Raw genomic sequence first — 136939 nt, forward strand, 5'->3', positions numbered from 1 at the left:
GAGGTCACCAGGAGAGTATAAAGAAGGGGTGAGGGTGGAAGAGCAAGAGGGTAACTGGCCACTCTGCCCTTATCCAAAACATGGGGAGGTCATGTTTCACTGGCTTGTGAGTTCACGCTAGCTGTAGGGACACTGCCTTGGGGTTTCCAGGAGAGGGGGTTTTAGAGGGATTAAGAGGCAAGAGCCAGCAAACGTGCCATTGTTGTAGGAACAAATTCCACTGGTATTGGTGGTAAAGGTTAGGTTTCCCCAGGAATAAATTCTCATAATCTTTATACTCTTGGACATTCTTAGTTTTCAGGAGTCTGAAATCCTGCGGAGCTCTAAACTATTCTTGGGCTTGATCCTCCAGTCCTGGATTCTCTCAGTCCATGACTGTGTGGATTGGATGGACAGCGTTTTGACAGGTTAGGCTCCTTCCTGGGCCAGGCTGGATGTTCCTTCCCTGTCCAGACCCTATGTATCTTACATTTCCATCATTCCATTAGCATGTTGCCTTTTATTAACCAAATCAAATACTTGTCTTTGGTAAATCACCACTCTGCTCTAAAGATCTGATCTAAATGACTCCATACACTTGCCCTGACCAGCCTTGCTCCAGTGACCGCTGTCTCCAAGCATGTCCTATTTCAGTGTTTTTATTTTTATATAAAGATTTTATTGATTTGACAGAGACACAGCAAGAGAGGGAACATAAGCAGGGGGAGTGGGAGAGGGAGAAGCAAGCTTCGACCCTGGGATCGTGACCCGAGCCGAAGACAGATGCTTAATGACTGAGCCACCCAGGTGCCCCTATTTCAGTGTTTCTAAACTTTACCAGCAGAAAATAATTGATGTCATGACCAGATACACTTATACATGTGTATCTGTATGCATATGTTAATGTATCACAGCTTTATTGCATGTGATGTATTTTGATTTTCTAATCCATTTCAGTATTCTAATCACCCCCAAAATTTTGTCTTAAATCCTTAAAGACAAACATCAGACAGTACATTTTATTGCTAGAGTCCTCAAATGTTCTTATGTACCTCGAACCTACTAGTACCTAATTTCCACACACTGGTGATCTGAGGCATATTGAACAAGTTTATTCACATGTAGCAGGCCTACTCCCTTGACCCTTCCCATTCCATGGGTCCTGACTCCACAGTTTGTTCCTCTGATGCTCTGGTTTCTCCTGTTCCTTTTTGGTAAGTTACTAAGAAATGGTTAAATTACCCTCATTTCCCAATTTCCAAAAGGCTATTTTTGGATTATTTTAACATGGTTGCTTTATACGCCATTAATGCGCCAAAGCTTTTCAAAACTTGATTCTGGCCTTAATTGGATCAATTCAGAACTCAAATCTTTCTCTTCATACCATTTTCTTTAAAATACTGAACTGATTTTAGGTTGTAAATGTAATATATATTTCCTATATAAATATCTGTGAAATGTTAAGACCTATTAAGAATGGTCTTAAAAATGAGTTCTAGTACATGACCGAGAAGCCACTCATTTTAGTAAATGCCTTTTAAGCCTGTAGTACTTGAGTTATATTAGAGACAGTTGTGAGGAAGAAGACAGCAAATTGAGGGGAGAGCCAGGGACCAAAAGCAAAAACTGATAAAACATCTTTTACTATTAGAGGCTAATATTTCATTAGTCAGTGAATAAACATTTAGCACTGAGAGAATGGAGGGGCACCTGGCTGGTTCAGTTGGAGCATGTGACTCAATCTCTGGGTTGTTAAAGTTTGAACCCCACATTGGGTGTAGAGGTTAAGAGTAAAATCTTTGGGTGCCTTGGTGGCTCAGTTGGTTAAGCTCCTGCCTTTCCGCTCAGGTTATGATCCTGGAGTCCTGGCATCAAGTCCCGCATCAAGCTCCTTGCTTTGCAGGGAGTCTGCTCCTCCCTCTGACCCTACCTCCTCTTGTGCTTGCTCTTGAGAGAATGGAGACCAATCCTAGAGGGCTAATTTTCTGAAACTTTGAAGCAGTTATTTGCCTAGACTTGGTATTTGCAGTAACTACAGCAGTTAAAACAAATGAACTACATTGAAATCCATTATAAATTTTCATGACATCAGCCCAGATGGGACTTTGTCCTATCAGCTCTGTAGCTGCCAAGCACTAAGGTGAGGGTTCAGTTGGGGCCTGAGAAGGGGAGAAGTATACCACATTTATAAGGACTGCAGTGAGTACTTGGCCAAGAAGAGAGCAAGCATCTGTAGGAAAGACGGGAAGGAGCAGAGTGAACAGAAACTTCCAGGAAGCCAGGTTCTCCCTGGAAGTTGTAAACCAAGATCAAAGGCTAATCAACCTTAACTATCCTTTTGTTCATTTGCTTCGTTATGTCAGGGAATGATGCACATGAATGCTTAATAGCTCATTACTGTCATTTCCCTGCCCCCTTTGTCCTTTAATTAGAAATCTTAAACCGGCAATCTAGGAGAAAACATGAGCCAATACTTAGGTTTTTGGGGATATACGGCTGGGTCCAGGTCTAGAGAGAGAGGATAGAAAGCAGAACTGGAACAGATACATGTAACAGACAAGGGTACAAAATAGTAGCCCATCAGTGGCAGCCCTGGCAGGGTAAGGAGGAAGCTGTTCATCTGGGAGGGACTCATGGGGCCCCTCAGTAGATCCGGGACCAGGAATGAGCAAAGCAGCCTGGGGAAGCCCTGGTGAAGGGCAAGAATGCTCCTGTAAACTGCAGGTTCCTGCTCACTTCCAGTATGGTTTCATAGTGGTAAGGGAAATGCCAGTAGTAGTAGAGGTTCTTGACTAGCAGTCCTCACTTTATCTTAAAAGATTTTATGTGATTGAGAGAGCACAAGTGAGCACACAGGCAGGAGGAGCAGGCTCCCCGCTGAGCAGGGAACGCGATGCAGGACTCGATCCCAGGATCCCGGGATCATGACCTGAGCTGAAGCAGCCGCTTAACTGAGCTGCCCAGGCGCCCAGCCGCCCTCACTTTAGACCACTTGTAGTAGACCGAGTACAACTAAAGGTGCTGGCACACACAGGGGGAAGCAAGGGAGATGGGAGCACTTTCGTGCAAGTCCCAGGGCCTGGGTCGGGGGGCAGGGGGGAGACAAAGGCTGTGTGAAAGTAATGGGAATGCGTACAAATGCACCTTAACTACAGTGTTTATTTACAGCCTTCATTATCCCATTCGTGCAGCCCAAACACTATGCATCTTAGAAATGATTAAACAACAATGGCAAATTTCTCACCTCTAAAATATCCCTTAAATTGGGCTACTGATCCGGTATCAATGGAGATGTATGTATTGCAAACCTCCTTTAGCCACCTTCTCGAAGACTGAGGAAGCACCAGCATCACAGCATCAGGCCACGAAGGCCAAGTCCCTGACGGGAGGACAAACCACACTGGACAGCAGTGTGAAGTCCGCTGAACAAACACTGCTCATGCGCAGAGCTTATGCCGAAGCCAGGAGCTGCATCCTCACCATGTGTGTCCACAGAAATGAAAATGGTAGTGCTGCTTCTGTTTAAATGGTCAACCCTGAATGGGTGGCTTAGGAAGTATCAAATTAGGAATTTAAATAGTCCATGCTGTACCTATTGTTCTTTGAAGTTCAAGTCTGAATTATTTTCTTCACAAGATGGTTGAACAGAGATGTCAGTTCTCAAGTTTAAGTACAACAGCTATGCTAGGCCACAGCTGCTCCTGATTCGCCCACTTTTATTTGCCTTCATTGCTGTCGCTGTCACTGCCGCTGTCGCTATCACTGGTCAGTGAGGTTAGGTTTCCCAGGGCTTCCCTGTAAGGAAAATAAACTAGAGGGTTACACTGCATTTTAGGCTTGGGGGAGGGGACTCTGCAGCTGCACTAAGCTCTAATGAAAAGGGAAGTTTCCAAGAGCCAAATCTATAGGCTCTGACATGTATGACAAATGAAATAAACAGCGATCGCATCCTGTTGTTTTGCAAGGAAAAAAGTTCAGGAGGAAGAAAGCTATAAACATTGAATGGGTAGATGGACAAATCGTCTGCTCCATCTGATGCAGGACTCACTTCTGTTCCTGGCTGATTACAAAGTCAGCCATCACTCTCTGGGTGAGGCCTTCGCAAACAGGCAAGCTGAAGGCACTTGCAAGCTTCACTATCTCAATGGCCTGGGCAGGGCTGTTGGATGCTTTTGCACTGTCCATAAACTCATTCAACAACTCATTTCTGTAAAAGAAAGGCAAAATGTCAACATTCCCCAACTAAACCCCTGAGCCCCCTCAAAGATTTATAGGCAAAGTAAAACCTAGCATTCTATAAAGTTGAGTCATGAAATCCACAACAGTAGCTTTGGAGGTAAACTTACATGAAGACTTTTAAGATTTTAAAAGATTCATCAGAGAGGGGCAGCATGAGTGGGGGGAGGGGCAGAGGGAGAAGCAGACTTCCAATGAGAAGCCAGACATGAGGCTCCACCCCAGCACCCCAGGACCATGACCTGAGCCAAAGGCAGACACTTAACCAACTGAGCCACTCGGGCACTGCCACAAAGACTAAAGGGCCAAAGATACAATGAACATTGGTCCATTATGCCTTCATTAAGGATCTGTTGTTCAGTGTATGCCCAGTGTGTTGCAATCAACAAGCACAGATTAAAAACAGTGCTTGCTTCAGGATGCCCTAGATGGTGGAAGCAATTGTCCACTTGCTTGAGCAGAAGAATGCTCAATCACTGTGACTGAGGTATGTGAAGAAATTCCAATCATCCCATGGTAAGAGTTAAGACCATGCAGCTAATTCCAAGATGTACCCAGGGAGGCTTTTTAACTTCAACTTACCCAGGGATCTTATTATGCTTCTTGAAAAGCCCCAACATTTTCCTGTTCAAGATGAGATATGAGAAAGATTACGAGTATAAACAGCACAGAAGGTGAGCAGATGATCACAGCTGTTCTCCCACTGCAAGTTCCTGAAGACACAGGTCTGTGAGCTGCACTGGCTCCCAGCCCTGTTCACATCTAAAGCACCTTGGGTGCTTCAACTCCCTCCTCCCAAACTACACAAATGTACATTTCAAGTTTCACAGGCAAGTCTGATTCGTTGCCAGTGTTGAGAATTACTGGGGGGCGTATATCCTCTTCTTGAGAATCACTTCGGTCCTCCCAGGGACAGAATGCACCCTGTGGGCAGCAGAAAGAGGGGGATGCAATAGAGTGCGATCTCTTTCCTCTCTTACGATCCCAGAATGGGATCAGTGTCCTAGAATTACACTGTGAAGAGCAGGCTCAGATTTAAGGCATGAGTCTCATGTAAGTGCTCACCAGCAGCCTGCCACATGCAAGACAAAGGTGAAACACAGACATTCAGCTCCCATGATTCAGCTGAGGTCCGTACCCCTGCGCCAATCATCACAGCCTGATTCGTAACAAGTGTGTGTCAACCTGAGTTCTGAGGGAACAAATTCGAGCATCAAAGGTCTGTCACTAGCAGTGTAGCAGGCCATGTGTGTGATTTACACTCCTAAGACCAGTTTAGGCAGCAAAGCCTTCATTCACCAGCTTTTCCTAAAGACAGTGAACAGCCACATTTTGGGCGGACAACCCTATGTTCAAGTTACTTTCTTGTGTTGAAAAAGCCATATACAAGTACCCCACTTACTGAACAAAAGCACCTAACGAGGACTACTCCTACAAAGTATTCTTTTGTTGTCTTCTCTGCTTTTGGAAAAAGGAATGCATGTAAAATGTCCATTCACAAACACTAAGAATTAGTATGTGAAGGAAGTGCTGATGAAAACACCTAACTGATAGGTATATGGTGACACAAACCAAAGATGGTTCTAGTCAAGGCCATTTTTATATTATTTTTATTTTTTAAATGTTATTTATTTGACAGACACACACACAGAGGGAACACAAGCAGGGGGAGTGGGAGAGGGAGAAGCAGGCTCCCCGCCGAGCAGGGAGCCCGATGTGGGGCTCCATGATCCTGGGATCATGACCTGAGCCTAAGGCAGACGCTTAATGACTGAGCCACCCAGGCGCCCCTAGTCAAGGCCATTTTTAAATGTCAGTTTCCAAGTGCACAGCCTGCACTTGAAATACTTGGATAAGCCAAATGCCCAAGGCATTTTCAAAAATAAGATTCTTTGATCATTCTATTTAAGTGGACAGGACACGTGACTACTTGCCCATGGATACAGAAAACAGGCGAGAAATAGAGAATTAGCCCTTATTAAGCTGTGTCCTCTCTTAAATACAATGTATATACTATACTCGTCTTCCAAAAGTTTCCTTTTCAGTTGGTATTTGCAGTCCCAGAGAAAACTCATTTTTCTGATTACACATCTAATAGTCAAATCAGAAAATTCTAGTGACCAGGGAAAATGTTCTCTGAGATCCAAGTACAAATGCTTCTAATTCACACTTGTGGTTTTGTACTCACCAGGCTTCCTGCATTCTCCCAGCCCTTAAAAAGAGGACAGCTATATAGTTCAGGCAGTTGGCTGGCCACTCAGGAGCAATCTGTCTGGCATCCTGGCTCTCGTAAGTGGATTTGATATCTGCAGCACAGTCAGCAAACGCCACCTGAAGCTGAGAGGCCCTGAAGAGTCAGCAGAACTGCCTAGCTGGTTTTAGGAGAATCTAAGTTCAGAAGACTCCACAAAAGCGGTGGCATTTTTGAGCTATGCATTTTACCATTTGAACCCATCACATGTATAGTACACAAGCAATAAAAAAGAACGTACCCCGCCCTGCTCTGGGGTCAATAATTTGAATATTGGCCACATCCTTCAAAAATACATTACGAGTTTTCTTTTTAGATGGGAATTTTTTCAAAAAGCTACTACTGTCAAGACAGTTTTGGACTGGAGGAATGAAAGTGACTTCAGAAATGGGATTCTGCTAATGGCTGGGTATGTTTAGATGCAGAATTTAAATCTAGGTTTAGGGAGAATTGTCCGTAACATCTCCCTAGATGAAACCAAGGAACTTACCCTTACAAGGTCCACAATGTTAGAGAACATACTGGTTAGTGCACACCTAATCCCTGTAACATAACTTGAATCTGGATATAACCCTACCTCTGGTGGGTGCTGATCCCTTGCCATGAGCATCAGAATCTCTTCTTTCAGGTCATTGCGGAAAATGTGACCATATTCTTTACTATCTTGAAACAGAAAAAGAACATAGAAGTGATCACTGTCATGTAAAACCAAAACTCTCCAGCTGACCTCTGTCCACTGTCACAGTTCTTGGTGGGTACAAGTCAGGTGCTGACACTATTCCAGGTCTCCAGGAAACCGGCAGGATAATTCACGGTAAGAATGGATGAAGGAGCGACGGAAGGCAGCAACCTGCTCCCGGTCAAGTGACTACTCTGGAGCAGCTACCAGCTCCATATGGCAAGACACTGTATTACAGCACCTCGTAATTGTCAACCATCTCTGATGTAATAATCACTAGAGCAATCTTGTGAAATAGGTCAGGGTTATGGTCTCAGTGTTCAGACATGGAAACTTGAAGCTGACAGAAAACTCAAGTTGTGATCACCATCACCTAGTAGCAGAGACACAGCATCTTCCGCAACCAATTTTATACACAGAAATGCACAATCATGCCAATTTCTTAGAAACATATCACTGGTTAACAACTGAGTCACAATGATGCAGCAGGGTACAGATGAATAACAAAGGCTTTGTGAATGGAGACCTGAATTTTGATTTAGGGTGTGCCATGTAATTAGCACTGGTCTTCCCTTTGTCATGTCACACAACAACTGCACACCTTTTCCTGTCACAAAGGAACTTATTTAGGTCACTTTCAATGCATTTTTACTCATGCAATATTATACGCAATGTGAGCCAGCAACCATAAAGCAGACCTTAACTAATATATTCAATTTAGTGAAAAAAATGGAAATTTCCATCCCTAACATTAATCAAAATGTAGGGCAATGGAGTGAGATGGGCCTGGACATACAAGCTGGAACCAACCTTTCCAAATTTGAGGAATCATTTCTAGCCGGTTGGCCACATCCAATGCTTGGAGAAGGTCTATCAAAGTTTGGGAATGAGGAAAGAATACCTGATTAAGAGAAATACGAATACATTTTTAAAGTATTAGTCAGCAAAGATACCCATAAGCATATCTACAATGAGAGGTTATGACTCATCTTACTGAGGGTATCAGGTCCTTGTACCACTGCAACGTGACATCAATTTGTTCCATTAGACAAAGCAAACTGAAGAACTTGGAACTGTAGTGGAGAGAAAAGGTAGGTTTAGTCTCAGATCCCAACAAGAGAATGATTAAATTACAGCACAGCTACAGGATATGCTACACAGAATTTAAAATCAATTTTGTAAGTTACAAACAATATCAAGTTACATGGGCCAATGCTTGACTCAGGAGGTGCTATGTTCTCTGGACTTCCCAATTAATATCTTCTATCCTCAGCTGGCCATTCATGACTGCCTCCTCATGCTCTCAGCTCATGGTGAGCCAACAGTTGAGTATCACATCCATTTTAAAAGCATGCAATGTGAAGCAAGAATATGGGCACACAGAAGACAGTCATCACATGCCTATTAACAGGCTGCCTCAAGTTCCTGTTCTTATCTACCTGAAATCAAACTCATTTGAGGAGTCTCTTTGGGCTTTAAAAACAAGAGGCTGGGGCGCCTGGGTGTCTCGGTTAAGCGTCTTCCTTTGGCTTGGGTCATGATCTCAGGGTCCTGGGATTGAGCCACGCATTGGGCTCCCTGCTCACCGGGAAGCCTGCTGCTCTCCCTCCCTCTGCCCCTCCTCCACCCCTCTCTAATAAATAAAATCTTAAAAAAAAATTAAAAAAAAAAAGAGGCTGTGTTGAATTTGTTAGGGACCTACCCTACTATACATTCAAAAATATAAAATAGGGCCTAGAGAAAAAAGATATGTATATTTAAAGCATTACAAAGAAAAATAGTCTAAAAGATACAGAGCAGACATCTCAGTCTGGCAAATCAGTTTACCACTGCTTGAATTTCCAAGTGCTCAATTAACATGTACTGTAAGTTGGGGGCATGGTGCCTACAGAGGTGACACAGGAGGGCTACCAAGAGTCTCCCACTTAACAGAACTAATGGTTGTTTAAAGAAGCTCTAATAATGCAAAAGGATGTTATTTCCAACACACTTACTAATAGAAGTTACGCCGATGATCTGGTCCAATGAATTTCCAGTTGTCTCCAGTGTTTAAAAGGCCATGTACTTGATAAGCAAGTTCTAGATCTCTGAGAAATGAGCACTGAAAATTTGCAAACAGTAAGCATCACTCAGATTTATCAGCCAAACAGTGGCTCATTACATTAAAAAGAGTTACTTGTGGAAATATTCATGCTGATTCAATGTATTAGTGGTTGACAGCAAATGAGTTATAAGATTGAGGGGGGAAAAAAAAGGCAAACCTCAAGTTATGTGAAATTTAAAATAAAATGATTTTGATCTAGTGATTGTACCTTTAGAAATCAATCCTATGAAAACACTTGGTCAAAGACAGATGGAGTGCTCATTTCAGCATCACTATATTTGCAAAAAACCCCATGAACTAACTCTAAAACACACTCACAGAAGAGGTAAGTAAATTGTAGTCCCTCCCTCCTATGAAATACTATATTGTGGTCAACAAACAAAATATAACGGAAATGTGTCTGGTTGTGTGTGTTTGAATACCTAGAGGAAAAAACATGCAAGGATACACACTGAACTTTCGGAAAGCAATTATCCTTAGGGAATAGGGTATGCTAATCCATCCTGAAACTGCCTAAAACTTCTGATCAACACAAAATGAAAAACCAAAATTCAAAACAACCATTATCAATTTAAAAAGTCAAAATTAGGTAAACATGAAATACTCTGAAATCTTATCTGAACAAAGGTGTGAAAAAAGAAAATGTGTACAATAAATAAAGGTAGGGATGCTATGTGAATTAATATAAAATTTAAGAGAAAAAAAATTTGGACCAAAGACATAAAAGAGAAAGTGAAAGAATCAGGGAAGACCCCCAACCCCGCATGAGTTACAGATGAATTTAAGTGGATAAAAGGAAAAAAGAAAAACAAAAGTTAAACAAGAAACAGTACTTACAGCTCTCATGGCTGACTGAAAAAACATATCTGAAAAAGTTCACAAAGTCTTGGTTACAATGGATAAAATTTATTTTCAAGTGAGCAGCATTAATAAAAATCCTAAAAATAAAACTTAATAAAACTGTTAATGTGTAAGTTAAGCCTAAAGGAATAAAAACTCTAGGAGAGGAAGCATAGAGCAACGCTCCACACGTATTTTGGCTTCTTCAGAATAATCACCGTTAAGACAACTAAGCTAAATTAAACCCTGTCCTATCATAAGGTCTCCAATAACTGGCAATCAGGAAAGCAGGCTCTTTGTTGCACACAAGCAATTTCTATGCATACCGTCATCTGGGTCCTTTGGGGAAAATTTCTGTCCTGTTAATTCGTTCATAATGTCATAGATTATGAGGGATGATCCTTTTGAAGGGTTTTCTGCAGAACGAAAAAGCAATTAGGCTTTATAAGGAGTCCCATCTGTACCCCCACCAACCACACAGACCGCAGTTCAAGGGGCCACACCTCCTCTCCCCCTGCAGCAGACTGCCTGGCATATAGCCAGCAGAGCGTATGCTCGTTGAAGGAGCAGATGCACACACTACAGAGGGGAACTCTCCATATGATCTTGGACAGTTCCAGCTCTTTGTCTATGTGCTCCCAGCACACTTTCCCTTCCTCTTTTATCTTGTCTCAAGCTTGACTTTCACCAAGTGGGAGACACACACAACCTCACCAAATCTGCATACTTAGAAAAACAAACTTTTTTTGCTAGTAATCATTTGTGTTACGTACAATCAGGATGAAAAGGCCAAGAAAAAACTGTAGAATTAATGGACTTAGGAAATCCTCTTAAAATCACATGAACTGAGTACTAATAGGTATAAAATGCACCTACACAATTCCCAACACATCACCTTATTCATACAAGCTGTTCCCTACGTTATCCTCACACAAGTGATAATGTAATATTAATGACAGTACAGATGTATTTCTACAATTTCCTCAAGCATGTTTCCATTTGCTGGCATTTCTAATCATTTTATTAATTACATAATAATTTACATTTTTCTTTCTTTCTTTAGGCTTTCTCCTTTGAGTAAATACCTTTAAGTTGTTACTGCAGGGAGCCAGTTTACCTACGTGTAAGGCAAACGGACACTTCTCCTCTGAGTCTGTCCCCATGTTCCCGAGTGTTACTTAGGAAGCAGGACGCAACTGAACCGAAGTGATACGTGATGGTAGAGAAAAATGCAACAGATTTTGGGGTCAGAAACACTAGTTTCACTAAAATGTCGTCAAGGTTGAGTAAAATTTTAGAAGATAATTATTGTGGAAACTGTTTACCTGTTTTCAAGATAAAGTCTGTTACCTCTTCCCCCCACCGCCACTCTAATAAATAAAAATCCTCCCCATAGGTGAGGATGTGGATTTTGTAAAATTAGTCCACCAAAATAGAGATAATGAAGTTCTTCTGTTTTATATATATAAAGTCTACCACAAGAGAAAAGGACTGGAGCAGTCATTTCTGAACCCAGGGGTTCTTTCTCAGGTTGGGGCAAATGGCTAAAAACTGACAGACTAGGAGTGCCTACTGCATGCCTTCCAAGCAGAGACAAGACACTGGGCATAGTTCATTTCATCATTACAGCCCTACGGTATTCACTCAGGTAGGGCATCCAGTCCCTTCTGGCACAACTGGTAAATGACGGAGGTGAACTTTCAGCTCTGGTGTGCCTTGCTCTGGAGTCCGTTCAACAGAGCACAGCTCCTACAGGAAGTGGCTGACCTAAAGCAGGTGACAAATGGAGCCAAAAGGTTCTCCTACAAGGCTTCAAAATAAGGTCAAGGTTACTGTCCAACAAGTCCCTGTACAAATGGGAATGATCTCTTGCTGCGTCACTGCATACAGCAGCCGGCGGCCACACATGGGTACCCAGCACTAATTCGATGAACAAATCTTCAATGTCATTTAACTTTCATTAAAGAGGCATGTGTGCCTAATGGCTATTTGCCTGAAAAGCACAGCTCTGGAGGGGGGCAAAAGAACTCCAGACTAACATACCTTCTGACCATTTGTTTTTTTTTTTTTTAAGTCCTTTTATTTTTAATTGTTTTAGATTTTTATTTATTTGAGAGCGAGAGACAGAGATAGAAGATAGCCTGAGCTGGGAGGAGAGGAGGAAGCAGGCTTCCCGCCGAGCAGGGAGCCCGATGCGGGGCTCGATCCCAGGACCCTGGGACCATGACCTGAGCCGAAGGCAGACACTTAACCGACTGAGCCACCCAGGCGCCCCACCTTCGGACCATTTGTAATTGTACACCAACCCTGTTAGTACCTTTAATGGCCCTGCCCCTTCCAGCTGGAATAACTTTTTGCTCAGGCTATAGGAATGTTAATTTGCATTCTCTATTCTTAAATCGTATGCAGTGAAAGAGGCCTGTAACAATCACATAAACATAAGAGAATGTGTCAGCTTTCTATATAAATTAATACATAACGTCGTACATACCATGGTGATAAAACAGCTGAATCATATAGTGGTATGTTGCAAGCGAGGGTTCTAAATTACCAGGTTGACAGAAAAAAATAAGAAATAAGTCAAACACAGCTGTCCAAAAATACAGTTTACTGAGGCACACTGAACTAAAAACACACTGACCTTGGTATTTAAGTAAAAGATGATACATTTCTATTCCTCTGAACAAAGACCTATCGTAGCTCATTTTAATTAATGTTAAGTGGAAAGGGATCGTAAACACTCTTAGAAAGCCTTGACATATCATTAGTAAATGTTACAGCTAATGCACTTGTACTGTAATTCTTCATTCAAGAACACTAAAGCATACTGAAGTGAACTGAGGCCCAAACAACCTTTAATTACAGAAAACTATACAACACAGTAGCACATTTAGGTTCAAATAGCTAATTATGCTAGCAAATGTCATGGGATTTAAAACTATTTAATTCTTAAGTGAACAGTTCTCCCAAAAATCCATAGAAAAGTACCTAAAATATTAAAAGAACATTGTAATTTGCTATAAAGAGCATGAAGATAAAGGAGCTCCCACCATTACTAAATACTTGTTATGAAGTGTGCCAAATGGTGGAATCGAAGTTCTCAATAGGTTATATAAACAGAAAGTTTACCATCTCTTTTCTCCCTGTCTGCATCTAAGACTTCTGGCCAGCACTGGCTCAGCCTCCAGGGAGGGACATGACACATACTCACCTATTCCGATGGCTTTCATTTCACGAAAGGTCTGTAAGGCTGGCAATCTTCCAAATACATGAAATCTCCGGAGGCATTTCAGAATGGTATTAAATGTCTGTAGATTTGGTTTCACCTTCTGTGCAGCCATTTGTTTTAGCAGCTCCTAGTTGAGTCAAAAGCGTAAGTCTCATTTATGCCTGGGTAGGTAATTTGTCCAATTAACTAATATTACACACTAAAAAAGAATTTGGCTCTCTGGCTGAGTCTAACATTACTAAATATATCCCTAATTTAAGAATTATCTATTAGCAGGACCAGTGACTTTGCCTTTTAGAGAAGTTACCCCATTCAGTCACCCCACCTCACTTGATCAAGGTGTCCCAACTGTCTTCGCCCCGCCTACTAAAGCAAAAGAACAGACTAGAATAAACTGGAGTGTTTTCCTGTAAAATGAGCAGCAGTATGGTATAAAGACGCATAAACCGTATGGTATAAAAACATAAAAACATTTCTATTCCTAAGTTATTTAAATCCAATGAATATAATTTTTCAAACTTACCTGATAAAAATGTTTCAGTTAATACACATTTTTGTAATTAAAAAACTATGATGAGAAATAAAGCAACTGAGGTCTTTCTGAACTCTGGGTCAGTTAACATTTCTTCTCACATGTCAGACACGGCTACTTAAAACTACAAGGTTGCTGGGAGGATGTAAACACAACCGCTGAGTGCCCAGCGTTGTTGTACCTGCCTTGAAAATGTGCAAAATATGCTCTCTCCACCCCCTTTATTTCTAGGAAAAGGTATTTTAGGCCCAGCACAAGATAAATGAGGGTTCCTCCTTACCAGTATATTATTCCATTTGTCCTCTAATTTCTTATTCACACTCAATGCTGTTGCTTCAATCAATGCGTTGAAGGTGTACACATCAGCTGTAAACAAAAAATCTGGGTTGAAGTTTAACCCCTAAATGCCTCAGTTTAAGGCAAAGAAGTAATACACATGTGGCTCCTAGCTCACTTACCATGTGCCCACAACACTAGACAATCACCCCCTGCTCTGGATCTCTCCTCCTGCTTCTATATATATGCCAATGAACACCAATGCTACATGAAAAGGTAAAAACTGAGCTCGTAATTGAGGCAAGATCCAAATATTTTGCGGATTCAAAGATGTTACAGATTTTTTTTTTTTTAAGATTTATTTATTTGTCAGAGAGAGACAGAGATACCACAGCAGGGGGAGCGGCAGGCAGAAGGAGAAGCAGGCTCCCCGCTGAGCAGGGAGCCCGATGTGGGACTGGATCCCAGGACCCAGGATCATGACCTCAGCTGAAGGCAGATGCTCAACCAACTAAGCCACCCAGGCATCCCAGATATTACAGATTCTTAAGGAAAGAAAAGGAATTCTCCACAAACACACTTACCATGGAGTCTGTTGTTTAATAATTCAGTGTACAAGTTTAATGCCTGCACAGGAGCTCGGTGCTAGGACAGAGAAAGCATAAACATTAAGCAACCTCTAACATGTTGACTTAAAAAATACTTGCACATTGACTGTTTTAGGGTTTGAGAATACAGCAGTAAACAAAACAGACAAGGTCCTGGTTCTCATGAAGTTTATAATCCACTGCTGTGGAAATTTTGCCTCCCAGGTGACATGTGGTAATTCCTGGTGATATTTCTAGTTGTCACAACTGAGGGCTGGGGAGGATGTAGTACTGATGTGCAGGGGGTAGAGAACAGGGAGCTTCTAAACACTGTGTTGCACTGGAGAGCCCCTACGACAAATTATCTGGCCCAGCTGTCAATAATTCTGAGGGTGAAAAATCCTGATTTAGTGGAAATTAAAGATAAAAATAGAAAAATAAATGTTACCTTCACCATTCCCCGGATCATTGTGCAGTAGGAGTGTGAGTTTTTCTCTGGCATTAGAGCGAAGATTCTCTCAGCATTGTTTTTTGCCCTAGACACAGGAAGAGTAAATTAACCAGGGGAAACACAAAAAACCAATAGTTATCACAATCTCTTGTGAGTTCAAAATGTTCCAAGCACTGTGCCAAGCACTTCATACACACAATTCCTACCATCCAGACAGAGAGAGAGAGAGAGAGAGAGAGAGACATGGTTATCATTCTGAAAAATGGGAAAAACTGAGGCTCAAAAACCTCAAGGGGTCCGCATCTTGGCGGTTAAATGACAGAACCAGGACTGAAAATTTTTACAAAAAATATATACTCACAATACTAAACAAAAAGCAAAGTGTACAGAGGATACACAGCGAAGTTTCCCTACCCTCTCTCAACCATATACAACTCCCCAGAGGCCACCATGAACAAGCAGTTTCTCCAGAATCTCTCTCTCGTATTCTAGCGTGTACGTGTCACACTCTGGTGCGTCGTCCTTCCTTCCTTCTTCCCTATCAACCAACCAACCAATCGATCAATCAATGTAACCATGTTATACAGACCATGCTGTATCTTGCTTCTGCCTCTTTACAGAGGTCTTGGAAATCAGAAGCAGGATTTGAGCCAGGATGGTATGCCAAAGTCCATGCTCTTAACCACTATGCGAAATTATTAAAATCTACTAAAGAAATTTAATGTTTGATTCTATTCATCACTTCAAAAGACTTCAGATATTAATGGTAGCTCTCCTCCAGATGTCCACGTGAAATCTCTCTTACACATTTCTATTCAGTTAACTTAAATTCTGAAATGTTAGTTAAACATTACTCACCTTTTGTCTGGAAACACTGAGTATTTCTGCTTGCTGGCCAGTAGCCTTAATTTAGAACGACATTCTAGTGTATGTGTATTCTTACATAAACAAAATTAGCCAATCTTTCACAACAGGAGGTACTTATTGCAGAGTAGCACTGATGAAACTACCTAAGAAACCAACATTATGTGAAGGTGACATGAAGTGAAATGGGGTGGGGGGGGCTATGAAGAATGAATCGTCAACCTTGTACTGCTGGTTGGAAGTAAAGATCTTATGGAACGAGCTCTAAATGCATATGAATACCAAGGTCACATTTGTATTGTATGCTAAAAACAAATTTTATTTTAGAAAACTTCAGGAGCACCTCTTCGGGAACATGCCAAGTGCCGTAAAAAACCATACTACAAGGTTCTAACGATGTGTAACATACCTCCATGTGACTCCAAACTGATGATCAGCCTTCTTAGATTTCTCATCATTTTCCTCTGCGGCCTCCTCCTGAAATGAACCATCAACAGAAATAAAACAAAAAAATGACAATGCAATGCATTTTCCTACTTAGAATACTTAAAATCCCAGAAAGGCAAAGGGAACTTCGGAAAAATAAAATACAGGCCCAACAGAAGGTGAAGAAAAAAACCCAGTAAGTGTTCATTTAAAAAACTGGTAATTTTTTCAGCATAAATCAGCTCACTGAGAGATGAAAAGTAAAGCTAGCACTTAAAACGAGAACTGACGGCCTGGAGATAGATGAAGCCAGTTCCCTGCATAGCCTCGCTCAGAGAGAGGAACTGGAAATCCAAACATAGCCTGGCCTGAGCTGGCTCTATCTAGCTTGATCCACACAGAAATAACGTATATGCCTATACATTTTAAAAGACTTAATTACTCTGTATGTAAATACTCCATATTTAGTGGAGCAAAATTAGACATAAACGGAAAAAAAGCACTTTTCATTTTTCCTCATGCATATGAAAATATTTCATAAAAATGAAATATTATTGTCTGCCTATCTTCTCACTTATCAACATATGGTGCATCTTTCCACAGCCAAATAGACCTACACTACACCATCACATTACCATAATCCAATGACATGCCACTGGACATCCAGTTTTCCACATTTTTGTAACTACGTGTATGAATATTATGAAAATGACATATATAATCTTTGTTCACATGACCTAAAGATGTCCTTGGGATCTTTCTCTAGAAATAAAACTCTTGGGTTGAGAAATTAAGATAGGACTCCCTATCTACAGGCCAGCCCTTGGCACAATACCTGCTCTATACCCCCAGCAGTGTGCTCACTCCTCTCTGTCCATGTTATGTATGCCTTTTTTGGGGGGGCTGGGGCCCTGGAGTCTTTCCCTGTTCCTTACACATCATATGGTCACTGTAAGTAACAACAAAAGAAGAATTTGCCTAAACATTTCTGGTCAAAGCTTTGCCTGCATGTGGTAGGCAAGGTCAAAATATTTTTAAGAAGGAAACCAGAATTAAAATAATTGTTTTAATCTTTCTTCCGCCAAACCACTTTTTATCAAAGCTACTATACCATATCACATCTCAGAACAAATCTCTACTCTCCTAACATATGGCATAAGAACCCGCCTTACGTTGAGATGGTTATTACTATCAAAAGAAATTTTAAAAAAATCACTGCCAAAATCCATTACCAACTCTTCTGATTTTTCACTTTTCTGAAAATGATAATCAGCTGGGGGCTCCTTGTCACCATAGTAACACAACAAATCCAAGAGACTATTACTTGTTTCCAAAGATATAGTGGTTCCTGTGGGTAGGAGAAAAAAAGGGAAAGAAACATTGAAACAGTAAAGAACTGAAGCTCACTGGATTAAAATTCACTTTTTCTACAAACTGTGGCTTTCGTGGCTCGTATTTAGTGTCACGCACCATTCTAAGAATGGATGAGTATGCACTCCACGTCAACTCGGAGGAACGCACACAGGGACAATCCCTATGAACCATGGGGTCTGACAGGAAGGACTAAAGCACAAGACAATGCTGACCCCGTGCTCACTTATTTTACATACTCACGTCCCTAGAGAAACGATCTCAAGGTTTTAACTATTGTTTCCAAACTGAACACTCTGCAAATTACTGCCACTTAGTTCCCCTGGCCCAGTTCCATTTTTTAACAAATGCAAGCAGAACTATTCCACTTGGATCCAGGCCCTCACTGGAATCCTTGCCTAGAAATACTAGCATAAATGTCTTATTATAGTAGCTTTTAAAAAAGTGATACTCGGCGCCTGGGTGGCTCAGTCGGTTAAGCGACTGCCTTCAGCTCAGGTCATGATCCCGGTGTCCTGGGATCAAGCCCCACATCGGGCTCCCCCCGCTCCGCAGGGAACCTGCTTCTCCCTCTGCCTCTGCCTGCCACTCCCCCTGCTTGTGCTCTCTAATTAATAAAATCTTAAAAAAAAAAAGGTGATACTCAAAAACGTTATGTTCCCGTCTTGACACTAGGGAAAAAAAGGGAACAGGAAGTATTATTTTTCTAAAGAAAATATACTGATAATAAAAATGCCAATTGGGAAATTTAAAAGCTCATAAAAGAGCACGGCAGAGTGGAGAGAAGAGAGGCTATGGAGGGAAACTGGACTGGATGATCTTACTATCTCAGAACTGTGTATCCCTGGAAACTTACTTAATAACCAGCTTTCTTTATAAAATGATTATAAAACACAGAGCATAATAGAATTAAATTAAGTATGTGAAATGCCAAGCAAATTGTTTGGTACTTATTAGGGGCTTGTTAGTAAAACTTCCTCTAATCCCCCCCACGGTATAGTGGCTTGTTCTGTTACTCCGAGCTGTGGGTCTGACACGCCGTCTCTAGAACCGTTACTGAATGCCTGCATGTGCCTACAGCACAGGGTATGAAACTAAAGACCGGTCTGAGCACTAAGTACTTGAATGCAGTCTTAGCATTTACCATATTCAATGAGCAGAGGCAAAAGCCTCCCTAAATTATAATGTGCATCAGCAATTCATGTGTGTATCCAATGCCAGAGCAGACAACAAACCAAAATTCTCAAATCAAATACAGCTTTCTGTAAAGGTTTCTTGTGTTCGAGAATACACTGATTCAGTCCAGTTCCTATCTCTTCTGTGTTTGATTGCTTGTTATCCTAAGTCACTGAACAGCACTCTGGAGTCCACTAACTTACAATCCCGCTGCCTTTGATATCACTGCAGGTACATTCTTCCCCTGGTAGTGGACAAGCCATGCAGTTTAGATCTATTCCGCTAGAGGGTCATCCAGATCAAAGTCAGAGAGCCAGAGAATGAGAGACAGAAATTCTGAGAAATTAAGGGATTTTTTTCCAAGGCCACAGAGCTAATTAGTGTCAGAGTTAGAATCAGTATCCCAGTTCAGTTCAGTGCTCCTTCCTTTTTAAACATTCCTTTCTTGTCTATGTCTCCAAACATATTTAAAGAGTACAAGAAATCTGAATACAGTATGTACATGCCCAATGTTAAAAATGGAAGCCAAGGAAGAATGGCTCTATAATTTCTCTATCTGCTGCACAATACAGCCCAAGAGCACAGTAAACTAAGTTGCAACTCCATCTCACTGATTTCACTTATACTTTGAAAGGAAAGCTGAAGCAGAACTTGAAATACTATTAAATGTTAAAAGCATGAACACTGCATCAAGCAGAGATCCTTGTAACTTTTGCTCACAACCAGCAGGGTCATGTAACCACAGCCCACTTCCAAGCCCACGCTCCATGAACTGAGTCACCTGCTTGCAAGAGTTGATCAAACATGTCCACAGAAGCTTTGACTTTTTTGAGTTTGATTCTTTCCCTCAAGGCTGCTTCACTTATATCTTCAATCTGAGGTTCAAAGTACTCAGGCATTAAACACTAGGAAAAGAAAATGGCTAGTTACAACAAACAGGTAAAAGGGAGCAGGACTAAACTTTTATCACCAACACACCAAAATCAAACTTCACTGTCCCAATTCATTTTTCAAAACCAGGCACCAAGTGTAAATCTTCGTAGGGACTAGAACTTAAAAAAAAAAAAAAAAAAAAAAAAAATCGAAGAACCCCTCTAGGATCCAAAACAAGATCAATTAGCTATCTCCTAGCTCAGGGAGAATTTAAAAGCACCCCAAAATAAATAAATATTTAATTCATATCCAAAGAATCCGGTTTCCAACTAACTTCCCCACCCTCAAGTTGAACTTTTCTTGTCCCCTGCCGAAAACTACCCTTTCTCCTTTCCTTCCAATCTTGTTTCAATGTGTCAAGAGTATACCTGGTTTGCAAAGGCAGAAACCTTTCAGTCCTGAAGCTTCTTTCACTCTAAAAACACTGACCATCACCAAGGTATGCTGATTTTACCTCACTCACTAGTTTATTTCAATACTTATTGAATGCCTTTTTCTGCCAGGCACAAAGTGAGGCATTGGAGGCACAGATCGAAGTCCTTCTCTACCTCCAGGGTTCTCCGCATCTAACAGAGAAAGCAAGGAAGGAAGGAATCATAGCACAGCGGGAATGTAAATGACGAGCTCTGGAAGGTGTGACAGTGCTGTCTGTCAGGGAGGCAGGGACCCATGGAAGGCGTCAAGCGGAAGTGAGCTCATTAGCACAGAAGAGTATAACTGCTAATTAAAAACATCCAAGGGCTCGAGGGCCATCACTGCTGCTGTCCCCACATGGGACTCTGGCACTGTCACCTGCACAATCACACTGATCTCCTACTTTGTCACTGGGAGCTGCTGCTTGAGGAGGCTGTGCCTGGGTGCATGACTTTCAGGAAAAAAGGAGTCTGGGACACAAGCCTGAGGTTACTATCTCCACTAATAAAACCAGGAGGGCAGAGGTGCCTCTGTTCCGCTGGTCACTGTAACACCGGCACTGAGCACAATCGCTAACACGCAGCGTGCCGCACGACATTCACGCTTCATGACTACAGGACGCGGAGGTAGTTGGAAATACAATTTGGAGTTCAAAGCAAAAGGCAGAAGGGGTGACACACTCTAAAGAGAAACCAGGACACTGGACTATCAAAGTAGACGGATCTGGGCCAAGACCTCCACATTCAAGGGGTGGATAGAAAAGCTACTGAAGAAAACTGAAAAGAAGAGTCACAGAGGTAAAGACCTAAGATTCTGGCATCACAGAAGCCGAATAGGGAAGACAGGATGAGGAGCAAATACAGACAGGAGTTGAAAAAAAAAAAAAAAGTTACTAGTGTAAGCAAAGATAACCATACACATCAAAAGACTTCACCCAATACTGAGGACATTCAAGTGGCTACTGAAATATTAGCCATGAAAACGTGGTTTAATTTACATATACGTAGTAATACCCGAAAACCACTATTAGCTCTCCTTACCGGTATATGAGGTTCAGCTATGTCCTTCTGAAAGTACTTGGGATGGGAATTAATAATAAACTTTGCTGCATTCTCCCCAGACTTCTTTGCCAATAAAAATGAACGCTATATAAAGAAAAAGATTTAAACTAAGAGACAAAAATTGTACCCTCAGCAAGCCTCCCCCTCAAAGAATCCAACAATACATAGAAACCCAATTAGAAGTTAAATTACACATCATTATATATCCACCTCTGCTACCAAGTGTGACATTTTAGGTCACATCTTATATACAGCTTGGGGTACATAAAACCAGTACACTGAAACCGAGTGGACTGCTCCAGTGTCAAAGAGCCCTACGTATTAAATCCCAAATCCCTTCCACAGCCAATCTCTAAAACTTTGAAACTGTTACCTTTTCAAAGGTTTTTACACCAAAGCTAAATTCTGTATGCGTGGTTGCACCCAAACAAGCAAGATAAAACATAACGCTAGAAAAACTACATAAGAACACTCACAGATTCCACAGAGGATGTTGGTATGAGGTAAGGGTCATCCTGAAATGCGTAAGGGGCAGCTGTGATGTCCTATGAAGACACAGAAATCTCTTTAGATTTTTCACTAAGATCTTGAGCTTTGATGACCAAAAACTCCGTAAAATAAGTTTTAATTACATATGTAACACATACAGAAATTTGTGTGTGTATAGTGAAAGAAACCCCAATACCTCTACCATACTCTCAGCTCTGTCATTACACACCAAGCAAACAATGGCTTAAACCCCCATGACTACTTCTTAAGATTTGAGGGTGCTACCAGGAACTACTGATTTTTTAAACGAAAGATCCTCTGAATCAACTAGTATGGGCACCAGTGTCCTGCACTCCTTCAAAGCCTGGCCACTACCCACCCAAGAATCCCTCCTCCAAACGGAGGATACTGTTGTGCCCTCTGGGAAGGAGCAAACAGCAGCTTCTCCTGCGTCCTGTTGCCGGAGGTTCTATACATTTCTTCACACTGTTCGAAGAGGAGAACCCTGAACAAAACTCTTCAGTACCACTCACTGAAAACCCGCCCCGCAATTACTTTCTCTATTTCTCTCTTCTACTTTGGAACCGCCTTTCCTGGGCCTTCTGGGACCTTTGTTCCATAGGAAAAACTCACCCTATATCCAGAATTTCTCCTGACTGTCCCCTTCATGCCCTGTCTTACTTACTTGGACTCTCCAAGGGACAGCTTCCCTGCAGCTCTCAAGGGAAGGCTGCTCATACCTAAGGCCTGGAGGTAGGATTTTTTGGGGGGCGGGGGGGGGTCTCAGCTTCCTGCTGCCACTTTCAAAACCCAGATCCCTTCATACTCATGGGAGGCTCATTTCACCCAGTCATGTCACTCTACTAAATGAGGCAGTCATGTAATGGTAAACCAGAGGTGGCAGTTCTAGGTTAGTTGCCCCGGACTACTCACTCCTTGATTACAAACTAGTGCCTGGCTCTGGTTCTGATCCTCTAAACCACCGACACCTGTTTAGGGCCTCTAGTCTTGGTGACATGCTGGACTTCTTTTAACTTACTAGACTTATTCTTCCTATTTATCTCCCAATTTCCCTCCCTCCACGATTTCCAAGTCCTCCATGGTCTGTGTGAAAAAATTCCACTCTGGCCCTGGAGCTCAGATGCCTCGAACCAAATGGATCCCCAAAGTGAACTTTCCTGAAGCTACTACCTGTCCTGTCTTCTCTCAGTGAATGGTACTGACCGCTCTGCAGTCCAACCTGTAGATCCTTCCATTCAACTGAGCTATCATCAGATCCAACCGACAATTCCTTAACTTCCCCTACCGACTCTACTGTCCCTTATCCCAACTGCCATGGCCATGGTTCAGTGTCTTCCTATTATTTATAGAGCACCTCCTATGTGCCAGGCATTTTTCTAGCTACAAGGGAGACAATAAGATCACCCCCTACCCCAATAAAGCTTACAGTCTAGTGGGGGGGGAACCTCCAGAAAGTAAAAATAAACAATATGTAGTGAATTAAAAACAGATAACTGCTATGCAGAAAAATGAAGTAGAAAAAGGGACAAGTAGCAGATCTACAACCTAAGTGGGATGGTCAGGGAAGGCCTCACTGAAAAAGTGACACTGAGGCAAGGAGCTAAGCAGGTGAGGGAGCAAGTAATGTGAGTATTCAGGCAGAACGAACAGCAAACCCTAGACCCTGAGGCAGAAGTGTGCCTGCTGGGAAACTGAGAATTAGCCAGGAGGCCCTCGAGGCTTGGGTAGGGCCCACGGGAAGACAGCAAGAGACGCTGTCAGAGAGATAATGTGGGGGTGGGGAGGATCATGGGAGGGCCTTAGGAGCCCTCATACAGACTTCAGTTTTTACCCCAATTATGACAAATGAGAGGCCACTTGAGTTCTCAGGAAGGAGTGACGTGATCCAGTATTTTACTGGGATCATTAGGGCTGCCTAACTGTGAGCAGTCTGCGGGGAGCTTGGGCAGTGAAGAGAGAGCTGTGATCAGTCCAGGGCAGTAAGAGATGATGATGATGACTTAGATGACTAAAGCCGTCGTGGTGATGATGACAAGAACTTAAAATCTGATAATGTGTAGAAAGAGTTACCAGGCTGGTGACTGCTGTCCTTAGAAAGGTCTGCTTGCAAGGCTTGTCCTTGGCTGGCACCTGGAAACCTGGATTTGGGAGGGTTCCCACCATCCCCAGTACTGATAAGATTGGCTCACTGTGCCTAAACTGTTTGTACAAATGTGGCTTACAGTGAACTCCTGCCTTCCTTCTGAAAGTTTGGAATTCTGATATGTGCCAGGCACAGGGTGCCCATGTGGCCAGACACCAAAAAAACCTCTGGGTCCTGAGTTCCTAATGAGCTTTTGTGGCAAATGTTTCACACGTGCTGTCACAAGTTGGCTAGAGGAATTGAACGTGTCCTGTGTGACTCCACTGGGAAAGGACTCTTGGAAACTTGCACCTGGTTTCTTCTGGATTTCACTCCATGTGCCTTTTCGCTTGGTCGACTTTGCTTTGTATCCTTTTTCTATAATAAATCATAGCTGTAGGACTATATGCTGAGTCCTGGGAGTCCTCCTAGCCAATCACTGAACCAGGGGGTGGTCTTGGGACTCCATGCACATGTATCTTGAAGGAAGAAACAAAGGATTTAATGTGCAGCGTAAAAGAAAGACGAGGCACAGGTAACCCCTAGGGTTTTGACACGAGCAATCAGAATAATGGAGCTGCTGTTGAGGAGACGGCAAAGGTTTGGGTTTGGACATGTTAGTTTTAGGATCTTTATGCTACATTAAAGTTGAAAGGTTTCCCATCTCCACAGGACTGTCTTTTCTAAAATCTGGTTACTATACCACTGCTTAAAACTCTTCAGAGGACCTGAGTGCCCAGCGCAGCATTCATCATCTTGCCTATTTCTCATTTCCCCACCCTTCAAACCCTCCACTCCTACGCGCCGACGACGCGTTCCGTGCCTTTGTGCCTCTACGCACCGTGCCGCCTCTGCTAGGAATGCCCTTTCCCACCACAGTAGCCTTGCCGCTCACCTTCCTAGCAGCAATCCAATTATCAGCTCCTCTGGAAGTCCTTCCCCAGCCTGGGTTCCATACCCTCTTCTCAGTGCTCCTTCCTGCTCCCTCTCTAGGAACTGTGCAAGGGCTGAGTTTATTCTACATCCCGCACAGTGCCTGGTAAGCATCAGAAGGGTGCAATATGTGGTTACTGAATGAGTAAGTGACTAGACCTTGGATTTTAAGGGCCCAAACCTAGACAAATCAGACAACTGCACACGTAATTCTACAACTTCTTTGATTTGAAGGCCATTCTCATTAAAAAACTGGGTGTAGAGATTACTTAAAAGAAAAAAAAAGTTCCATTTCTGAGGCATTTACCAAGGTTTCAGTTTATCTCTCAGACTACAAACTTGTTTTTGAATTGTCAACAGAGCAAGTTATTGACAAATATCTCACTAAAATGGTTGCAGTAATAATAAAATAGCCAGCATTTAAGGAGCATTTCTTTTGTGCTAGGCACTGCCCTAAATCCCTTAATTATGTACTAATTCTCACTATAACCTTGAAGTCTGATGCTATAATTAATCCCCACTTTATAGATAAACACACAGAAGCGTCAAGAGATAAAATAACTTTTTGATGCAGATCACAAAGCTAATTGCTCAGCTATGAAACAAAACACTGGCTCCAAGACCCACATTCTTGCATCATTTACAGCATGGTAGATACAGTACTTCTCAAAGTTGGTCTACAGATCACTTGCATTACACTTCACACCCAAGCCAAAAAAAAAGAATTTGAAGATAAAAGACTTGCGCCTAAGTCAAGGACTTTCAGAGCCAGTTCCTTTAAAAGCTTAGTTTCCCCATTTGTCACATGAATGGACTGGATTAGATCATTTCTAAGAAACTTTCAAGACCCACAACAAAAACCTAAAATTCCTACTTACCCTATTCACTGTGGACGCAAGTGCTTGAAGAACAGCCACTTTATCCCTAAGAACAAGAACCACAAGTTGACCCATGTCAGGGATTTCCATACCCACAAAATGAACAAGTGATTCCACTCTCAGTATGGATTGGCCAAAAAAAAGTTCAGGTCTCAACTAAAGCCAGTTCTTTCTTCTCAAGATCACTAGAAAAACAAGCTAGAAAATGAGAGAACTGTCCTATTCTTTTGCCTAAAGGTGGGTAGTACATGTTCCTGCTATACTTTGCCTACCCTCTCCGGCATTGTCCACCATACCATCTCCAAAGGGCCAGCGAGTCCCACTCCTAGCTCATAAAACTATCTACCCCGAATCTTACCTCGTCCTAGCCATTTTCCTACGCATTCTTTTTTTTAAGATTTTATTTTAAGATTTATTCTTAAATATCTCTATTTAAATGGGGCTCAAACTCAGGGGCCCCATTTTCCTATGCATTCTTACTGCACTTTCTGGGCTACTCTTGCTTCTTTTATCTAAAGTGGTGGCTTTTTTTTTTTTAAGTGGTGGCTCTTAACTCAGCTATATATGAGAATAAATCAGAAGATGCACTCTGGACTCCCTGAATCAAATCCTCCAAGTTCCATGGAGAACTGTCACATTCTTACTGAACTCCTGGATGATTCTGCTGTACTCTCCTCATTCAGAACCTCTCAATTATATACCCTTTATAAAAATTTCAAACCAGCTGTCCACTGTGCTATGGGTGGAGACCCTCACTAACTACTGGAAAAAGAGATTTCACCGAACAGACAAACCAAGATAATTTGTTTACAAATATATTTTTATTCCTGTTACATTTTATGTGTTTCATTTCCAAAAGTGAAGTAAATTTAATAAACCAAAAGCATTTTTCTAAAAAAAAGCTTAACATAATATTTATAACATAAATCATTTCAAACAGACAAAACATACAGGAAATTTTGTATCAAGACTGAATAATTTCCTGATGTGTATAAAATCCACTGGGTTATCTATCCATTTTTAAAAATCACACTTATGTAATTCCATGGAGACAAAGACATCCTCTCATCTCTTAGCATTCCATAAAGTTTACATTAGCACGTATGTCTCATCAAGTCAACATATCCTCCTAACATACTGAACAAAGGACAGAAGAAAATTATGACATTCAGATTACTCACTAGTTCTCTTTTTAAAAAAGGGTTATTTTAAAAAGCAACCTCAATGGATACATTATCCCTAAAAAATAAATTAGAACATTACAGGTTATGGTGTCATCTTGTGAACCCCCCCCCTCACTCTGGGTTTGGTATTTACTTAATTCTCTACATCCAATGTGGGGCTCAAACTTACAAGCCTGAGATCAAGAGTTGCATGCTCTACTGAGTGAGTCAGCCAGGCACCATAAGTTTGGTTTTTGTATTTCCAGAACTTTTAAAGTACTTTCTCTCTCTCTCTCTCTCTCTCTCTCACACACACACACACATACTGTCATTCTATACATTTGCTTATGTAAATTTGTATTATCCATGTTACTACATATAAATCTAATTAATTCCTTTAAATGATAACCACTTCTCATTATCCACTTATTTATCTATGGCCGTTTAGACTGTCTCAACTTATTATTATTCCCAAGTTATAAAAAACATGTCTCTGGGGCGCCTGGGTGGCTCAGTTGGTTAAGCGACTGCCTTCGGCTCAGGTCATGATCCTGGAGTCCCGGGATCGAGTCCCACATCGGGCTTCCTGCTCAGCAGGGGGTCTGCTTCTCCCTCTGGCCCTCTTCCCTCTCGTGCTTTCTATCTCTTGTTCTCTCTCTCTCTCAAATAAATAAATAAAATCTTTAAAAAAAAAACAAAAAAAACATGTCTCTGGATTTATGCAAGTGTTCCCCTAGAATAGCTAATCAATAAGGTATACACATTTTAAATTGATTTGGCAAACTTTCCTCCAAAGTATTAATCCAATTGAGTGCCCTATCAACACATATATCTGAGCATCCATTTCTCCACATCTTCTCGGTGCCAATCTAACAGTTTTTTTGTTTTGTTTTGTTCTTAAATGTGGGGCTTGAACTCATGACCCTGAGATCAAGAGTCAAATGTTTAACCAACTGAGTCACCCAGGTACCCCTCTAATAAGTTTTAGTATCTATTTCTTTTAGGACCCAGTTGCCTATGCATTGATTATAACTGGACTCCCTGTCATCCCTAAAATCACTATACAATTCAAATTAACCTGTTCACAACACTGCCTTTATCACATCACATTCATCTATGAAAACGCACAATGACCCTGTATAATTTGTTAAAGTCTTCTAAGTTACCTGAGTGATCTAGGAAATCACTCTTAAAAAAGTGACACATATCTAAAATAAGGCCAACAACAATTTGTAGTCCTTACGGCTTCTTCCAGGTCTAAAAGCCTAAATTCCCGAGCAAAGAAATCATCACTTTCTCTGTAAGGAAACAAATAGTATTTTTTTACTTTATAGGTCACAGAGACTCTGTTGTATGTTATGCCAGTATAGCATAAAGGTAGCCACAGACAACATTAGCAAATGAGGCTACACTCCAAAACAATTTTAGTTGACACTGAAATTTAAAATTCATGTAATTTTCACATGGTCATGAAGGTCTTTTCACTTTTTTCAAGTATAAAAAAATGTAAAAACCATTCTTGGTTCCTGGGCTATATAAATAAATGGGCCCCAGTTTACTGACCAATGCTCTATATCAAGCTACCTAATTCCCTTATTCTAACAGCATTTTTCACAGGATTGTCTGCTTGGCCTCTTCCTACGAGCAAATATGTCACGGTCATGTCCCACTCTACCTTACTGTTATCTGTTTCTGTAGGTCTCATACTTTAAGGGTTCACAAGAATACCTACAGGGATATGCATTTAAAAAAAAAATTCCCTGGTGATTCTGATTCCAACAAAATAACCTTACTCCTTTAAGGCACAAGTAAATTTCTACATTTTCAATAAAACTCCCCTTGATTAGTGTAATACAATTATTGATTATATCATATCCTGTGTGCCTCCAGCGACGTGTATAAAATTAGTACTTATGTAAGATGTAAAACATAAAATATGCATGTGACTCAACTATATCATAAACCGTCTGAGCACATCCTCCAAATTTTCCCTCTTTTGTATTCCCTGTAGTACCTTCCTCAGGCACAGAGGCACAGTGGGTTAGTAAAGTGCTTTGGACATGAATGCCATTCAAGAAAGTGCATCATTTATAGATACAAATCAATTCTCCTGAACTCAATGTATACAGCTGACCCTTGAACAAGGGGTGCCAACCAACTCCCGTGCCCTTACAGAGTCAAAAATCCATGTGTTAACTTCTGACTCTTCCCAAACTTAATAGCCTGTTGACTGAAGGCTTTCTGATAACATGAACAATTAATGCATATTTTGTATGTTAAGTGTGTTACACGCTGTATTCTTATAAACAAAGTAAGCTAGAAAAAAAATTTTTTAAGAAAACCGTAAGGGGCGCCTGGGTGGCTCAGTCGTTAAGCATCTGCCTTCGGCTCAGGTCATGATCCCAGGGTCCTGGGATCGAGCCCCGCATCAGGCTCCCTGCTCGGCCAGAAGCCTGCTTCTCCCTCTCCCACTCCCCCTGCCTGTGTTCCCTCTCTCGCTGTGTCTCTCTCTGTCAAATAAATAAAATCTTAAAAAAATAAAATAAAACCATAAGAATACTGTACTGTATTTACTGAAAAACATAATGGACCCACGCAGTTCAAATCCATGTTATTCAAGGATCAACTGTAATTTATATAAAAAAAAAGTTATACCCCAGAACTTTAAAATAGTGATTTTCTGAGAGCTATGTGGAAGGCTCTATTCAAATGCTCCTTTATTCCTTTGAGCCTGGTGCTGTTGTTATACACGTTTTACTATGGGATAGATAGGTTAAGTAACTTGCCTCTGAGTAGTGATTGCTGGTAATTTTATTTCCTTCTTGCATTTAGCCGCCCCCAATAGTTATTACTTCTGTAATTTAATAAAGTCTTTTTTTTTTTAAATGAACTTGAGTCTTCAAGGTCTACCTGGAGAATACCTGGCTTTTTGAGGGTCATAAAATGCATTCAAAATCATTACTATAAAAATTCTGTGGAGAAGTTTCAGTTCTCCCATAGTCAACAAATGTTGAATAAGGCAATTTATTCAAAGATCTACCTAGTTAGCTGAAAAAGACTAAACTCTGTCCACACTATATTATTTTACTTTTTTAAAGACTGTAAGGATAACACTTCTGTCTGGTCTCTCAACCTGCTAAGAACTTCCTTAAATGAAAAAAAAAGTTATTCTAATAATGACGATCATTATTACTTAACTATTAACCAAAACTCAGTTCAGAAGATCTACGTAAATCTCATGCCCCGTTCACTCACTACTCTCCACCTTCCTCTTTATGTTCTTTTTCATCTCCCAAGTTTTTCTCCCATCAGCTATTTTGTCTCGAGGAATGCTCTCTATTTTTCTTCATGTCACTGCCTCCTTACCTACAAATGTTTTGCACTCAGTCACTTGAATGAACACTGAATACTCACCAAGTTTTCTTTTTTGGAATGACCACTTCTCCAATCCCTTAATTTGAAAAATAAAACAAAAGTAAATTGGTTTCCCAATACTACTACTACAAATAAGTGCGATTTGTTAACACAGAAACGGAATTATTTCAGTATATTTTTATATACCTGTTACGTTAGCTCCTTCAACCTTTGGGACGGTTGCACTTCCAGAATAAAATCTGCAAAAAAATAAAAGCCCTAAAGTAATACTCATTAATGAGGTTTCCATTTCACCTCCACCTATGTGCATTTTGAACCCAAATTTTCCAATTGTCATGGATCAAAATAACTGAATGATTCATGTCAATGTACACTGAGAAGACATGGCCTGAACAGCAAGTTCAAAACCATTACAAAATAGATACAAGATACAGACACAATATGGTCAACATTTTTTAATCAATCTTTTCAATCAATTTCAATCAATCAATCAAAAAATTTCAATAGCCCTTGAACCACTGAAGTAGCTGATCTGAAATATAACGGACTTTCAACTTTGGTAATCTAAAATACTGAGGTCAAGAGGGACGACTTTATGGGCTCCTGATTTTATATGAATAACACCCTAATGATGATAAGAGTACCCCACTTAAAGCAATTATGATAAATTATTAAGCTAAGATCATCATGGGCTTTCATCCCACTTCATTCAACAATCAGGAACTTGCCAAATATGTACATCCTAATTTAAATTTCAAACTGCTGATATCATTTTTTATCCGAAATATAGAACCACTGACTCATGACTGAGTTTTAAAATGTTCTAGTAACACTAAGAAATAGTCAAAATATCACACAGTCATGTGCACTATTATCTTGTGTATTCCTTTCCTACATGGCATTGGTACCATTCCTAAAATTGCCAGAATGTGATCAGATAGAAAATTCACTTCCTCTACTGGTATCTGGTCTCAAGCATCATTTGAAAACGATACTTTTCTGCTAAGGATCAATTTCAGAGAGGGATCAACTCTTTCAAATCACACTGTCTCTCCTGACATTATGATATAGTGACCACTGTTGTCCTGTGGGTAAATGCTGAGGGAGAGATGCTGCTGTCAGGCAAAGGAAATGAATAGAAAAATGTCAACAGTGGTGCTACCAGGAAAAGGATTGGGAGGGACAGCAGCATTAAGACTTCTACAGTACTAGGTGGAGCATCTTCTCCTTTTTTGAGAAGTTGCATGAAGGTATTGCATATAAGACGTATATCTGAAGTTACACAGCTCACTTATTCCTCACCATTTTTTGGATGGTTATTACTAGCTGCAGTCTACAAAAGAGAAAATCTGTCTATTAATCAACTAAAAAAATGGCACAAACATCGAATCCAAAATTGGGGTTTTCCCAACTTTTCATTACAAATTACTGACTATTTCCACACCACCACTGTAATTAGTGAAAAAAAAATTAAATACATACTCTCAGGTGTGACAATCACAGCAATCCAAAGGCTGTGCTCAAATCTTTTAGACTTCCTTGTTTTTATGAAAACCTGGATAATTTCTTTGGCCAACCATCCCCACAACACGCAGCACACAGTGGCCCTCATAAACTGCCTTTAATTTGGGAAAATCTTCAGATATCCCCGTTTGATAAAAATGAGTAAGGGCGCATACTTTTCTATTTTTAAAACCTGGGGTTGCTACTAGCCACATTCACTAAAACGCAATCTCCACGAGAGCAGGATCCTAATCTTGCCGACAGTTCTTAATTCTAGGATAAGCCAACCACCCAATAAATAACGCCGTAACACATGAGTCTCAAGCCCCTTTTCCAGGACTCCAGCTCCGCATGTCGGGCTAACCACGCGGCTGCGAAATTGCGCAGGCGCATCCCACTCCATTGTACCTAGCTCCCCAGTTCTCAAGGAAAAGCTGACACAGAGGACGAAGTTGGCCAGGGGGGTCTTTCTCTTGGATTCTCCATGCGTCTCTTACCTGCAACTGGGAGTCTGTCCACACGGACCTGCCCGCTGACCCCTTAAGGTCAGGCAAAGCTTGCAGCGGAACCGCAACCAAAGATTCGTCGCGACCGCCGCCATCTTTGGCTTCGTGTACCATGCTGGGAAAGCGTGACCTCGACCTTCAGGATCACCAAAAGAGGGGGCGGGGAATAGCTCGGCTATTGGCTGAGATGGAACAAGACAAAAGCGATCAAGAATTAGGTTAAAAAAAGCTCGTGGTTTGAAAGACTTTGTTACGGAAGTTAAGGGCTCAAAACGCCCCGTTTTCCTCGGAGAAATTTTCCGAAACTATTATTTTAGTGACTTATATGTCTTGAGCGAAAGTCATCAAATTACTTCCCCCCCCTTCAGTGGAAGTGGTCTCGTCCACGTAAATCTCAAACCAGCGAGCTTTCCTCGAGCGCAAGCGCATTTTAAATCACATGGTAGCTGCCTGCCTGAGGCTGAGTTAAGTTGCCGGTGGTGATTGGAACTTCTCTTTGGGTGTCAGAACTCGAAACTTACCTGGAGGATGTTGGGCTCAAAGAACATGCCCTGGCGGAGGCTGCAGGGCATTTCCTTCGGGATGTATTCGGCCGAAGAACTCAAGTAAGGAGTTGGTGGGAAGCATGCAGAGTCTGCATGTTGAGGTCGGCGCCGTAAACTACTGTTCCCAAAAGGTCTTGCGCTCAGTTTATCTTCTGAGTCAGTGGTTGTCTGGCGCGTGGCCTTTTGGGACTCGTAGTTCCAGAAACGTCTTGGGTTGGCGTGCACTGCTTAGAACCCAGGGGGGCTAGATTAGAATTTGAGTTGGGGAGGAGGTTCCCAGGTTGCAACTTTAGCTTCCATCAGTTTCTTTGGTAATTAACCAGCGTTTGTGGAGTTGTAACGTCTCTGATGTGGTTAATTAAAAACATAATTAGTCAAAATGGTTATCCTTAAGACTCATTGAAAGCGACGACTTTTCTTTGCTAGGACCCTTTATATTCTTTGCTTAGTTACTAAATCAAGGGGACTCTCTTAAGTCCTCATTTTGATCACCATAGCATTTGGCAGTCTTGACCACACCCTCGGAACTCTCTTTATTTGCAGGACCTTACTGTTTTCGGGTTCTTTTATTTGTGTGAGAAGGAGAGTGACACGGGTACAAGGTTTCTCTTAGTGGGGATGAAAATACTCTGTAAATAGACTGGTGATAATTGTACAACTCTAAATATGCTAAAAACCATTGAGTGTACACTTTAAAAGGATGAATTGTGTAATATGTGGGTTATATCTCAACAGAGCTGTTAAAGAATGTTTAAACCTTTAATGTGAAAAATAACAAAAGCCAAATTATAAACTGGGAAAAGTATTTGCCACCATTAATGTCCTCATGTGTGAGGAGCTCATATAGTACAGCAATGACAACATTAAGATTTCAATTCAAAATAAGTAAAGGACTAAAACAACTTGAAAAAATATAATAAAAAATTAATGTGAGAGTGGAGTAGCATTTGTCCACCTGAAATTTGGAAAGATTTTTTTTTTTTAACAATTTTTTTTTTTTTTTTTTTTTAAGTAGGCTCCATGCCCAACGTGAGGCTCAAACTCACAGCCCTGAGATCAGCAGTCGCCTGCGCTACTGACTGAGCCAGCCACGAGCCCCTGGAAAGATTTTTAAGTGCTAAGATTCAGTGCTACTGAAGACAGGCAATCAATATTAGCCCACCTTTTCTAGAATGGAAAGTAGTAGAATATGTCAGGAGTTTCAAACATTTTGCACCCTTTGTTCAGGGATTCCACTCCACTGAGGAAATAATTACATTTTTAGGACATAGTTAAAGTTTGAAGTATCTTGTGCAAAAATCTTTATGCAGATAAGTTTCATAAGCTTATTTAAGATAGAGTTTAGTTAAATGAATTACTAATTGCCACATAATGAAAGATTTTATAACTCTTAAGGACTATGTTTCTGAAGAATTTTAGTGACATGAAAACACTCATTTAACGCTAAGTGAAAATAGATAAATGCAATGCTAGAAATACCAAATGATCCCAGCTGTGTTTCTAAAAATATTTCCAAAGAGATATGTCTATGAATGTTATCAGTTTTTTTTTCTAGGTTGTGAGATTTGGATAATTGTCTTTATTTCCAAAGTCAAAAAAAACTTAAAAAGCACATTTGGCATGAGTGTACTTTGGTAAAAGTAGTTAGGTGTCCTTTGGGAGCCCCCTTTAAACCAAACATAAAATATTGGGATGAAACTTCTAGTGAAACAGGTTACACTTCTCAAAGTTTTGCATATTTGTGTTTAACTTCAATTTACTACTTCTGCACGCAGGGATTATTGGGTTATCTTTTCTTTATTGACCTATGTGGGCTTTGGAGTTAAGTGTGGTCCATGTCCTGCCTCTGTCCTCTCCCCATCCTGGCTGTGTTACCTGGATTAAATCACCTAACTGTTCTGACCCTCAGTTTCCTCCTCGGAAAAATGCATATAGTGATGCCCCTTTCAGAGGGTTAAAGTCAGACTAAATGCTGTTTGTAAAGCATGTAGCATGTGTAGGTACTTACCTTATTTGTAGGCAGTCTCCATTGTACTCAGTGCAAGATTTGCACTAAATCTGTCTTTAAATATTTTACCACTCTTACCTGTTAAGCATGTATTTATCCAGCAGCTGTTGTATGCAGGCTCTAAGTGTTGAGCTGCAGTGGTGAGCAAGGCATACACAGATTCTACACTCTGAAGCTGTCAGCATGTCTGAGGAAACAAACATGAAATCATCATTTAACCCCGAAGCACCAAAGAAGAAACATCCGAGAAGTTGGGTAACCTTAGTTTTCCCTTGGTCTTTCTTTTATCTCCTTAGGAAATTAAGCGTTAAGTCCATTACAAACCCTCGTTACCTGGACAGCCTGGGGAACCCGTCGGTGAACGGCCTGTACGATTTAGCTTTGGGCCCTGCGGATTCCAAAGAGGTGTGCTCCACCTGCGTGCAGGACTTCAACAACTGCTCTGGCCACCTGGGCCACATTGAGCTTCCGCTCACGGTGTACAACCCTCTCCTCTTTGATGTATGTTCTGCCCTGGGCTGCTCTGTCTGTGTGGGGTTCGGGGCTGCTGGTGGCATTTGTGAGTGCCACTACAGGTGTCCAAGTAGACATATTCTACTACCTTCCACTCTAGAAAAGGTGGGCTAATATTAATTGCCTGTCTTCACTAGCACTAGCTCTAGCCACAGAGTTAAAGTGCTCTCTACCATGAGATTTAAAACCTTGAGGAGCCAAATCCAATAAATCCAACTTGGCCTATAGCCCTAACTAAATGAATTTCAGTTTGATTCCAGTTGAGAAGAACCACAGCTTGGTTCTGTTCACAAGGGAAAAAGCATTGGAATGCATCCCCTACACCTGAGATTTCAGTGGCTTCGTGTCCTTCAGAAATCTGGGCAAAGCCTCCCTGACAATAGGACTTCTGGAGTAGTCCAAGCCTTCCCTGAGCTCTTCTAATGAATTTGTAGGCTTTTGCTTGGTTGCAAGAAGAGCAAAGCCCAGAAGGCCAGCCAGTGAGCTAAGTATGAGGCTCCTGTCTAGAGTCCTACTTGTGTATTTTCAGCTTTTTCTGTCAGTTAACCTAGCCTCCAGGATTTGTTTTAAAACTCTACAGATGACAGTATTTGTGATTTTTTTTTTCTGTTAATCGTATTGAGAAAAGAATTGTCTTAAATACGGTATTTAGTTAAATACCAAATATTTAACTAAACTTAAGTTTGGTATATATTTAAATACTAAATATTTTGAATATTTAATGTTTCATTTATCTATTTAAAGATTTTATTTTTAAGTGATCTTTACACCAAACATGGGCCTGGAACTCACAACCCCCAGATCAAGAGTCCCATGCTCCACTGACTGCGCCAGCCAGGTGCCCCTTAAATATTAAATATTTTAAATGAAATATGTAAATACTAAAATTAGTATCTGGTACTTAGTTAAATAAAATGAAAGTAGCTCCCTACCTCAGACCCAGAGTAAATTTCAACTTTTAAGGGATGAAAATGAAACGATAAGAAATATACAGGAATATTTATCTAGTTCATAGGGTCACAGAGGCCTTTCCAGGTATATCAGGGGAAGTGGAATTTTTTTTTTTTTTAAGATTTTATTTATTTAGAAAAAGTTTGTGCACACACATGAGCCTGGAGAGGGGCAGAGAGAAAGGAAGAGAATCTTGAGCAGGCTCCCCGCCGAGTACAGAGCCCCACGTGGGGCTGGATCCCATGACCCTGAGATCATAACCTGAGCCAAAATCAAGCGTTGGACATTTAACTGACTGAGCCACCCAGGTGCCCCAGAAGTGGAATTCTCGAATAAACTATCTACATAAAAACAAAAATCTTAAATACGTTGAAAATTACCTTGATTATTATGTCTCTTTCTAATTATCCTGCTTTTTCTTCCCTCTCTTCAGAAACTCTACCTGCTGCTCCGGGGCTCCTGTTTAAACTGTCACATGCTGACCTGCCCCCGGGCTGTGATTCACCTCTTAGTCTGCCAGCTGCGAGTTCTGGAAGTGGGTGCCCTACAAGCAGTCTACGAGCTTGAGAGAATTCTGAACAGGGTAGGTGGGTGGTGGCTGTCATGGAAATCAGGCGAGCCAAAGCAGTAGGAACAGACCTGTTTGTGTGTTGTCCCTAGACTTGTCATCGTAATAGTCACCAGAATGTTTGATCTTTACATCTTACAACAACGTACCAATAGCTAGGTGTGAAAACATGAAGCCATAAGAGAAATTGAAGAAATGTTAGCGAAAACAACATTGAAATACCATTTTACCTATCAGTGAGTTTTTTTTCTGGACCTGGGAGCCAGTGGAGGCTTATGCATTGCTTTGGATAGTTACATTTCTTTTGTCTGTTTTAATGCAGAAAATTGTTTTTCATGGTATTGACATTTTTTGAAAACTCAAAGCCAGTTGTCTTGTAGGACTTCTCACATTCAGGATTTGTCTGATTATTTCCTCACTAGATTCACATTTTGGTAGGAATACAGCCTGTACCATGTGAGGTACATTGTACTGTGTCGTTTCAGGAGGCACATGCTGCCAGGTGGTTTTATTATTGGTAATGCTGAGTTTGATTCCTTGGATAAGATGGGGACCACCAGATCTATCATAGAGACATTTTTCTCTTTGCAATACAAAATTCCTTCAGATTTTCTGGTGCTAGTATTAAGTATCTTATGTAAAATTCATTTTCTGTTTGTAGATCAAAATATTAGTGGTTTTTGTGTATTGATTTTTGTCTGAAACAACCTAGCAAAAGTATCATTAATTCTAATGCTTTACCTATAGATTGTTCTTGATTTTCAACACAATCTTATCATCTGTGAATAATCGCAGTTTTGTTTCTTTCCAACCCTGAAATATGTTTTCTTTTACCTTATTTTGGTGGCTAGGATTTACGTTACCGTGTTGAAGAGGTAGCGGGCATCCTTGTCTTGTTTCTTGTCACAAGGGGAGTCTTTCACCTTTCCTTTCGACTTCCCTTTCCTGAATAATTTAGTCTTAAAGACATTAGGTGGACAGAGCAGATAGGATTCTACACAGAGGTGTAGCCTTAGGTGGGTTGTCAGAGCCCAAGCAAGAGGAGAAAAGCATGCAAGAGGAAAACATCGCTGCGTGTGTGGGCAGCCCAGCATGGAATGTCAGAGCTCATAAAGGGTGAGGAAGGTGTTCATTTAGGGATAAGAGCTCAGCATAGGGGTTGAGTGCCCAAGTCAAGTGAGAAAGTGCCCATGCTGGATGGCCCAGTGAGGGATGTGAGCATCCAAATAGGATGAGAAGGGGTTCCACAAGGAGGGTGGCCTAGAGTGGGGTGTGACCCCAAGTTGAGTGAGAACGATCCGTGCATGGGAGAGGTGGCAGCAGTGATGGGAGAGGGGTTACATATAGGGAGGGGGATTGATCCAATGAGTACATATTTTAAGGATAAAGCAGGCCAGATTTCACACTATTAGAGAAGGGAGTTACAAATACATGAGAGAGAAAAGATCCAGAATTAATCCTATGGTGTTGGACTGGAATTAGAAGTTTGGTATGCACATGTAAGCATATGTGGTTTCCAGGGAACAGAGCCAGAAAATGAACCCAAAGTCAAATTTGTCAGAGAGAGGAGGATCTTCTTAAAACTTAGTGTAAATCCTATTTGTCTAGGTATTTTTCTGGTCCATTTCATGTAAAGTTTCAGATTTGTTGGCATAAAATTCATGATGCTTACCCTTACTAACTTAAAATTTTTTTTTGTAAAATATACACAGAAGTGTATTAATCCCATAGTCTAACAAATAGTTACAAAGTAACTGTCACCTATATGGTCATCTTCATTGTCAAGATATTGTCCAAGTCCCCAGAAACCCTGTCTCTTTCCCCTGTCCTTGTGTGTTTATTTCTGACTGGTGTTTAGGGATTTTTTTTTAACCATTGTACTTAGAAAATTCTCGGTAGGACCAATTTGAGGCGTAGGATGATACCGCCTTTCTCCAGAGAGGATTTCTATTTTTTCTGCCACGTACATGGTGGCCTGGGACCATTGTAGGCCTGGTTCAAAGCTGAGGGCTCCCTAGGCTGCCTGGGCATTTGGAATCCAGACTGCAGTTCTGTCAGGCCCAGTCTGGTTCCTAAGGGTGTAACCCTCTCAGTTCCCAGCTTCCTGTGTTTGTGGGATGGATAGGTGTCCTGGTAGAGTTCTGTCCTTGAACTAACTCTGGGCTCTGATTTCCGTCTCCTTTATCATTTGAGGTCTTCGAAATGAAAAGTTCAAAAGGGGTGAGTTGGTAAATGCACCCAAAGTTAGGACTGCCATGTTGTGCAGCTCCAGGGAGCATCTTGGAAGTTGCAGTGCTTTCTGCAGGGGCGCGTAACTACACCGTGGCTGCCCTGGAGCTGTACCATGCTGCAGCCCCGCGTCAGAGCAAACAGGGCCCCCGTGCTGTTTGACCTCCTAGCTTCCTGGCTCCCGTTCAGTTCCGTCTGCCTGTTCCTCACTGTCCTGTCAGCTTTTCGGAGCTTTAAATATTTTTTAGCATTGTATCCTATCTTGGTTCTTTGCAGCTTTAGGTTTGGTCTGAGTAACTTAGCTCACCATTATTGGAAGCAAGATGGTTTTGATTTTTTTTTTTTTTAACAGCAGTGTTGCCTCACTGTTTTGAAAATGCAACACAGCATGAGGTTTCCTTCTCTTCCCTTGAACTAAACCCTCCCTCCCTGGGATTGGCTGGCCCCCATAATGCTGCCAATCATATGCTTGCTTTACTTCGGAAGTATGGTTTTTCTCTTTGTTTTTCAGTTTCTAGAAGAAAATGCTGATCCTACTGCCTTCGAAATTCAGGAAGAGTTAGAACAGTACACGGCCAAAATTGTACAGAACAATCTGTTGGGATCCCACGGTGCACACGTGAGTTATCCTGTCTCTTTTCTCATAACACTTGGTTTTTAGCGTAATTATCACAGATCCCTGTACTCTGTCATTTGTGTATACTCTCGACTTCCCAAGGCACACCTGGGTTTGCATCCCAGTTCTGCCTCATAGTGGCCTGTGACATCACAAGTTACCTGCTGTCCCTGAGCTTCTGTGTCCTCTTCTTTAACACGTGCAGGACCGATGAGAGGAGTCAGTGAAGTTAGGTGGTGTAGGTGCCGCGTTCAGCAACATTGTTCGTCTCACTTTGAGAGTGGTGTCTGGGTCCTTTTCTTCTTTCTCTCTGCCAACTACCGTAAACCATTGCTACCTCCTCACCTCCCCACCCCCACAGCACTGGTACTCATCTTTCAAGTACTAATCTTAAAATCTAATTTATCTTCTGCTCAAGTTTCACACCTGAGATTCTGATTTCACTGGTCTGGGGTAGAGTCTGATGGAAGTTACAAAAGCTCCCAGGAAGGTTTCGTTTGCAGCCAGGCTCAGACCCGTTCGTTCGTTTAGCTTAACTGTGGATGGGCCTTTCTTAGGACCCTGAGGGCCATCTGAGGGAGGTGGCAGGGAAGGTATACTAGCTGCATACCGAGAGGTTTGTTTTAAATTAACTAGCATTTCTTGAGGACTTATTGTATTCCAAGCTCCCCGCCCCACTGCATTCATGAGCTCTTACTAACAGCTTGGTGAGGTAGTTATTCTCATTCTCATGTTATGGTTGAGGAAATTTAAGGCTTAAAGAAGTCACTTAGTAATTGGCAGAGTTTGGCTGTGTTGAGAGTTCTGTGGAGAATGTTATTTAAGGAAGAGGGTGGCTTCCTCTGTTTTTTTTTTTTTTTTTTTAAAGGTAAAAACTGTAAAGTGAGTATGTACTCCAGGGTCCTTCAAATGGTACTGCAAGGTTTTTTGCCCTTTCTCAACAGGTGAAAAATGTTTGTGAGAGCAGGAGCAAACTCATTGCTTACTTCTGGAAGGCACATATGACGGCCAAGCGGTGTCCCCACTGCAAGTGAGTATCAGGCTCTTGCCTCCCGCTTTCCCCAGAAGCCTCTGGCCAGTCACTCATGGCTGTTCCTCAATGCCTTGTTGAGGTTTTTCTCTCCTGAGTCACAACTGTTCTCACATGTAGGACCGGGCGGTCAGTTGTCCGAAAGGAGCACAACAGCAAGCTGACAGTCACGTACCCAGCCATGGTTCACAAGAAGGCTGACCAGAAGGACACAGAGCCCCTGGGTAAGCAGGCTGGGCCCTGGGACGTCCATGGCCAACAGATGTGCTTCGAACCTGGGGAATAGCTGGTCGTTATCACATTTCTCACCGGTGTGTTTGTTGTGGGCCAGCAGTGGGGCAGGGTCCAAGCCTGGGATGGTTGGAGGGGACCCTAGTGAGTGCCCAGCCCTGGCCTCTCATCTAGAACGGAGAGGCTGAGCTACATTATGAGGCAGTGCCCTGTGGGTTGAATGAGGTACATCTTGCCTCAGGCGGTCATTTTTCTGGAAGATTCTTGAGGAAGTTAAGAAATCTACGTGGCAAATACTTAGAACCACTTTATTGTCGAATAAGTGTGGACTTATTTTGAAGTAAAGTGTAAAATGTAGGTGAGTTTTTTGTTTTTGTTTTTTAAATTTATTAGAGAGAGAGCGAGTGCACGAGTGGGGGGGGAGGGGTAGAGGGAGAAACAGACTCCACGCCGAATAGGGAGTCCGACCTGAGTCGAAGGCAGACACTTAACCAACTGAGCCACCCAGGCGCCCTGTAGGTGAGTTTTAAAGAAAAACTGTGAGCATTCAAACAATGTGAGCACTTCCCACAGGCTGCTCCTGGCTGTCCACTCAGATTCCTGGAGTAGAGTGCCCCTACTCAGCTCTGCTCTGCCAGTGGGGTACTTGGGAAAAAATTTGTGAGACTTAGTACTTCTATTTTTAAATCTTTCATTTATTTAAAAGATTTTTTATTTGACACACGTTACATTAGTTTCAGGTGTACAACACAGTGCTTTGATAAGTTTATATACTATGCTGTGCTCACCACAAGTGTAGCTCCCATCTGTCACCATACAACACTATCACAGTATCATTGACCATATTCCTTATGCTATGCCTTTTATTCCTGTGACTTACTCCATAACTGGAAGCCTGTATCTCCTTCACCCATTTTGCTCAACCCTCCACCCTTCTCCCCTTTGGCAACCATCAGTTTGTTCTCTATACTTATAGTTCTGATTGTACTTTTTGTTTATTCATTTTTTTTTAGGTTCCAGTTATGAATGGCATCATATGGTGTCTTTTTCAATCTGACTTATTTCACTAAGCATAATAATTTCTAGGTCCATCCATGTTATTGCAAGTGGCTCAATCTCATCCTTTTTATGGCTGTATAATGTTGTATTGTATATGTATTCACTCTATCTTCCTTACCTCTTGGTTTGTTGATGGACATTTAGGTTGCTTTCCTATCTTGGCTATTGTAAATAATGATGTGATAAACATAGGAGTGTGTATATCTTTTAAGTTAGTGTTTTCTTTTCCTTGCCCAAATACCCAGTAGTGGAATTGTAGGGTCATATGGTATTTTTATTTTTAATTTTTTAAGGAACCTCCACGCTATTTACCACAGTGACTATAATAATTTACATTCCCACCGACAGTGTATGAGGGTTTTTTTTTCTCCACATCCTTGCCAACACTTGCTATTTCTTGTCTTTGTGATACTAGTCATTCTGACAGGTGTAAGGGGATATCTCGTTGTGGTTTTGATTTGCATTTCCCTGATGATTTGTGATGTTCAGCGTCTTTTCATGTGTCTGTTGGTCATCTGTTGTCTTCTTTTTTATTTTTGTAGCCATAGGCTTGTTTAAATATGTTTTTTGTTTTTTCTTTTGAAGTGGTGAAGGTTAAATAAGATATTCCATATCAAGTAGAGACCAGTGCCTGCCATGTATAGTAGGTGCTTTGTAGATGTTAACTGTTGATTTTTTGTGATGCAGTCAGTGTGCCAGGATGGAAAAAGCATAACCTGGGAGTGACCCCTCACCCTGCTATTTATTCTGAGTGGCTTACAGAAGGTCCCTGGAATTTCGTTTTCAACTCCATATAGTGGCAATAACAAAACTTCTTGCCCAGAGTTGAGAAGATTTCATGAGTGAAAGTCCATAGCCTATTGTTACTAAACCTTATTCCAGAGCTCGAGAATATGGACTAGGCAGGGAAATAAGTTCTATTCCTAGTGATGCGTAATCTTTTACATTGAGGACCCTGGCAAGGCTTGGAGTTAATAACTATCTCAGTCTGGTTGGGCTGCCATAACAAAAATATCATAGAATGGATGATGTCTAAACAACAGACGTTTATTTTTCATGGTTATTGAGGCTAGGAAGTCCAAGATTTTGGTGCTGGCAAATCTGATGTCCTGTGAGGGCCTGCTTCCTCACTGACAGCAATCTTCTCCCTGTAGCCCTCACATGGCAGAAAGGGGCAAGGGAGCTCTCTGGGGTCTTTTTATAAGGATCAGGGCACCAGTCCTGATCATGAGAGTTCTGCTCTCATGACCTAATCCCCACCCAAAGGTCCCACCTCCAATACCATCACATGGGGGGGGGGTAGGATTTTAACACATGAAACTTGAGGGGACATAGACTCTCAGACCTTTTATTTTATTATTTTTTTTCATAGGTCAGACCTTTTACCTTAGACTAATTTTAGGCTTGCAGAAGAGTTGCAAAGATAGTACAGAGCGTTCTCATGTACTCTTTATTGATTGTCCCCTAATGTACCACCTCATCACCATGGTGTACTTGTCCAAACTAAGAAATTCACTTAGTACGCTACCATTCAATGAACTACGGACTTTATTTGCATTTCTCCAGTTTTTCCAGCAATACCACACTGTGTTTAGAAAGCCTGTTTAATTTTGTTTAATGGTTAACGGTTAACCACAAAGGTGGATTTTCCTACACTTACCTACAAATAGCCCCTAAAACAATTTCAAGGTTGGGAATTGCTGCTTTATTTAGCTCTTAGTGCGCCTTAGAAAATGTTCATAGATTGAGAACAAAGATGGTCGGAATTCTAAAAGATAACTGTTTCTTTGGGGCCAGTGTCTAGCAGTTAAGTAGCCTTCCACTGCCTTTGCCAAATGCATTCTTCTGAAGTAATCTTTTACTGCGGCTATGAGAGTATGATGGTGCCACCCAAAATTCTGTGCATTAGGAACAAGATGACTGTAGTCTTCAGTGGTTCCAGGATTGGGATTTTAGTATTTAGCAAACATTTACTTGTTGGGAACTCAGCCTCATGCCAATGACCATGCCTATGGCGAGCACAGTACCAAGGTGGAGACCACGTGGCCTCTGCTGTCTGAAGAGGCCGCAGGTGACACAGGTCAGTAACTCTGGGGAGCAGGTGATGTGTTCTCAGCAAGGGTCTGGCTGTGTTCCTAGCCAAAGGGAGCCAAGCAGTGAGGCCTGTGCCTCTGGTTGCTACATACTAGTGATCCTGCGAGGAGCACCATAAGCTTGTGACCTTCTGCAGATGCTCCAGAGTGCCCCTCAAGCCCCACAATGTACATCAGCATTTTAAAATGAGGATCCTTATAGCCAAGATACTCCACTGTGATCCAGCCTTCCCCAAGTTATTTGACCTCCCAACAGACCCCTTTGTCACATAGCAGCTCTAAAAGCCGAATGAAACCCACGTTAGGGATGTCTTGAAACCCCACCCAGGCAGAATCCATTTTTGCAGGTTGTACAAGTGTCTTGTTGAGGAGGGTGCAGCGCATGTGAGGAGGTGGCATCCCACAGGTTTCTTCTGACTAAAATCCTGTGATTGAACAACCCTAGTCTGTCTTCACAGTGAGGAAACTGCAGTGGGGCACTTCATGTACTGGCAGCTACTGGGACAGGAGCTGGGGAGTATTGCCAGATTCAACTGATCTTCCTCAGACCTTCAAACCTGTTATTTTAGTAGGAGAGGAAGTTCAGATCGTCATTTTCAGCAATGCCCACAAATTGTTTAGCTTAATGTTATCTTTGTTTTCCCACTGAATATACATAGCTTTCTGATGCTGTGATTATCCCTGAGGGTCAAAGCCTCTCTTCATTGCATACCCATGCTTCCTTGAGTTGCATTAAGTGATTGAAATGTTTTGCTTTTGTAGGAATCAAAATTTTAAATGTGTAGACTCTTTGACCTAGCAATTCCACTTTTATGACTTTTCTAAGAATTAGACATGCCCACACCACGGTATTATTTAAATAGTTTAAAATAGGAAATGACTTAAGTGCCTATCAATAGAGACTAGTTAAATTATGGTACATCTCTTAATTATTATCCAAGTTTCATATTTCTCTAGAATCTTGTGAGGATACATCCTCTGCAGATGGTAAACTTATTTGGAGAATTGGAGGTGGAATTTAAAGTTCGATTTTTTAAGTATAGAAAAAGGCAAAAGAGTGGGGTTTGGGATGCCTGGGTGGCTCAATCAGTTAAGCATCTGCCTTCAGCTCAGGTCATGATCCCAGGGTCCTGAGATCCGGCTCCGCATCAGGCTCCCTGCTCTGCAGGGAGTCTGCTTCTCTCTCTCCCTCTGCCTGCCTGCCCTGCTTGTGTGTGCGCACTCTCTCTCTCAAATAAAAAAATAAAAGAGTGGAGTTTGTAAGTATAGATTATTGTAGGATGTTTTGAACATGTATATTTGAGCCAGTGACTCTATTATCTGCTGTGTGCTAGACACTGTCAGGTGCTAGGAGCACAGACAAGACAAGAGTTTCTGTGCTGGTAAGTAATAAGGGAATATCGAATAATGCCTAATTTCAGTAAATGTATCCCAGAAGAGATTGATAGTTTTTTTGTTTTTGCTTTGTTTTTTTTAAAAGATTTTATTTATTTATTTGACAGAGAGAGATAGTAAGAGCAGGAACATAAGCAGGGGGAGTGGGAGAGGGAGAAGCAGGCTTCCCGCCGAGCAGGGAGCCCGATGCGGGGCTTGATCCCAGGACCCTGGGATCATGACCTGAGCCGAAGGCAGACACTTAACGACTGAGCCACCCAGGCGCCCAGAGATTGATAGTTTTGAAACTACAGGTTCACATTGCTTTTCTTTGTTAATCATATAAGTGCCTAGAGCCCTGTTTCCTGAGTGGCAACCCCAAGTTTGATTTTCTGACTTACTCTGGGTGTAGCTGATAGTGCCCCAGAGTGCTCTTGCTTAATCTAAGAAACCAAAATCAATGTACTCCTCACACACCTGCCTGATATTTGTAAGAAGAAATTGATATACTTTTACCCATAAAAATGTTCATACTCATTTATCTCTAATTTTGCTTCTGTGAATCTTTCTGATAAAGCCATGTGCATAAAGTTTTTTGTTTTTTTTTTAATCATAGTGTAACTTATAACAGTAAGAAAATTAGGATCCACCCTGATGTCCAGTTTTTTTTTTTTTAAAGATTTTATTTATTTATTTGACACAGAGAGAGAGAGAGAAAGGGAGAGTGAGCACAAGCAGGGGGAGTGGCAGGCAGAGGCAGAGGGAGAAGCAGGCTCCCCACAGAGAAGGGGGAGCCCGATGTGGGACTCGATCCCAGGACTCCGGGATCATAACCTGAGCCGAAGGCAGTCGTTTAACCAACTGAGCCACCCAGGCGCCCTGATGTCCAGTTTTAAGAGTATGGTCAGGTCACTAGGAAACATCCTCTCAGTGGGATATCACACAGTCATTAAAAATGTTGTGTGGCAACATACAGAAATGCTCACAAGATGACACTAAACGAGCAAAGCAGTGTACAGAGTAAACCCACACTTAAGATTACAGTTATCTTAGGGGCGCCCGGGTGGTGCAGTCAGTTGAGCATCACACTCTTGGTTTCAGCTCAGGTCGTGATCTCTGGGTCGTGAGATTGAGCCCCGCATTGGCTCTGCACTCAGCAGGGAGTCTACTTGGGATTCTTTCTCTCTCCTTCTCCTTCTCCTCCTCCCCTGTGCACACATGCACTCTCACTCTCCCTAAAAGCAATAAATAAATCTTAAAAAAATTTTTTTTTAAATAATAATTAAAAAAAGAAAGATTATAGATACCGTATAAACCAAAGGACTGGAAAAAAAGTATGTAGTAGTGGTAATGGAATGATGTATGATTTATTTTTCTTTTGCTCTATTGGTTTTATGCAATAGTTATACTGTTTCCATTACTTTAGAAATTAGGTTAAGGGGGAAAAAAATCCAGAGCTGAGAATAAGCTGTCCTAGAGATTGATTTTTGTGGTCAAATTGCAGGCTTGGCAGGGTGGGGAGAACGCATTGATAAATCCCATTACAGGAGGAGTGCCTATTATTGATTTATTATGCTTTGATTCCCCCTCCCGGCTCTAGGAATTGAGGAAGCTCAGATGGGAAAACGAGGGTACCTAACACCTACCAGTGCCCAAGAACATCTTACTGCCCTTTGGAAGAATGAAGGTGCTGTACCAACCTAAAGAAATCGAAATGAGTCTCTGGGCTCATTTATCCTGCTTTCTTATTTTTATGTTTTCAAAGTTGTGATAATTACAGATCTCTCCTGAATTCAGTTCGTAGGTTTGGGGCTGGCTTCAGGGTACATTGTCATCGATGCATTCTAGAGTAGGCAAGGACATGAACTTGACAGCTATTTTAACTAAACCTGGTCATTAAATGACAGCTGTGGGTGGGCCTCGCTTAATACAGTTTGACATCTTTCTAGAAGGAACAGTGTAATTCACCTTACTTTAAATGCCTGTTAATAACTTTTTCAGAGGATTCAAAGGGAATTCCTCCTGTGATTCAAAAAATGAACTCTTTTTTTTTTAGGATTTTTCCACATGTTAATTCCCTACGAAAAGGAAAGTCTTCCATTCCTTTTGTGTGTATACAAAAGCTAGGCACTGTATTCAGGCCCTCATGTCACCACCCTCGGAGAGTGCTCTTGTTCTGGAACACTGCATGCAGTTGCTGTGTAATGATAGGCACTTAAAAATGAAAATGCTGCTGAAGGGATAAGTGATGTCAGGGAAAAAAAAAGAGCACTCGAGTTAGTGTGATCATTTCTGTGGCAGGCCCTAACACTTTTATTCATTCTCTCTGCAGCTTTAAGTTCATTGGAAACTTAAAATACAGCTTTGATCCACAAAAACGATGCCTTCTTGGTAACATCTATATGGAGGGTTTTTTGTTTTGTTTTATTTGTAAGAAGGCTAACTTTTTTTTTATTGATTTTCTGTATTTCAGATACGTTTTTTATAGATATCAAAGCTGTGTGTGTGTGTGCACGTGCACACACGCTCGTGCATGTGTAAGTCTAATAGTCCAGGAGGGTAGTGAGAAACAAGAGGAGGTTTTCATTCCCCATCCTTGTCCATCTCAGCCCTCCAGCTGAGCACTGGGGGGTGCTGCGGCACTCGTCCTTAAACCACCGTCTCACCTGTGTGCAGGTTCTCAACACACAAAGGCTATTTTTTGCGTGTTTTTAGAAAGAAAAAATATGATTTTACTTTACTTATTGTTTGGTATTGTGTTTTTCTTTTTTGTCACCCAGTGGAATTTTTGTGGTCATTCATCCCTTTCCTCACACATAGATGTAAATGATCGTTTTGGCTTATTTCAAATGCAGGATTCTTTCTGAATTACCTTTTTTCGGGACTGGAAAATGTCGACATGGAGTCTAGATTTAATCCCAGTATGTTCTTTTTGGATTTCCTGGTGGTGCCACCCTCAAGGTAATGCCCTTTAATTAGCTTTATTTCGCCGAAAAAGGCTTATTGAGCGATGGAATAATGACCTCTGGGAGAGGCTTGAGGGCCTAGCACACTAAGAAGCAAAGCAGCTTTTCCACACCCAGGTTGCAGGTGGCTGGGAGTGTTTGTCCTGACTGCGGTAGGAATGTTGGCTGGTTTCCGAGTGTGGTGGGTTGTGAGTTGCTTATAGCAGGGATGGGCAAGAGGGTGAAGAATATGACCCTTCCCTCATGCTCACCGGTCCCTGATTCCATGTGTCCCCCTACAGGTATCGCCCTGTCAATCGGCTGGGGGACCAGATGTTTACCAATGGCCAGACGGTGAACTTGCAGGCTGTCATGAAGGACATGGTTCTGATCCGAAAACTTCTGGCATTGATGGCCCAGGAACAGGAGCTGCCATGTGAGGTGGCAGCACCTGCCAAGGATGAGGTCAGGGCTGCCTTGGAGCTGATGTCATCAGCCTGTCTGCTTAGTTCTAAGGCCTGCAGTGCAGATGCAGAACGCTGGAGGTGCAGGGAGCTGCTGGTTGGGAATTCTGTACAGTTGTGTGCAGGCCGTCATTTGGGGAAATCTAAGTAATGTTGGGGGAAAACATGATACAAGCCTAGAAAGATCTAGGTCTTGCCCCAGTGACCTCTGCTGAGTTGCTTTGATTTTGTGGGCCCGTCTCCACTTTAAAATGTGTATGGTTGGTGGTAAGATTTTACATATAGGCTTTCTGGGCCATCTGCCTTCACCGGCAGTGACTGGCAGCTCTAGAAAGAAGAGTCTGCTTCCTGTGGGCTCTAAGAATGTCCCTTTTGGGTTACAGTACCAGAGCCTGAGTCATCCAGCTTTGTTTTTGGCTCATTGAGACCTCTAGCATTGGGTTCAGGAGGGCACCATTGTCGATTCTAGGAATTTCCCAGAATAGGACTGTCATGTTTTAGGCCTCCGTTTCCTCATCAGTAGATGATAGCGTGGGATTCAGTTTTCCCGTTTCAGCCAACTTTCCGAGCTACTTCAGTGTGCCAGGTCTTCAGTGGGTATAAAGATGAATCAGGCACTCAGAGAAGTTGCTGAAATCACTGAGGTCCTTTCCAGCTTTGAGATGCTTCCTGGATGGAAGCAGGAAGGGCTGTGTCAGTGGATGGGGCTCCCAGGCTCCCTTCCAGCTGCCGGCAGCAGTTCGGCTGGGAGCCAGGCCCATCACTAGGTGGCGCCACGTCTGCCTGGCCACTTGCGCTGTGGGTTACCCGTACTCTGCCCTGCACTGTCTTCGGTTTCGCTGAAGTCTTCTGATCTGTCAGGGTAGTATGCTTTCAGAAACCTTCAGTCTAAGAGAAATATGCCATCTGCAGGCCCTGCTCCAGTTTGGCGGGAAGGCCATAGGATAGCCAGGACCCATGAGCAGGGCTGAGAACTTTTATTTTGATGCTCCTTGAAAATAGAGCAGCCATTTGTTAAAAAAAGAAAGAAAGAAAGAAAGAAAAACTAAGAGTCTGCAGAAATAAACAGTATCCTCTGATTCTTAAGGTCCTTGCTACCTGAAGTCACAGTGCCTTCTTTCTTTGTGATTAACAGGACCCATTCTTATTTCTTTCCCCATATGCTCCCCACATTCCATTCATATGGCAGCCCTCTCACAGGTCTCATTATAAGGGTAATCACATAGTCCTGAGCCAGGTAATGTTAGGCAGTGAGTTAGGTTGACAAGGCCCCTGTTGTCGTATAGGTGACGGTCTCTCCCTATGAGGCTCCCTCCGCGAGAGAGAAAATACATCTGGCCTCCCTATAAGTAAAGAAGACTCCTCTATTTCTCAGGGTTGAGGACAAACCCGCTTCACTAATGGTTTTCATGGCATTCTTATTTACTAGATCTTCACCCCTCCCCCATACCTCTCCCAACACACTGACAGGTCTCTTCTCTCATCTCACACTGGGGGACATCTGTCTAGCTCCTGTGTCATAGCCAGGCAGATAGATGAGGCTAGTAGGTGGCCAGAGAGTGTCAATAGGTGGTGCTATAAGGCAAGTTAAGAGCCTGTCTCCTACGCAGGTAGGGAGAGAAGAGAAGGAGGCGGAGTCAGGGACAGAAATATTAAAAAGGATTGGTTAAATATTCCAGTGAGGCTTGGATTTCAGCCAGTCCCTTGACATTTCAATTGGGGACCAACATTTTAATTGATAACACAGAAAATAGTATGGCCAATGTTTTTCCCTTTGAGAAATTATTTTACTTGTATTTTCATAAGTGCTTTGGATTTTTTCCAAAACCATAAATAAAGGTAAAATTGCATGTGAGAATCAGTTATTTGGTGGGATAACAGCTTTATGAAGAGTATAATTGGGGGAAGAATTTCTAGGGTAGCATGAAGAATTAGATAGTAAGGGACTCAACAGCTGCTGCTAGCCGACCCTTCCATTACTTTCTGGGCTTACACGTTTCAATGAAATAAGCTACCATGTTGGAGAAGCCCACGAGACACATAATTGCAGGTGGCCTCTGGGCGACTTGAGGCCTCCAGTCTAGCAGCCCTAGGGGAATTGCACCCTGCCAACAACCATGTGAGCTTAGAGATGGATTCTTCCCCAGTTGAACCTTCAGATGAGACCCTGGCTCGGGCTGACTCTATTACAGCCTAGGAGAGACTGAAGTAGAGAACCCAGTTGAGCTGTATGTACCCAGATTCTTGATTTATAGAAAGTGTGAGGTAGTAAATGTGTGTTGGTCTTTAAAAAAAAAGAAAAGAAAGAAACTTGAGTTCATTTTACTCTAAGAAAAAGGCTGGTAAACGTATAATGGGGCTGATGTTTTGTTGATACAAACTGAGAAGATTGATTTATTAGCACTTTTGCCACTGATCTGTCGCATTCAAAAGACATAAAAGTAGACTCCAGAGCTCATCATGTGTCGGAGCGAGAGGAAGAAAGAAAAATAAAACCAAACCTGACCTTTTGAGGTTTTTCCATCATGCCTGTTTTCTTGGTTGTGTCTTGCCAGGAAAAAGACTCTTCAGTTGTTCTAGACCGATCCTTTTTGAGTATGCTTCCAGGCCAGTCCCTCACAGACAAACTTTACAACATTTGGATTCGTCTTCAGAGCCATGTCAATATTGTGTTTGATAGTGAGATGGACAAATTAATGATGGAAAAGTACCCTGGCATTAGACAGGTGAGCAGGAAGTTTGATCCCTGTTGCTAGCTGAAGGGATTAAATAATAAGCGTACTTGTATTGAAACAAGAAATAATAAGTATATTTGACTTTTTTTTTCCTAATGATTGCTTTCTGTGGACTTTTTCCTGCATAAAGATCCTGGAGAAGAAGGATGGCTTATTCCGAAAACACATGATGGGCAAGCGAGTGGACTACGCGGCCCGTTCGGTCATCTGCCCAGATATGTACATTAACACCAACGAAATTGGAATTCCCATGGTGTGTGTGGAGGGGCCTCACCGGCTACTGTTGGGTGGCAGATGGGAACGTCCAGGGCTGGGGAGAAGGTGTACAACCGACTGTGGTGGCTTGGGTGGGGACAGCTTATGCTTCTTCCTGAACAAGCTGTTTGGAGGGGGCATGAGGCTGTGTGATGGAGTTGCTTTCACTCCTCGCCAAGTCTCCAAACACCTACCTACAAGGAAGACCCACTTGCTGGGCAAGCAGGGAGCCGACTGCAGGGCGTTCCACATCCCCGCCTGCATGTCTTCCCCCCTGCCTCTCAGAGCCTAGTCTAAACCTTCCTGGTCAAATTGAGCACATGACAGAGATGAGGAAGAGGGAAAAGGGGATTTGCGCCTCATGCACTTGCCTGGCATTAGGAGTCAGGAATGTGTACCCTTAGTTGCCAGACACAGGAAGGGAAGAGAGCACCCCTAGAGAGGGCTGTATGTGTGTCATCCATCCTCCCAGTTCCTCCGGGGTAAGCGGTTTGCCCCATCCACCCATTAGTGTTTCCTCTGGGAGCCGGCCTCCTCTCACTTCCCCACCTGTTCAAGTTGTGGTGCTCATTAGCAGCGCTTTAATCGGCTCCCTCCTTAATGGGCCTTGAGGTCAGTAATATGAAGATGGTTTAATTCCCTTTGTGGAGAGTCTCATTTTCTCATACGCTGCCCCCTCTGCTGCTCTCGGGGGAGTGCTGGTGATGAGCGCAGCTCAAGTGTTCTGATGGCCTCCTGCGTGCCCGCTGCCTCGTCCCTCTGGGGCACACTTGGCTCCCTGGGTAAGGGCACACGTGTCAGAGGACAGGAGTCAGAGAAAGCCTTAGTCCTGTGCCCACTGCTGCCTAGAACCATAGGTCTTTCCATCCAGAAGCTGGGCCAGGTGGCAGAGAAAGGCCTTGTGAAGCCCAGTGGTGACCGTCCTGAGTCGGAGGTCCTGGGAGGAGAGGCCCATTTACTGCTGTTCATTGCTGTTTCTGGACTGAAGGCCTGGGCTGTCCCGGTAGGCTTTGGCCTCACAATGCCTTAAAGCATCCCAGCTTTGGGAGGGACCTTTAATGCTGCCTCCTCTTTCTACCTTCAGGGGTCCTGGGCCTCCCTTTCTTGGATCTAGTTTCATTCCATAATGTCTGGTCCTAAGGAGGGACTCTGAAGTTACTCCTCTGCCTACCTCTAGCCTGTTCCAGGTCTCAGGGCCATGGTGGCTGGGCGGTGTTACTCACAGGATGGATGTGAGGAGCTGACTGTGTGAGAGACTACCTCTTGGTGCCTCATGGCACACACTTCGCGTAGAGCACCGTGGAGAGGTGTTATGGGAGCAGAGGTGCTAAAGTAGGTTTGGGGAGTAAGCTAGAGATTAGCAGTGAACCAGACAGACTAGAGTGTCCCCCGAGAAGCTTACATTCCAGTGGTGGAGACGAATAAACAAATACATAGGAGCATAAACACTCTTGTCAGGCAGTGGTCAGTGCATTGGCAAAAGTAGGCAGGCGATGGGGAAAGGGAGTGCTGGCTGGGGTGGCAGGTAAGGCCTTCTGCAGTGTCATCCAAGCAGAGACCTGGACAAAGAACCTGGACAAAATCCAACCAGGTTCTTTACGTAAGACTCCTCAGAGACAGTGAAGAGTAGTGAAGTGCATTTGGAAACATCAGAGGGTTTATGATACTCGGCAGCTTAGAAACTCACTTAACCAGGAAACTCGTTTTTCTTGGAATACCTTGCAGGTCTAGCGTTAAGTGGAACCCTGCATTTTCTTGTGTATCCGGAGACCAAATCGGTTTCATCTCAAGTGCCGCCTTGATCGTAGTGGCAGCCAAAACTGCCGGGTAGGGGCTCCGATGCCATGTCTGGGCTCGGGGCAGGGGCCACGATCACTTGGTGATGTCTGCGAGAGTGGAGAGGGCTGTGGTTGGTACTTGAGGGCAGGTATTTGCCCCCTCTCTCAACCTAGTGTCCCATTCTGTGTTCCCTCTGGGGAGTATGAATTGATTGGTGGGTGAGGAAATGATGAAGTTTTAGAATGAGTTACCAAAATTGTAATGTGTAAACTGCAACACTCCAGTTACTCTCTTCAGACAGAGTGCTAGGAAAGGAAGCCCATTCTCTGTTCCCTTGAGGCCTCAAGTCTAGAAAAATGGCTCTATGGAGAAGACAGGATGTTGCTTACTCCCTGAAGGACCTTTGTGGCAAAGATAGCACCTCCGTGTCTTGGGGAAGAAGTTGCACAGCCTATTGAGTCAGATTTTGAATCCGTATCATCTTTTCTGCCTACCCTGAGTTTTCATATTCATTCCATTTCCAGGTGTTTGCCACAAAACTGACCTACCCTCAGCCAGTCACCCCCTGGAATGTTCAGGAACTGAGGCAAGCAGTCATCAATGGCCCCAATGTGCACCCGGGAGCCTCCATGGTCATCAATGAGGATGGCAGCCGCACAGCCCTGAGTGCCGTCGACCTGACCCAGCGGGAAGCTGTAGCCAAACAGCTCCTGACACCAGCCACGGGGGCACCTAAGCCCCAGGGGACAAAAATTGTGAGTAGTGGGCCGATTTGATCAGGGGCTCCCCTGTGACTGCAAGTCATGAGTGCTGACACAGGAATCTATGAGCTGTTCTGCCTCCCCAGGATGAAGATTCCCCCATATGTGGGTGTTCCTTAGGGGCTTCATGGTGCTTGCTTTACCTCCCAGCTGGAGCTGGAGTTCCTAGGATCTTGACCCCATGATTAAAGCTTCACTTGGCTGTTCCATGTCATCCAGCACAGTGTCGGGCACCCATCCAAGTCTTGAGAAATGCTCTCTAGTAATAACTCAGTTGTGGTCCTGGGGCAGGCAAATTTGCGGTCCTTACGCAGGGCGACTCAAAGGGTGGTCCTCAGAGCACCATCAGCGGTAGCATCCCTAGAGCTTGTGAGAAATGCAGATTCACTCTCTCCTCCCCATCCCCCACCAAATGGATTAGAATCTCTGGGAATGGGGTCCAGGAATCTGTGTTTTAACAAGCGCTTTAGAGGATTTCTCTACATGCTGGCATTTGAGAGCTGCCCTGAAGGAAGGAAATGTCCCGTGTGATATATCTGTGATAACTGATAACCCATGGATTTCATCCTTTGCCTCGTTTTCTGGCGATTGCTGATGGCTGCCCATGGTACAGTGTTAAGGGATCCTAAGGCGTATCTGGGTTCCACTGGAAAGAGTACATGATTGATTAGCTGGGGGTGTGAAATCAGTGGGTGACCTCATTTGTGTCCTGTTAAAACTAGCCATTTATACTGGGGGGAGCATGACAGGTGACCGTTAGCCAGGCATTAGCGGCGGCTGTTGAGAGGGAATGGGTTTTTGTCTGGGTTTAGTTGGTGGGTGAGTGTGCAGCATCAGGGGCTGCTGAGTGCGTTTCCTCACCACGTCTCCTCTGCATGTTTGTTAGACCTCTCCTTGCGTTCTGACTCAGGCACGCCCAGTGGCCAATCAAGTTCCTCTTTCATAATGAGTTCGAACTCTACAGAGTCTCCCTTAGCCTTGAAGGAACTTCAGAGGAGGAACAGAAAGGGTTAGGGAAGCACTCTGGCCTGGTTATGGTACTGTTGGTTCTTCCCCACAGCGTGCCGTCTCACTGCTTCTGTCTCGTAGCTTTGCCAAGGCAGAGCAGCAGCACGCTGCCCGTGTTCTGCTTCAGTGGTGGGAGACGTGGGCAGACAGATCAGGTCACCTGCTTTGTTCTTTTGCAGTGTGTTAAGTAAGGTTTACGATCAGGCTTACGGGATCATTCTGCCTTTCTCAACAGCCTGGTGTCTTGGTAGGAACTTTGTGAGAGATGCAGGAGAACTCAAGGCATAGGTCACATGACTTAGGGTGAAGCAAGACAAACATGAAGGAATCTTCATATTAACTCAGGCCAAACGTACCAAAGAGTCTCCCGGTCAGACAAGTCGAGAGGAGGGGAGCGTGGGGTCAGGCGGCATGGAGGACCTGCTGCTCCCTCCGCTGCCGCACTTTGCCGGCCACCGCAGACAAGGTCCCACTACTCTGGAGTTTATGGTGTGCTGGGGGCAGGGACTGCGTGGCCCCACGGCTCAGTGGTGTGGCGGACACCGTAGGGAATTAGCAGTGGAGGCCTGTGGCCATGTGCTTGATGCTGAGGGGAATGTGCGTGGTGGGAGGGCAGGGAGGGTTTGGAGTCACCAGGAGGCAGGTGACAGCCAGCCTCAGGGCTGCAGGGAAGGGAAGGTTATGGCAGGGATGTTTCAGAGAGAGCGAGCCAGGAGAGACTTAGAGGGTCTGGGGGTCAGGGCTGTGGAAGACACAAGAGGTGAGAACGAAGCAGGAGAGTGGGGAGTGCCCTGGAAGGAGACGCGTGCGGCCCCTGTAAAGTGAGGTGATGGTGGGGAATCTAAACGCCCATCTTCTATGAAGTGTGGGTGTGCGGGACTTAAATTAAGGGCCGTAGAGTTAGGAAATGAGATTTTCAGAGGGTTAAACTCTGAACACAAAGTACAATGGAGAGAAAATGGGGGACTCGTTGGGGCTGAAATGGCGGAGCAGGAGGAAGGCAGGGAGGACCGAGGAAGCTGAGGGAGGAGAGTGGGGGGCTGGGCCACCTCATTTGACGTCTGCATCTGTTTCCCACATGTGGTTGTGGGGCTCTTCCAGGTCAAAACCAGTCCCTGGGTATCGTCAGCTCTCCCAGGGGCCCTTGTTAGATGCTCATGAAGTTAAATGTGAAGTTTGAGAAGGGTGAGGAAACCACTGGAAGGCGCATCTGATTCGTCCAAGAGGTCACTTGTGACACAGGAGAGCAGTTTGAACAGTGGGAGGAGCCAGGTCCCGGAGCTCTCGTGAGGCAGCGGAGCCAGGGGCTAAGGGCGTTTGAAAGAAAAGCAGAAGGGTACCGGTTTTCTGATGCGACTGGGATGTGAGCATGAGGCCAATGCACGGAGAGTTTCACATGGCCTTGTAGTTACGTCTGTAGGGTTGGAGGTGAGTGGAGGTTCAGGGCTTCGGAGAAGGAAGGTTGGCCTGCTGCCACGTAGCGCTCAGTTCCTGGGAAGTGACTGACGTGAGTTCCAAGCAGCGGCGAGGTTGAATGCGGTTGGCCTGGTCGCTGGTCTCCCAGCTTAAGTTCCAGTCCTGGGCACACTGTCCCTGCTTTCTCCTTCAGCTTCACCTCTCAGCTCACCCCCCACACTCCAGCTGGCCCTCGTTGGGGCCTTGCACGTGTGCACTTGCGTCCCCGCCTGCATCACTTTGCCCTCGCCTCGACTCCCTAGCCAGCTCTCGCTAGTCCTTCAGGTCTCAGCCAAGCCCTCATCCTCTAGGGCAGGGGTCTGTAAACTTTTCCAGCGGAGGGCCAGGCAGTAAATGTTTTAGGCTCTGCTGCAGCTGGTCAAGCCTCCCTCTGTAGTGTCAGAGTCGCCATGGGCAGCGCACAAGTGAACGGGCCTGGCCATGTTCCAGAAGACTGTTTACAAAAGCAGGTGTCCCACTTGTGTGCCGTAGTTTGCTGCTCTCGAAACTTGTGTGAGGTCTGCCCCCCATTGTGTTCCCACCACACCCTCAGCCTTCTCCCCCCGCCCTTGTTCTTGCTGCATTGTGTTGTCACCATGCGTGACAACATTCGCCCTACCTCCAGTTCCTAAATGCCATGAGGGTGCGGGCAGGCTCTTCTGCTCACCATTCTCTCCTCAGCTCCCAGTGTGGAGGTGCTCAGGAAACCCCTGTGGAGTAGATGGGTCCAGGCTGAGGTGCGGGAGGCTCTGAGCTCAGAGGGCCACATTAGACCTGATAATCCAGGGGCAGAGACAGGAAGGGACTTCAGGAAGGAAGAGCGGTTCTTACATCAGGACCTGGGGACTAAGGGTGATTATTTTTATTTTCCAAAATCTTAATAACATTATACACAGTGTTTATATAATCACATGTACATGTACTTCTGATTTATTTGTATTTTTAAAAGACTTTGGTTAATGTGTTGCATGTAGATCGGGACCGGCTCGAGGGCTGGGGGACATGAGCGGGAAGGAGAGAGCCGGGTCCCTGGAAGGACGCATCGCAGGTTAGGTGAGAAGGGAAGGGATGACTGACAGGACCCGTTTCCCCTGGGAGGTGTGAAACCTCTGTCCCTTCCTCTGGGCCTTGTAAATCAGGATGAGGTGGCCAGGACGACTGAGCCTCATTTCCCAGTGCAGCAGCCTGCCAGAAGCCACTCCTTGGCTCTGAGTGTGCCTCTCAAAACTCTGACTCGGGCACCGGGGCATGCTAATTTTCACTGCAGTATTTATTTAGGGAACAAGAGAAAGGAAGGGCCTCAGGTTTGGGTTGGCAAGGGGAGCTCCCTGTGCTCCAGGGCTTCTGTTTGGATTGGCTGCTCCCTGTCAGACTGGCCTGTGTGCCTTCCCAGCTGTGGGGTTTGCTTATGCTGGAGGAGGTCTTGAATTTACAAGACTCAAATCCAAGGCCCATCCTGGGGTTTTGGGCCTGGGCCACAGGTCTGGGCAGTTTCTCCCTGGAGAGGCTAAAGAAATAAGACCTTGAAAGTCACCTCAGGCTCTGTGACGTGCCCTGGGCAGACCCTCATGGGAATCTGCAGGAGGTTCGGGTCTCCTTGGAAACATGGATGTGGGAGCAGAGAGGGGAAGGTTTGAACTCCTTGGGGAGCAGAAAGACTGCCTCATTGCTAAGTGCTTTTAGGGCTGCTTTTTAGAATTTCAGAGTTTTGCTCCCTGCTTCCCTGACCTGGAGGAAACCTTCAGCTCAGCTGAAAATTTGTGTGTTGGGGGGGTGGTGCGGGGAAGGATGGGGAGGATCTTTTGTTCACTTCTAGCCTCTTAGTAGCCACCTTTCTGGTGCAGCTTCATAAATATGGGCAACACAAAAAGAGACTAGACTTGGAGTAATTTGTTACGCCCAACCTGTTGTCTGCTGTGATTTGGGGGAACTTGGGTGGGAGGGGTCTGACCCAGTCCCCGTAACTGCTCTGGGCTCCTCAGGGGGCCTGCAGAATGGTTGGGGCAGCAGTGGCCTTCATGTGTTCGCTTTTTAAAATAGCGTTCATGTTCACCATTTAGGAAGCCCAGTAGTTGATTCAAGGGGAGTTGAAGGGCAGCATGAGGCTTAATGAGCCTTCCACTGAAGTTAGCTTTGTGGGAAGTGGTGTTCTGTCTGGAGGACATGACCGGTGGCATATCGATAAGGGGAGAAAGTGTGAATGCTGGCCATCCTCAAGGAGTAAAATTACTTGTGGTTTTTGTTCTGTTCTCTAAGTTTGTCTGTATTTTCTAATTCCCCCCCCCCACAATGAGCATATCACTTGTGCAGTGGTTCTTGCTTTCCTTAAAAATGGTTGAATATCTCTTAAAAAAAAAAAAAGTATGGAAGTAATACATGCTCCTTGTCACAGGAACACTACTAAGATGGGTGGAGGTAAAGGTGGTAGGTACTCTGTGCCTTACTTCTTCCCCACGTGCCCTTGCCCTTGTGAAGTCCATGGTCACAGCTTGGTAAGGATCCAAGGAGCCTTTTCCCTCATGTATATAAATACATAGAGAATTGTGTCGGGTTTTCAGTTGCCTCCTCCTGTCACCTTAGATGGCACGTGGATTTTTTTGTTTGTTTTTTTACTGGAATACGTTGTTGCCATTACTTCAGGACTAGTATAGATTTAACTCAGCTATTTTCATCATTGCATAATATTCCATAGTGTATACCATGGTTGATATACCCACGCCGCTTCTGTGGGGCAGCCCAAGTTATTCCAGGTTTTTCCACTGCAAACACTGCTGCTTAAACATACATGTTTATGTAACCTTACATTGGTACTTTTTTCCTTGTGAAATGCCAAAAGGAAATGAGTTTTGTTCTTTTTTTTTACTTTATCATTTACTTTATTTTTTTTGAAGGTTTAATGTATTTTTATTTATTTAGGAAATGAGTTTTGAATGTTCTTAAATCTGTTGTCAGATTGCTTTCCCAAAAGACTATGGCAATTTAAATTTCTTATTAATGTTTTAAGTGTGAAAGAATGTTTTCAGAAGGCATTGAAGTAGGAGTCAGGACCCTGTGTTCCCTGGCTCTACCATTTGAGGTTGGGTCAGGTAGTTCTAAAACATGGGATTCACGTTTAGAATAGTGTACTCACATGTGACTGTGGGAGGGGGGATTCCAGAGGTCTGCCAGGCCCTTTCAAGCCAAGGGTTTCACAGTTACGTGCAGATATGCTGTCTTCAGATGTGTTCATTTCTTTCCCTAGACCAATAGCCAGAGGAATCCAAGACTCCAGAAAGGTTATGTCCCTCTGAAGAAAGAGACTACTGGACAGGGGCCTGGAGCCTCCTCTATTGCTTGCATCTCTGAGCCCAGAGCCAGGATCAGGGCTATGCTGGGCTCGTAGCTACTTCTCAGAGATTTCTATGGTTTGACTCCAGTTTTCTTTGCTCTGCCCCCAGGTGTGCCGGCATGTGAAGAATGGGGACATCCTCCTGCTGAACCGACAGCCCACCCTGCACAGACCCTCTATCCAGGCACACCATGCCCGCATCCTGCCTGAAGAGAAAGTCCTGCGGCTCCACTATGCCAACTGCAAGGCATATAACGCGGACTTTGATGGAGATGAGATGAATGCTCACTTCCCCCAGAGTGAACTTGGCCGGGCCGAGGCCCGTGTCCTGGCCTGCACAGATCAGCAGTACCTTGTTCCCAAGGTAGGTCTGACCTTGACGCTGTTCCGTGGTCATCACTGGCACAACTTGGCACTTCACGTCTGGGCTCTTGCCGGCTCCTGGGGTCAGCGGGTAGCTCCAAGACAGGGGCCCATGGAATAGAGGGTTCTGGCTTCTTCCAGGTGGGGCTTTCAGCCCTCTAGCTGCTTAGAGGGTAGCAACTAGTAGCTGTGTAATAGGTCTTTCTTCTGGACTTATGTTTGGATTCTACAATTTATTAGCCACCGGCAAGCATAAGCATCCCAACTGTGACGGTCCTTATGACCCCCAGATGACTTTGATCCTTTGAGTTCTGACAAGCGTGAGTTTTAAGAGACAACTTAATCATGAGGGCCCACAATGAGATCCCTCTAGCCTATAAAGGTGTCTCCTCTTTGAATCCCTTCCTTCTCACTCTGAGGTTGGTCCTTAAAAGCAGACCCATGTGGTCATGGCTACCCGGTGGGGTGCATGAGGAAGGATTCAGCTTCCTTTCCCAGCTGATCCATCCTATTAAGTGGCAGGGACCTGAGTCAACGAGTGTTCATGGGAACAAGAGTAGGGATAGAGCCAGCCTGCACAAAAAAAAACCAAGTATGTTCCAGATGCCACTTACCCCTCACTACCCATCCTAAGGCCTGAGGCCTTTAAAATTATCAGCTGTTTGCGTCACAGTGATTCACAATTATATGTCAGTCACTTGGGTTGTGGTGGGATGTGAAAGAACCAGTAGTAATAGTAACATGGAATTATGGCTGCCATTTTCCAAGCATTTCGTCAATGCTAGACCCTGTGCAAAGTACTTGGGAGGCTTCCCCTTTTCACCATTGCGAAGCCCTTGGAGCAGGTGCCGTCAGTGTCCACGGTTACACGTGGAGAAGACAAAGGAGCTCTGTAACTTGCAGCAGGACACCGCTGGGAAGGCGGAGGAAGTTACAGGGAGCCCCCAGCTCCTCAGGGCTCTGCTGCTTTCCACCTCTGTGGCTCTTGCCACCCTTCTGCAGAGCAGATGGGACTTCTGCAGGCAGGCAAGCACAGGAGGCTGCTTGGAGATGTCCGGCATCAGCCAGTGCCCTCCCCGCCTAGGAACTTCTCTTCCCAGCAGTCCCCAGCCACCTAGGGCAGCAGGCCCTGGCCAGGGGCCCGGGGACCCAGCGTCCCGGCCTTGTTCACACCAGATGCGCTGTTGGCGGCTTCACGCTGGACCCAGCTGTTTGAGTTTAACTCTCGTTCCCTTCTCTGCCCACTTCAGCCAGCGCTGGATTAGTGAAGGCGCGAAAAGTAGGAAGGAGGGATTAAGGGCCCACTGAGGTCCCTTGGAAGTTAGAATAATCATTTTACTAACTTGAAAATTGATTTTTTGCCTTTTCATGTCACTAAGAGTTGTGGCTGTCGCTAAGGCGGCAGTAAAGGGCACCATCCACTGAGCGCCCCCCGTACAGCAGGCACTGCTCTAAGCTTTTTGCAGACGTTCTCTCAGGCCTCACAACAACTTATGAGATAAGTGCGTTTTTCCGATGAGGAAACACAAGTGACTTACCAGCCAGCGACGAGGCCAGCACTTGAACCCAGTACCTTTGACTCCCAAGCCCATGTGCTCAGCATCATGGGTCATTAGCCTCACTTACCAGGCAAGGCTGGGGCTAGGTAAGGCCACGTGGCAGGAAGTGGATCCCAAGACTGAACTGGCTCCGTGACTCTAGAGGCAGGGTCACATTTCACCATAGGGCACACTACCAGGGAGCAGCAGATGGTTCACTTGTGGCTGGCAGAGTGACCGCTGGACATGAGGGGAGTTGGAATGGGGAGTTGGGGTGCTCTGAAGTTCTCAGACCAGTGAACTTGAATGTTCTGTACTTCATTTTGATTGAATAAAGTCATACAAGGGCTTCATGCTTACACCGTGTCCTTCAAAGGGCTGCCAGATGTGCCTCAGCATGTGTTCACATGCCCACCAATTTTAGGTCAGGAGACAGGCAGAACCCAGATAAATAAGCTTACATCAATAAATTAAGTTCTTAGGGGGAAGAAACTTCTAGGGGATGACCCGAGGGTTCACTTCACTTTCCACTAGTTTCCTTAAGGTACAGAGCTTTTGATTCTTGATCAGTTTCATTTAGTCCTTAGTGTAAATGCCGAGACATGGAGTCTGTTTTTGCTAATGGTTGTAAAAATGCATCATGTCTTAAACTACTTTGGTGGTAAAGTCCTAAGAGAACAGGAAACTGGCTTTGTTACACTAGGAAAGTCATTTTTTGGGAGAGAGGGGGTAATTTTTCTTGGTGTATTTTTATTTTCCTTATTTCCATTTCCCTTCTATTTCTTCTGTTTTCCAGGTTCTGTTCCTTGATTAACCATAGTAGCCTATTAAAGGACATTTAATTTTATTTTTTATGTGTTTAGTAGAGTTGCAGGTTATTTTCTTACTTAAAATAGGAGGTGAATGATACCAGCTCTTTCTTTCCCAAGAAAACAGTTAAACTTTTCACTGATGTGTTTCTTTGTGGATTTTTTTCTTCTGTTTGTTGTATTATTTGAGGGCCAGTGCCTTGTGGAAAGTTTTTAACAAGGTTTGAGAGTCTTCTGACTCTATCCACTTAGCCAGAAAATTCAAGTCACAGAATACCCTAATTCTCAAAGCATCCTGACCAAAGGCATTAATTGTAATGTCATTTTGCTGTGATAATAGGTGGAATAGGATAGCTAACAATTATCTGGGTTTTTGATTGAGAGATGGTCTTTCTGATCCTAAGCAGGATTTGGGAAATCCAGAATTGTAAGTAGGCCTTTAGTAAATTGCTTTAATCAGCATTCCTCCCTACGATTCATGATTATTGCATTGAAAGCAATTTAGCCATTAAGGTAATTTTCTAGTCATGGAAAAATCTGGATGGAGAGAAAGGAAGGCACTGAATAGATCACATAACTTGTAATTATGTTCTTTAAAGGAAAAAACAAAAGGAAAAATCTATATCTGCCCCCAAAGACTGTGGGATGAGGCAAATGCGTAATACTGGTTTGGTTTCTCCATCCCCCAGGCAAAATAAGACCTTGTCTTTGGAACAAGATGCAGAGTATAATTTTTTATTCTTGTTCTTAACTCAAAGCCTTTGTAAGAGAGGCTGTGTGCACCATCTGACCTTGCCTTATCTATTCAGCCCATCTGTACTAATTGTCTTTGAGTTTATATAGAGCCCATTGCCACAGTATGTCCACTATTTGACAAGCATCCTTTTTATCCTTTGAATTAGTACGTGTGGTTAAATTGCTCGCATTTCTCCATGGCTGCATTTGTGAGTTCCTTTAGCTTAGTTATGAAACCTGGCCATAATATTGGATAGTATTTAACAAGTAATCAAATGATAACAGTCTTTAGATCCAAGGCACAGATTTTTCTCAAGTTCCCATACACACTGAGAAGTTTGCAAACACTGTTTCTTAGAGCATGTCAGTGGGCATAGCTATTTTTACGTTAGTGTGCCTTATGTTGCCATGAACACAGACCTCCAGATAAGTTGCAGGAGACTAAGGCTCAGTCTGTGAAAAGTTTCAAATGAGATGAACACACTGGGACTTACATAAAAGCCCTTGTTTGGGCATCTGGTAGATAACAGCTTCTATTAAAGGCCCCGCCACGAACACGTGCTACATTGTGAAGAGACACTTGTAAGTGAGCATTCTTTTCTTCCATAGTCATGCACAGCAAGGCCCTCTCAACCCTCTCGAGGTTCCTCTGGCTGACCCCCTACCCCTTAGAGAGCTGATGCTTAAGTCAGTATACTCAGGGCCCTGTAATACTGCCCCTGAAAGATCCTTTCTGACCATCCCCCACCTCTAATCTATATGATGACCCATCTGTTATTTTCCTCCAAGATATTTAAAACTATTTGTGATAATGTATTCATCCAATCATTTGTTGACTGTCTAGTTCTTCCTCACCATAAAGGATCATGTCAGTTTGGTCCACTAGAGTAGATTGGAGGGCTAACCCAAATGTCTGGGCATATAGTATTCTCTCAATAAATATTTATTGAGTGGATGACTGATTTAGAGGAAAACAGGCCAGAAATGTGTGAAAAATGCTAGAGCATAAAACCAAAATATAAAAGCCAAGAACACAGCAAACTGTAGCTAGACCAAATTTATGCAAAGATGCCAAAAATACACTGGAGTAACTAGAACCAGATGGGATTACGGAGAGAAGGCTTGGGGAACTGGATGAGTTGGAGCTGTTTTGATCTCGAACAGTGGGCACATGTAAAAGGTGGAGGCTGGTCAGGAAGCCTAGGTCATGTGTTTTGGGAGGCAGTTTTCTCTCCAGATGGGAGGCCCAAGCCTGGGCCTAGTGAGGCTATGGGCAGAACCATCCAGGAGTAGAGGGGAGGGCTGTTACTAGTACATGGCTTCCAAGCAGATGATTAGAAATTAGAATGTGATTTCATATTTGCCTTCTTTCTTACCTCTTCTGGTTTGTAGGATGGCCAACCATTGGCAGGGTTGATCCAAGATCATATGGTTTCGGGTGCAAACATGACCATTCGAGGTTGCTTTTTCACTCGGGAGCAATATATGGAGCTGCTATACCGAGGACTCACAGACAAAGTGGGGCGTGTGAAGCTCTTTCCTCCTGCCATCCTGAAGCCCTTGCCACTGTGGACAGGAAAGCAGGTAATTGGGAATTTAAAAAAAAAAGGGAAACAGGCCACTTGTATAAAAGATTTCATTCCCAGGAGAGTCCAGACCAGCTGTAGAGAAATGGCACATCAGATGGTCTGGAACTGAACCCAGGTTCAGGTATGCCTGTGTGATCTATATGACTTTCTCTTTCCTGGGGTCTGGGTGATTTCAGGGGAGTGTCTACTAAGAGTGGACTGCACAGTGTCCTCGATGTCCTCATAATGCAGATGTGGTGGTAAGAAGCAGTGGTATTGGTGGTGGTGGTAGTAATAATATTTTCATTGGGAGAGGCCAAGTACTTTACTGATCTGTTACCTTATTTAATCCTCAACCAACCTCTGATGCAGAGACCGTTATTATCACCATTTAGCAGACGAGGATACTGAGGGCTTATAGAACTTAAATGACATGCCCAAGTCTATAGGAGACAGAGTTGGAATTCAAACCCAGGATTCCTAACTCCTAAGACGTCGTGCTATGCTTCCTGTCAAAGTAATGAAATAATGGTGTATGTGGCGATCAAATAATGAGGTACAGTAGAGTGTGTGTTTCTATTGTTGGCTGGGTCTCCAGGTTTAGCCATAAGGCTTAACTCCTAATCAACTGCGTGATATTGGCTTCATGGGTCTCCTTTATTCATCTAGAATACAAAGGGTTGGGGGTGATGATCTCTAAGATCTCTTCCTGCTCAGCAGTTCTTTAAGCCTGCACACCTGCAACCTGTTTCTTTTATTTATTTTTTTTTAATTTTTAATTTTTTTAAATTTATTTGAGAGAGAACAGGGTGAGAGAGAGTGAACATGTGCACAGGCTGGGGGGAGGGACAGAGGGAGAGGGAGACGCAGACTCCCCGCTGAGCAGGGAGCCCAATGTGGGGCTCAATCCCAGCACCCTGGGATCATGACCTGAGCCGAAGGCAGACGCTTAACCGACTGAGCCACCCAGACACCCCTGACTGGTTTTTAGTTGTTAACCCAACCTTGCATTCTGGGACAACCCTTACTTGTCATGAGGTATTACCCTGTCTATATATTTTTTAATTCAGTTGCTCAAGTTTTGTTTAGAATTTTTTAATTAATCAGAGAGAGTGAGCACAAGCAGGGGGAATGGCAGGCAGAGGAAGAAGCAGGCTCCCTGCTGAGAAAGGAGCCTGATGTGGGACTTGATCCCAGGACCTTAGGATCATGACCTGAGCCTAAGGCAGCCGCTTAAGTGGTTGAGCCACTCAGGCATCCTGTTTAGAATTTTTTTGCATTTGTGTTTGTAAAGGATACCTCATTTTATTGTGCTTTGCTTTATTGTACTTCACAGATACTGTGTTTTTCACTCCTTGAAGGTTTGTGGCTACCCTGCATTCAAGCAGTTTTGTATGCTTTTTTCATTTTTCATTGCATTTATTGGTGCCATTTTTCCAGCAGCATTTGTTTACTTCATGTCTCTGTGTCACATTTTGGTAATTCTCAGAGAATTTCAAACTATTTCATTATTATATTTGTTATGGTGATCCGTGATTAGTGATTACAACTCAAAGCTCAGATGATGGTTAGCATTTTTAGTAATAAAGTATTTTTTAAAAAATTCAATTTAGTTAACATATGTAGTGTATTATTAGTTTCAGAGGTAGAATTTAGTGATTCATCAGTTGCGTATAACACCCAGTGCTCATTCCATCAAGTGCCCTCCTTAATGCCCATCACCCAGTTACCCCATCCCCCCACCCACCACCCCTCCAGCAACCCTCAGTTTGTTTCCTAGAGTTAAGAGTCTCTTATGGTTTGTCTCCCTCTCTGTTTTTATCTTATTTTTCCTTCCTTTCCCCTATATTCATCTGTTTTGTTTCTTAAATTCCACATATGAGTGAAGCAGTAAAGTATTTTTAAATTAAGGTATGTACATAGGGGCACCTGCATGGCTCAGTCGGTTAAGCATCTGCCTTCGGCTTGGGTCATAATCCCAGGGTCCTGGGCTCAAGCCCCACATCAGGCTTCCTGCTCAGTGGGGTGTCTGCTTCTCCCTCTACCCTTCCCCCCTGCTTGTGCTCTCTCTGTCACACTCTCTCAAATAAATAAGTAAAATCTTAAAAAAAAAAAGCGTGTACATAATGCTATTGCACACTTAATAAACTACAGTGTAGTGTAAACATAACTTCTGTATGCACTGGGAAATTCATTTGACTCACTTTATCATTATAGTCACTTTATTATGGTGGTCTGGAACTCAACCCACAATATCTCTGAGATATGCCTGCATTGATTTGTAGTTTCCTTCTCTTGTAATATATTTGCCTGGTTTTGTTATCAGGGTAATGCAGGCTTCATAGAATGAGTTGGGAAATACTTCCTCTTCAATATTCTGTAAGTTTGTAGTATTGGTATAATTTTTTTCTTAAATGTTTGGTTGAATTAGCCAATGAATCCATCTGAAAACAACTTTTCTTCATAGGAAGGTTTTTTTTAAACTAAAATTTCTATCTTTCTAATACATATAGGGCTCTTCAGGTTATCTGTTTCTTCTTGAATGAGCCTCAGTACTTTGTTTTTTAAAGCAATTTGTCCCATCTCATAAGTTGTTGAATTTATAGGCATAAAGTTATTCATAATATTCCTTTACTATTTTTTTTTCTATATCTAGAATCTGTAGGTGGGTCAGCTCTCTCCTTTCTGATACTGGTGATTTGTGTCTTTTTTTTTTTTTGTAAGTAATTTTTATACCCAACGTGGGGCTCGAACTCTTGACCCTGAGATTAAGAGTCACATGCTTCACTGACTAAGCCAACCAGGTACCCTGATTTGTGTCTTTTTTCTTTTTTCCAATCAGTTTGCTTAGAGATTTATTAGTTTTGCTCTCAAAGAACCAGCTTTCATTGACTTTGTCTATTTTTCTGTTTTTTATTTCATTGATTTCACTTTCATCCTAATTTTTCTTTTCTTCTGTTTACTTTCGGTTTGATTTGCCCTTCTTTGTCTTGTCATTTAAGGTTGAAGCTGGAATTGTTGATATGAGACCTTTTTTCCCTTTTTTTATATAGTCATTTCATAAATTTTCCCCTTAAATTCTACTTAAGTCGCATCGCATAAGTTATTATATTGTAGTTTCATTTTCATTCAAATACTTTCTAATTTACCTTTTGATTTCTTTTTGGCCCATGAGTTAATTAGAAGTCCGTTATTTAGTTTCCACATATTTAAATATTTTCCAGATATCTTTGTTTCGGATTTCCAATCTAATTCCATTGTGGCAAGAGAACATATATTGGGTAATTGGAATCCTTTTTAAATTTATTAATGTTTGTGTATGAGATTATGTTGACTATGGTGTATCTTGGTAAATGTTCTGTGTGACCGTTAAGTGGAGTGCTCTAAAAATGTCAGGGTTGGTTAATAAATAGTTCAAGTCTATTCTGTCTGCTGATCACTGTCCTTCGTTGCCTGGTGTCCATTGTCTTGAAAACCATTGTTTCATGTTCATGTTTGCTTTTGTTGTTTTTCGTGGAAGACTCATCAGGTCACTGTTGCTCTATCTTGGCCAGAAGTGGAAGTCAGTTTAACAGAATAGATGGGGAATTTTGCAATTTAAGATTAAAATCCAGAAGTATGGATGGTTTAGTTCAAGGAATGGTAAGCTTTTTCTGTAAAAGCCAGCAGTAAATATTTTAGGCTTTGCAGATCATACAGTCTCTTTTGCAACTACTCAGCTCTGTCATTGTAGCATGGAAGCAGCCATAGACAAAACATAAATGAATGAGCATGACTGTGATCTAATTAACTTTACTTACAAAAACAGGTAGTAGGCCAGATTAGGCCTACAAGCTATAGTTTGCTGACCCCTGACTTAGTTGGCTATATGTATTTGTCTACTTTATTATTTATATTTCTATTATTTTTATTATTTCCATTTGTCTTTATTTTATAAGCCATCTGAAATAATCTTGGAAGTGAATGATTATGTTTTAAGTAATTAAGTGTCCAGAATTTATTAGAATTTTGTTTAAATAGTAGGCTGTGTGTTCAAAATAGAACTAAATAGTGGACAAAGAATATATATCTAGAGCCATAAAAATATGTTGATTCCCTTCAATCTGGGAATCCAGCCAAAGGAAACAATCTGAAATGTAGAAAAAGCTACTTGAAAAAAGTAGTCCGTTACCCCTCATAGTGGTGGAAAATTAGAAAAACCTGGATACTTAACATGGGCGCTGAGGCAATTGCGGAACGTCCATTTGTGAAGATATTTTGTAGCTGTTTAAAATCGTGGTTTTAAAAGACCATAGAGCGAGTGGTCTGGGAAATTTTCTGACCAAATGTTGAAAGCAGAAATAGACTACAGCGTTCTGCGTGCGGTCACTGTCACAACCGTGCTAAGCATGTGTGTGAGAAAAATTGTGGCATGATAAAGATCAGAATGATGGAATAATTTGGTTCATGTTAGGAATAATTTCTTTTTCATTTTATAATGTTTCTGGGCCAGATTTACTACTATTTAATTAAATAAAACTAGAGAATAGGCCCAGGTTTTACTTGTGTCACAGTTGAGATTTTTCAGTGTTTCTTGTGAGGTTGCCACAGGCTGTTATTTCTTTGCAAGTAGGTATAAAAGAGAAGAATGACTGCCCCACCCGAGAATTTGTTGGTGGCTCAGTCTGATTCTGCAGAGAAAAGCCACGTTTAGAATCAGGAAGTAAAGAGCTTAGCTTGGGTAGTCTATTTGTACTGCCCCAGCAAATGAAGTCTTAGGCTCCTTCTTCAGGGCATTTCATGCGGCCTCTTGAGTGCTTTTCTCTGCATTTTAAGAATCTGAGGTCTCAGCATTTGTTGAAAGAGCATATAAAGAAAAAGAATTTGCCTGTCATTTCACATCTCAAGTGTACAGCTCAGTGGATGTTCACAAAGTGAATATACTTTTGTAAAGTGTCACTCAGATCAGGTTAGAATCTCATCAGCACTCCCAGAAGACCCCTGCAAACCCCTATCCATTTTTACCCCTGCCCAAAGGTAGCCCCTAACCTGACTTCTAACACTACACTATAAGTACATTTTGTCTTTTTTCTTTTTAACTTTATATAAATGGAATGGTCAATCATATCTCTATGTAAGTCATTCATGGTATCATATAATAGGCGCTCATTCGTTTTCATTGCTGTATAGTATTCCATTATGTAACTATACCATCATATATTTATCCTTTTACTCTTGAACGACATGTGGCTTGTCTTCATTTGGCTATTACAAATAGGGCTACTATCACCATTCTTTTTTTTTTTAAGATTTTTTACTTATTTATTTGAGAGAGAGAGAATGAGAGACAGAGCATGAGAGGGAGGAGGGTCAGAGGGGGAAGCAGACCCCCTGCCGAGCAGGGAGCCTGACGTGGGACTCTATCCCGAGACTCCAGGATCATGACCTGAGCCGAAGGCAGCCGCTCAACCAACTGAGCCACCCAGGCGCCCTACTATCACCATTCTTGTGTATATCTTTTATTGAACATATATATTCATTTTTATAGGCTAGATACCAAGGAATCAAATTGCTGAATCATAAGATATATGGTTTTTTTTTTTTAAGATTTTATTTTTTTATTTGACAGAGGGAGAGACAGTGAGAGAGGGAACACACGCAGGGGGAGAGGGAGAAGCAGGCTTCCCGCAGAGCAGGGAGCCCAATGCGGGGCTCGATCCCAGGACCCCAGGATCATGACCTGAGCCGAAGGCAGACGCTTAATGACTGAGCCACCCAGGTGCCCCTTAACTTGTATTTTCTTAATGACAAGTGAGGTTGAGCACCTCTTCATATGCTTATTGGCCATTAGGGTATCATCATTTGTGAAGTGCTTATTCAAGTCTTTTTCTTGTTTTCTATTCCACACCATTTTCTTACTAATAGGTAAGAGTTTTTTTATATATATATTCTTGTTCGTCCATTGCCAAATTGTTGCCTTTTACCTAGTGCTATTTTCTAATGATCAGAGCTATTTTATTAATATAATTCACCAGTATTTGCCATTCATGGCTAGTCCTATATAACTTTGACTGTCCTGAGGGCACAAAGGTATTCCCCTATGTTATTGTCTAGTAGCTTTACTGTTTTACTTACACGCTTAGGTCTACTTGTCTGCCTGGAGTTGATATTTATGGGTGTGTATGGTAAAAGGTAGGGGATTCCTTTTTCCCCCATATGGCTGTCCAGTTAATATAACATCATTTGTTGAAAAGACCAGCATTTTTCCACTTCTCTTCAGTATCTCCTTTGTCATAAATCAACTAGTCACATACATGTGGGTCTTTTCCTGGACTCTGTTCAGTTCCATTGGTCTGTTTGATTCCGTTGTATCAATACCACACTATCTTAATTATTGTAGCTTTTTATAATACTGATTTCTGATAGTAAAAGTCTCCAGCTTTGTTCTTCAAGACTGTCTTGAATATACTTGGCCCTGGGTATTTCCATATAAATTTTAAAGTCAGCTTGGAAATTTCCACAAAAATAATACCTGCTAGGATTTTTATTAGGATTACATTGTACCTTTAGATAACTTTAGGGAGAATCAGCATAATTACAATATTGAATCTTTCAAGTTATGAACAGATTGTGTCCTTCGATGATGTAAGTCTTGTACATCTTTCATTAAATTCTTTTCTAGGTATTGTTATAGATGGTATTGTTTCTTAAATTTTCTAATTATTTACAATTGGGATGTAGAAATACAGTTAATTTGTGTATATTGTCCCTGAATTCACCTTCCTGAATTCAGTTATTAGATCACTGCCTTTCAAATTCTTTTTAACCGTAGAAGTAACAGAAGTTTATTGTTAAACAAAAACGCAGTAATGTGAAAGGAAAAAGGAAAAATTCCCTCCTTCCCCAACCCCACTCTCCCATGTCCACACATACTCTCAGAAAGTAATTAAGAATGGGATATTATACCTGCTCAGGAGAACCATGAATCATGATTAAATTTGACATTCAATAAAAAAAAATAAAAAAAAATATTTGACATTCAATTTTGAGCTTGTATTTTAAACCTCTGTATCCATGGCATCCTCGTACCTGAGGCATCAATTTTCCTGACCAACAGGTACATGGACCTTTTTTGACTGGTTTTTAACATGACTTACTTTGAATGAGCCACCAGGCCTTCCAAAGGGAATTCCATTCTTTCAAGCAGTCTGTATTTTTAATTTGGACCACCCTAACACACTCTGAATATGGCAGGAAGTTCATTTAACTGCCTTCATGTGCTAGGTTAACAGGTAGGACCTTTCTTAAAATTGCTTTGTGATGGGGCTCCTGGGTGGCTAAGTTGTTAAGTGTCTACCTTCGACTCAGATCATGATCCCAGGGTCCTGGGATCGAGCCCCGCATCAGGCTCCCTCCTCAGCGGGAAGCCTGCTTCTCCCTCTCCCCCTGCTTGTGTTCCCTCTCTTGCTCTCTCTCTCTGTCAGATAAATAAAATCTTTAAAGAAAAATTGCTTTGTGATGTATTTAGTTAACTTAATGACATATTGTAGGGCTCATTCTGTATCCATATGTGTAGATCCACGTCATTCTTTAACCCATTCTGTGTTGTATCCAATGATGTGGATATACCATAGATGATTTAACTGGCTTTCTTTTGGCAGACTTTTACATTGTAAACTGGTGTTTACTACTTTACCTAGTGCTGTAGTGACTACCCACTCATGTTTATATTCATGTACTTTTTTTGGTTTTATTTGAGAGGAGTTCCTAGCAGTGTGATTGCTGAGTCAAAGGGTATATACATTTCAAAACTTTTTTTTAAAGAAATTCTTTTAACTTTTAAAATGTTTTTAAAATTTAATAGAATCATAGTATAAAAAAAATTCATTTATAATTCTCCTAGATTCTGCTTCACAGTATCTTGTAGATACCATCCTTCACAGTTTAAGAGATGTTGCAGTTGGTCTTTTCTCCCTAGCATAATAGTTTATGACCAGAAAGTAAATTAAACATTTCTAGAATGTTATTGCAGGAAGGGGCTTAAAATCCTCTTGTCTGACTCCTGTGTTTTTCTTATTGAGATATAATTCATATTTAAGATAAATTTATGATATTTAAAAGGGTATAATTCAATGATTTTTAGTATGTCTGCTGTGATGCACAACGATCACCATAGCTAATTCCAGCACATTGCCATCATCCCTAAAAGAAACCCTGTACCTATTATCATCTGTCCCAATTCCTCCCTCCCTCATTCCCAGGCAATCACTTTCTGTCTCTATGGATCTGCCTATTTTGGACATTTCATGTACATGATATCATACAACATGTAGCCTTTTGTGACTTTGCTTCTTTTACTTAATATAATACTTTCAAAATCTACTCATGTTGTAGCATGAACAGTACTTCATTCCTTTTTGTGGCTGGATGATATTCCATTGTATAGAAATATCTCATTTTGTTTGTTAGTTGATAAATGGATAATTTAGGTTGTTCCCCTCTGTGATTATTATAAATAAAGCTGCTGTGTATATTCATGTACCAGTTTTTGTGTGAATATGTATTTCAGTTCTCTTGGCTAAGAGTGGAATTGCTGCGTCATATGGTAATGCTATTTTTAACTTTTTTTGAGGAACTACCAAACTGTGCTCCAAAACACCTGTACCATTTTACATTCCTACCAGCAATGCATGAGTGTTCTAATTGCTCCACATTCATACCAACGCCTTTCTTCTTTTTCTTTCTTTCTTTCTTTCTTTCTTTCTTTCTTTCTTTCTTTCTTTCTTTCTTTCTTTCTTTCTTTCTTTCTTTCTTTCTTTCTTTCTTCCTTCCTTCCTTCCTTCCTTCCTTCCTTCCTTCCTTCCTTCCTTTCTTTTTTCTTTCTTTTTCTTTCATCCATCCATCTTAGTGGGTATGAAGTGGTATCTCATTGTGATTTTGATTTGTGTTTACCTAATGACTAATGATAGTGAGCATGTTTTCATTTGCTTACTAGCCATTTGTACTATCTTCTTTGGAGAAGTATTTATTCAGGCCCTTTGTCCATTTGGTAATTGGGCTGTTATCTTTTTATTGTTGAGCTCCAGGAGTTCTTTATATATCCTAGCTATTAGATCTGTAATATGTAAGTATTTTGCAAATATTTTCTCCCATTCCATGGGTTGTCAATTCTTTTTTTTTTTAAAGATTTTATTTATTTATTTGACAGAGAGACAGCGAGAGAGGGAACACAAGCAGGGGGAGTGGGAGAAGAAGCAGGCTTCCCACCGAGCAGAGAGCCCGATGTGGGGCTCAATCCCAGGACCCTGGGATCATGACCTGAGCCAAAGGCAGATGCTTTAACGACTGAGCCACCCACACGCCCCTGGGTTGTCAATTCTTTTTTTTTTTTTTTTTAAGATTTTGTTTATTTATTTGAGAGAGAGAATGAGAGAGAAAGCATGAGAGGGGGGAGGGTCAGAGGGAGAAGCAGACGCCCCGTTGAGCAGGGAGCCCAATGTGGGACTGGATCCCGGGGCTCCAGGATCATGACCTGAGCTGAAGGCAGTTGCTTAACCAACTGAGCCACCCAGGCGCCCCAGGGGTTGTCAATTCTTAATAGTGTCCTTTGACACACAGATTTTAATTTTGAGAAATTTATCTACTTTTTCTTTTGTTGCTTGTGCTTTTGGTGTCATATCTAAGAAACTGTTGCCTAAGCCAAGGTCACACAGATTTATAGCTATTTTTCCACCTAAGAGTTACAGGGTTTTAGCCAATACACTTAGGTCTTTGATTCACTTTGAGTTAATTTTTGTATATGGTGTGAGGTAGAAGTTCAGCTTCATTTTTTTGCATGTGGAGATAACAGTTGTCTTGGCACCATTTGTTGAACATTCTTAGCACCCTTGTCAAAAATCAATTAACTATAGATGTATGGGTTTATTTATGGCCTCTTCCATTGATCAGTATGTCTATCTTTATGCCATTATTGTGTCCTAATAACTGTAGCTTTGTATTAAAATCTGGAAGTGTGAGTCTTCTAACTTTGTTCTTCTTTTTCAAGATTGTTTTGGTTATTCAGGGTCTGTTGCATTTCCTTGTGAATTTTAGGATCACCTTGTTCATTTATACAAAATTGGTAGTTGGAAATTCAGTAGGGATTGCTCATAACCTGTAGATCAGTTTGGGGACTGTTGCCATCTTAAACAATATTAAGTCTTCTGATCCATGATGTCTTTCCATTTATTTAGATTTTCTTTAATTTCTTTCAACATTGTGTTAGACTTTTCAGCATATGACTTTTACATTTCTTTGGTTAAATTTATTCCTGAGTATTTAATTTTCTTTTACAAAAAATTCCTTTTGTGAATGAAATTATTTTGTTCATTTCATTTTCAGATTGTCATTGTTAATGTATAGAAATAGTAGATTTTTCTATGTTGACCTTGCATCCTTCAGCTTTGCTTAAAGTCATTTACTACCTCTCAAATTTTTTTTGTGAATTCTTTAGGGTTTTCCATATAAAAGATCATGTCATCTACAAACAGAGGTAGTTTCACTTCTTCTCCAATCTGGATGCCTTTTATTTCTTTTCTTGACCAGTTGCCCTGGCCAGTACTTCTAGTACATTGTTGCATACAAGTGGTGAGAGCAGGCATCTTTTGTCATGTTCCTGATCTTAGGCAAAAAGTGTCTAGTCTTGGACCATTGAGTGTGTGTGTGTTTTTACACACACGCATATTTTAAGATTTGATTTATTTAGGGACGCCTGGGTGGCTCAGTCGGTTAAGCATCAGCCTTCAGCTCAGGTCATGATCGCGGGGTCCTGGAATCGAGTCCAGTATCAGACTCCTTGCTCAGTGGGGGGCCTGCTTCTCCCTCTGCCTGCTTCTCCCCTTGCTTGTGTGCTCTCTCTCTCTCTCTGACAAATAAATAAAATCTTAAAAAAAAAAGATTTGATTTATCTATTTTGAGAGAGGGAGAGTGTGTGAGCAGGGGGGAGGGGCAGAGGCAGAGGGAGAGAGAGAATCTCAAGCAAATTCCCCACTGAGCGTGGAACCTGACCTGGGGCTGGATCCCACAACCCTGAGGTCATGACCTGGGCCGAAATCAAGAGTCAGACCTTTAACCAACTGAGCCACCCAGGCGCCCCAACTATTGAATATATTAGCTATGGGTTTTTCATAGGTGCCTCCCTTTTTTTAGATTAATGCCATTCCCTTCTGTTCCTATTCTGCTGAGTGTTTTTATCATGAAAGGGTGTTGTTGGAGTTTGTCAAATGCTTTGCTTTTTCTGCTTTGTTTTTATAGATGAGATGGTAGGTCATGTTTCCTTGTGCTCTGATGGTTGGATGCGTGTGCTATTACCTTTTACCTTGCACGTAGACTTCCTGTCCTGACTGTGCCCTGCGGGCAGTCCACGCTGTGGTGATTTAGTTGAGGTGCAGGTTGTGGTCGGCATTGCAGGGAAGCCTCACCCTCCTGCCTTTACTTCCTCATCCTTGCCTGGCAGCGCTAGCCTTCTGGAGAGTGTCATGACCCTACTGGTCATATTCCGTTGAGATAGAGTGTTGTCTGCTTTCTTTAAAGATGCTACTGCCAATTGTCCTCCTGCTTCTGGTGCACATGCCTGAAAAGGCAACTGTCCTCCTAACTGTCCTGAGTCCATTGTATGCATATAAAGATGCCACTTTGTGGGGCCTGGTACAGGCGTACAAAGAGCTATTTACTGATGCCAGCTGATGGCTCCCAGCCGCTCTTTAGCCCTCATGCCTGTTACACTGGCCTGTTTGCGCCTTGCCTGCTGCATCTTTGGGAACGCGTGCTTTTGCCCCCTCTGGAGACATGGTTATATCCAGGGGCAGGTGCCCCCGCTTGGCCAAGTTTCTCAGTGGAGCAGCTGCCTGAGAAATTGCCTCTTCTAACCTCCAATTAGCAGCCGCTTGTTGAGTGGATGACCATTGCAATGCATCCAACTGGGGCAAAGGAAGGACTCCCCAGCCTCTCAGTAACCATAATTAATTCCAGTTGAATGAATTTATTTCTGGTGTTAGTTCTGTAAAAGCTAATTGGGTGGGAGCCATCAAGTTGCCAGTCGCATAACCAGTGGGTCCTGTGATGTTCCTCACATGGAGACTTTATCACATGGTGCTCCTCACTCAACTTTAATAACCACTTCTAAAGTCCTGGTCCTTCTTGTCAGTGTCACTCCGGGGGCTTATTCTCTAAGGTGTTTATGTAGCCTCAGTGTCTAGATATTTGGAACAAGTGAGCCTCTTAAAAGTAAAATCAGAGCATATCACTCCTGTGATCAAAACCTCCCGAATAGATTTCCTTCTCACTCAGCCTTAAAAGCCTCCTGCCTGAAATGCATGGTCTGATCTCGGAAGGTTCCCTTCCTCACCACCTTGTTGGTGAGGCCTTCCCTGCCCATCTTACCAAAAATCCTGAATATTCCCTCCCCCTTTCCCCCCAGCTCTACTTGGGGTTCTCCTTCCCGTTTTATTTTCCTCCAAGGACAATCCCCTTTGGGAATGAAGGTTCCACTGAAGGCAGACTGATTCATTCATGACTCTTCCTAGCACCGGCCCCATTGTAAGCGCTCAGTATAGCATTGCTGAAAGAACAGATGGATTTTATCTGTTCTACAAATGAGCAGTGCTAAGCCTAAGAGCACTGTCATTTTGCCCCATGGTACATGACCAGGCAGTGGGAGACCAGACATTGGAACACTCTCTCATCCCTGAAGCTTCTCAGTCAGATTGCTCAGGCTTCCTGTGTGAAGCTCTTCAGAGGGAGAGCTCTCAGTTCTTAGTCTCTGTAGCCTTTCCTTCCTTGGCACCCACCGCACAGTCAAAGCTATGTGGGAGGATGTTGTTGACTGTGTATAATAATAGTCTATTTTGATGTGGCCTGAAGATGAGAGAAGGATGCCTCTGAAGAGTGTTCTTCAACCTTTGCCTCAGTGCTGGAACAGACATCATGTTGGGGCTGACCTCTGGCAGAGGGCAGCATTGTGACCCCCACCAGCTCTCAACCCCACTGTCGTTGCTTTTACTTTTTTACTACGTACTCAAATCTTTCTCCGCTGTGACCCCACAGCAGTTTACTTTTTTCTTCTCCTTCCTTTGGTCTATTCAGGGACTTAATCTTCAGGTCTAGAAGATTGTTCACTTTAAGAATTATTTTAGGAGGTGTGTCTGGGTGGCTCAGTTGGTTAAGCATCTGCCTTTAGCTCAGGTCATGATCGCAGAGTCCTGGGTTTGAGCCCTGAGTGGGACTCCCTGCTTAGCGGGGGGTCTACTTCTCTCTCTCCCTCTGCCCCTCCCTACCGCTCATGTGCACTCGCACTCTCACTCAAAAAGAAAAAAATTATTTTAGGGAATAAGAATGCCAGTGAAGTTCTTTTTTTTTTCTTTTTTTAGTTTATTATGTTATGTTAATCACCATACATTATATTGTTAGTTTTTAATGTAGTGTTCCATGATTCACTGTTTGCGGCCAGTGAAGTTCTTAATGGTGTATGTTTGTTTCTGTTCCCAAGCCCCCTCCTAAGCCATGTAAGTGAAAAAAAACTGAGATCAACTTGTCTCACAGAGGTAGAAATGTCTGTTTTTCTTATTCCACCCACAGATCATCAGAGTGGAGTTGTCTGGCTTTTCGGGATGAACGGGGACAGGAGGTCCTAAAAGGGAACTCCTCAGCTTTTCTCCCCACAATCAGCATTATCTTTTTTTTCTTTCCAGGTTGTGTCAACACTGCTCATAAACATAATCCCAGAGGACCACATCCCACTGAGCTTATCGGGAAAGGCGAAGATCAACGGCAAAGCCTGGGTGCAGGAGTCCCCTCGGCCTGTTCCTGGCTTTAACCCTGACTCCATGTGCGAGTCCCAGGTGTGGCTGCCTAGCTGTGCGGGTTGGAGACATCTAGTCCCAGGTTTAGACAAATCAATTTAAAATAGAGACAGAGAAAGGGAGAATCAGGTGTCATAGTTCAAAAGAGAGGGTGTCATGCTCAAGGTGGTGTCCCTTTTGGTTTTAGAAAGGGTCAGTTGATCGCTTAGCATTTGACCCTCCATATAAACCTCACAGCCCACTTGGGGAGCAGAAGACCTCTGGACTCAATTCTGCAAAAATTCAGAGCCTGTGTTTTCCCTTGAGACCCCTGAGTGGCTCAAGCTCACAGATTGCTATGAGGTTCCACACCTTCCGGCTCCATGCCTCAGGAACCAGGCCTCGGGGCAGAGCACTCCTGCAAGTGAGCAAGATGGTGGCCCTGCACTAAAGACTTCCAAGGCCTTGAGTCCCCAACTTATAGGTGTTTTGTCAGAGGGTCTAACAAACATTCCATTTAGAACTGAAGCTGCCACTTTTCTTTCCCTTTAGAGATCATATGCTTAATGTGTGCTACATTATGTGGCTAGCAATCCTTCCTTTAATTAGCTTCTGATGCTTTAACCCAACTCTGGAAAGTACAAATGCCTTAAAAGATGTTAGAAAGGTTGGGGCGCTTGGGTGGCTCAGATGGTTAAGCGCCTGCCTTCGGCTCAGGTCATGATCTCCAGGTCCTGGAATCAAGCCCCACATCGGGCTCCGTGCTCAGCAGGGACCTGCTTCTCCCTCTTCCTCTGCCTCTCCCCACTGCTCGGGCTCTCTCTCTCTCTCTCTCTCTCTCTCTCTCTCTCTCTGTATCTCTGTCTCAAATGAATAAATTAAAAAATTCTTTAAAAGATGTTAGAAAGATTATGTTGTTCTTACTTCTAGAGTCTAAGGGAGGGAGCACCTAGGCCAAGGTCGTGGTTATGGAGTTTATACTCTAGATGCTCTCATTTCTAGTCACAAGGTCCTTGGAAAGGGTACTTGACCTCAAGTCAGTATGGGTGGGGTTGTGGTGCAGGGGGACATGTAAAAACAGCGAAATGTTTGTGCACGTGTGTGTGGGGGGGGTGGGTATAGTCCCTAGAAAAGAATAATTTAAAAATATTGGTCTATGTCCTCATCTCCTTTATTTAGATAAAAATATATTCCATTTATACCCTACATCTTTCTTTTTTTGTTTTTTGTTTCAAGTGTTTATAATTCTAGTTAGTATAGTGTAATATTAGTTTCAGGAGTAGAATTTAGTTTCGTCACTCCCTGCATCTTTCTTTCCATCCAGGACTTGAAGCAGGTTACCATGGAGGGACATACACAATAAGGTTAATAAAACACAGAGAAAGGAGGGGGTGGCTCACACGGGGTGTCACCTCCATTCCAGCATTGGTGGCTGTCTCCTCCACAGGTGATCATCAGAGAAGGGGAGCTGCTCTGTGGGGTGCTGGACAAGGCGCACTACGGGAGCTCCGCCTATGGCCTGGTCCACTGCTGCTATGAGATCTATGGCGGGGAGACCAGCGGCAAGGTTCTCACCTGCCTGGCCCGCCTCTTCACCGCCTACCTGCAGCTCTACAGAGGTTTCACCTTGGGTGAGTACTAGGCGAGTGGTCCTGGGGCCCTCCTCTCTCCTGGCCAGCACGCCCATTGGGATGTCTCCCTGACTCTACTAGCAGCTTCTGAGGGCATGGGCAGGCTCCTTCTATAACTATGTCCTCCCTTGGCTGCCAACAACAAGTCACAGACCTAGTCCTTCTCTTGCTTGCCGCCACCCCCCACAGCCAGCATTTCGTCATGCTCCTCGGTCCCCATTCCATTCTCCACCCCAGCCTCTATGGTTTTCTGTCCCTGAGACTGATTTTTCACCCTTGAACCCACCTCCATTCTCTCCTATAAGTGTGCTTCCAGAATGCCCTGGGCACTCTGCGCTCCACAAATAGGCCTTCCCTATTGTCAGAACTGCCCACACCTCCCCATACAGCAGGGGCATCAGCATGTTGGGGCAGACCATCGGGGTGATCCTAACAGAGGAAGAGGACCTGCCTTTTTTCCTCCCTGGAAATGAGCACACACCATTTTCACAAGTTGGCCTTGAGAAAGACGGCAAGTGTGCTGTTACTTTCTGAGCCCTTCTGTAGTGTTCCTATGAAGAGCAAGTGACCTGCTGCACGTTGAGCATGAGCCACAGCGAGTGTTGGAATTGTCTAGTTCTTAGTACTCCTAGGACTCTGCTTTGCAGACTTTCTCGTGTGCAGACATGGTGGGAATCCCACCGTGGGGTCCCTGGGCCTGCTTTAGCTGGAGCTTGTTCACTTGCCTGCAGTGGGGCCTGTATAGTTACAGGATATATGTGAATTTGTGGAAAAGTAAAAATAAGTACAGACACAAAGGTAATTGAAAGTCACCCAGCATTCGGTCATCAGAGATGACCGTTAGTATTGATTTGATGTGTGTCTTTCTAGACCCGCCAATATAAACACATTAAGAAAAAAGTGAGATCCTACCCTACACGGTTTGGTAATCTTTTTCTCCCCATTACGGAATGTATTTACAAATGTTCCTTTGTAAATGTCCTAATAGAAGCCTACATCCTCAGGTCTGGGGCTACAGATTATTCTAGTTGTGTACTGGTACCACAGTTTATTTAACCAGTTCCTGTAATTAAACATTTAGGCTATTTTCTGGTTTTCACTTTATTGTGAAGAGGACCCTTGAACATACAGTTTATGAAAAGTAGAGGAAGATGCCACACCCAGATCATGATGAGGACCACACCCAACAAGCCAAGCCATGCCTGCAGCTCTGCTTAGCCCATGGTACAACGAGAAATCAGCCCCTGAGTGCAAAGGCCTTCCAGAGACCACGAGACTGAGAAAGGGAGCAGGGCCAAGCTGGACACAGCTGTGGGGAAAGGGCGGGCTAGAGAAGTCGCCTTCACTCCAGCCTTTACAGCCAGGGGTCAGTGAAGGGGCAGCAAGGAGGACTGGAGCCGACCCCATGGAAGCGCCCGCTTTTGTGACGACGGCTTCCTCACAGAGGGACTGTCTCTTTCCCCTCCTGCTCATACATGTTCTTTAGCCTCAAGCCTCCAGGATGTGGCATTGGGAATTCCAGATATTTTAGCTCAGCTTCTAAACAGTGCAGCTATTGATTTTTCTTCCCATGCAGATCTTGGCTGAGGGACTTCTAGAGTCCAGTAGCACTCACACATGTGGACAGGAAATAGTTGATTGAAGGATGAAGTAAAAAGATGTCCTGCCCAAGGTGAGGAATTCCTCAGCCCTTTGGAGCCAGGAGGGCAGGTTTAACTGCAGTGACTTTCGTCCTGGGGCAGAACCTGCAGAGGTGGTCCCTGTCACCCAGACTCAGGTGTGTGCGTACGCACGCATACTCACAGCCAGAGAGCTGGGGCCCTGTGATGTGTGACTTCTGGGAATCAAAACCAGGCTGTTCTTTCCCTCCCCCTCTTCCTTCTCCGTTTTTCATCCGGAACCTCGTCTTCACCCCTAGCCCATTCATCCAGTGTGTGTTCATAGAGCTGCTGGCTAAGAGCATAGGTCTGTGACTTGACCCTGGATTTACTTGCTACGCACATAACATATGGCATGTAGATCAAGACTGAGCCTTCATTTGACCATGTGTAAAATGGGGATCAGGATGCTCGGCCCGTGAGAAGCACTTCAGAGATGGCGACAGTCTCTTACTAGTGAGGTTACAGGGACAGGTCAGGCCCGGTCCCACCCATGCTTGTCTGTCTCACTTCACAGGGGTGGAAGACATTCTGGTTAAGCCAAAGGCGGATGTGAAGAGACACCGGGTCATCGAAGAGTCCGCCCGCTGCGGGCCACGGGTGAGGAGGGCCTGGGAGGCTACCGCCTGCGGCAGAGGGTCGGGTCTCCCACGGGACAAAACCCATACCCTCCTCCCTTGGCTCCTGCCTCCGACGTGTGCCTTTTCTCATCCTAGGCTGTCAGGGCTGCGTTAAACCTGCCAGAAGCCGCTTCATGTGATGAGGTCCGAGGCAAATGGCAGGATGCCCATCTGGGCAAAGACCAGAGGGATTTTAACATGATTGATCTGAAGTTCAAGGAGGAAGTGAACCATTACAGCAATGAGATTAACAAGGTTAGTCCAGCAGTGTGTGCACTTAGCACCACCATTTTGAATGCTGGTTTTTTAAAAAATTACATTTTGCTTCTCACTTGGGGCCCTGTGGAGCAATTTGACTGTTCGACAGCTAACTAGGTGAGATGTGAGGTGGGTTGTGTAGAATTCATCCTATTGAAGAGCCAAGGGCTTCGTTCTCTTGCCCAGTTAATGCTGAGAGGGAATGCCTTGCATTTCTTTTTCTTTTTAAATGTTTGTATTTGGGGATGACTGCATCAAAGGGGAGTGAAGAATTCCTCTGGGGCCACTGTTGAGTGAAGGAGCAAAGTGAAGGACCAAAAACACCACAGCTGCATGCTATATAGCGGAGCCAGGGGTGAAGGTGTGGCCCCAAATCCTGGCTCAGCCATGTACTTGCTGTGTGACTTTGGGCAAGCGATATAATCAGTCTGTGCTTTGGTTTACTCTCCTGGAGGTAGGGATATGAGGAGCACCTACCTCACAGGGTGGCTGAGAGGATTAAGGAGCTATTCTACACCATACTCTTGGCACGGTGGGAGCACTCTGGAAGTTCTCCAGAGTCCCTGTCTACTTTTCCACTAAGCCAGTTCTTGTGCAACTGTGAAAGGAGAGGGAAGTCCCTGGACTGGCTAAGACCACAGCCTGGGCTCTGCACCTTCTTGCCCCAGAGCTGGGGAAGAGGAGAGGGGGAGGCAAGGCCAGTGCTCAACAAGAGTCAGCGTTAGCCTGGTGTCCTCTTCATTGGCTCTTGGCTTCCTTTAGACTGCCAAGACCGCAGACATCTCATTGTCCTTGAGAGATTTTCTTCAGAGGAGCCTTCCCAGCACCTCTCAGAGAACTCAGAGGCTCACCCTCCAGGCTTGACTGAGAATGCTGGGACATCGTCTGAGAAGGATCTCAGGATTGTTTCTTGTCCCTCCAGCTCCTCTCTTCCCCGCCCCCCCACACCTCTCCTGTGTTGGTCTGGATCTCTGTATCCCTAGGCAGAGGCTTAAATAGACTGGGAGCCAGGGTCTCCTCAGGCTCCACCTAAAGGGCTTTGCTCATGTCTGCTGGCCTTGGCGCCAAGGCCAGGCTCCCACGTGGTGCTTGGGCAGCATGTTGGTAAATGTGAGTGTGACACGGACACTGATCCTCACTGCCAGGGGTGCAGGAACCAAGGCCGTGTCTGCTGGGCAGATTCAGAGGGGTACACCTCAGATTTTCTTTTTAACCTGCTCCTTCATGGGATCACAAACTGGATATGCTGGCCCCTCTGGTTCTCCCTTTTTGTTCCCATTTGCCAGTGACAAGAGCCTCAGGCTTCTTGGCAGAGGGTGTCAGAAGAGTGCAGCTTGTGGGGCCGTCATTTGTTAGACTTCTCTCTAGGGGTTCTAGCAAAAAGATCGTTACCAAATGAGACTTCTTACCTCGAGTGGGATTTGGCACTTATCTCTGGATAAATAATCTGAGTTTATTGCTTCCGCATCCTGCGTTTATCTTGTGATTTGGGATTACCTTGGGATTTCAAAAGGGAGTGAAGTCACTGACTTGCTGTGTTTATTTAATCTGCAGGCATGCATGCCATTTGGCCTGCACAGACAGTTCCCAGAAAACAACTTGCAGATGATGGTGCAGTCTGGAGCCAAAGGTTCAACTGTGAACACCATGCAGGTGTGAGCAAAGGCGGGCTGGCTGGTTTGCCAGAAGGGTGGGGTGATGGCAGGAGGCAATTTTCAGATTTCTTTCTGATTTTGAAAGGATACACATTCCATATAAACTGTGGCAAGTACTACAGAATATAAAAGCATATAGAAGTCGGTACAGGGGGTAACCACTGTTAACACATCAATATTAGCAACAAACACAGATATGAATGTGTGCATGTGTGTTACCAGTCTTATCTGAGATCCTGTCATGGACTGCTTTTTACATTTATCATTCTATTATCGGCATCGTCCTAGAGGTTTCTTACCCCTGATTTGAGATCCATTACGTCCTCAGTTGGTTGCTGTGCTGTTGCAGCGTGTTCACAGGTGTTAATATTTCTTCTTAAAGTCCTGAGGACCGTGGCGAGTGTAGAGCAATACAGGAATGGGCTTAAAATAAGGCTGAACACCACAATCAGGAAGCCCCCTTGACTGAAGTGAAATCCAGACACATGGCTGTCCCCTCGCCCCCATGAATATTAGGTGCTTTTATTCTCTTTTGGCCTTAGAATTTAAGGATCACAATAAATTCCTTTTTCTTGCAGGCCTCAGTTTCTCCATTAGGGCCCTTCAGTCCCTTCCAAGTAGAACGTGATGATTCTGAAACATGGCTTCTTTTACCAACATAGCCCATTTACAACTGACCCCAGACATGTCAGATCTTGATGAGTCAACAAAAGGAAAACACAGTTCTTTTCTTGAATCATGAGCTCCTCTGGTTCATTTGAAAATCCAGGTCGACCTTCAAAAACCAGTTTTCACGCAGCTTTTCTTCCAGAGCAGGACTTCGCTCCTCTGCCAGGACAGAGTTTTAACACACGTGTGGATCTCGAGTTTGCTTTGGGCTTCCTTTCTTCCAGATCTCATGCCTGCTGGGCCAAATCGAATTGGAAGGTCGGAGACCACCCTTGATGGCATCTGGCAAGTCATTGCCCTGCTTTGAGCCTTATGAGTTCACCCCCAGGGCCGGTGGTTTCGTCACTGGCAGATTCCTCACTGGCATCAAGCCTCCTGTATGTATTTTGGGTTTTCTTCGTGTCTGTTCTCATTGCCAGGCTCAATGGTAGAAGGCCCATGACCTTTACCAACAACTTTGAGCAAGGACTATTGAGTTATAAATGTCAAGTCATTTGTTGCTTACTCACTAGACCCTCTGACCCCTGAGGACCATGTTGTGTTCACCATTGTAATGCCCGAGCTTTCACAAGGCCTGGCACACAGTGCTCAGCGTTTGCTGAGAAATGAAAAGATGAATAAGACCAATCCCAGCTCCACCTTTTCTTGCCCTATCCCTCTTGAAACCATTTCTCAGCTACTTCGAAGGCAGCTAGAGAAGGGGATGCCCTTCACCAGGGTGCTCTCCGTTGCCAAAAGAAACATCACAGAGATTGGTTTCACGAACCCCCACCAAGAGCACCTCCCATGGCTCCTCCTTCACAGTGGGGAAATCGAGTAGCTGTGTCAAATGTCTAATTCTTCCTTGGTCAACAACAGACTTCTCCCCTAAGAAAAAGATTTTCTCCTCATATTTGTCAGAAATGGCTTTTTGGATGTTAGTACCTTTTGTTCCTTGGTTTCAAGGCCACCAACCGCTTCGAGGGCACCCCGTCAGTCCCACATGGGCTCTCCAGTGTCACCCATGGCCTCTGGCAAAGGATGGAGGAGAGAGGATCTAGACCAGAACTTTTTAAACTCTGGTTGTGACCCCTAGTGAATCATAAAAGCACTGTAATAGATAGTGACTGGCATTTCTTTGATGTTTTATTACCAAGTAAGGGATGGGATAGTTTCGTAAAGTTCTCGTTTGAGTTTTATGTCTATGTGCATGTGTGCATATACATTTGCTGAGGACTACTGCAAGTGTATTCTTTACAGTGGGTGAGTGAAAACGTTTGGAAAGCACTGTGCCCCCGGTGACGCTGTGGGGGGCAGAATTCAGGGATATGGGCTGAATGGAAGAGTGATGAGGCCCCGGTGCCGTTTCCATTTGGAAAGTGGGGTGCGAGGCGTGGGGTGGAATGCCCGAGTGCCGGGAGAGCCCCTGGCTCCTGTACACAGGCTCTGCTTCCCCCTCTGCTCTCGGGCAAGGGAGGACAGGCAGCCACGGGGGAGGGCGAAGTCCCCGGGCCAGTGGGCTCCATCAGAGCCAGGGGCCGCAGGAGTTCAGACACGGATGCTTCCGGAAGCGCCCCGTCCTCACTGGCGCCTCTGGGGCCTGGCCCCACCTCTCCCACAGGAGTTCTTCTTTCACTGCATGGCCGGGCGAGAGGGTCTAGTGGACACTGCTGTGAAAACCAGCCGCTCCGGCTATCTCCAAAGGTAAAAAGCACCTGCTCTGTCACCCCCGTCATCTTTTACATTGTCATTGACAGTTCACTTATAGTCCCTTTGGATGAAAAAACTTTAAAAACTGCCATGGGCAGCCTGAGACAGAAAATAGTGGATATTCCCCTTTCTATCCGATTGGTAGAGCGTGAGCTTGGAGGTTTATGCAGAGGGCTCCTGCGTTCTGCAGGTGCATCATTCCCACTCCCCTCGCTTCCCCAGGGAAAGTTATGGATCCGGGGAAAGGCCTTGAGCAGTGAGGAGCTCGTCCTCTGCCCTAGGAGGGCTTAGCATCCGGGACAGTGCAGAGAGGGTTCCAGGCCCAGGGGTCCTTCCTGTGAGTGTAATTAGTGTTACTGTCTCTCCAGATGCAGGTGTCACATTGGGGTGTCCCGGCCTACACCTGCTTGTTTTCTGTCCTCTCTGGAGGAAAGGGAATAAGTAGCCACTCTCACTAGCCTGTTGGGGCAGGTGGGGGGGAATTACAATTAAAACTGAATAAGGCCTAACTCCAGAGTGCCCAGCGGGACAGGATGGCCGGTCCCTGTGCCCCAGCCTCCCCTCTCTTGGAGGGCAGTGTGGGGAAGCTCGCCTTGGGGAGTTTGGGCCAGCGTTTTTCATAAACCCAGAGAACCTGTGCTGGGAGAAGTGGTGGTAGGAAATGGAGGCGATGGCAACAAGAAATTCCCATGGCTCTTGGGCGTGGTGTGAAGTCCTGTTCTTTGGGAACTCGGGTGACTACTGCACAGGGAGGCAGAGCTGCTCTATCCTGCCCTCAGAGGTTTCCCTGTCTGCTCCAGCCCTGTCCTCTCTCCTGCTTCTGTGTTCCAGAGTCCCCAAAGCTGCATCCCGTGCTTTGGTCCCCTACCCCCTGACTCCCAAAGCTGCGGCCCACAGGGTTGGGCTAGGAAAGGGAAGGGCGGGTTTGGGGTGGACAGCCCTGGGTGGCTGGTCGGTGGGGAGCCGGTATAGCTCGGTGAGTTCCTCTCTTGGGAGCATGGATCACATGGCCATTTTCTTCCATGAGCAGGGGTTACCACCCCACCTCCCATTTCTTAAACACCACTCAACAATACATGTGTAACGTTGAAAAAGCTAAAAAACAAATGACCAAATAAGTCTGGTGTTGGGGGATCCCTGTGTGGGGTGGGAGTCCCTGAGGCCAGTTAAATGCAGTGCGGAAGGAGGAGGAGGTATGGGATCCTGCTTGGAAGAGTGGCAGCCACTGGGGTAAAGGGCACAAGCCTCCGCAGGATCCACCTGCCGGTGGGGGGTTGGGGTGGGGAGGTCACGTGCAGGGCTTCGGGCAGGGTGGATTGAAGGGGGCCAGCCTGGCTGTGGTGGAGTTCCAGCCAGATGTCGGAAGGTTGCTCCCCAAGGGTGGTGATGGAAAGGAAGAAGCAGCTGGGGCGAAGACAGAGCCACTGGCTGAAACGCAGGAAGATGAGGCAGGGAGGTGGCAGATAGACCTGGCTGAGCTTGCCTGAGTGGCAGCACCGGGGCACGGTGGACAGAGAGGAGAGAGAAAACGTGGGTGGTGGGAGGTGTCAGCAGCAGGATATTCAAGTAGCCACATCCAGTGGACCTCTTGACAAGGCCTGCTGGTCAGGAGAGGCCTGGACATGCAGCCTTGCAGGGCCATAGCTGGTGCTGAGAGCTGAAGCTCCATGGGCAAGGAGCAGAGCAGAGGGCACAACCAGCACTCCAGCATTTTCAGCACAAACCTTGCCAGACCCTGGGCTGGGTGCCAAAAGACGGTGGTGACTAACACTGAGGTGTGCTAACCTTGGAGCTTGGGGGAGCAGTGGTTACTAGAAAACCTCCTGTTAAGGTGGCAGGAAGAGACTGAGGCAGAATGGCCAGAGGTAGGCTAAGGAGCCAGCACTGGGTAGCAGGGAGAGAGGTTGAGGGAGACAGCTGACCACTGGGAACACTGGAAAAGGGGCACCAGGTTAGGGTTAGCACATCAACATTTAGTTCCCAATGTGCCCTTCGTTTCCCTGGCAAATCTCTGGACTAACCACGGTGGGGAAGCATTGGGTGGGTAGACAGCCCTCCTGCCTTACCTACCTTGTGGACCTAAAGATTCCATCCTTGGGGAGCTTGTTGATGTGGGACAGTGAAAGGCAGCAGCCCCAGCTGCTGAGGCTGGACACAAGAGCCAGGGCCGAGGAGTGGCGGCGGGGCTCTCAGTCACATGGCTGGCAGCCTCCTCCTCCCAAAGAACTAGGAGGAAGTGCAGCCCCTGGTCCGGAGCTGCTGTAGCTCAGAGCCTGGGGCATGGGAGCCTTGCTCGGCTGCCTGCACAGCAGCAGTCCCCCTTTCCACCGTCCACTGCCCTGGTCTCCGTACAGGTGCATCATCAAGCACTTGGAGGGACTGGTCGTCCAGTATGACCTGACTGTCCGCGACAGTGATGGCAGCGTGGTACAGTTCCTGTACGGGGAGGACGGCCTGGACATCCCCAAGACGCAGTTCCTGCAGCCCAAGCAGTTCCCCTTCCTTGCCAGCAACTACGAGGTAGCAGGCCCGGCCCGGCGCCTGGGGCTGGTGGGGCCCCGAGCTGCGCGGTGGGCCTCGTGCCCTGAGCTTTGCTGTATGGTGAGAGTGAGTGCTGCACAGCAGAGTGGGGAAGGGTTATAAAGCCCTGTTCGATGCTTTGAAGCACTTGACGTTTTCACACCCCCTCTGGGGGCACTCATCGCATGAGATGGCAGAGAGCACGCGCGCCCCTGGAACAACAGCTACCATCTGGGGTGCTGCATGCTGGGCCCTAAGCTGCAGTGCACTGTGGATACCGCCTGCTTTTATCCTCACCACAGCCTGGAGAAGTAGGTGCTCTTCTGTCCGTCCTACAGTGGAGGCAACGAGTAGTGGAGCGTACGCGCCTAGCTGGTGTGTGGCAGAGCCTGGGTTTGCACGCAGGCCTCGCTGACACATAGGCTGGTGGTTTTCATACCATACCTTACTGCCTCAGAAATGCCCGTCACCCCATTGTGCAGTCTGATACCAAAGCCGTCGTGACCTGCTGTGGCCAGGCAGCGGATGGCAGAGTTGAAGGTTGCACTCCGGCAGTGGCTCCTTCCCATCCTGGTGCCTGTCCCAAAGCTTTGGCCATCACTTCCTCTCCTCCTTTCTCTCTAGAAACTGCCCCCCACCCCGACCCCAGGTTCTGGAGGGGCTCTGAATGTGCTGGTCTCCTGCCTGTTTTCCCTGCAGCTCCTAAAACCACCAGCTCCCAAGTCCAGGATACAGAGCGAGGGCCCTGGTTAGCAGTGGGTGCTCAGCCCTGCTGAGAGGCGTTGTGAGGGCCCCACACAGACCATCTTGGTCCTGTGAAGTTGTGTGACGTGGCTCTTGGGCTATGCCCTTCTCTCTTTGATCTTGTGTGTGTGGTTTGTGTGTTTGTTTGTTTAGGTGATAATGAAATCGAAGCATCTGCATGAAGTTTTATCCAGAGCAGATCCCCAAAAAGCTCTCCGTCACTTCAGAGCCATCAAAAAATGGCAAAGCAAGCATTCCCACGGCCTGCTGAGAAAAGGCGCCTTCTTGAATTATTCACAGAGAATTCAGGCAGCTGTGAAGGCCTTGAACCTTGAGGGTGGGAACCAGAATGGCCGCAGCCTTGGGACTCACCAGGTGACTTGGGGGGTGGCTGTGTCCTCAGTGTGTGGAGCATATAGGCCTCAGTCAGGGATTGAGGAAACAGATTAGTTTCCTAATAGTGGGTGTCCTAGTATAAGCTGGCTTTATTCACTGTTAGGAAACAAATGGAAACAAATTCCTCAAATAGGAACTCTACAAGGGTGTGGGCAGGGTTTGGGGAAACTGGGGCTGGTAACTTGGGTCCTCCCCACCCCAGGTGGGCAGGAACAGAGAGCACCAGGAGGGGAGAGAGTGGCTGTGTGCAGTAGGGAGGCATGGCCTACTCTGAGGCTTCTTAGGGAGGGAGGGGGATAAATGCCCAGCTTCACTCTCCTCCCATCTTCCCTTCTGTTGCTGGGGCCTCCCATTCAGCAAACCCAGCTGGCAGCCAGGAGGCGGGGGTGGGGGGCACTTTGAAGCAGTTGCTGTGGGATAGTTTTGGGGCATCAAGTGTGTGAAAGCCTGGATGAGGGACAGACGGGTCCTGGTTTTGCCTTTCACCCTAGCATTATTAATGATAGTTCCTCATTCTTCTCGGAAGGAATTCCAGTTTGGATGGTAACTTTCCATGGTCACCCTGCCTGTGTTTGAACGGGCCAGGATGAAAAGCTCGCAGAGGTCAGGCAGTGCGTGCTGGGATGGCTTCTGTTGACCCCTGTCCTAAATGTTGAGATGGGTTTCTCGGTGCAGGCTGGTTGTGTCTCCTTCCCCTACTCCTGTTTGGAGCCAGTGCCTTTGATCTTCCTTATCCTCCTGGATGTCCCAGGAAGACAAGCCCATTCCTGGTTTCCTCCCATGTGGCTGAGGCCTGTACTTCCTTTCAGATCTTGAAGATGTGGGGTGAGTTAGATGAGCAGAGTCGAAGGAAATACCAGAAGAAGGCAGCTCCTTGTCCTGACCCTAGTCTGGCTGTTTGGCGCCCAGACATCTACTTTGCATCGGTGTCAGAAACATTTGAAAAAAAGATGGATGACTACAGTCTCGAGTGGGCATCTCAAGCAGAGAAGAGTTACGAGAAATCAGAGCTTTCCCTTGACAGGTAATGACATTGACTTGTTACAGGGCATGTGCAGAGGGAGAATCTGCTTCCTTACCCACTCGAGAAGGGAGGGCAGCCTCCTGGGTTTGAGTCTTCAGCAAGAGGGAGGGAAGTGAAACAGAAAGGGCACCTTGCAGGCCCAGAGGGCTCCAGGACAGGCAAGAGCAGGGAGGCAGGAGTGGACACTCGGCTTGGCCCAAGACAGAGGAAAATGCTCTGCTGGATGGGAGCTTGCCGAAATGACCTCTCTCGAGCTTGGTGAGGTGGTCATGGCTAATTGAGAGGCAGGGAATCTGCTCACCATTCAGCAGCTTCTAACTCTGACCCAGGGCAAATCATTCATGGCCCTGTGACATCATGCATGGCTCAGCCTTTCATGAGGGATTGGATGTGATGGCTCCAGTGTTCCTCTGAGCTTTGGAGGCCAAAGTCTTAAGCAAGAAAGACCACATGCAGTCCTCAACTTGGACTTGTTCACCAATAAATAAATAAGTATGGAAATCGTGTGGTCTTGGTGGGTGGGAAGCCAGGCATATACCAGCACTGAGTCACATTGGATTAAAACATCACAAGTGCCCCCAAGGAAGGCCTGCTGTGGGGTTTGTATGGAGCAGTTCCCTAGTCAGGGGAGCCTTTCCACTCAGCTCACTAAGTCTAGCCTGCAGAGCTGGAAGACCTCCAGGGTATGGGTATGGGTATGGGCCCTGGCCTGGCCTGGCTGCTCGTCCTGCTCCTGGTGAGACTCACAGGGTCCAGGAGGGGGACTGCAGGTGGAAGATGGGAATCAGGGCAAATGAGTGAAGGCAAACGCATGAGGGGAGGAACTAGAGGGGAGGAAGAGGGCTCTCTCTTTGCCCCTTAATGTGGTTTCTCTAGTCAGGCCTAAGAGAGGCCCAGATAGAATAAATCATGCTGGGTTCTCACAGATGCCGGCAGGGCTTTCCCTGTAAGAGCAAGATCCTAATGCCCCTGCCCCCTTCACCTGCCTCCATGCAGCTCAGGGCACTGGCCATTTGCCTTCAGAAGGACCGGGGGTGCTGCATCAGGAGCGGGGAGAGGTTAGCCCTGGGGAGCATCACTTGGGTTCACAGAGCCAAGGAGGGAGGCGATTCCGCCTCAGTTGCTCTCACAGGGGACCTGTTAACAAGCAGCAAGCTCAGGGTGAAACTCCAAAGTTCTGGAGGTATTCCTCTGTCAAGTACCCAAACCTGGTAAGTACCCAGACCTCACTGGTTTGAAGTAATTGGGAGAGATGACACAGCAGGTTAGAGAAAAGTCGTCTTTTTTTTTTTTTTTTTTAAAGATTTAGTTAATTTATTTATTTAGAGAGTGAGAGCTCACATGTGAGTGGGGGAAGAGGCAGAGGGAGGGGAAGAGAGTCTTAAGCAGACTCCTCTCTTGAGTGTAGAGCCCAACACAGGGCTCGATCTCACGACCCTGAGATCACTACCTGAGCTGAAATCAAGGGTTCAGATCCTCAAATGACTGAGCCACCCAGGTGCCCCCAAGAAAAGTCTGACTTGTAAAAAGCACTTCCTTAGGGGACACCTGGGTGGCTCAGTTGGTTAAGCCTGTGCCTTCGGTTCAGGTCATGATCTAAGGATCCTGGGATCAAGCCCCATGTCAGGCTCCCTGCTCAGTGGGGAGCCTGCTTCTCCCTCTTCTGCCCTTCCCCCCCCATGTTCTCTCTCGCTTTCTCAAATAAATAAATAAAATCTTTAAAAAAAATAAAAAAATAAAGACACTTACTTAGAAATGTAGTATTACCACTTTCTCTACATTCACACATGCGTGCATTTAGTCTTCATGGGTTGAGCCCCTTCCTTGTTCCATGTGCTGGGGTAATGCAGTGTTCCTGTGGCTGTTCTGAAAGAGCCAGCTTTCATAGGAAGAATGGTTAATAAATCACAAAGCTGCATAGCATGCACGTTTCCCATGTGGCCTGCAGCCGTTTGAACCAATTAAGAAGACAAACGGCCCCCTTTCCTCCCTGACCCCATATCCCCATAATTGCTTGGTGAACCTCTTCCTAGTTTGTAGAGTGGGAGGTGGGGAAAAAAAGAATTAACAGAGGAAAACGCGAATAGCAGGCTTGGAAATCCTCACTGCTCAGGGGGCTCACCGTGACTGGTGCCGAGTGGGTGTGTGACGTCCTCAGGGCAGACATGAGTAGCCCGAGCATGGACATCTAGAGCTTCAGTCACCCACCTGGGATCTGTACTGCGTCATTTAGGTCATCCCAGGGTCAGTAGAGGAATTTTAAGGGTTAGAAGGATCATTTGCCTAGGAAAAACAAGTCCAGAAAGAGGGAGAGCTAATAGTGCCATGGACCCTGGTTTTGGGTGGCATTGCAGCTCCTAACAGGTGGTGTCTGAGCTCCTAACCTGTGCCCCCCCCCAAACTGCCACCCCATTTCAGGTTGAGGACCCTGCTGCAGCTGAAGTGGCAGCGCTCACTGTGTGACCCGGGTGAGGCCGTGGGCCTGCTGGCCGCCCAGAGCATTGGGGAGCCCTCCACGCAGATGACCCTGAACACCTTCCACTTTGCTGGCAGAGGCGAGATGAACGTCACCCTGGGCATCCCAAGGTATGGGGCTGCAGGGGTGCATAGGGTGGGGTCTGTCCTAAGCCCACTCCTAGGGAGGAAGTCATTTAATGAGAGAGAGAGAGAGAGAGGGTGGAGGGGAGGGAAGTGGGCATCTCGTCAAAAATGGGGATTAGGGTTGGACTTTCTGGAGCCCAGCTGGTTTCTCTGGCTGGATCCATGCCCAGGCCTCTTAGAATCTCTGTGTATCCCTCTGCCAACTCCTGTATCAGCTACCTGGGATGTTTGTGAAGTTACACTCCTGGGGTCAGGACTCAGGAACGGAGGCTATTAGCAAGCCCCATGCACCTGGTTGCCTAACTCCGGGAGGACCATTCACCTAGACTGTGACCTACAGTGGCCCTTCCGGTAAGCGTGTTCTCCTACAGCAGGAGGATGGCCACTGGGAAAGAGGAAAGAGTGGGAGACCCACTTGCGTTCAATACCTGGCCCTGCCACTTTCTAGCAGAGAGATTTGGGTTCCTCAGCTTCCCTACCCTCCATCTGTGGAAGGGAAGAGGCCAGGGCCCACCATGCAGGTAGGCTGTGTCGGCTGACAGAGCTCACGGGCAAGGCCAGGAGCATCATGGTGCCTATACGTTACCCATCCCCGCATCTCTCATTCCATAAGCTGTTAGTAAGCATCCAGTGTGGGCATGGCACGGGTGATAGGAAACAAGAATAATACTAGCCTGTCCTAAAAACTGACAGGAGCGTCACTTGCTGTCGCTCACAGGGCCAGAAGTGGGACTTTCTGATCCAGCATATTTCCTTGCAAGATCCCCAGGCTTCTCAGACCCCTGAAGAGCTCTAAAATCTTGATAAGAAAGGCCTCACACAAGTAGGGAATCTGCGTACTTCTTGTGATTAGATGTGCCCTTATTCTGTGACAGATTGAGGGAGATTCTCATGGTGGCGAGTGCCAACATCAAGACGCCCATGATGAGCGTGCCCGTGTTCAACACCAAGAAAGCACTGAAGAGAGTGAAAAGCCTGAAGAAGCAACTCACCAGAGTATGCTTAGGGGAGGTAATTGTCTCTTGGACCTGGCTGTGCCCTGGGTGGTGGCGTTTTCCTGCATCTTCATCTGTGAAGAACAGAATTTGCTGACTGTTCAGACTCCCACGAATGAGGGAGAAGCTTTCTCTGCCAGGTGCCAAGCAGGGAGGAACCAGTAAGCTTTAAAAGTAATCATCAGTTCTGCAGCATTATCGAGTGCCTTGAAAATGCTTCCTGCGGTAGCTTACCAGCCCTGCTGGAGTCTGCTGCCTATAGCCTTGGGCCGTCTCTGGAGGTGACCTACCGGCTCTGGGCCCCTGTCCCCTGAGGATTCACACTGGCAGAGCTCAGTTGGGTTTCTCTGGGGACTTGGCCTGTGGCCCCTGCTTTTACCCCTTAAACCCTTGGATTTCCCAAAACCCACTTGTCATGCACAGTCCCCTGGGACTCAGGCAAGCTGGGTTCTCTCTGTCCATCTGGTTCAAGGTGTTGGAGAAAATTGATGTCCAGGAGTCGTTCTGTATCGGAGACAAACAGGACAAGTTTCAGGTGTACCAGTTGAGGTTTCAGTTCCTGCCACATGCGTATTACCAGCAGGAGAAGTGCCTGAGACCTGAGGACATCCTGCACTTTGTGGAAACAAGGTGAGGACTCCAGCTACATTTATCGTTCGATTCTGTCGTGGGCCTTGAGTGCTCCAGGCCATAGGCCTCCTGGAGATTGGACGCATTTGTCTAAATGCATCCTTCAAGGGCAATGTTGGGGAAAACAGCAGGCCCTACAGCCCAGTTTGGAAACCTCTCTCCTGATCCAGCTTGTGGGTGTGACTGCATTCACCACACACCACTTCCTGTGACTTTTCTTCTCTCTGGTTGACGAGTCAGTCTTGTCTTCTCGGGTTTGGAGGCTTTCAGATGTGGAAATATGTGTACTGGAAAGAGGATGGAGCCCTGTCACCGTGGTGCTGTGGTGAGGGCAGACCAGCTCGCGGGGGTGATTTTTGAGAAGATGTTCCAGGCCACATTCTGTGGTTCCCAATACATTTATATTCTGTTTAATAACAGGCAGTATGCCGATGGCATGCTGCTTTTAAGCCCCAGGTCTATAGCTGGGGTTCCCGGCAGCTGCTTACAGGTAGGGAGAAAGAAAATCCTTCTTCTCTCAAGTGCAAGTTACTGCTGGGCATCTGAAAAGCACAGGCCACCATGCTGAGTACATAGGAGTAGGGTGGTGGGTGTGCCGGGGCTGAGGTAAGCCAGGAAGAGCCAGTGAAGCACTTCAGACTCACCCACTGACCCTTGATCACGCCGTGCAGACTCAGATGGCTGCAGGGCCCCGCAGGGGACAGGCCAGTGAAGCAGGCCAGGAGGCCCCCAGCAGGCTGGAGAGTGCAGAACCTGCCTTGGGGGAACAGGAATGTGGGTCAGGGTGGTCAGATCTTCTGATTTTAAAAAACCCAAAAGCCTCTCCCTCCCCACCCCCATTTTTTTTTTTTTTTTGGTCTTTGGTTATTTGGTTGCTTGCTTTTGCTTTTATAAATAAGTCTTCTAATTTTTAAATACCAGCAACTAATTCATCCATTTTCAGAAACTTGGTAAGGCCCAAATAGATCCCATCTGTCAGTAGGATTCGGTCACAGACCACCAACCACTGCCTGTAACCTAGACCAGCTCTCAGGCCCTCCCGGAGCCTCCCTGAAATGGAGAACCAATGGGGTAAAGTAGAGGCAGAGCCAACTGCATTCAGTCATCCCACCAACCTTCACTGAGTGATGCACATTCATAGATGAGTCACGGACGCAGCATGGCCAGGAGAGGGCAACTGCTCTGCCATTGGCCCTCTTCTTCCCTCTAACCTAAAGATGTGAGCTGGCTTCAGGCCAGCCCTCCAAACATGTGGCGTTCAGGATGGTGGGTATTATGGCAGGTGAGCTTGGAGGGGAACCCATCCCCTTGGAAGGGGGCCGCTGCCAGGCAGATCCTGTCCCAGTTTACGTGAGCCTGGGTGAAGTTGTTGCTGGCTAGGCCTTGGGGAACACGTGCATTGCCATCGGCCCGGGGGGAGAAGGTTCCTTTTACCAGGCAGACCCAGTGCTCTCGTGATGCTGGGCCATGTCACAGGAGACGTGTCTCCAGCCTGCCGGCTCATTAATTAACTTGGAGGAACATAACTCCCAAGAGCACCACATGTTTTGTGCTGGCCAGGCAGCCCTTTTCTGAGAAATGGGAATTAGGATCACATGGCTTCTTGAGAATTATCAAGAGCAGGCGGAGTTGGATGGTCTGCCCTGTTTCTGTTCACCTAGGACTTCAGCCTGCCACGCCGGTAGGGCAGTGTGAGGCCGGTACCAGGCTGTGCTTAGAATTCTTTCTTTCTTTTTAAGATTTTACTTATTTATTTGACAGACACAGCAAGAGAGGGAACACAAGCAGGGGGAGTGGGGGAGGGAGAAGCAGGCTCTCTGCTGAGCAGGGAGGCCGATGTGGGGCTCGATCCCGGGACCCTGAGATCATGACCTGAGCCGAAGGCAGCCACTTAATGACTGAGCCACCCTGGGCGCCCCTAGAATTCTTTCTACTTATATTATCTCAGGAAATTGAAAAATCCATCACTTTGAAAAATTTTTTTTCTTAATGAGGGACAGCCCTGGCTTCTTCCCAGAAGTGAAGTACTTTTTCAGCTCCTAGTTTGTATTTGCTGGTGCACTTGAAAAGCTGTGATAAACAAAGCCATGTGCAGTAGCTCTTAGCTACTTCGCGACTCTAGTGGACTGGGCCAAAGACAAGAGAAGGAGCAGTGTGTGAACCGGGGTGTGGTTTGGACTGTCCTTGACAGGCCCGGGCAGCAGAACGGCCACATTAAGGCCTCTTAACAGACCACAGGGAAATGTCAGTGTGCTCCCAAGAGTGACAACCCCCTCCTTCCTTCCTCCCTTCCCTCCCCCCACCTCCTCCACTTCCTTTCCTCTCTCTACTCCCCTTCCCTCCCTCCCTCCCTTCCCTTTTCTTCTCCCAGCTATAGACCATGAGACTATTTTGACAATAGATTGGAGAAGGGAAAAAAAGAAACTCAGAGGCACGTCTCTAGATGGAGATGTATAAGCCTTGAAGGTTAACTCTAAGTATTTGTACCGACGTCTGTCACTTTGGATGTTAGTCTGTCATCTGGAAGGTGGGCCGGGGGTGGTGAAGTAGAAAGACCCCCGAGCTAGGAGTTGTGTGGTAAGTTCCGGCCTCCTGTCCCCAGCCGTGAAACGACCAAGCTGCCAGTGCGCAGTTATGGCTTCTGTGACGCCGACTTTGCAAGCCGCAGGTGCTGGAGCTGTTGCCAGGCACTCTTGGAAACAGCCAGGGGTCATATTCTCTGTTGGCGATCATTTCTGTAGAATGGGAGGTGTCCCTGCAGCCTGTCCCTCTTGTACCCTTCGGTTTCCAACGTCTGACAAACAACAAAACCTGCACAGAGCCGCCATCATGGGCCTTCAGCTCCCTTGCTCTTGGCAGAATCACGTAAAGGCAAACTGTGTGCGCCCGCAGGAGGATTCTGGCACACTGGTAACGTGTCTGCCGCTTACCGGTCAGGGTTCATTCTGCTTCCTCACCTTCTCTCATGTTCTCCAGCAGTTTTGTTCACTGAAAGAGGCAGGCTGGGCAAAAGGGAGTCCCAGCGAGGGGCGGATTAGGGAAGATCTCCTTGGGGCCTTCCATCTGCACTCAGATCCAAACTTGGGGGTTGGGTGCAGCTCCAACAGGTAGAGAAGGGGCTGGGGAAATTGCTGGAAGAGGATGCACCAGGGCTAGGGGGAGCAGATGGGCATTTGCGGGGTGGGGCAGTTGTGGAGTGCTGGGTCAGGGGAGCCTTGGGGGGTGACACAGCCGGCCGCAAAGCTACGGGCCTAGAGATTCTGAGGAGTCAGAGCAGCAGCCCCCAAGCAGTGGGAGGAAGCGAACAGCTCCTGTTGAGGGGAGGGAGGCAGCAGGCCTGGGGCTTCCACGTCCCTGTCTGTCCCGTTTCCTCTCCTCACTGTGCAATAGGCTCAGGTCGGGGTGGGAATGTCCCACCGTACAGATGAGATCAAGGCCTTCCTCCCCGGTCTCTGGCTGAATGCAGACTTGAACCAGAGCCTGGCCTTCCAGAAACCTCTCTTTCACCCCCTCTTTTCAAGTGAAGCCTGGCCTTCCCTCGTCTGCCCTTGACCCCATCCCCAGCACTCGGTGACCAGGCTTTTCCCTGGATTGGTGGGTGAGGAGACTTTTCTGCCAAAGGCAGAAACCTCAGCAAAACCATGCACAACTTTTATATATATAACGAGGAGGAAGAACAGTTGTCTTTTGCTATTAATAAACCAAACAGTAAATATTTGACCTGCCTACTTAAATTTAAGACAGCACTCCTGTATTTTCTGTATTTTCATCCTTGCTTTGCTCCCAGGGCACCTGATACACACATTATAGGCACTGAGACAGTACAAGATGGCTGGCTGGCTGGCTAAGGGACCTGATACTTAATATAATTAAAAGCAATCCATTTTGGCATGCTGTTCTGGCCTGAAGAAGAAGACAGGCAAGAGATTATGTGAAAAAAAGAAGCGGGGGGTGGGGTGAGGCCTTAAGGGAGCTTAAAAATAGAAAAGTCAGAAGGAAGAGGCAAGGGGCCATGAAAGGCCCCCTAGGCTCTGCAGTAAGTTGGTTCTTTTAAATTGGTTTGGTTCCAACCCATCAACATGATTTATGGCCACAAAGTAAGTCATCATTGCCTTCAAAACTCTGAAGAACTCTTGCACATCTTAGTTCTTCCATCAAATTGTCAGGGCTCCCACCCCAAAGAGAACGGAGATGTCAGGCCCAAGCTGTGCCACTTTCTGGAGATGCTGCGGGGACAGGCCAGGAACAGTCCTAGCCCTGGCCTGGACCCCCACCTCCTGCTGTAGGGTCGGTCCTCTGTCCCCATCAGACACTGGCCACAGCCGCACTAGCACCTTCCACTTACGGACCGCCCACTCCGCCAGGCTTTGTGACCGTTCTCGGACAGGGGGTCATGCCTAAGCCTTCAGACAAGACCGCATGGCACATACTCGTACGCACATTTTACAGATGAGGGACTTCACGCTCAGGTGACTGTCATGCTGAAAGGTACACACCTACGGAGTGGCGGGACATGTGTTCCGACCAGGCCTGCTGGGCTGTGGAGCAGTGTGCTCTCCGACGTGCTCTCTGCCCTTCAGCAACAGCGGTGGGGCACAAGTGGGCCGAGAGCAGACGTTGGATCGCTATCTCGTGTGTAAATCCCTGACACGGCCTTAGGTGGCTACAAGACCCTCAGATAGAACTTCCTACCTCCCACAAGGAGGGGAGGGTACGGAACGGGCCCGCACGGCTTTCTTCTTGTTTTAGGTTCTTTAAGATTCTGATGGAATCCCTCAGAAAGAAGAATAATAAAGCCTCAGCTTTCAGAAGCGTTAACACTCGGAGAGCTACCCAGCGGGATCTAGACAACTCTGGGGAGTTGGAGAGGAATCGGGTGAGTGAGTCCCCCAGGGCCCCCTCTGGGATCAGCACAGGGGAGGGTCCCAGGGCTGGAAGCCCATAGGGTAGCTGCTGCCTTCGTCTTCTCTCGTGGGAAGGCTCTGGGATTGTTCTCAGCACTCCTCAAGCTCCTTCCTGGTTTTGGCCGTTCTTTCCATGTACCTTATCATTTATCTGCCATGCTGACAGAGCCACGGCGGGGGCTGGTCTGATTGGCCTTAGGGGAGGCCCCAGGGTCATCCACCTGTGTGTCCCCAAGGACCGCTCCATAAGTGATTTTTATCCTGAGGATAGGCTCAAAGTATTGGTACCCACTGGACTTTCGAATTCTTTTCCTGGTTTCATGTGCTCTACCTTTCTTTGACTTTCCTGGATCAGGTGTACTGGTAGGGAGTACTGGCAGGGAAGTTGGGCTGCAGGAATAAAAAAGGAAGGAGCCAGGGAAAAGCTTGGAGGCAAAACAGTCCGGGAATGATGATACCTCATCTGCCAGGAGACCCGGGGCAGTGTGGGGCAGGTCCCTCAGCATCATCTGAGCCAGCAGCAGCTTCAGCTACGTGGCAGTAGCTGTGCCAATGCAGCCAGCCTTACGGGGGGGGGGGGGGGGGAGGGAGGGGCTCAGTGAAGACTGAGTACTGCCCCCACCTTACTCTGTGATCTCAGCTATGTCTGCTCCTGTCTCTGGGCCTTTCTCCTCACCTCGACAGTGAGGGCCTGGCTGAGACCAAAGAGAATGCTCGGTCTCTGGCCCGGGAGGTCTCCCAGTTGGCTAACTCGAGCACAGATGGGCATGGACGGTCTTTGGAAGGCTGCTCAGTCTATCCTTAAGGCACCCAGAAGAAGACTACAAGAAATTAGGAACCAAGATCAGAAGGTGTAAATGTCTGGTTTTTTAAAATACTCAATAGTCCACCAAGCCAATCCTCTGTCTTCATCTCCACCTGCAAAAAAAATATTTGGAATAATATTTTATGCCACTTTTTTTTAATGACTTAGCCTTCTCAGGTTTTTAACATTTCTTTTAAAATGCAGGATTTTGCAAGTGATACATGTGAAAACGCAGCTTGAAGAGAAGGAGGCAGGGGGTGCAGGGCTGGCCCAGAGCAGGGACTGAATGGGTGGGTTGGCTAGGAGGAACGGTGGGTGGGGGGGTGGCATGTGGAGGTAAAAAGAACGGATGGCTGGATGGGCAGGCAGGTGGGTGGCTGGGTGGATGAGTGAGCAAACAAGAGGAATGGATGGGTAGATGGGTGGATTCACCAAACACTGGGTGTTGGAGCCCGTCTTTTTCCTCCTTGTCCCCAAACCCCAGGGAGAACAGGAGGGCGACGAGGAAGAGGGGCCCATTGTGGACGCTGAGGCCGAGGAGGGGGACGCTGATGCTTCTGATGCCAAACGCAAGGAGAAACAAGAAGAGGAGGTGAGGGGACTGGCTGGGGTGAGGGGCGGTGTCACATCCCTCCTGTCACACCTGCAGGATAGTTGCTTGCCATGTATGGCCACACTCTTATTACCATGCTGGCATCCATTAGGAACCTTGAAGCAAATCTGGCCTGCCCGGCACATGTGTCGGTGGAGAAGATAAAGTTCGCAGGGCAGGAATCAGACAGGGGCCATCCCCGGGCTGCCCTTTGGCTCTGGAGTGAAGCAGTTTCAGGGACCCAGAGGCTTTTTGCAAGGAGGTGAAGTCAGGCTGCCTCTTGTTTTTACAATGAAAATACACTAAAACCAGTCTCAGGGGGGTCCCTGGGTGGCTCAGTCGGTTAAGCTTCTGACTCTTGGTTTTGGCTCAGCAGGGAGTCTGCTTGAGATTCTCTCTCCCCCTCGGCCCCTCCCCCTGCCTGTGCTTGCTTGCGTGCGCGCGCTCACTCTCTCAAATAAATAAATCGTTAAAAAACAAAACAGAAACAAAAACCAGCCTCAGGACTGCCACTAGGACAGAGGGCAGTTGAGAGGGGCTGAAGAAACTGACAGGCAAGAGAGAGCTCGAGGAGGGTGGAGGCGTTGGGAGTTGGGACTGAGGGGCTGGCATTGGCAGGGGAGGGGCCGCCAGGACAGAGGGCAGGCAGCCCAGGCCGGGTGGAGGAGGGGCCTGGGTGCGGCCGGTCAGATACGGCCTCCGCAGGCGCGCTCGTTCCGCAGGCAAAGTCCGGACAGGTAGGGGGGCCCAGGTGACACAGACGGGACCCCATCCCCTGCCAGGTCGATTATGAGAGTGAGGAGGAGGAGGTGGAGGCGGATAACGACGATGAGGACATGCAGGAGGAAGAGCTCACCCCTGCGAACGGTGCTCACGAGGCCCAGGAGCAGGATGAAGAGGTGGGCGCAGGCCGCGAGGAGGACTCGCCCCCTGCCGCCCCCCTCACCCAGCCCCGGAAGTCCACCCGCAGCAGAGAGCCCCAGGGAGCCGAGGCCGTGGAGCGCCGGGTGCAGGCGGTGCGCGAGTCGCACCCGTTCATAGAGGACTACCAGTATGACTCCGAGGAGAGCCTGTGGTGCCAGGTCGGTACCGCTCGCGACCCCCGCAGAGGCCCGGCGAGGGGCCTGCTGCCGAGCTCCTCCCCACGCCGCCGGCTGGCATGCGGGGTCTGTGGCAGTGGGTTGTGTTCTCTTCACCATCCCAGATCCCTTAAAGGATCTGGGGACAGCTGTGAACCCTCTTGCCCCACCTCACTGCCCTCCGCATTTGACTCAAACCCCTAGTGGACCAGTTCTTTCTGATTCTTCAAGAACAGTGCGTATGCATGAGTCTGATCGGCTGGGCCCCGTGGGTACTTTTAAACATCTCACCTCACTCATCCTCGGTACTACCGAGTTACCGTACCTCAGAGTTGGAGGTACGGAGGCCGGCAGGAGTGCACTAGTTCTTCACACCCACGGCCTCCAGTCACCAACCACCAACTTCGCGGGTCCCGTAAAGGCTGGCTGGTTAGGATGCCTACACAGCTACGCTTAGACTGATGTTTTTGTCCTTTGCCTTGATCCAGTCCAGTGGTTCCCAAATGGCAACATAGATAAGAGTTGTTGAGCAGGTTACCCACAGGAAACGACAGTTGTGACACGTTGTGGTGATCGAAAGGCTATCAGGGGCACTGTTGAGCAGATAGGATTTTCAGCAGCATCTGTGAAGGTGTCACCTTCGTCTGGGTGACTGGAGATGGCTGCTCTGTATGGTCCGTTATGCCACCAAGTGTTTGCGTGTGCAGACCCAGCCTACCCCAGCACAGGGCCACCTGCCCCCAGCGAAGGTGTTTGCTAAGCAAGCTTTGAAGGTGTCACCTGGGGAGCCAGTTGTGGGGGAGCTCTGCTTCCTTCTCAGGGCTGGGGCTAGCCCCCTCCCCTGGCACAAACCTCCTTCCTCCTGCAGGTGACAGTGAAGCTCCCTCTGATGAAGATTAACTTTGACATGAGCTCCCTGGTAGTGTCGCTGGCCCAGAGTGCTGTTGTCTACGCGACCAAGGGCATCACAAGGTGCCTCCTCAATGAAACCACCACCAAGAAGAATGAGAAGGAGCTTGTCTTAAACACTGAAGGAATCAACCTGCCGGAGCTGTTCAAATACACTGAGGTACATGTCCCCTCTCCAGATTGCCCGCTGGCCGAGAACGAGGCCCCACGCTGTCTCGGGGCCTGGCCACCAGGTGGTGAGGTCCCTGGGCCCTCTCCTTGGGATCTGCCATGCACGTTAGCCTAGTTAAGACTTGGCGGTACAGAAACCTGCTTAACGTTCTCTAACCCAGGGTTTCTCAAACTCACTTGGCTCTAAATTTTTTTCCTTGAAGTTAAGACCTCCGCAAAGTCAATTTGTAAGAAATAGTTGCTGAATTCCTGGCTTGGGAGCTGCTCATTTCATCTGGTAAAGGGGGCCCTGGGAGCAGAGGTGGCCCAGACCAGCGGCACAGTTTGCTCTGTCCCACCTGCTCCTCCTGCTTCATTCTCCCGCTTCGTTGTGTCTCCCAGGACCTTTTGAGATGCTCTCAATCCCTGGGCACAAGGGTTTCCCCCAGAGAATACCGAGGTGCTGGGACCCCTGTAGCCCACCGTCCTGGGTCTGCACCCAGCTTACAAAGCTCTCCCTTTCTGGAACACTGCTCCTCCCGCAACAGCTGCCTTGCAGAAGCCCCTGCTGCCCAGATGCCTCCTTGAGAACAGAGCAGGGTGGGCTTGTGCCTCCTGAGAGGCAGCCCCCAGGAGGGTGAACTCTGTCATTCTTGTGGCATTTGTTTAAACAAGGCCGGGGTCTCCACCGTGTCCTGTGGGGATGACGTAGTGCACAGCCACCTTGGGGCCTCCAGAATAGCCGAACTGGATCCTCAGGCCCCTGACAAGGCCCGGCTTGCCCCCCACCCCCACCCCCGGAGCTGCCCCACCACTGCCCCTTGCACCCTGGAGAGGGATTTAAGTGTCTGCTGGAGAACTTCCCTCGCCTACCGAAGGACGTTTCAATCCTAGGAAACACGTCGATATGTTAAATAAGGAAATATCTTTCTTCTTGTTGACCTGAAGTGGGTACCAAGTTATCTCTGGGCTCTGGTGGTGACAGTGAGACAGACCTTGGGGCCTGGCCACCCACAGCTCTGCCTGGACTGTCCCCCTTTGCTAATCCTGGGCCACCCCTGGACCACGTCGTCGGCAGCTGTGCTTGACTACCAGACGAGGCGCGAGCTCGGCCGGGGTGGGTCATGCCAACAGAAGGGAGCAGAAGGCCAGGCCCTCCCACTCAGGCCCTCCTTCTTGCCTAGGTTCTGGACTTGCGCCGCCTCTATTCCAATGACATTCACGCCATGGCCAGCACCTACGGCATCGAGGCCGCACTGCGGGTGATCGAGAAGGAGATCAGGGACGTGTTTGCTGTGTACGGTAAGAGGGGCCATGGAGAGCGCTCAAAAGATGCCAGCGTGGCAGGCCAGCTCTGTAGGGATATGGGTGCAGTGAGCGTGTGGCCTGTGGGAGACTCTGACAGTGACCTGGAAGGATAGGTTTCAGTCCTGTCACTGAGGACCTCTCCTCCCCGCCGACCTGTTTCTCATCTGGCCTCTGAGGAAGCTCCTGCCTGATGACGTGGCCCCCAGCCTGCCTTCAAGTTTTGGGCTCCCAAGTGAAATAGTGCTGCAAGTCTGGAGTCTGTTTCCTAGGCTAGTGGATAGAAGCGGAGAGTGAGTGGGTTGTACTGATAGTGGGCAGGGATGAGGGGGACTGCCCCGCCGAGGTTGGGTGCTAAGTAGCTGACCGAATAGGTGACTGAGCTGGAAGCGGAGCCTGGGGGTCTGACATCTGAGCCTTTGAGCTGGCTTGTGTCAGGTGACACTGTCCCAACTGTCCCCTTGTCATTGCATAATCCCTCCTGGTGTTGCTGCCGATGTGACAGGCATTGCGGTCGATCCCCGCCATCTCTCCCTGGTCGCCGACTATATGTGCTTCGAGGGCGTGTACAAGCCGTTGAATCGCTTTGGGATCCGATCAAACTCCTCCCCTCTGCAACAGATGACATTTGAAACCAGCTTCCAGTTTCTGAAGCAGGCCACCATGCTGGGTCAGTGCATGGGCGGGTGCCCTTGGCCTTCCCTCTCCCAAGTCTGCTCTGGGCAAACAGGCTGGTCTCTTGGGCACCTTTCCACATGCCTTCCACATGAGTGAGATCTTGGAATCTCACTGAGGAGGCAGCTGGGGAGGGTGGGCGGTAGATGGGAAAGCTATCTCTGCCCTTTTGAAGGAACGGGGGAAGGACCTTCCTTCCTCTTTCTGCAAGCAGAGCTACCTCACAGAACCACATCGGCCTCCCAGACTCAGGGCCTCCTGCTGGCCTCTGAGATGCCCCATCTGCCCAGCCTCTGTTGAGCCCCCTCCGTCCCCTTACCTCACCCCAACTTCTCCCTCAACCACCTAACCACCTCAACTGCTCTTGTGTCTCCCAGGATCGCACGATGAGCTGAGGTCCCCTTCCGCCTGCCTCGTGGTCGGGAAAGTCGTCAGGGGCGGGACAGGCCTGTTCGAGCTCAAGCAGCCCCTGAGATAGCGGCTACCGCCTACCATCTGCCAGGCCTGGAGGACAGCCAGGAGGACCTGGGGGCGGGCCTGGCCTGCCCGTCCCATGAGAGGCCCGGGAGAACGGAGGCCAAGGTGGCCATGCGGGGCATGGCAGTGATGCCGGGGGGCCGTGAAAGCAGCTGGCCTCAGGGCTGGACCAGCTTCAACTCGAAAGTGGCAAAGCGTTCCTCGGCCTTCCCCATCTCGGGTTATGAGCAGTGTTCACTGAGTGCCCTGAGTCCCTCTCACGTGGCCAGCCCTTCCCCTGTGCGGCACCTCTGAGGCAGGGAGATGAGCTCTTGTTTCTGTGAGCAGCCAGTGACTGCAGGCAGGATTCCTGGGGGGGGCTCTCGCCATTCCAAGGGGCAGAGTTCGCTCAGGGCCAAGCCCACGCCTCTACCCACCCAGCTTCTGTACCCGGGGCAGGGCCCCAGCAGCTCGGCCCCACACGTAGAACCCCGAGTCACCAGCCAGGCTGTTGGAACAGGTTGCCTGGCTTATCTTACCCAGCTCTGCTCTCGGCATTGAGGCCCGCAACCCTCTCTGCGGGCCCTGCTTCCCCTGGGCCGCCCAGCCTCCCTTGACCTCTGGCACCACAGCAGGGGACCCTGGCATGAATAGAAAATCAGAGGACTTGTACAAAGGTTTTGTAAAACCAGAGGCTGTTTCTATTTTTGTCTAATGTTATTCCAGCTCAGGCTGACTAATAAACATCACTGGAACTAGCTATTGGGAGGGGGGGGGAAATTAAAAAGACTTCGGTTTTTGTTTTTTCCCTTGGTTTGTGGTTTCTGCATTTCTGATCCGAGAGTCCAGGACTGTGATTTCTCAGCACAGTCACGTCTTGGGTCCCTTCTGTTCCTGTCAGAGGACGTAGGGGAGAGCGCAGCCCCTGCTGCATCCCCTTTCCTGAGCCAGCTTCTGCCCCCGTGGCCAGGAGAGAGAAGCCAACGGGAAGGACCCGTGTGTGTCGGGCGGAAAGGGAGGCCTTGCTCGGGGAGAGTGACCACGCTGCTCCCTCCAGACACGTGACAGGTCCACCCTATGCTGGGCCCACGGTGGGGAGAGCGGCAGCCACAGCGTCCTGGGGCTTGGGTACAGAGGAATAAGCACAGCCTCTGAGGGGCACAGGAAGCAGGGGCACGGTGGAATCCTGTGCCACAGGTTAAGGCATGTGTTCTTGGGGTAGTGGGCCAGTTTACAACTCAATAATTTCCACTCCTACCAGAACTGGGGCGGGGGGGGCTCCTCGGGATATCACAAGGTAACCCACTGGACAAAGGAGCGTGCTTGCATGGCCCCCGTGGCTCGGCCCCACTCAGGCACCGAAGGTACGAAGGGAAAGGAGCAGGCCCAGAATACAGAAAGGGGATGCACACAGCACACTGAAGTTAGACCTGTGTTGGGAGGCGAGGTGATGCCTGCCCTTCCTGCCCGATCCATCCGTGCATTTCCTGGGCACCTCCGTTTCCCATGTGTTTCTCTCCCAGGATACACCTGCTTTGTAAGCAGATATTCCAGAGCTTGCTCATCGTGGTGGGCCAGGAATCCCCAGGCTGCCCATCTGGTATCACACACTCACCTCACTGGTTCTGTCAGAGCGTCCTTGGGGGGCCTCCTGGGCTGTTTAAGATGGCATGTTCTCTAGAATACGCTGTGTACTGTAAATGCTCTGGGGCACTTGTGATTTTTGGGAAGGTACCAGAAGTAGGTCCAAGCCAAATCTGATGAAGAGGATAGATCAAGGTGCATAATCATGTTTTAATCAAAGTAGAATGGAGAGTGATGGGCGGGGTTCACAAATTTCACGGAAGCAGCGAGTTCTTTCAGAACCCTGAGGTGCCGGAGCCAGCCACTGTTCATGGATGTCCTCCCCGCCTCACCCCTTCGTGTGTCAATATCCTACCTACTTGCTTGCTTATAACTTCGCTTCTTTTTAGTCTTTCTTTTTCAGGTTCTCACAAAAAACTACCCGCATTCCCCCAAGAACCCCTTGTGAGTCTTTGACATTTTCTATCTGAACCAGGAAGAAAACTGAGGGGTGGGTGAAGCGCTTTGTCCTGTTCCCAGCTTGGGTCTTAACTTTCCTTTCTCTCCACTGTCCTTGTCCCCAAATAGATGCACAAAACGTAAGTAGGTTCCTCCTGGGCCTCCCTGGCCCTGTCAGGGCTCTTCCAGTTCACAACTCTGATAAACCCCTTCTGGGAACGGTTGGCCCTTCTTGTGTGCCCCTCTCAGTTCTCTAGGCTGTTGGTTTTGTTTTAATTTTGGTGAAGGAACATAAAATGGACCCTTGTGACTATTTTTAAGTCTGTAATTCAGTGGCATTAATAGTTGCATCATTATGTAATCAGCACCATCATCTGTCCACAGAGCCCTTCACCTTGCAAAGCTGAATCTCTGTCGCCATCAAACACTGACCCCCCAGTTCCTCTGGTGACCACTTGCCCCTCGCAGCCACCCCATTCTTCCTGCTGTCTCTGCATTTGACTCCTGCCTCCGATAAGTGGAATGATTATTTGCTCTTTTGTGATTGGCTTTTTTTACTTGACGTAATGTTGATGTTCATCAGTGTTGTGGCATGTGTCAGAATCTCCCTCCTGTTTAAGGCTGAATAATATCTCACTGTGTGTCTGTTTTGTTCATCCATCCAACCGTCGTCGATGGACACTTGGGTTGCTTCTACCTTTTGGCTCTTGTGAATGCTGCTGTGAACACGGATGTACAAATCTCTTCAAGACCCTGCTTCCAGTTCTTTGGGGTTTGGACCTGGAAGGGGAATTGTTGGATCATTGGCAGTTGGCAGTTCTGTTTTTCATGTTTTGAGAAGCTGCCATGCTCTTTTCCACAGCATCTATGCCATTTTACACTCCCACCAACAGCACACAAGGCTTCTGATTTCTCCACCCCCTCGCCGATGCTTGTTCTTTCCTCTTTTGTTCTATATGGCAGCCATCGTGATTTGACCTAGGGAGTGTCAGATGTTGGGGTGCTTAGGTGGTCTGCACCTGTGTAGACTTAGGAACCACTTAAGAAGTGTCTCTCTGGCTTCTTCTCCGAGAGAACACCAAATGGCAGATGATGCCGGTGCTGCGGGAGGGCCCGGAGGGCCGGGGGGGCCCTGGAATGGGAGGCTGCAGAGGCTTCGGCAGCGGCATCTGGGACCGCGGTCGCGGTTGTGGTCGGGGCTGGGGTCAAGGCCGCGGAGCTCGTGGAGGCAAGGCCGAGGACAAGGAGTGGATCCCCGTCACCAAGCTGGGCTGCCTGGTCAAGGACATGAAGATCAAGTCCCTGGAGGAGATCTATCTTCTCCCTGCCCATCGAGGAATCTAGATCATTGATTTCTTCCTGGGAGCATCCCTCAGGACGAGGTTCTGAAGATCATGTCTGTACAAAAGCAGACCCGTGCTGGCCATCAGACCAGGTTCAAGGCGTTTGTTGCCATCGGAGATTACAACAGACACATGGGCCTGGGTTTCAAGTGCTCCAAGGAGGTCGCCACTGCCATCCATGGGGCCATCGTCCTGGCCAAGCTTTCCATCGTCCCCGTGCGGCGAGGCTACTGGGGGAACAAGATTGGCAAGCTCCACACTGTCCCATCCCAGGTGACTGGCTGCTGTGGCGCCTCATCCCCGCCCCCAGAGGCACTGGTATGGTCTCAGCCCCTGTGCCCAAGAAGCTACTGATGATGGTATTGACGACTGCCACACCTTGGCCAGGGGCCGCACTGCCACCCTGGGGAACTTTGCCAGGGCTACTTTTGATGCCATCCCCAAGACCTACAGCTATCTCACCCCTGACTTCTGGAAGGAGACGGTGTTCACCAAGTCTCCCTATCAGGAATTCACTGACCATCTTGTGAACACCCACAACAGAGTCTCCGTGGAGAGGACCCAGGCTCCAGCTGTGGCTGCCATGTAGTTTTATACAAGAAAAGTAAAGTGAACTAAAGCTTGTTAAAAAAAAAAAGTCTGTTGCTTGCCAATCTTAAACCTTTGAGTTGACAATTGAATTGGGGGTTGTAGGAGTCTAGAAAATGCTCCTGAAAGAGGAAAGACTGGTTCTTAAAGACTGGTGGCGTGACAGTCGTCCTGCAGATTTCTGAGTGGGGGCAGCCCTGGGCTACAGGGTGGGATGGGCAGTCGGCGCCTGTGCTTGAGGGTGTGCAGCTCAGGTGATGGGATTGCTGAGCCCCCACAGGTCTCCCAGCCCCACTGCCATTTTCTCTCTCCTGCCCCATTTACACGGGGCTCTTCAGTTGCAACCACCAAAGTAGCTACAGTCAAACATGTCTTAATTCCTACACCACCAAACTCCCCTTTTTGGCCAAAGTCCTCTTAGAATGGAGGTTCTCAATTCTGCGCGTTGGGTCCACCTGGGAAGCTTTTTAAAAAACTGATTCTAGGGGACGCTCCCTGAGATTCTGATCTAATGAGCCCGGGGTGTGGCCTGCACATTGGAAGAGCTCCAGGAGAGTCTAATGTGCGGCAGATTGAGAACAGGCAACTTAGAATAAGCCCTAAATTGTGCAAGTCACAGTTGCTTTCTTGTCTGTGGGATGACTTCGCAAGGAGTGAGTCATTGGGACCCAGTTTCCCCACTGAGATTTTAAGATCTGATCTCTGCCCTCAAAAAGTGGAAGTGTGTATGTGCATGTGTGATAAAGCTGTTATGGGGCCACAATAGAGGTCTGCAACGATAGAGTGGAGATCAAAAGACACCCCAATCTGCTCTGCCTGGGGTTCAGCAAAGAAAGGTGTGATGCTTCTAGGCACAGAAAGGTGGACCACAGCTGCCGCCTGGCCCCACACATGGGGGAGGCTGCTTGTTCAACGTGGAAGCTCCTGCCTACAGCTGGCCTGTAGGGGCGGGCGGCGGGGGGACACCTGACCAGTGAGTATTTCCTACAAGAAACTCTTGAGAAGTTGCCGTGTCCAAAGTGAAGCCCTTCCATGAGGTCTGCCCCTCCAGCTCTAAGCTGCATGTCCTCCCCACTCCATGAGCAGCAGTCAGGGAGCTCCATTCGGCCCAGAACTCATTACAGCTCGGGTTGTTCTCAGGCCCAGGGAAGGGTCAGAACCCGGTTACAAGGAACAGGGCTGAGGTCAGCTCACCTTGGCTGTTCAGGTGGCGCCCTTTGAGTGACTCTAGGAACCAAGGGGTTTGGGCTCAGGGGCCCGGAAGGCACGTGCCCACCTAAATATCCTGACTGTGCCCCTCCTCCCCCAGCCTGCACCCACTTGACCTTGATGCCCGCTGCACTAGGCACGCAGAGATGGAGGAAGCACATCGGCCCTGCCCTCATAGAGCTCACAGCCTAGTGCCCCAACAGACAAGCCAGCTGGAAACAGCCTCATCGTGACCTGGCCAAAGGTTGAGGAACCCACCAGGTGACATGCACCCGCACACACTACCCCACGAGTCCGGGTAGGACCGTGGCCCACCCAGCTGGCCAGAGCAGGGCTTTGGGGAGATGGCAGAGCGGGGAGGAAAGGGAAGGGCATGAAATTGAGAATCAGGAGTCCAGTCATCACTACCTGTCCTCATGTGCCCACTCCCACCCCGGCTGCTCCACCTTCCCCCCTGAACATAGGAGAGGCCACTGTGTAGATGAAGCCCAGTGCTGCTTGCCCTAGGTCTTTCCTTGCAAGTTGCAGTCAGCCTTGCTCAGGAGGTTGGCTGGCCCTGCCAGAGGCTGCTTTCTGGACTGGCCGCCCAGCCCTGTTGTTACTCACAGGTGACAGGATCAGACACCACAGGCCTCAGCTGGACCACAGTAGAAACTCTCCCTCACCCATGATTCTTGCCTAGAAACATGAGGTTCTACAGACCTTCAACCAGGCAAACCTCAAGACTGTGGCTGAGCAGTGTGGCTGCACCTCGGGTGAGGAGCTAAGCTCTGAAATCAGACTCCTCCTCACATCGTGGGTCCTAAACTGACAGTGTGACCCTAAGAGGTTACTTGGCCTCCCTGCACCTCAGTTTCCTTATCTGTAAAAACAGTGATTAAAATTAAGTGTTCATGTAAAATCATATACAGCTATAAATGTTTACCTATATCCCAAGCAGCTCTCCGCTGGGGGTGGTTTTGCCCCTTGGACATTTGACAATGCCTGGAGACATGTTTGGTTGTCAAGACTGGAGCGCGGGGTGGCGGGGGGGGAGTGGCGTTCTGAGTGGGTGGAGGCTGGGATGCTATTACACAGCCTGCAACACGCAAGACAGCCCCCTGCAATGAAGAATTATCTGGGCCCAAATATCAGTGATAGCGAAGTTGAGAAACCCTGCCACAAACGCATGTATGGAGGGGTTAATGTTTTTTATTTTACAAAAGGGAATCATTTACATTTTAGTCATCCTGATAGGTAAACAGTGGCATCTCATTGCTACTTTAATTTGCAATTCTCTATCAACAGTTCTTGGTTATTCTGATTTGCACTTCTAAGAATTATCTATTTGTATCCTTTGCCCATTTTTCTATTGGTTTGTTTCTATTGACCTTCACTGTCAATTCTAAAGAACTCGTATTATAGATATAGATAACCTTTTGTAATCTGCATTAAATACTTCGCCCCGCAAATTAAATGAATGAGATAATACAGGCCAAGAGTTTAGTGCAGAACCCACACCACGGTTAAGGCGGTTAGCTGTGGGCCACGTGGCGCCAAACTCACCCCTAGATTTTAGTTGGGGCAGCTGAGCCATCGTCTAAGGTCCATGGATTGAAAGGGGGGCTCACAAGAATACTACCACGCCTGTGACAGTCTCCACAGTGCCAGAGGGACCGCGGTAACAGCAGAAAGTCACCGAAAGTCAAGTCCGGAGCAGAGCACACAGAGCCCTGAGCTCCTGCTCGGACCACCCTCAGCTGGAGCTCAGCGAGCATGGGCAACGGGCAACTCCCTTAGGTGCATTAATTCGCCAGCCCCGTGAGAATGCTGTTGGCTCCTTTCATGGTAACTTGTCCACGGACACAGCCGACAAGGAACAAGGATTTGAAGCCAGGTGACTGGCCCCAGAGTCTGGGCTCCCAGTCTCCTCACTGTGCACCCACCCCCTTGGACCCTGAGGAAGGAGTTTTCATATCAGGCGCTGCCTACATGGAGTATGGCAGGTAGATGTGAGGGCACCAGAGGCCACGCCAGGCCAAGGGACGCTTCTCGAGTATGCGTCCCGGATGTCCCGATGGAACTGCTGGGGGGAGGCGATCCTAGCCGGGGAGCTGGCAGCTCACAAGAGCCGAAACTGGAACAAATAAATGAGCAGCCACCTTAAAGAAATAAGAACCCCACCCGAAGGCCCAAATAAACATAGAGGTAAATCTTGAAGAGTTTGAGATGTGGTGAGGGCCTGACCGATGGCCCCTCACCACATGGACTCTCAGAACCGCCAGGCTGACTCTTCACTGCAGAGGAGACCGGTACCAGTTACAAGGACCTCTGTGATAATTATCTCACATGATTCCCTCAATCCTGCCGTGTGCGTCCCATTGGCCCCATTTTGTGGTTGAAGAAATAGATCTAGAGAATGTGAGAGCAGTGTACCAGAGCCAGATCAGATCCTGAAGCAGACGCCCGGGGCCGGTGTCCCTCTCGGAGCTGCGCCTTTGCATGGTGCATCCCCTGGTACTTCCATCTGGTTCTGATGGCTGAGGGGGGCACGTCTTCAATTCCATTCATCAGGTACCTTAGCAATCTTCTTGAAAATAGCAACAGGGGCCCTGAGGAATGAGACCCAGGTCAGGGAGGGGAGAGAAGGTCCACAGAGGTCTGGTGGGCGAGCCCAGGGGAGGGTGGACTGCAGGGTTCACCATGGGTCACGGGTGGGACAAAGGATGGTGGAGCATTCAAAAGCAAAATTTGACAGCTTGACCATCCAAGGGCCGAGGGCTGGTTGCTCCCAGTGCCCACAGGACTTCTGCCCCTTCTCACTGTGCTTCCCGGCCTACTTCCCAGCCCTGCCTCTGAAGGCCTGGTCTGGATGAGCGCCTTGGGGACGGGCTCGTGGGCCTGACACACACTCTACCAGCTGCCCGTCCCACCGACCAGCTCCTCACCCGGCGTCCTGCTGCCTGGGGACCACCCAACCCCAGGGGAAGGCTGTCCCGGCTTTGCACAGTGCCCTGCGCTCTTACAGAGCCTGGAAGGCCACCCTGGCCCCTGGCCTGGAACGTGGTATTTTCCCCCCACCAGCGATCTGACTAACTGACTCCTCCACATCCGGTCACACCACAGGCCTGGGGCCCTCGGCAGCCAACAGTCACCTGGTCAGCCCAGCCCAGATCCTGCGCTCTAATATTAAATGTGGGACCAGGAAGGAAGGAAACCAGAAAGGGAGGGAGAGAGGGAGGGATGGAGGACTCGTGTGTCCATGGTCCTCAAAATGAGCAGCTTTTTCTCCTCCATTTTCTAGAGCAGTGGGTCTCAAAGCGAGGTCCCAGACTCAGCGTGCCCAAGAACGGGGAGAGATAAAGATTCTCGGGCCCCACCCTAGACTTCCTGAACCCGAAACTTGCAGGTGGGCCCGCCTCTGTGTCTCCACGAGCGCCCTGGGGCTTCTCCGTCCTGCTCCAGTTTGAGAACCACTGCCCTAGAACCGTCACCAGGGAGTGTTTTTACCTCTGCTGTCCTCCTTTTAGTTATCTCAGCCCTAGGGCTCTTCTGGCCTTATTGAAATGGCCCCAGAGGCCCCTCTGCCTTCCCAGACATCACCCCTGCAGTGCCCCTGTTTGACCCAGCAAGAGGGGAGCCTGGAGGGCAGCCTGGGTGGAGGTGGCGGGCCCACAGCCGGCAGCCACAACTCCGCGTCCCTCACATCCGTGTGTTCACTGGAACCTCCCCACAATCTGTGAGGTAGGCAGGCGAATAGCACCGCCTCGGTTTGATAGATGAGGGAAAGGGAGACTCAGAAGGGTTAATGGCTGTTCTCCCTCTGGAGCTTCCAGATTCCTTGGGGGGCAAGATCTCTGTGCCTGCAAGACAGTTAAATAACAGGGCAGAGAGCCTTCCTGCACCTGGGTGGGGTGGGGTGGGGCTCCCCTTCCCCCTACAGCAGGCCCTAACTAGGACACCTTGTGGGGGTGCAGTGAGGGGGCTGGGGTTGCCTGGTGGGGCTTGGCATCTTCCTACATGCTTGTGTGCAGCATTTTTCTCTGGACCCCAACAAAGCCTGTGAGTACCTCCGACCCATATAAAGTCCTTTATGTTAAAAATTCCTCTGGATCCAGCTGTCCCACTTCTGGATACATACACAAAAGAATTCAAAGCAGGGACTGGAAGAGGTATTTGCACACCCATGGGCATAGCATTTGTCACGATACCCAAATATCCATCAGTGGGTGAATGGATAAAAATGGGGTACATACATACAATGGATTATTATTCAGCCACACAAGGGAATAATGTTTCAATACTACTACCACATGGATGAACATTGATGCATTGCACTGAGATAAGCTGGACACACAAGAACAAGTTCCTAGAGTCGTCAGACTCCTAGAAACAGAAAGTAGAATGATGGCTTCCCAGCCCCTGGAAGGGAGGGAGAATGCAGAGTTAGTGTCCAATGGGGACAGTTTCAGTTTTGCAAGATGAAAAAGTTCTGGAGATGGATGGTGGCAATGGTTGCTTGACAATGTGAATGTGCTTAATGCCACTGAACTGTAGACTTACAAAAATGATAAGTTTTATGTTATGTATATTTTACCATAATAAAAATTGCAGTCTGTCCATGATCCCTTCTCTTCGAAAAACAAAACCCATCCTCTAGATGTTGGGACCATTTCCAGGGAAACGGCGGCATACAGACCATCCTGCAAATACCCTACACGGCCACATGCCTCCACATGTCTACTGTGGCCTGGGAGAGAAAGCCCCGGACATTGGGTCTGCTTTCCTGGGCTTCCTACTTTCTGGCCCTGTGACCTTCAGCAAGCAGCTCAGCTGATGTCAGACCCTCAGTCTCCTTGTTTATAAAAAGGACTAAAAATATCTCAGGTTCTTGTGAGGGCCAAGTAGGAAACAATCTGAAAGCTTCTGGTCCATAACAGGTGTTCAATCAGTGGTAGTTACTTAATGGCATTTCCTCTGCCTGGAAAGTTCTCCCCACCTTCTCTATAAATGTTTCCTCCCTCAGAGCCTAATCAGGTCAAATCCCACCTCTTTGGTGAAGCCTGTGGTAATCTGCAGTATTATTCTCCCATATAGCTTCTCTTCCCCACCTGACGTTGACGTTGGTCATGGCCATCCAACTTGAATGCCTGTAAGAGCCAGTTGGTGCTTTGTCACGACATCTTTCCCTCTGGCCTGGTCACCAGCACAGCAAAGCCCCAGCGACACACAGTGGACATATAGCATGAGTAAGAAACAAGCCTTTGTCATTTAATCTTCAGAGATTTTGAGGTTGCTTGCTTCCTCGGTGTACCTCAGTTCTGGGCCACTCAAAATGTGGTTTTCCTTCTGCAGCCTCAGCGTCTCTGGGACACTTGCTAGAGATGCACATTCAGGCCCCACCCCTGACCTACAAAACCAGATCCTCCATTTTCTTCTGAGGGGACCCATGGAAAGTCGTTTCTCTGCCACAAAGGTGCTCAGTGGCCATCATTTTCTCCTCACCCCTCCAAGGCTTCTGCAGAACACTCTACTAGTCATCCTTCATGACTCCTCAAGAGCCATTCTCCCCTTCTTCCTTACTGAAAATCCAAGTTTTGTAGGAGACTGCAATGTGTTCAGGTTAAAATATTCCAGTTCCCAGAATTCCTTGCAGCTGAGGGTAGTCACATGACCCAGCCCTGTCTCTGGCTCAGAGGAAGTCCCTGGGCTGCAGGGAAACTTGTCAAAGGTGAAAGGCCCAAGTGGCAAGTGAATCTAGCTTGGGGCCTTGCTCTTCCTCTTGCTTCCTGCCTGTTACTTGGACGTGGTGGTGAATTATGACAAAACCCCAGTGATTCACACTTCCCTATATTCACACCCTCGGGTAGTCCCCAGCCACATTGAATCTGGGCTGGCCGGTGCCTAGCTCTGACCAATAGAATGTTGGTTGAAATGGGGTTCAGCGACTTCGGCTTTGCTTGGAGCCTGAGGTCTGTCCAGGCTGAGAAGTTGCCCTCCCTCCAGGAGATCACATTCCTGTCAAAGCGAGGACCATCCATCCAACCCACCTTCTAGGCCCAGAAATGGAGGAGTCACCTCACCTCTTCCTCCTATCTGCAGCCAGGCCATTCCCCTTGAATGGCCCACATCCACCCTAGGATTGATCTATGGGGAACCCTCCTACTGATCTCCCACCTCTCCACTCTGCCCACCCCATACAAGGCTGAACGTACGTAGCTGTCAGATCGATCTTCCTAAATGCAGATCTGAAGGTCACTCCCCAGTGCTGTTAGGGTAAGTCCCAAGGCCCTGACTTGGCCTACACCTCCATACATGATACCCTTTAATCCCACTTCTGTCCACTCCCCTCTCTAAATACCATGGGCCCTGGGCCTACCATACGGCTCCCTGTTTCTGATGCAAGCTATGCCTGTTAACGCCTCCATGCCTTTGCCCCAGGGCTGACAGACTTCATCCTTCATGCTGACTCCAAGTCGTAGTCTGCTCGGGCGGCCATTACACAACTACAGACTGGATGGGTTTTTTTTGTTTTTTTTTTTAAGATTTTATTTATTTATTTGAGAGAGAGAGAGAGCACGAGCGGGGGGAGAGGGAGAAGCAGGCTCCCCACGAGCAGGGAGCCCAACACAGCTCCATCCCAGGACCCTGGGATCACGACCTGAGCCGAAGGCAGATGCTTAACCCACTGAGCCGCCCAGGTGCCCCCAGACTGGATGGTTTAAAGATCAGTTTATTTCAAGTTCTGAAGGCTGGAAGTCCAAGATCAAGATGCTGGCAAGGTAGGTTTCATTCTGAGACTTCTTTTCCTGGCTTGGGGGTGGGTGCCACCTTACCATGTGCTTACATGGTATGCGTGCCCAGAGAGAGAGAAGGCGAGCTCTCTGGGATTAAGGACCCTAATCCTATGTGATCAGGGTCCCAACCTTATGACTGCACCCATCTTCAAATACAGCCACATTTGGAGGTTGGGGCTTTAACATATGAATTTGAGGGGACAGGGGCAGGAGGGTGGTGCGGGGAGGTGGACACCAACATTTGGTCCATTACATTCAACTAGGAGTGGCTGCCTGGAGAACTTGTTGATAAGAATTCTCAGATCCTTCCCGGACTCCGTGATAAAAAGCGCTATGCATGGGGTGCCTGGGTGGCTCAGTCGTGAAGCGTCTGCCTTCGGCTCAGGTCATGATCTCAGGGTCCTGGGATCGAGCCCCTCATCGGGCTCCCTGCTCGGCGGGAAGCCGGCTTCTCCCTCTCCCACTCCCCCTGCTTGTTTTCCCTCTCTCGCTACGTCTCTCTCTGTCAAATAAATAAAATCTTTTAAAAAAAATAAAAATAAAAAAAGGGCTATGCTTGATTAGTCGGCCTTGGACTTAGAAAGGAGAGATTGAGGTGGCTCACATACCAGATATTTTCTTCCCCCTGTTTTATGCGCTCGTCTTTGCCCGCGCCTCTCTTGGCCCCAGGACAATCCCTGACACATACTAGCCTCTTGACACATTTTCAGTGAATGAGTCAACAAGTGAGTAATGGTATCTCAAAGCCCATTTCAGATGGACGGCTTCCCTGGAGCTTCCCAGAGGGCTGGTGGCTGGAAATCTTGAAGGCGTTCGCCCATCTCTCCCCTTACCCTGGCCTGGAAATGCGGCATTTGTCTGAGCGACTCTACACAGATGCCTGGACTCCGGTCTGTCAGGATCACAGGTGGCTCTTCAGACACTGTCCCCTTGAGCCCACTGAGACGTCTGCCCTTCCCACTGCCTTGCCACCCCTGCACCCTCCCCGCCTCACCCCATTGCTGCCACCCCCGCCCTCTGGCTGTTGTCAGTTTGAGAAGCAAATTGGTTCCGTGGCCTCCAGGCCTGGTAGCAAGGGAGAGCCTGGCCTGCCTTCCGATGGGAGGTGGGGAGCCGGGGCGGCGGGGGTGGGGGGGTGGGGCTCACGTTAACTGGTGCTGTGAGCAGGAAGGTTGAGAGCGGGCATGGGTGTGTGTGTGTTGGGGAAAGAGGTGCTGCCGTTAAAGAGGAAATGTACTAGAGTCTCAAATGCTCCTGTTAAAGCGCAGCTCATGGGGCGCCTGGGTGGCTCAGTCGTCAAGCGTCTGCCTTTGGCTCAGGTCATGATCCCTGGGTCCTAGGGTGGAGCCCTGCATCGGGCTCCCTGCTCCGCGGGAAGCCTGCTTCTCCCTCTCTCGCTCCCCCTGCTTGTGTTCCCTCTCTCGCTATGTCTCTGTCAATTAAATAAATAAATAAAATCTTTAAAAAAAAAAAAAAGAGCAGCTCACGAAAATGTGAACTTCCTGCAGCTGGTTCCCTTGGGGTCCTGTCTCCTCCCGCATGGACACAGTCTCATGTGGTGCCTGCTGGGAGAGGAGGAGCAGAGCCCAGCTCCACTCAGGACCCAGCATTCAACCAGGCCTCGCCCCCACGGAGTTTCCCAAGGTTGGATAGAGAGCCTGTGGTCCTTGCCCACGACCCCGGCAGGCCTTCCCAGGAGAACCACCGGGAGGGCACCAGCCTTTCCATTTCCTCACCGTCCTCCTGGAGGCCCCGCCAGTCCAGCCAAGAAGGCCGTCGAGCCCTGGGAGGGAGTCACAGAGAGGTGAGGGCATCCCCGGCACCGTCTGGGCTCTGTGGAAAGTGACCTCCCCGCAGAGGGCCCGGTGCCCTCCGAAGTACCCTGGGGCCGTGGCCAGTCTACACTCAAACTCACCCAGTGACCAGCCCTAGTTCCATGAGAAGAATCCTAGGGGGCTCACTCTCTACGAGGTGCCTGCTCCCCAACACTATTGTTGGATGTTTATTGCTCGGTAACATCAAATCTTTTCACTTCATTTCTGCCTGTTAGGTGCGGTCTACAGTGGGCTCCCCGCATGGTCTCTCCCGCTGACCTGATTCATATTGTAGTCCCCACTGTCTGCCCTCCTTTGGCCACACTAACTTTCCTGGGCCTAGAGTACCAACCTCCTCCTGACCTCTAGGGCTGGCCGGTGCGGTTTCCTTCTCCCCAGCTGTTCACCTGGTTATAATCTGCTCATTCTTCAGGTCTTTGCATAAAATGCTCTCTTCCAGGGAAAGCCTTCCAGAACTTTGACAGTGAGCTGTGGAACAGCCTAGATGAGAGAGACCAGAGCCAGGCATCTATCAGAGCCTAAGACCTCATGGTCAAAGCCCAAAGGGAGATGTGCATAAGCCAAACTGGAAAAGGAAAGGAAAAGACAGATTCTGGTGACCAATCCAATGAATTTGGGAGTGAAAAATGCGGAGAAGTTGACAATTCAAAAATACCCTCTGTTCACAACCTCTATGATGCTCAGTTTTAGGCATCTGTGTCCTAGGAAAGAGAGAGGCCGTAACTGAATTGGTAGCAGATTTCTAACTCTTTTATGTGGGTCATATTCTCCCAGGAAAATGGAGAGTTTCTTACAGAAGGTGTTATTTCTTCTCATTGCACATGTATTACTTTTTGCTTCTAGCAGAATTCTGGCTATCTTAGTTCTGGACATCTTATTTATAATGTTTATATCTCAAAGAGCTTCTAGCTCTTCATCTGCTTTCTGCTGGAGCCAGAGTGGGAGGTGGGGCAAGGAGACAAAGCTTCTTTCCCCTCGGTCTTATTGTATCACGAGTCCCAGCAGGAGAGAGATGGCAATTCAGTGTTTCCCTGACTAGTCTGTGACTGGAAAGAATATAATGAATGGACAATTGATAAAGACGTGGGGAGGATGGAAGTCAACCAGCAGGGGATGGTGCGGCACCTCCAGGATCTAACCCTGAAGAGCCATCAGCTCAGTGAGCTTGAAGACACAAGGAGAGGAAGTGATTCGAGAACCCAGCGGGGACTGTAGCTGAAAGGAGGGCTGCTGTGGCCTCATACAGGAACCTGCCACACCACTGCCCACCCGTCTCCCACAGGCCCTAGAACAATGCATGCCCTGCGGCTCTTTCCTCCTGCCCTCCTGTTTCCTGCTGGTGTCCACTGTGGGCTCAGGTGTGACCAGCACCAGAAGGCAAAGAAGCTCCATGGACGCAGTTTATCCACCTCAGCCTCCAGGGACGGGGCAAGGTAGACAAGGAAAAGGAGCAGATCTGGAGGGACAAACACTCTAGTACTGACACACAGAACAAAGCAACACACTAGAATCCGGCTATGATTTACTGAGCACCAACTGTGGACCTAGCATGAGGACATGATGTCAAGCTAAGGCGGGGCTTTGAGTAGAGGGGAAAGTGAAAGTGGGTCCTCAGGGACAGGAGACTGGCGCCCAGACCCAGAGGGAAGCAGGCACCCCAGGCAGGCAGAGCAGGAGGAGAGAGACTGCAAATCCCCCTTCGGGTTCCTGGTTCCAGTTCTCTGGAGAGGCCTGGTGGCCTGTTTTTGTGAAACTCCCTTGATTCTACACAATTTTCCCTTTACATAAGACAGCTTGAAGAAATTTCCTTTTTTTCTTTTTAAGATTTTATTTATTCATTTATCAGAGAGAGAGCACAAGCAGGGGGAGTGGCAGAGGGAGAGGGAGAAGCCGACTCCCCGCTGAGCAGGGAGCCCAACGCGGGGCTCGATCCCAGGACCCTGGGACCATGACCCGAGCCGAAGGCAGACGCTTAACAGCTGAGCCACCCAGGTGCCCCGGAAGTTTCAATTTCTTACAACCAAAGAACTTTGGGTATACTTCATTTGAAACAAAAGCACCTTGAGCACGCGTCATTTCATCCACATAACAACCCCCATTTTAAAGCTGAGACTGCTGAAGGTCCCAGTAAGATTAGATCATCTTCACTGAGGGAGCTGGGACTCACACTTGGGTTGGCCTGACTGCACACTTCGGAATTTTCTAGGAGTCTACCAGCTGGCAGAGCTGGCCGAAAGCAATTTCCAAAACCAGAAGGGCACTCCGCCCTTGACCAAGGCACCCCTGTGGGGAAGCTGGCCTGTCTCAGCTAAAGCATGTTGGGGTTCTGCTGAGGAGCTGGCAGGCATGACCATCCAGAGCCCAAATGTTTGACAGGGTCAAGAAAGGGACCAACCCTGGACTTGCTGAACTACAGCCAAGTTTTTTGTTTGTTTGTTTCAAGAACTCCTAGGAAAGCAATGCATTTGCAAATGCTGGACTTCCTTAAATAAATTCCAAGGACAGGGTTGACTGCACATGGGAGTAGCCCCCGCCTCCCCATCACAGCCACATCCCCAAGTATCCAGTACCCCAGCCCCAGAGGTGGACTGAGTTGTTAGAGGAGGAGTGCCTGCTCACCTCGGGCCCCTCCAGGAGCCCAGGGTGGGGCTCTCAGGCTCCCCCATCTCATCCCATCCGCAGGCTCACACACACCCCGTCAGCTTCCCCATCTCAGAGCCGGAAGGTGAGGTGAGGTAATGTCTCCACTAACCCACAGTGGCCAGGAGATGAAAAGAATCTCAGAAATGCTGTGTTTAATTTAAAGCAGACCCAGCCCGCCTTAGCCAGGCTGCAATTTCACTCAGAATAACCAGTTTGTTTTTCTTGGACATTCCAGGAACTAACTGGTCACCCCCTGCTAAGTCCCAACAGGAATGTTAGGGGGGCCCCTTGCTGGGGGCACATGCTGCCTGCAGTTCTGCCCTTTTGCTGCCTCTGGGTCTCTCTGGGGGCGGGGGGGGCTCCTGCTTCAGAGGGGACTGCTCTCCCTTTGCCCCCTATGGCTCCTTTATCCCCTGCACCTAATGTGGTACCCAGAATTCCAGGGGTAAGAGGTTGTCATATAGATAATAATAGCAACATGCTCTATCGTCTATCACCGCGATCTGTTTATCAAGTGCTTTCTATGTGCTCTGCTAAACACTTCCAAGTTACTATCTCGTCAAGTCCTTACAACATTCCGTTAAGATGTATAGAAATTTCTATTGCTCTCTTTTTATAGATGGTGAAGCTGAGGCTAGGGGAGTTTACATAACTTGTCCCAAGTCACCCAGCTGGGATTGGAGCACCCCGCCACCCCAAGCTCTGGGTCCAAAGCCCAGGCTCCTCTCAGCTGCCCATCCAGACCAGCCCCTCCCTTCTGGGAGCCTAAGGAGCTTCAGGTATTTTGCTTGAAGGCGGGTGCCCTTTTTGGCCATACTGGTGTCTCTGCAGGGAGTTCTCTGGGGACACTGGGGTGACTGCTGGTGGGAGGCCAGGCTGTAATCATAGGCCCTTTCCTTCTAGTTGTTGACACCCCCACTTTGCTTCGGATTGTGTTGGGGACTTCCAGTCCCTGTGAATTTTGCTGCCCCGGGGGATCTGTTGGACTCCTGACCTGTGACTATCAAGTCTGGGCTCAAAAAAGGGCAAAGCAGCCCCTGTGGTGCAGAGGCAGGCTCCCGGGCTCTGGGCCGGGCCTGTGACCTCGGCAGCCCTTCCCTGCCCCAGCCTCAGCTCCTGCTCACTGCAATGGTAAATGGAGGGGGCGAGGGGCATCCGGCTCCAATTCATCTGCCCCTTCTGTCCCTCTCATGCTCTGATGTTGCTTGGCATCAGATTTGTGCAGCTAGCCCTTGGCTCCGGGAGACTGTGTGAGAGAGGTGGCAGGAGGAGGGTTACTGGAGAGCAGCTTGGCTTCCAGGGAAGCTTCCAAGACTTGGAAGAGGAAAAAAGAATGGGTGGGGCCTAAAGCAGAACCAGGGACTGGGTGGCCCAGATGGGTTTCTTCTCGGGCCCTAAGGCCAGTTCCAGAGCCATTTCTGGCCTGCTCTCTGCCCGGTGGCCTCCGCTCTGCTCCAGGGGCCTAAGGGAGCTAAGAAATGAGCTCTCCGGCCTCCCTGCCGGGCTGCCTTTGAGATCACCCACCTGGACTGGGGTGGACAGCATGGGTGGTGGATCCTGAGGCAGGTGAGACTCCCGTTGGTTCCCCAGGCTGGGCCAGCAAGAGGGAGGCTGGTGTAGCTAGCCGGTGGGGAGCTGGGAGCTGCAGGCCTGGGAGGGGCTGATAAGTGGCCTCTCCGGGAGGCCCTGGCTCAGGGGACAATGGGCTTAGTGTGGGTGGCCTGGGCTGTGGCTTTCCCTCTCTGCTCCCAACAGAAGTTTCCGTGGCACCCAAACCCTGACTTGGCCACAAGTCAGTGGAGACAGTACGTGGGAGTCCTTGAGTCCCAGCCTCTCCCCTGGGCTGCAAATACCCCACAAATACCCCCTAGTGCTGTGCTGTGGGACCTCCTCAGCCCACTCACCCCCCTCATCCACTCCAGGAGAGGGGAAGCCTTGGGGCTTTACTGGGTGGACACTAAGTGGTCCCCACTTAGGCCTGCATTCTTCAGTCGTTCATCTAGGGGCAGGGGACAAACAGGTGACACAAATCCCTTTTGTGCATTTTCCCAGACCTAAGCCAATAAATGAACTCTCTGCTCCACTGATGCATCTGTAGGAATGATAAGTTCTGGGGCTCAGTTTGGAGAAATAGGAGAGGCACCTGATGAGATACCAAGTGGTGAAGACATGTAACTCTTTACAGAAGCACTGTAGCGAGTTAACCCAGTTAACCCTTAACCCAAGGCAGCTAATGGCAAATGTTACCCTCAGTGTATACGAACAGAATGCTTTTAACCTGGGGGTTCTCAAAAGGCTTCGTAGAAGGGCTGCTATAGGAGCTGGGCCTCAGCAGCCACGGTCGGTCCCGACAAAGGCGCAGAGGTGGGTCTCTGAAGGTCTAGGGAGTCGTGGGGCTTGGGCTGCTGGTACCATGTGATGGGGGACAAGGTTCTGAGAGATCACAGGACCCTGGATTAGGCTTACAGATCTAGACTCTGTTTGGTGGTGGTGACCTCTGGAGGTTTTATTTTGGGCAGGGGTGGGGGAAGTGGGGTTGGGGGGGAGGGCACTCTTTAATTAAAATGGGGCTTCAGAAAGCCCACCCTGCTGAAGTGCTCCAGACAGCAACAATGGTCTCACACAATTTTCATGAAATGGCTAATTGTGAAAGCAGCTGTTTATCTTATTTTCCTCGGTCAAATGTCAACCCAGTATGAACCCGTGGCCTGCTGCATCACCACCACGGCACTGGAGAATGCTCTGGGGGACGTGTGGAGGGTGCATTGGAAAGAGCAGCTAAGGGATGGTGGACGTGGGGGCTGTGGAGGGAGATGGAGGGGGGTGGGAAAGACACAGGAGGCGGAGTGGCCCTGGCAAAGGCCCATTTTACAGATGAAGAAACTAAGGCTCAGCTAGAAAATACTAGATCTGGCCTCACCTCTCTGCAAAACTTATCTTTTTTTCCTTTGGAGACACTGAGTGTCAGGTAAGCAATTCTCCAGGAGGCCAGAAGTCTGGGAATGTGGGGTGTGAAGATAACAGGACTAGGGCCAGGAGGGAAGGACCTGTGCCGGACACACCTGATTCCATGCATCATGCTTTTTTCCTACCCTGGGGCAGGTTGGTCACCCAGGAAACAGACTCTGAGGTGGAGATTAGGGAGCAGAAAGTTTATCGTGGTGGGCCCTGGGGCTAACATCCATGGGGCTGGGGGCGACGGGAGAAGGGGGAGTGGGCAGGGGGAGAAATCAGGCAGCAGGGCAGCCTCCACAAAGGCTTCGGCCAACCCACGAGGAGCTCTGGAATTGCGTTGGCCTGGGAGTTGTCCACAGGTGGGACACGAAGGCTGCAGCTGGGGGAAATAGGCCTTGCCGTCCTGGAGGAGGGTCTGGGTGGCACCACACACAGTCCGCGTGGGACCGATGTCTCCACCAAGCGCCACTTCTCTCTGAGTTTTAGAGGCCACATTCCTGACAGGGAGAATGTGACTGACCTAATTCATTTTTCTGAGCCAGGCTACACAGGTCAAAGGCCACCGACAAGCCCAGGGATTGACTGTGTTTGGGTGAGCCACGCAAGATTGTCAAAGCTAGGATTTCTCTTTCCCTCTTTCTTTCTTTCTTTCTTTCTTTCTTTCTTTCTTTCTTTTTCTTTCTTTCTTTCTTTCTTTCTTTCTTTCCTTTCTTTCTTTCTTTCTTTTCTTTTTCTTTCTTTCTTTCTTTCTTTCTTTTCTTTCTTTCTTTCTTTCTTTCTTTCTTTCTTTCTTTCTTTCTTTCTTTCTTTCTTTCTTTTCTTTCTTTCTTTCTTTCTTTCTTTTCTTTCTTTCTTTCTTTCTTTCTTTCTTTCTTTCTTTCTTTCTTTCTTTCTTTCTTTCTTTCTTTCTTTCTTTCTTTTCTTTCTTTCTTTCCTTTCTTTCTTTCTTTTCTTTCTTTCTTTCTTTCTTTCTTTTCTTTCTTTCTTTTCTTTCTTTCTTTCTTTCCTTTCTTTCTTTCTTTCCTTTCTTTCTTTTCTTTCTTTCTTTCCTTTCTTTCTTTTTCTTTCTTTCTTTCTTTCTTTCTTTCTTTCTTTCTTTTCTTTCTTTCTTTTCTTTCTTTCTTTCTTTTCTTTCTTTCTTTCTTTCTTTCTTTCTTTCTTTCTTTCTTTCTTTTCTTTCTTTCTTTCTTTTTCTTTCTTTCTTTCTTTCTTTCTTTTTCTTTCTTCCTTCCTTCCTTTCTCTCTCTCTCTCTCTCTCTCCCTCTCTCCCTCCTCCTCCTCCTCCTCTTCTTCTTCTTCTTCTTCGATGAGCGTATGTAACTTTTGTACCCAGGGGGAAAAAAATCACATTTAAACTGTAAAAAATTATGACGTTTCCTTGTCCACTTATGCAACTGTGTGTTGTGAGGGAAGAAGGTGAGAGATGATGGTTGCATGATGCAGGACTGTGGGACCAGCAATAATAGACATGTCTGGCCATATGCAAATCCATCGTTGCTAACACCCGAAAGAGATATTCTCACTCTCAGCAAGAGGGATAAATCTCACAGATGCAATATTGAGAAAGACACTACACACAAGAGAGTACATTCTGTATGATTCCATCTGTATGAAGTCCAAAACCAAGCAAAACTAATCTATGGTGACTGAAATCAGAATGGTGGTTATTTACCACCTTGGAGGAGGAATTTACCTGGGAGGAAGCAGACGGAACCTTCTGGGGTGATGGAAATATTTCATGCACTGATCTGAGTGGTGCTAACCTGGGGGTTATATATGTAAAAGATCATTAGGCCATACTCTTAAGATGTGTGCTCTTTATTATATAGGTTACACTTCTGTTATTTTTTTTTTTAAGGAAGAGAAAACAAGCACTTTTCTCCTGAAGTTACTTGCATTTCAGTGGGGATCTAGGCCATTAAAAGCATTGACTGTAAGGATAGAGTTTTAGTTTTTCTAGAGGGCCAAGGGAGCCTTGAAGACACCTTTTAGGCCATGGGTTTCCATTTTTGTTAGCTCTGTAAATTCTGCCTCTGATTCTCCTAGTTCCCAGACCACTAATATCCTGCCCTCATGCTAGGGACTATTTTTAGGAATTGTTCAAGAAGAACTTCCTTTTGACTCAGCACGACTCCTATCGCATGCTTGCAGAAGGGGATCCTGGCTGAGCACAGGGCTCCTTGGGGTCCTGTGCAGCCCTGGGTCTTCTTATTTCTGAAGACTCTGGCCCAGGAGTACATCAAAATGTTAAGCACAGCCCTCCGTATCACATATATATGTATACACGCACACACACACACTCGCATATATGTGTGTATATGTATTTTTATTGCAAAATATATATTTTTAAAATTTTATGTTTTAAGTAAACTCTACACTCAATGTGGAGCTTGAACATACAACCCCGAGATCAAGAGTCGCGTGCTCTCCTGACTGAGCCAGCCGGGAGCCCCTATGGCAAAGTATTATAAATGGTTTTAATAATTTTGCTTTTAATCAAGACTTTTTTTTTTAAGATTTTATTTATTTATTTGACAGAGAAAGAGAGATAGTGAGAGCAGAAAACAAGCAGGGGGAGTGGGAGAGGGAGAAGCAGGCTTCCAGCTGAGCAGGGAGCCCGATGTGGGGCTCGATCCGAGGACCCCGGGATCCTGACCTGAGCTGAAGGCAGACGCCCAACCACGGAGCCACCCAGGCGCCCCTCAAGTCTTTTTTTTTTCTTTAAATAACCTGTACACCCAATGTGGGGCTTAAACTCTCAACGCCAAGATCAAGAGTTGCATGGTTTACCAACTGAGCCAGCCAGGTGCCCCTTCAATAATTTTGCTTTTAAAAAATAATAAGGATACGAGGAACACACATTATTTGTTGACAGTCTTCACACATTCCTCAAGAATTCTTGCAAATGGGCAAACATTACTTTGAATTCATTTTTCAAATGTTGTGAAATGATTATAAATAGTAAATTTACCAATTAATGAAGTTGACATAATGGTTTACTTTGTAGGCATTTAATTAAACATGCAGTCATTTTGACTATGTGGTTTTTCTCTGCATATTTTTCAGTAAAAGAATTTCTTCCGTAGAGCTCAGACTTTTCCTGTGAGGATAGTGTCCAGTTGATAAACTAGGTCTGCCTGGGAAATCACCTTTTGGGCCAAGTGGGTGGTATTGGCCAGCAAGGTGGGGATCCCCAATAGCTCTGCTGTGCGGGACAGGTTGTGGGTTACGGGTGACAAGCATGGGATGGTCTCTGAGAAGAGTCAGCCATTTCCCAAGCGTTGGTGAATGTCATCCCTCCTGGCTTGTGGTGGTGGAGAGAAAGTCGAGTTCAGCAGATCCTTGGAATCATAGTGCTCTATTGAGTCTGACCACAAATATGTGTTTAGTCATATGTGAGTCCTCTCACATGGTCGATCTTGATGAACTAACATGAAAAGATGTCCAAGGCAGAGTCAAGGGAAAGGAAATTTTATACAGCACAAAAAGTAACAGCCTCTTGCTGTGTGTATGTGTGTTTGTGTACACAAGCATGGACAAAATCTGGAAGAATGTACCAAGGACTGGAAACACTGCTTATTTTTGGAAAGCATAACTATAGGGGAACTCTCACTTTCTAAGTCACCCATCTGTGTAATGTTTGAATTTTCACAATGAGCACGTACACCCATCCTCGATTTATGTGATGGATAAGTCCTGAAATGTGTCGGTTCATTCAAAACGCTTACCTCAAACCTGGAAAATAAAGTTTCTCATAAATAAATAAAGAAAACACTGGTGATATGTTCCCGTAGATTGAAAGTATCATGCCAGGAACATCCTTTTTTGGTCATTCATTAAATATCGACAGTAAACAACCCATATAAATGTATATTAATGATTATTCAAGAAACAAAAGGCCACCTGACAAACACTGGTGAAGGTGGAGGTGGTGGTTTTGGCCTATAACCATCAACTCCGTCTTTCTCCAAAACAGAGGATCATAGGGGAAGAGAGGAAAAAATAAAACAAGACAAAATCAGAGAGGGAGACAAACCATAAAGAGACTCTTAATCATAGGAAATAAACAGGGTTGCTGGAGGGGAAGTGGGTGGGGGGATGGGGTACCTGGGTGATGGGCATTAAGGAGGGCATGTAATATAACGAGCACTGGGTGTTATACAAGACTGATGAGGGTGCCTGGGTGGCTCAGTCATTAAGCGTCTGCCTTCGGCTCAGGTCATGATCCCAGGGTCCTGGGATCGAGTCCCGCATCGGGCTCCCTGCTCGGTGGGAAGCCTGCTTCTCCCTCTCCCACTCCCCCTGCTTGTGTTCCCTCTCTCACTGTCTCTGTCAAATAAATAAATAAAATCTTAAAAAAAAAAAAAGACTGATGAATCACTGACCTCTACCTCTGGAACTAACAATATATTGTATGTTAATTAATTGAATTTAAATTTTAAAAAATCTGTGTTTCTCCTTTTCCTCCATTTTAGTGAAACTTGCTTCCAAAATGTTTGTCGTGGGTAACATTTCAGTCTTTGTCTTTTTAAAAATTTTGTGGCTCTGTTGTTCAATAAGGTGAAATTTGATGGAAAGGTGACACTGGAGACCATTTCTCTTAAGTACCGGTAACTTTTTGATGAAAAACTTCTGGCTGCTTGTTCATCCAGGACCTCCCAAGCGTATCAACTAGTTTCTCTTCGTCATGATATCCCTACAGGGTAAGCCCTTGGGGAAATACAGGTCACAAAGTGTCCTCTCAGACCACTGGCAGGACCCAGCCTCCAGACTAACTGGGAGCCTAGATGGGATGAGAGGGCACTTTGCATCCTGCTATGAGTGTCCATGGTGAGTTTCAGAACTCTGGGATCAAGGAGAGACCCTGAAAACGGGGGGCAGGCAGTGCATTCCAAAACAAGCTCTGTATTTTAAAGGAATTGATTTATTTAGCAGTTCTTTTCTAAAATGCGTAGAAATGAACCCCAAGTAAGTTGATAAATCAGAAAAAAGTCCTACAAATGGAATTTTCAAAAGAGAGGCTCAGGCTCTGGGTGTCCAAGTTGTCATTGGTTGACTGGCTGGTTCATTCATTCAGCATTGGCTGCCCCTAATAGGGGGGTTCGGGGAGGCTGAGGAGCAAGTAGAGGGTTATCTATGACTGTATGATATATGACAAGCTATATATGACTCTAAAGAACCAAGAGTCTAGTGTGGAGTTTCTCAAACTCTGAGGACTGTTCTTCTCATTTTTTGCCATCTCTGAGTATCACATGTACTCTCATTTACTTAATATTTTTCTTTAGAGCAACTGATTTTTTCCCTTCAATAAATTTGTTTCTAAGAGAGTTTATGTATCTATTATGGACTGAATGTTTGTGTCCCTCCAAAATTCTTATGTTGCTGTTATGAGGAGGTGGGGCCTTTGGGGGGTGATTAGGTCATGAAGGAAGACCCCCTCATGAATGGGACCAGTGCTCCCATAAAAGGGACCCCAGAGAGTTCTCCTTCTCTCTTCTCACCCCAAGAGGCTACGGTGAGAAGTGGGCAGTGGGCAGCCAGGAGGAGGTCTCCTACCAGAGCCTGACCGTGCTGGGAACCTGATCTCAGACTTCTAACCCCCAGAACTGTGAGAAATAAATTTATGTTGTTGATAAGCCAGCCAGTTGATGATGTTTTGTTATAGCAGCTCAAACTGACACAGTATCGCTGTGAAATTATGGATTGTGATAGTCATGATTTTTTCTAATACACGTTATAATAAATATAAACTATTAAACTATTAAAATGCTTTAAATGCCCGTCCACCTGTCACCTCAAGGCATCTTCTGTAGCAGCCAGTGGTGTGAGTAGCACTTGGGGAAACAACAACTTTGTAGAGGGACTTTGACATGCATATTATGCATTAATAATCTAAATAACCTAAAGCAGGGCTGGACCTACGGGTGTGAGACCAGTGCAGTCCCATAGGCCCTGTGGTCAGAAAGCCCCTGCGTTTGGGACTTCATGTTCTGGGTGCACTGTCTTGAAGTTTTTAATTGCTTTTTTAATTGAGGTATAATCGACATATAACATGATATTAGTTTCAGGTCTATAACATAATGATGCAATATTTGTATATATTGAGAGATGATCAGGACAGTATGTCCGGTTAATATCTGTCGCCACACAGAGTTACACAATGAAGATCGTCTCCCTTAGCAGCTTTCAAATACACAATACAGTATTATTAATCATCACCACCCTTTATATTACATCTCCATGGCTTGTTTATTTTATAACTGGAAGTTTGTACCTTTGACCCATTCCCCCCACCTCTGGCAAATGCCAACCTGTCCTCTGTTATCTATGAACTCAGTTTTGTGGTGGTGGTGTTTTTAGATTCCACATATAAGTGAGATCATACAGTATTTGTCTTTCTCTGTCTTATTTCACTTAGCATAATCCCTCAAGGTCCACCCATGTTCTCACAAATGGCAGGGACCCCTTCTTTTTTTTAAGCTGGATAATAGTCCATCGTATACATATGCCACATTTTCTTTATCCGTTCATCCATTGATTGATACTTAGCTTCTTTCCGTATTTTGGCTATTGTAAATAATGCTGCAATGGACATGGGGGTGCATGAGGTTTTTAATAAATTTATCTCTGACTTGGCATTGTGTAAGTTAGGTCCAATAGGGTAATGAGACATGTGCTGGTGGCTGGTGGCCTCGGCCCAAGCGCCATCATACCTTCTGCCATCTCAGGGTGTGGCCTCCGCTGCCGGTCTCCCTACCCCTAGTGTCCTAGTCTCCCCCAGTTTCCCCTTCCTTCCCTTGTCCAGCAGCCACTGCCACTCCCTGCCCGGGCTGGAGGGGCCTGGGCACGGGGGCCCTGCTGTGTCTCGGGACATGGCATGATGGCAGTTGTCTCTGCACTGGGCTGGCTGCACGGTGCCCTCAGCAGCAGCAAACCTCTTGCCTCCCCGCCCCCGCCCCCCCACCCCCCCTCCCTGATGCAGGTACCTAGAGCAGCCCAGTGTGCAGGTTGCAATCCCCCGGGGGATCGCCCACCCACGGGAGCGGGGGACGCCCGGCTCAGCACGCCAATCCAGCAGCTTCCAGTGGGAGGGGAACCCCACAGCCGATGCTGCGTGAGCACCGAGTTGCGGAGGCCAAGGGTGGCCTAGTGCCGGTGAGGGTCTGCCTTCGCATCCCCTTGCCTGAGGAAGCGCAACAAAATAGGAAACCAAAAAACACCATGGCAAGGACAAGAGAGAGGTTTGGGAAGAAAGGAAAAAGCTTTATATTTTAGTACGTTTAATGGCAGCTTTTCTTCTTTTTTGAACAAGGGACATTGTATTTTCATTTTGTCTTGGGCGCACAAATTATGTAGCTGACCCAGACCCAAAGCAGCCCCTGGGAAGTGTCACTGGGGCCAGGCAGGTACAGTTTCTAGAAGGCACCGGAAGATGTCACCTGGTAGCCCAGTGTTCCCTGTGGCCACTGTGTGGGGCCTGGGAGTCAGATGGAATTTAGATCTGCAGGCCTGGGGGCAGGCACACCTGGAGGAAAGGAGCAGAGGTGGGAGCTCAGGGTCTGCCCTGGGAACTGCAAAGTCATGGAGCCCAGGTGGGGGACCAGGAACCATGGGAGATGGCCCAGGAAGTGAGCAAGTTCAGGGCAACTGACGCAGGAGACTGGACTTGATCTGTGGCCCACAGGAAGACCCTGACAGTTTCTGCCTCAGGAAGCAACAGGGATGAGAGATGATGGTGGTGCTGTGGGAGAGGCCCAGGAAGGGGCAAGATCATACAAGTGACAAGTAACACTTCCCTTCATGAACCTTGAGAGGCCAGGGACTGAACGGCTGCCAGATGTAATTCTAGGAGGAAAGAGCGAGACTACAGGCAGGGCGGGCTGTGGGGAGAGGCCTGAGCAGGAAAGAGGCCAGACACGAGTTATCCAGGCCAAGAAAGAAGGATCCATGGCAGTCGTCTCCAAACTATTTGGATCATATACCCGTGAAGATATTTTTGAGCACACACCCTAATATTTGTACCTTTACTTATGCATAAATCATGTACTTGCACAATTCTATTGTAGTTGTTATAAAACAAAAGCAAAAACAAAACTTTTAAAAGGATAACTAAAGATGAGGATAAAAGAAAGTTCTAACAACTTCTTCCTGCCCTGTGGTGGACTGCCGTCTTGTGCGTGCTAGTTGTTACGCCTAGACAGGGGCCGAGCTTCTAGGCAGTTTGTGCTTTATGTGTGTGTGGAGGCAGCCATGTGGCAAGCCATGCAGATGAGTTGGTGGGTGAGTGTCAGGGAAGTGTCTGGAAGGGGAGCCTCAGGGGATCCTCACAACCTCCCCTGGGCAGGAGCTCTTACTTCTCGGTTATTAGGAGGTTGCTGGGAAGTCCTGTAACTCACCCGAAGTCACAGCTTGTGCCAGGATACGGACCCAGGTTCGGATGACTCCAGAACCTGTGTCTGTCCCATTGGGCCCTGTGGCCTCCCCTAGTTAACTTTGGGTCTGACCTGTTTTTCTGGAAGAGCAAGTTGTTGAGATTGAACTCCATTGTCAAAGCAGGGCCGGTCATCTCGGATGGGGCGCTGGAGCAGACTCTGACAACATCCTGTTCACAAGTGCCAAGGGTGTCCACCTGCAGGCTGTAACCTCCACCTCGGGGCACTGGAAGCTGAGGGGCACTGGAGAACAGATTCTAACCCCCTTCCCCTCAGGTGGAACAACTCTGAAGTGTGTTCCCAACACTCTCCCAGAGGTGCCCCACCTGAGCCTTGGGTGCTCTTAGAGATGACCTACTTATTAAGATACTCTGTTTTGGCTTTCTTCCCTTCCCTTCTATTCTTTCTCTGTCTTACTCCCCACTCCTGGGATCACTTCTTGACTGAACCACCTGCCCACAGATCCTTGTCTCTGGGGAACCCAGTCCAAGCCGGTCCACCGGGGAGAGAAGCCATGTAACTCTGTGGCTCGCACGTCCCACTCCCTCTGCCTAGGCCTTGGCACACATTGCCACACAATCATGGCATTCTTTTCTATAAACTGAGAGTTCTCCACAGGAGACCTCAGGTGACTGTTAACAACTAGTTAATGTTGACAAGTGAGTTGAAATCTATTTGACTTGAGTTCCAGAAAGTTTACTCAGGTTGCTTTATGAAGAATGGATGGCAAGAATGAGGGCAGAGGCAGAGAGACCAGTGAGGAGGCTACTGGAATAATCCAGATGAGATGACAGTGGCTCAGACCATATTAGCACAATGGTAAGAAGCACAGGGTTCTGGATGTATTTTGAATGTAAGCCAACATGATCTACCAACTGATTGCATGCCAGGCATGTGAGGAAGAAGGGAATCAAGGGTGACTGCCAGGTCGTTGGGCCCAAGCAATTGAAGTTGTCCTTTTCTGAGATGAAGATCAGGAGGAACACAGTGGAGGGATAGGAAGTGTTAAGTTTAGCATGCCCATTAGAGCTCAAAGTAGAGAGTTCAGGTTGAAAATTAGAGATAGAAATTTGGAGGTTAGGGTCAAGATCTAGGCCGAAGAGCTAACTTTGGAAGTCGCTCAGTTCTTGAGACTGGGTGAGGTCGGTAAAGTGACAGGGGAAGGGTCCAAAGCCTGAACCTTGGGGAACTCCCAGTGATCAGGGTCAGAGGGATGTGAGAAGGAGTGTCTAGTGAGGTGGGAGAAGATCCAAGGAGAGTGCATATCCAAACCGCCAGCAGTGTGTCAGGAAGGTGGAGTGATCCACTCCACCAAAGATGCTGCTGATGGGTTTAATAAGATGGGTAAGGATGGAAATGAGGCAATGAAGGGCCTAAATATTAGTGAAAACACGGTTGTATCAGAGATGGCATATCTCAATCAGAAGAAGAATTATTGGAGTCTGTGTGAGAGAAGGAGTGAGCTGGAGAAACAGGGTGTAGTGGCTGGAACGTGGGACACGAGAAACTGACACGACGGAAGGCTCTCTAGTCAGTGGTAATGATGGGTTCTAGGGTATGTCTGTAGAAGTGAGTGGTTGAGGTGGAGGTGACAAGGTCACTGGTTTCCACGTGTAGGTCATAGAACTGGAGGCTGAGTGCTATAGACTAAATGTTTATGTCCTCCCTATACCCACCCTCAATTCATATGTTGAATCCGACTCCCTGATGTGATGGCATTCGGAAGACGGGACTTTGGGGGGTGACTAGATGATGTTGGGGCCCCCATGAATGGGATTAGTGCCCTTATAAAAGAGACCCCAGAAAGACCCTTGCCCCTTCTGCCCTATGAGGACACAGGGAGAAAGCAGTGTGAATGAATCAGGAAGTAGGTCTTTACTAGACACCCGGTCTGCCTTGATCTTGGACTTCTCAGCCTCTAGAACTGTGAGAAATACATTTCTGTTATTTATAAGCTGCCCAGTCTCTGGCAATCTGTTATAGCAGCCTGAGTGGACTAAGACACTGGGACTTGGG

The 136939-nt window shown here is 46.6% G+C and overlaps 2 protein-coding genes, 1 long non-coding RNA gene, 1 other non-coding gene and 1 pseudogene across 7 annotated transcripts; 3 read left to right on the plus strand and 2 right to left on the minus strand.

Annotated features, from left to right (window-relative positions):
- Positions 1–635: 635 nt before the first annotated feature.
- Positions 636–32523, minus strand: PTCD3 (pentatricopeptide repeat domain 3). Of its 4 annotated transcripts, XM_028122375.2 has the most exons (25): positions 32391–32523; positions 30577–30629; positions 30430–30466; positions 25853–25898; positions 21886–21954; positions 21389–21493; positions 19783–19906; positions 17687–17802; positions 16438–16505; positions 15162–15249; positions 14711–14771; positions 14131–14216; positions 13301–13445; positions 12581–12631; positions 11211–11285; positions 10416–10505; positions 10087–10115; positions 9140–9246; positions 8140–8218; positions 7956–8046; positions 7044–7129; positions 6404–6552; positions 4798–4839; positions 4028–4186; positions 636–3774 (listed from the first exon to the last, which is right to left on the minus strand). In XM_028122375.2, exons 1-25 carry the CDS (start codon positions 32492–32494, stop codon positions 3696–3698), a joined length of 2139 nt encoding a protein of 712 aa, XP_027978176.1. In that variant the 5' UTR covers positions 32495–32523; the 3' UTR covers positions 636–3695. The 4 variants fall into 4 exon arrangements, with proteins under 4 accessions (XP_027978176.1, XP_027978177.1, XP_087882560.1 ...); XM_028122376.2 differs by lacking the exon at positions 11211–11285; XM_088026434.1 differs by lacking the exon at positions 11211–11285 and having other exon boundaries at positions 32302–32523.
- On the minus strand, positions 5240–5377 carry LOC114223518 (small nucleolar RNA SNORD94). The gene has a single exon (XR_003612172.1). It is a non-coding gene; the product is annotated as a small nucleolar RNA SNORD94 (small nucleolar RNA).
- A 316-nt stretch (positions 32524–32839) lies between the features above and the next one.
- Positions 32840–107928, plus strand: POLR1A (RNA polymerase I subunit A). The gene is made up of 34 exons (XM_028122421.2): positions 32840–33004; positions 35249–35453; positions 36850–36999; positions 39725–39832; positions 40774–40859; positions 40980–41083; positions 47217–47303; positions 48472–48577; positions 48864–49026; positions 51581–51751; positions 51891–52013; positions 54319–54549; positions 60456–60710; positions 65184–65375; positions 79066–79215; positions 80603–80786; positions 82962–83044; positions 83161–83319; positions 84877–84975; positions 85871–86023; positions 87247–87329; positions 89690–89855; positions 90753–90974; positions 91805–92019; positions 94438–94605; positions 95496–95631; positions 96088–96245; positions 100995–101121; positions 102439–102546; positions 103329–103628; positions 104494–104694; positions 105869–105986; positions 106495–106659; positions 107042–107928. Exons 1-34 carry the CDS (start codon positions 32928–32930, stop codon positions 107140–107142), a joined length of 5154 nt encoding a protein of 1717 aa, XP_027978222.1. The 5' UTR covers positions 32840–32927; the 3' UTR covers positions 107143–107928.
- Positions 107929–108436: 508 nt separating this feature from the next.
- Positions 108437–111080, plus strand: LOC114223491 (small ribosomal subunit protein uS5 pseudogene; annotated as a pseudogene).
- A 7182-nt stretch (positions 111081–118262) lies between these two features.
- Positions 118263–120030, plus strand: LOC148163526 (uncharacterized). The gene is made up of 3 exons (XR_015768866.1): positions 118263–118537; positions 118906–119043; positions 119805–120030. It is a non-coding gene; the product is annotated as an uncharacterized LOC148163526 (long non-coding RNA).
- The last annotated feature ends 16909 nt before the right edge of the window (positions 120031–136939 follow it).

This window comes from Eumetopias jubatus, unplaced genomic scaffold, assembly GCF_037043125.1.
Source record: "Eumetopias jubatus isolate StellerSeaLion01/CBP00866 unplaced genomic scaffold, mEumJub1_p1.0 scaffold_9, whole genome shotgun sequence".
Taxonomy (NCBI): Eukaryota; Metazoa; Chordata; class Mammalia; order Carnivora; family Otariidae; genus Eumetopias; species Eumetopias jubatus.

What these genes read in the sequence shown, in the direction of transcription:
- PTCD3 (XM_088026434.1), bottom strand. Translation starts at nt 32,513, where the DNA reads ATGGTACACGAAGCCAAAGATGGCGGCGGTCGCGACGAATCTTTGGTT. An exon ending in CAACATCCTCTGTGGAATCT is followed by an intron (nt 21,494 to 21,885) that starts GTGAGTGTTCTT and finishes TTCTTTATATAG; the next exon opens with CGTTCATTTTTATTGGCAAA. An exon ending in GGGATCAGCACCCACCAGAG is followed by an intron (nt 6,553 to 7,043) that starts GTAGGGTTATAT and finishes AGGGCCTCTCAG; the next exon opens with CTTCAGGTGGCGTTTGCTGA.
- POLR1A (XM_028122421.2), top strand. Translation starts at nt 32,928, where the DNA reads ATGTTGGGCTCAAAGAACATGCCCTGGCGGAGGCTGCAGGGCATTTCC. An exon ending in TATTCGGCCGAAGAACTCAA is followed by an intron (nt 33,005 to 35,248) that starts GTAAGGAGTTGG and finishes TTATCTCCTTAG; the next exon opens with GAAATTAAGCGTTAAGTCCA. An exon ending in AGGAGAGCCTGTGGTGCCAG is followed by an intron (nt 103,629 to 104,493) that starts GTCGGTACCGCT and finishes TTCCTCCTGCAG; the next exon opens with GTGACAGTGAAGCTCCCTCT.